This window comes from Zophobas morio, unplaced genomic scaffold (genome assembly GCF_036711695.1).
Source record: "Zophobas morio isolate AGI-343-1 ecotype UQ-CSIRO unplaced genomic scaffold, CSIRO_AGI_Zmor_V1 ptg000029l, whole genome shotgun sequence".
Taxonomy (NCBI): domain Eukaryota; kingdom Metazoa; phylum Arthropoda; class Insecta; order Coleoptera; family Tenebrionidae; genus Zophobas; species Zophobas morio.
In genome coordinates this window covers 7,307,558-7,451,736 of record NW_026972134.1, presented here as the reverse complement: position 1 = coordinate 7,451,736, position 144,179 = coordinate 7,307,558, and the positions used below count along the sequence as shown (strand labels likewise).

General features: G+C 34.4%; 9 protein-coding genes and 1 long non-coding RNA gene across 10 annotated transcripts; 6 read left to right on the top strand and 4 right to left on the bottom strand.

Annotated features, from left to right (window-relative positions):
* Positions 1 to 33,196: 33,196 nt before the first annotated feature.
* LOC135137344 (putative gustatory receptor 28b) lies at positions 33,197 to 33,750 on the bottom strand. Its single transcript, XM_064066967.1, has 3 exons — positions 33,523 to 33,750; positions 33,303 to 33,473; positions 33,197 to 33,250 (listed from the first exon to the last, which is right to left on the bottom strand). The coding sequence occupies exons 1-3, from the start codon at positions 33,748 to 33,750 to the stop codon at positions 33,197 to 33,199; spliced, it is 453 nt and encodes a 150-aa protein (XP_063923037.1).
* Positions 33,751 to 40,637: 6,887 nt separating this feature from the next.
* Positions 40,638 to 41,406, top strand: LOC135137343 (gustatory and pheromone receptor 39a-like). The gene is made up of 3 exons (XM_064066966.1): positions 40,638 to 41,081; positions 41,126 to 41,296; positions 41,344 to 41,406. The coding sequence occupies exons 1-3, from the start codon at positions 40,638 to 40,640 to the stop codon at positions 41,404 to 41,406; spliced, it is 678 nt and encodes a 225-aa protein (XP_063923036.1).
* A 12,383-nt stretch (positions 41,407 to 53,789) lies between these two features.
* On the bottom strand, positions 53,790 to 55,992 carry LOC135137244 (uncharacterized). The gene is made up of 5 exons (XM_064066851.1): positions 55,925 to 55,992; positions 54,834 to 55,158; positions 54,536 to 54,757; positions 54,046 to 54,482; positions 53,790 to 53,991 (listed from the first exon to the last, which is right to left on the bottom strand). Exons 2-4 carry the CDS (start codon positions 55,008 to 55,010, stop codon positions 54,261 to 54,263), a joined length of 621 nt encoding a protein of 206 aa, XP_063922921.1. The 5' UTR covers positions 55,011 to 55,158; positions 55,925 to 55,992; the 3' UTR covers positions 53,790 to 53,991; positions 54,046 to 54,260.
* On the top strand, positions 55,616 to 66,679 carry LOC135137240 (uncharacterized). Its single transcript, XM_064066848.1, has 7 exons — positions 55,616 to 55,628; positions 55,682 to 55,893; positions 55,950 to 56,470; positions 56,531 to 56,630; positions 56,688 to 56,795; positions 56,845 to 57,000; positions 63,408 to 66,679. Exons 1-7 carry the CDS (start codon positions 55,616 to 55,618, stop codon positions 63,477 to 63,479), a joined length of 1,182 nt encoding a protein of 393 aa, XP_063922918.1. The 3' UTR covers positions 63,480 to 66,679.
* Positions 66,680 to 73,728: 7,049 nt separating this feature from the next.
* LOC135137243 (uncharacterized) lies at positions 73,729 to 75,123 on the top strand. The gene is made up of 5 exons (XM_064066850.1): positions 73,729 to 74,188; positions 74,248 to 74,347; positions 74,405 to 74,512; positions 74,562 to 74,717; positions 75,040 to 75,123. Exons 1-5 carry the CDS (start codon positions 73,845 to 73,847, stop codon positions 75,109 to 75,111), a joined length of 780 nt encoding a protein of 259 aa, XP_063922920.1. The 5' UTR covers positions 73,729 to 73,844; the 3' UTR covers positions 75,112 to 75,123.
* Positions 75,124 to 90,457: 15,334 nt separating this feature from the next.
* Positions 90,458 to 105,098, bottom strand: LOC135137242 (zinc finger protein 330 homolog). The gene is made up of 4 exons (XM_064066849.1): positions 104,959 to 105,098; positions 104,760 to 104,910; positions 90,756 to 91,152; positions 90,458 to 90,695 (listed from the first exon to the last, which is right to left on the bottom strand). The coding sequence occupies exons 1-4, from the start codon at positions 105,096 to 105,098 to the stop codon at positions 90,496 to 90,498; spliced, it is 888 nt and encodes a 295-aa protein (XP_063922919.1). The 3' UTR covers positions 90,458 to 90,495.
* A 214-nt stretch (positions 105,099 to 105,312) lies between these two features.
* On the bottom strand, positions 105,313 to 107,283 carry LOC135137239 (uncharacterized). The gene is made up of 4 exons (XM_064066847.1): positions 107,056 to 107,283; positions 106,645 to 107,005; positions 105,796 to 106,593; positions 105,313 to 105,740 (listed from the first exon to the last, which is right to left on the bottom strand). Exons 1-4 carry the CDS (start codon positions 107,107 to 107,109, stop codon positions 105,313 to 105,315), a joined length of 1,641 nt encoding a protein of 546 aa, XP_063922917.1. The 5' UTR covers positions 107,110 to 107,283.
* Positions 107,284 to 108,504: 1,221 nt separating this feature from the next.
* Positions 108,505 to 109,454, top strand: LOC135137580 (uncharacterized). Its single transcript, XR_010281871.1, has 2 exons — positions 108,505 to 108,937; positions 108,981 to 109,454. It is a non-coding gene; the product is annotated as an uncharacterized LOC135137580 (long non-coding RNA).
* Positions 109,455 to 123,933: 14,479 nt separating this feature from the next.
* Positions 123,934 to 131,756, top strand: LOC135137411 (uncharacterized). Its single transcript, XM_064067045.1, has 4 exons — positions 123,934 to 123,985; positions 124,036 to 124,135; positions 124,859 to 131,500; positions 131,556 to 131,756. Exons 2-4 carry the CDS (start codon positions 124,097 to 124,099, stop codon positions 131,640 to 131,642), a joined length of 6,768 nt encoding a protein of 2,255 aa, XP_063923115.1. The 5' UTR covers positions 123,934 to 123,985; positions 124,036 to 124,096; the 3' UTR covers positions 131,643 to 131,756.
* Positions 131,757 to 135,934: 4,178 nt separating this feature from the next.
* On the top strand, positions 135,935 to 137,978 carry LOC135137413 (farnesyl pyrophosphate synthase-like). The gene is made up of 4 exons (XM_064067046.1): positions 135,935 to 136,048; positions 136,645 to 136,827; positions 136,905 to 137,348; positions 137,568 to 137,978. The coding sequence occupies exons 1-4, from the start codon at positions 135,980 to 135,982 to the stop codon at positions 137,904 to 137,906; spliced, it is 1,035 nt and encodes a 344-aa protein (XP_063923116.1). The 5' UTR covers positions 135,935 to 135,979; the 3' UTR covers positions 137,907 to 137,978.
* The last annotated feature ends 6,201 nt before the right edge of the window (positions 137,979 to 144,179 follow it).

Here is a 144,179-nt window from a genome sequence, read left to right as displayed (position 1 = left end):
GAAACTACTAGACCGATTGCCGTCCAATCTTATATGTATTATAGGAGTATTTTGTAGATTAAGGTAAGATACTAACCAAAATTTTTCTAATCATCCCCATCAACACTTTGATGACGTCCACTCATTACACTGCGTAGTTCCGGCTGTCAAAATTTTATAATTATGTACTTGTTATTTATGAATGTACCTTTTATTCGTTTATTATTATTGTATTTTTTTATTGTTTAATCCGTCCTTTTCTTTACATGTGTCTACGATGTTCTATTACCATAGTTAGTCTGAGAATAAGGTACAGCTTCACAGTCAAGAGGTCCGGGGTTCAAAGCCGGGTCTGGCCTGCAGCTTTATTTTTATTGATCAAATTATTAACGAGTTTACACAACTAACTACTACAGCGATTATGTACAAAATACTTCCGGTGCAACTTCACTGGACTCTCTTGACCCAGGGGACCTAAAATTAACTGCGAACATTTTAAGCGTAGGGTTTTGAAAAGTTTGACAATTTTTGATACGTAGTTTTACTCCTGACTTTGAATTAAGTTATTAATTTACTGTTCTCTTATACCCTCATCGGCATGAAAGACGGGTCAGCCAATATTTTCTGAGTACAGTGCTTCGACCTTTTTACTACGCTTATTTTTGATGTTGTTTCTTGACCAGCATATTAATTGAGTGTACATGCACCCCACACTTTCGATGAGCTTCAGAATATGTTTTTAAAGGAAAGAAAGAATCAAACAAGAATAAATAGACAATTTATTTCATGGGATGCTCTGAAGAATGGCAGCAGTCTTACAGGTTCGTGGGGGAAATACCTGTTATTGACGTCCTGAAACAGTGTGTCAATGATCATTGATTTTGCTTTTTTTGGAAACTTTAGTTTTTTTTCAGCTTTGTTTGATTAAGGAATTTTTATTATTTTTTATTAAAATAATATATATTTTAGTTCTTGTTTGGACAAAAATGTTACAGTAAACGTTGCATGACAACATCAAAGTATTACAAGCGAATTCGAACTTTATTTTGCGCATTTGCGGATTTATAAAAAAAAAATAAGGGTCGCCCATTTTTCGTGCCGGTGAGTGTATTTTAACAGTTATAAGGATTGTAATTACAGGAATAATAGATGATGAGGACTTGATATTTCAAGGATTACAAGACTATACAAGGACATTGAAGGATTCGTGTATGGATGCGTAATAAGTATCATCACCCTATAAAAACTATAATGTTATTTCTGTTAAGTTTAAAATGTAAATAAATAAACATGAAAAACTGTTGGAACTGCATTTTTTTGTAAGCGTTCTCTACCATTTGCTGCGAACTTAAAATCTGTGGGTTTAAAGTGCAAATTGCAAATGGTTGAGTACTGACTGATGGCTTGCTGCATTGGAGCTATAATAATTAATTCATGTTTACGTTTTCTTACGACAAAACATCTCTGCTTTATGTAGCCAATTTTCTCAGAAGAAAATGATGGAAAGACTTTGAGTACTCGGTAGGGCACTGGGGACTGGGGCACAATGCATTTTTTCTGGAAGCGCATTTTCGTCCTAGTAAAGTTAACAAAACAATTTAAACTATGTAATAACAACGAACCACTAACTCAAGTTAAACGACGAAATAGGAATAAAACAACAAAAAACAAACACTAATAATTAAACTATGAAATAATAACGAAACACTAACTGAGTTGAAACTACAAAATGGGAACGAAACACAATGAAACAAACTCAAAAATGAATGAAAACTGGAAATCAAAAAGAAAAACAACGAACAATAATAAGTGGACTTCACAAATAACTACTTTCAGTGCACTTCAAGGTGTTGATTAGAATTTTTCCTGCTTGATTGACCAAAACCGTATTCCAATCGTTACATTTTATTTCTAAACACCGAAACGGAAGAGGATGGGAACTGAGTCTTTATTTCTTAGCAAAAAGAAAAACAGTTTGACGAGGTCTTGAAAGAGATGTTGTGGTCTAGTGTCTTGAAAATATTGATAATGAGTATAGAGAGGGAGTTGAAGAAGGAGAGGGATTGTGAAAAGGAAGGTAGAGTAAAACTGGGATAAACAATGAAGTTAAGGGATACTTTATATCTATAGAGAGCTTTGTGAAAACTGTTTGTGATTAAACGAAGGGGACATTGATTATTAACCGCTATTTGTCGAATGTTGACTAATTGTCTTTCAAAGGCTTCATGGTTAAGGGGAATATGGAGTAATCCATGGACTACAGAATAAAAAGCTGCCAACTTGTGACCTATGGGGTTAAAAGAAGACCATTTGTTTGAAGGATGGACAGAACTGATAAACTTTAGAACAGATCTGAGGTCATCGAAAGAACCTTGAAATAGAGGCAAGACGTCATCAACATGGCGGTCTCAAAATTTAATTTTCTTAATAAAATAAGGATTGCAAATTTTTTTTTGTTTTTATATTATTCATGAAAATTTCTACCAAAAGGGTAGACCATTCTCTGCTGGTTTAGCTGTTGTTCGTGAAAGGAATTGTTGAAAATGAAGAATTTTTTTAAAGCGAATTCTAGTAAAGTGAATAAATTAAGGATGTGTGCAAGACGTATGGATGATTCAAATAGAAGATTACTGATTAGAGGAGAAACAGGAGGAAAGAGAATAGAAATGTCAAAAAAGACTAGGATTGAATCTGGCGGGTGTTCACATTCTTTTTGTTTTTATACATTTTAGACTTCGTCCTTTACAGTTTTGTTTTTTGACAACTCTTCAAACCACCCGAAAGATGCCTACTTTACTTTTATCTATACATGTGTCTATTTTCTTCCAATCTGTCATCCAAGGAGGTAGAATATCATCCTACCTCCATGCTCTCAAAACACACCACACATTTTAGATGAGAATCTACTGCACTACCCATGATAATAGAAATGTGGAGGTAAAAAAAAGCGTAAATTGCTCGAATTTTAAATGAATCTCTAATAAAAAGAAAACATGTGAAAATTACAGGAATGCCAACTGTTGTCACCGTATTGAATTCGATAATAAGAAGTGCATAAGTAGTAAGTTTAAGTAACAGTGGTTTGTACCATAACGGACGTTTTTTACGGAATTTGTGAGCGAGAATTTATTTTGGGTTAACTATTGTTAGCCGATCAATTATAACTATCCTCATAAAAATAGTAATCATTTATACGCAGTTGTTACGGTGTTCTGGTATTTTCTTTCAGTCAGGTAATTATGTTCAATAGACGGAAGGAATTATTCTGTACTTATCTAGCAATACAAACATTTTGTTGAGGTATAGCGAACACGATATATTTTGAATGTGTTTAGTGTTACTTGTATCTTTGTCTGAGATGGTTATCTCACGTAAGTTTTTTAAATTTACTATGTTTCAATTTTTATTTATAGCTAATATATCTAGATTAGTGTCCATTACTGCAGGAAGAGTTTTATAATAAAATATATCGTTGGTTGCTAATTGACATTTTCGAGTTAAAGCTGGTTAAATACGTTTTACTGGTTGTACAACCGGTTTTAATTTTTGTTATGTTTGTTCAAACATGCGTCTTTTTATACAAATTTGATTTGGATTATCTAATCAAATATGGATCATCTTACGTTTTGACATTATATGTAAATAGTGCAAAATTTGTAGAGCGAGTTAAGTGTTTCAACATTATTTACTTGTAGGCAACGCTAACTTCTGTATGTTTGTATTTTATTATTGACATAGTAAAACATGTTGAAAAAGAAATTGGTTCATGGAATATTGAAAACGCCATGTCTCCAAACGTTAGAGAGAAACTAAGACGAGACACACGTAATGGATTTGCTTCGATGGTTGTCGGTTTAATATTAGGGCTTTTATCAAGCATAATGATAGGCGCACTTGAAGATGAAGATAAATACTTTATATTTGCTATGCAGTGGATGAAATATTTGCCTAAGGGAAAAACTACCATAATTTTCATTAATTTCGTTAGATTCTCCTGCTGTCTTTCGGCTTACCTAACTGCAGTGGCGCCTGCCCATTATATAGTTTATGGTTTGATAAGACAAAGAACTGCGGCGTACGTAATAATGGAAAGAATGGAAAGAATAAATTATGTGTATGAAAATCTACAGTATATAAAACTAAACGAAAGTTATCACAAGGTAGTGACAGAAAGGCTTGTATGGACTATAAAATTATACGTTAAGAGGGAAAGTATGAAATTCCTACATTCTAATATCTAAATCATTGTGCCTTTTTTTTTCTGTAAACATTAGTTTTCCATTTTAGGCTCGGACGTGAAGTCGAAAGAAGGACAAAAGTCTTGACGTTTCCCTTTAAAATTTGTGGTAATTTGATGGTTGTGAATCTTGCCGCTTATTATTTCTCTGTGTGGCATCCTGCACCAGTCTTAATACTGTATAATTCAATTAAATTGTAGATTGGAAGCTTTTCGTTAGGTTGGGATACTCTGCGACTTATTAGCTTAATATCTATTTCACTGGTTACCCTATTTACGCTCACGACATGCGGACAATCTGTTGAAGATTTGGTGAGTAATATAAAATAAAATTGAATTTGTGTAAATATTTTTAATGAATTTATTTTAGTCGTACGAAATATTCGACCCATCTGTGCGGGTTAAGTGGTACCACTGGAGTCAAGCCAACAAAAAAACCTATCTTATATATCTTATAAATGCCCAGAAACCGTTTAAAATCAGTTATAGTGAGAACATTTCAGTTAATTATCAATTAGCAGTTGATGTAAGTGTTCAATTATTTTCCTTCATTTGCCGAAACATCAAATTAAAATTACAATGAATATGACTAGCAGCAATAAAACTCAGTTTAGAATTTATTATCCTTTTTGTTCCAGATTTTGAGAGTTTTCGTATCTGCTTTGGCGTTTTTCATTCAGCTTCAAAACTCCCGGATGTGCTGAATTTGTTTAACGATGTTTCGGTACATGTATATTTAATAAATATGTTTCGGATTTTAGGCAGTTAAAATATTGGTAATAGTTGCTTAAAGTATTTCTTCATTTCAGAGATTTCTCTAAATTTTTCCTTATAAAATTTTATCTGTTTTCAACAAAAATGGCTTCATATTTAGAAAATATTCGTTCTACGTCATATGACGTGATGGGAGCAAATTCATAGTCATAAGAATAGTTTACTTACTCACTTACTGCTGCTGGATAGTCGTCTTAAGCCATGTTACCCAGCTAGTTAGTTGGCAGGGGTCAATTTTTTAACTTTTCCTCGTGAATTTCCACTCAGACAAAAAAATGTTTAACACTTGATATCAAAATATTTACATTTTTGAATATATGTCGAATTTTGTAGACCAATAAATTAAAAACATCAGCCAAACTAGTGATATACAGCATTTGAGGGTCTAATACTTATAAATGTTTGTCACATTTACTCATATATATTGTTCCATCGGTTACAAACAATTTAAATTTTTCGGCACCAACCCTACTAAATTTATGTTAATTTTGGAGGTACTGTGTAGGAATTCACAAACAAAAATTTATTAAATACATACATGGAGATTCATATAGGTATAAATCGAGCAATCGTGACGTGATTGGTTCTTTCTAACTTCTTGGTGGCCAGAAGATGGCATCTTCCATCTTCTTGTGACTGTTTGTTTGTGCCGATATAAGTGCCTTTTTTCACATATAAATTACAAAAAAACGTACACATAAAAAAATATACGCCTTAGGCATTTTAAAATACTTAGTTAATGAAATGAATGAATAGGACACAAATCTCGCAGATCGTCCTGGCTTGGTAGGGTTTTCCAAGAAGTTAGCGTATCTTTATTACACGAAAACAAACATATGTAAAAGTCTAGCTTTGAATAAAAAAAATCCTAATTTCAATGATCATAATTTTAAGTATATTTCGGAGCTCAAAAGGCGAAATAGACAGTTAATATTATTCAAATTTCATCGACGTGCCTTAAAAAATAAAAATGATGACTTTTATCCAATTTCTGCACCTTAATAATAAGTAGGAATATTTCTTATACGTGTCCACAATTCTACATGTTGTGCAATTTGTAATTCGTAAAAATAAAGAATGAGTTATTATTATTTTTTATTTCTTTCTTTACAAGCGTAAGCAAAGGAAGTATTTATTGTAACAGGGTCCATCCGACGAATGGCTACTTACATGATTTCTCGACGTTTCATGACCCCTAAAATACTAAAAAAATGGTTTCTCGTTTCCGTCTATCCTCTGTCTGTCGTCTGTGTCGATTTTTATTAGATGCACATCTTTGAAACTACTGGACCCATTGTTGTTCATTCTGACATGTACTTTAGGAGTATCTTGTAAATTAAGGTAAAATACTAACCAAAATTTGTCTAATCATCCCCATCAACACTTATGACATCCGCTTATTACACTGGGTAGTTACGGTTGTCTAAATTTTATGATTGTGTACTTGTTATTTATCAATGTACATTTTTTTTGTTTATTATTATTATACTTTTTTATTGTTTAATCCGACTTGTTCTTTAAATGTGTCTACGATGTTTTATTACCACAGTGGTACCCTGGCTTCACAGTCAAGAGGTCCGGGGATCAAAACCGAGGCTGGCCTATTACTTTACTTTTATTGAGCAAATTATGAACAGTTTATCATATTTTTCAGAAAATTTGAGAATCAGTAGTTTTATTATTAATTTATTAATAATAATAAAACTATTAATAATAAAATAAAAATTAATTATTATTGTTACCTTGAACGGATATTTAAAAATCGACGTGGGTAAAAGTCAACAATTTATTTGTTAAGAACTCGAGTTTACACGATTAACTATTACAGCGACTATGTACAAAATAATTCTGGCGCAACTTCACTGGACTCTCTTGACTCAACTCGCTAAATAATAATCCTCGTTTTCGGCGGTTGCCTCTATTTAAATCTATATGTTGTCTCTCGATGGATCGAGAACGCCGCTTCGACGGTTTTCTCGGCCCCTCGCGACATCCGCTTGCAGGCTGTCCTTTAGCGAACGCTGCGTTGCCCGGCCGATGGGTCATACTACATACTAGAAGACCCATAGGCGTCGTACCGGGGCGGCGTATGGGTTTATTTCGTAACAATATTACACTGCATCTATTAATAATGTGTCCACGAATTCAGCGGCTAAGGAAGTTTTATATAAATGACTGTAGATCAATTGTTTAAATTAATTTCACAATTAGCTAACAAATAAATCGGCAATGACGAAGAATTAAATGTATGATACGGAGAATTTGAAAAGTCATTTAAAATATCTGCTTCAAGTTTATTTTCTTCTGAGATTTCTATGTAGCTGTCAATCACTGTGTTGAATCGCTATCCACCTTGCCTGTTTACAGAGCAACTTTAAAATATACGCAGATGTTGGGTTGCACAAAAAGTATCGCTTTTTTAAAACATCGATGTTTTACGCAAAACGTTTGAAAGTCACAATATTGTGGACTACTTAGCTTCTGCCCGCGATATCGTTCACGAAGATTTAGGTTCATTATCTCTCATAATTGTAGCAGTTAAAGTCTCTGGAAGTATCTATTTCGGATATTTAGAACGGAAATAGACTATATGTTAAAAACTATGTAATGCAAAGAGCAAGACTAAAGAAGACCGTTACAGTCGAGAAAAAGAAAGAGGTGTGGAACTCTGGCGTCACGGCCTATCCCGTAGGAAAACCGGTGATAAATCTGTAACACCAAGCACATTCTTCTAATAGGTTGATGTGAAGAAACGTTTGTGAACGGTAGCCGTGATATTCCACAAATTGTTTACGATTAACAAGCAATAACTTAAACAGGTTTACTAGGTTCTCACACAAACCAAAAGCACTCAATTTACGATTTAAGGATGGAATGATTTACAACCTCAAAAAAGGCTTTTGATAAGTCTGTATGTAGTACATCAACTTGCTTACGATTATCTAATGCATGTGACAAATACTGAACATATTCGCAGAGGTTAGTTGACGTTGATCTGCCCTTCATAAAGCCGTGTTGACTATCGCTTATCTTATAAGCTATGTGAATAGATAGACTTATAGCTAAGGTAGATTCAGAAATTTTCGCAAAATTTGAAATGATCGCTATATATTTTCCACATTCTGACGCTCACCATTTTTAAAAACAGGAACTATCTTAGCCGTATTCCACTTGTTCGGAAAACTATTAAATTGAACAGATGACAGAGAGGTTCAGACAAACAGGAAACACAAGTCTCTTTGCCTTGAAAGAACATATTACCCGGGATGCTTGAATTATTTCGTTTCAAATTAATGTATCTCCATAGATTTTACGGGTTTACTTGAATGTTTTCTTCAGCACATCTAACGAAGTGTGCATACTTTTTTTTATCTCAGTTTTAATAAGCTTCCTGAAAACATTAACTTGAACCATATCTCGTTCTAATTTAAATTTCTTATAGTTTTTCCACAGATGGCGCTCATGATTAATGTAATAATTAATTATGGTTGGTGTAAATGATGACAGGGAATGATGTTTTTCTTTTCCGATATTTTGGAATGTATATGTCAAAGAGGTCATAAATTTGACCATAAAGATAATCACAAACTATATCGACGTTGGTAAATAAGTAATTTGAGTTGTGACCAATCCTTAATACATAAAGCGTTGTACAGTGTATGATAGTTTCCCTTGCGAAAATTGTACATATTTGTATAATGTTATTAACTTTAAGAAACCTTGGCTCTTTAGCAGGTAATGAAGAAATAGTAAGATTAATGGATAAAGAAGGGTGGCGCAGATTTTCATTTACTAGAGGTGAATTGGAACGTGCTATATATATATCACTAGAACTCAAAATTAGATCTAAAATTTTGGAGTTAACATTTGTAATATTATTGTGTTGTGTTAAATTATTAACATTGACGAAATCTTGTAGCGGAATAGAAGAACCAGTTATATTAGGTAGTTAGATGTAGAACATTGACAATAGTACTGAGGTATACCGAAATCGCCTAAGATGAGCGTGTCCCAGGATAAAGTACACGAATTTTCGAGGTATTCAAAAATTTCTTCATATCATTCAGATGGAGAAGAAGGTGATATGCTGATATGTATAGGTTAATTATTTTTAAACTGAAATGATCGTTGAGATACACAGATATTCCAATAAGATCCGCTTGCGGTACTGGTGATGTTAAGGGTAATTGCTTAGAAACGAAATGTGATTTAACAGCGAACAAAATGCCTCTGCCTCTCTTTTACTGTTAACTCTCTATAAACATGGAAATTTGTAACTAAAGTATTCACTGTTTAAGACGTCTTCTCTGAACCACGTTTCTGTTATAGCAATTACATCAGCGTTGTTAATAACAACATTTAGATAAAACATGGTTGCCTTGCTGTTTAAGCCTCTTACATTCTGGTAGGTTATAATTAAATTCGATGGCTGTGTATTACTAATCTGCTGGATGTTCAGGCGTTTTTTGTTGTTTTCTTAATAATTGTGGGAATACCATTTTTGTATCTCATAATAATGTCACTCTTCCCTTGTTCTTTACGTTGTTTAAATTCAGAACGAATCATACAAGAGCAGTTTTGCTGGCGACGCGTTAAATCAGGATTTAAATATAAGTCATTTTTCCGATTGTAAGACCGCAAAACGTCCATGGCTTTTTGAGGATTTGTGAACATGATTTTTAAGGGACGAACGTTCTCGTTATTACTTATATTTACCTAGCGTCACACATAGTCCAGTCATTTTAGTATAAAAAAGGGATCAACCTCGGAATGAGAGATAATAAGCTGAATTTTTGTATATACCTTAATTTTGGCGTTCTAAAAGTTGTCTCAAAACTCTCATAAAATCTCGTGTCTACGTCGTAAGTTATTCAAGGTTAAAGGTCAAGAAAAACAGTTTTTTGCGGTCATCTCGGTTTCTATTGCTCCAATTATGTTAACATCTAATCTATTATCATAATTTTAGAGCACAAAATTTGGGACAAATTTTATTTGAAACATTTTTTCATGCGCTTAATCGTTTTTGAGATAGAGGGCAGTGAGCGCTCAGCGCTCATCCGTACGTACTGTAATGCAATCAACCGTGAATATCTGTGAATACTACCTTGAATTTTAAATAATTTGTATTATTGATCAATTAATACATTGTATTTAATAATAATAATATTTTACATATTTACAATATATTCATTGAATAATACTTACCTACTTTGTGTAATTAAAAACTCATTTAATGAAATACTTATTGTATATCTCAATTTATTTATATCTTTAAAATGTGTAAGTTTTTGAATACTTATTTTTCTATCATACAACGTTTCCCCTTTATTTAACGATAAACCTAGTGTCTCCAACTTTTGACAACGCTTCTTATTCACTAGAACGTGCGAAGCTAGACTATCTAACATCCCATGGAATGTTTTATCCATAATTCGTATCGGCAAATACACTGCGTCGTCGGTGTGAAAAGCGCTGAGAATTAGATCGAGTCGCGCCTCAAAACTTCCGTCAGCGTTCGGATTTACAGCAGGCGTTAAGTGCTGACGCGATCTTACTCCCGCCCCGCGTTTCCCGCATTCACGTTTTTCGACATGTAGCGAGGGCAATTCCTGGTGGTAACATTCTTACTCCCGCACTTAAAACACTTCAGAGAAGTCTTCTGACAATCTCTTGCCATATGGCCCGACGCCTGATAACGATAACATTTGAGCCTCGTTTTCGAGACTGCAGTACGATCGCACCGGTCGGCCTTATCCGCAAACTTCGCGATGTTCAGTCGCGTTTTATCCAATAACTCGCAATATTCGATAAGTTCATTTACGTTTTGTATCCGTTTATCGCACATTTTATCCTGATAGTGCGGCAAGATATTTTTCCGAAGGATATTTTTCTGTCAGCGCAAGGGGTTGTGGCAAAAAGCGTTCCTTTTGGTTAAACCGAGCCACGAACAACGCTATGGGTTCTCCCTCTGTTTGCTGGTAACGCTTAAGATCGTCGAGCGCAGTTTCAACGTAATCCCTAGGAAGAAACTCCTTTTGCAAAGACTCACAGAAATCTGCCTATGAGTGGACACGATCCTGCACCAAGCGATACCATTCGCGTGCCGGTCCCGTCAGCAGATGTTTGATGCCGCGGACTACGTCTTGTTCAGACACGTTCGTGATCTCCATCTGATCTTGGACGTCTTGCAAAAAAGTAAACGACGTTACATTGCGTCGTCTCCCATCGAATTGCAAAGTTTCACTTCGATACGCATCCGGGACTGGCATGTGATGACCGCCTTTACCAATCGCGATAATGCGTCCAACGCCACGATTTCGTTCACGGGTTCCCCAGGGTTATTCATTTGATGTTGCGGTGTTCGACGCGTCGATTGTGCCTCCGCCAGGATTAACCCCTGAAGGTTTGCCACGAGATCCTCTAGCGTATCGTCCGCCGACACCTTCGTATCTCGGAGACTCAGCTCATAAGCTAGCTCGTCCCGGTCCAATAAGGACACTTCCAACCATGAATTTGCCATTGGAAAGGTAAAATTTAAAACCAAAACCCTACTAACCAGTCGATCTCAACCCGAATTCCAATTAATTCGAGAACTTAACCGGAAAGAAAACAAAACTTAGATCAACTATCCTATCCCCTCGACTAGATATATGTTATCCTCACGGCCAGAGGCCCCTGCAGCTATGAAGTCGCTGCCGCCAATCAACCCAACCAACCTCTGGGTGTCTACAACGTTTCAGCGCTCCGGCCCGCAAAGCCTATGGAAGACACCGACCCCGTAGTGCCAATCCGCCGGCGAGGACGTCCACGTAAGAAACCTGCCGCTCCAACATCAGAACCTACGTCGAGGTGCCGAAGAGTTGCTGAAGGGGGAGAATTGTAACGGCCTCAATAAATGCCCAGGGCGCCCACCAGAATAGCGCTCCGATCGCCACCCCCGAACAGATTCAAGCCTTATCATCTCCCCCTAAGCTTTACCGGCGCACAGGAATACTCAATGCAAACCCACCCCAATAAAGGGAGCTACATCAAAGTTTTTTCCCAGAGTTGGATTCCCACTCTCAGCTAAAAAACACTAAGCCCTTGCAGCGAGCTGGATACCCACTCTTAGGTCTTGTGTTTTTTTCTGCGATTGATACTCGAAGTCTTAGCCCATTTACTTCCCGCCAGGTTGATCCGTGGAATCACTTCTCCTAAAGAGAGGGGTAAGTGGCTGGACTGTTATGAGTACGGAGTCTACGTGTGCAAGTACGAACATTACCGTAGTATAGTTTCGCGACGGACTTTATCTGTGTTACGGTCCCGCTACGGACTCTCACCTGTGCGCTACGGACTTTTATCTGTGCGTGACGGACTTTACCTGGGCTGTTAAATTAAGTGTCTCGGTCTGGACTACATATATTCTTGTACAGCCGCAGTGGGAATCGAACCCACCGTCTCCCACTTGCCGGGTGGGTGCCCTGACCACCAGACTATGCGGTTGGTTAATCTTTCCTCGCTTACAAAACTGTTATTGTGCCGTTACAATATAATGACCGTTTTACGCTATTGCGATTGATTCTAAAATTACTTGGGTACTATAATACAATAATTAGACAGCATGACATTGTATCCATAACTACCAACTGTAAATCTCTTCTGTCACACTTTCATTTATGTTTCTAATGATCGTCGTTTTCATTCCACAAGTGCTTTGGTTTACCTTGAATTTTCCTCCCTAGAGGCACCTAACGAAATAATATTTATGGCCATCTCTCGTCCTCCATACGTAATAAATGTCCCTATTATTTTAAGGCTTTTATTTCAATTTTGTGGACTACCGTGACATTTGTTTTTACTCTTCTTCTAATTTCTTCGTTACTTCTTTTCGTGGAAATTACCGTGCTCGTTCTAAAGTAAACCATTTCTACTGCCAAAATATTCTTTTTTTCACTAGCAGCCATGACGCATGCAAATGTCGACTCATTTTGAGGTAGCAAATTCAACTTTTGCGACCACGGGTTCAAAAAGAAGACTGAGGTTATGTACGAATTACTTGATGTGGTTATTTCTTAAAAAATGAATAATGTGTGCTACTACCATTACTTGAGTATACGCTTGGTTGGTAGACGGTAGAAGATAAAATGATTAATTCAGCGACAAGTGTAAACGGTTTTCTTTGTGTTGAAGATTTAGATTAATTTTGATTAGAAATCAAAACAAAATCATGTTGCGTCAAAAAATTAAAGGTTTATTTTTTCAATTTATTGTTTCATGATTTCTACTAGTGAAAAAAATAGTATATTAACCACGGTTGCAAAGCCATTTCTAGACCTCGCGCTTCAGAGCCCTCGACGCTGCGCGTCTCGGGTTCTAATTTGCGCTCGGTCTAAAATGCTTGGCTTTGCAAACTTGGCTAATAATATACTATATTTGAACAGTTAAGTGACTATTCCATAATAACGAGAACAAAGTGTTTTTCACCAACATGTTTTTAGGTTAGGGTTAGGTTTAGACATTACAAATTATTTAAGTTTAAGTTGAGCGGGTGGATAGTTTTTGAAAATTTAAGTTTCTTTGACACAAATTGTTTCAAGGTAAAGTAAAAAATAAATATCATCATGAAGCCAAATCGTAATAGGTAGGTACTCGTTTTGTGTTAACTGTTGAAACGTCAAATTTGAGATTTTATCCTGGAACCAGTATCTCTTTACCTCAGCATTCATAATCATCTTTTAAACTCTCAAAGTAAATTGTCTTTTTGAAGTAACTGTCTCGTCCTCAACTCCATACTTATTTATTGTTTAGTTTAATTTTATCGTTATGCAGTACTGCGCCCGCAACCCTCGCGTTTTCGAGTCGTCGTAGTCCGCCATATTATTATTCCCGCTATCGCTGATCCCGCTATCGTTATTTCCGCAATTGTTGAACCCACTATTGTTGAACCCGCTATTGTTGAACCCGCTATTGTGGAACCGCTATAACCCGCGACAGTGCATGATCCCCTATTACGCGCACCCCTTCCGAGTGCTTTCTCCAGGAGCACCCCAGCCATCACCTCCAGGCCAAGATCACTCAGGACGCACAGCTCGGTAAGTCCATCTTATCTCTCTCTGCTACGTTTGTTTTGTAAATACTTTGTTGATGAATGTTTCTATCATATAAATTATTTGATGTCCAATTTAATCTCACATAAGAATTATTTGTTGTTCAAAATTTCACAAGATTGTATGGCAAATTTAAATGTTGTTTATTGCTCGTTGAAACTTTAACACTTGTTCAGTTGTTGTTAATATCAGAGTTATAAGGGATTGAACATTTAAAAATGGAATTGAGGTTAAATAACACAGAAAACGTGGCACAAGCGAAGTGCGGTTCCTAGTCGGGCTGGCGAGATTTATCGTATCACCTTTACAAGTCTGCAGGTTTGGATAGATGCAGGGGCGGCCGGCGATGTTGTAAAATTCTCGGCTTCCGTCCTGAGCCGAGATCCACTTGCGGGTCTAGCGACCGTCATGGCCTAGTTTCGCACAGCATGACCGTAATGGAGGTGCATGTGAGTAGGCTTTGCGATAGATAGAATCACCGCCGTGGGGGGAGAACAGCCCCAGACCGGTCGCCCCAAACTCCGCTTGTGCTAGCACGCCCCAAGAGTACTTTTCTTGTGCTCCTGTTAACTTCCGTAACTTTAAAATCAGACGCCACACCCCCGTAATAACTTTTGTATTTGCATCCAGTTACTTAATTCAGATTTTGCTTTGTTTTTATTAAATTTGTGATATTCAAATATTTGCATTGACTCTAAACAGATGTATAGAATTTTGCGTTTGTTCGTTTTTCATATATGTATGTCTGTCAATTCGCGAGTGTTTTTCATATATCTTAAGGTGTTTGAAATGTAATTTACCTGTGAATATAGCCCTAGGGGGTTTTTGGGAATGAAGACCGATGACGACTTGGCCCTGCGGGACCTCCAGAAGGGCACGCTGAGTCACTTTCGCTCTTCGTTTCTTTTTGTCCTAAGGAAGGGTGCCATTGCGGCCTCTCCCTAATTTTTGCCTATTATTTCTTGCGCTCTCAACTCACATGCAATATATGCTCACTTGTATAAAAGAACGTCTTCCCGCCACTTTAAAAAAAAAAAACACACAACGTAGGTTCCCATTCGTCAGACGATCACAGCCAAGGCCAAACTTTGAATTTTTAAATTTTTCGAGGGCCTTTCAAACTTTTTTCAAGGTCAATTAAAGGCGGGATGTTTGGGTTATCACAGTTTATATCTATAGAGAGCTTTGTGAAAAATTTTTCTAATTAAACGAAGGGAATATTTATTATTAACCCCTGTTTGTCGAATGTTGATGGTTGTCTTTTAAAGGCTTCGTGGTTTAGGGGAATATGTAGTAAGCTATGGAATAGAGAATTAAAGGCTGCCAACTTTGTGACCTAAGGGGTGAAAAGAAGACCATTTGTTTGAAGGATGGATAGAACTGATAACCTTTAGGACAAATTTGAGGTCATCGAAAGAACCTTGAAATAGAGGCAGGACGTCGTCAACATGGCGGCCTGCAAATTTAATTATAGTTTATATTATAGAATGTCATCGTATTTACCTCCATGCTTTCATCACAGACCACACACTTTAGATGAGAATCTACGATAATAGAAATGTGGGGGTAACAAAATGCATAAATTGTGCGAAGTTTAAACTCCAAGAAAAAAAAACATTACAGCAATGCAAACTGTTGTTATCGTACTGTATTGGATAATAATAGGAAATGCGTAATAGACTCTGATAAGTATGGTAACAGTAGTTTGAACCAAAACGGAAGTTTTTAACTGAAGTTTAAAATGAAACACTGCCGTTAAAAAAGAAATATTGGTTAAAAAATTTTTATTTTCTCTACAAATACTTCGATAACGATATGCAAACAACTGTTCTTCTTTTGGAAAAGGACGTCTTTTGGAAACTCTGCCTTCACAGACCAGTAATATAATTCGTGAACTTAATTCTCGCAGTTGTGTTAGTATTTCTGTAAAAGTGAGAATTTATTTTGTGTTAACGTTTGTTACTCGATCAGTTATAAGTATCATAACTATCCTCACAAAAGTTGTAATAATTTATACGCAGTTGTTACGTTGTTCTGGCATTTCCTTTCAGCCAGGCAATTACGTACAATGGAGGGAATTACTCTGTACTTAATTATCTATCAATACAAACATTTTGTTGAGGAATAATGAACATGATATATTTTGAAGGTTGTTTAGTATTACTTGTATCTTTGTTTGAGATGGTCACTTTACGTAAGTTTTTTAAATTTACTATGTTTCAATTTTTATTTATAGCTAATATATCTAGATTATTGTCCATTACTGCAGGAAGAGTTTTATATTAAAATATATCGTTGGTTGCTAGTTGACATTTTTGAGTTAAAACTGGTTAAATACGCTTTACTGGCTGCACAACCGGTTTTAATTTTTGGTATGTTCGTTCAAACATGCGTCTTTTTATACAAATTTGATTTGGATTATCTTGTCAAATATGGGCCATCTTACGTTTTGACATTATATGTAAACAGTACAAAAATTTTACAGCGAGTTAAGTGTTTCAACATTTTTCACTTCTAGGCAACACTAACTTCTGTGTGTTTGTACTATATTATTGATGTAGTAAAATATGTTGAAAAAGAAACTCGTTCATGGAATATGAAAAACGCCATGTCTCCAAACGTTAGAGCGAAACTAAGACGAGACATACATAATGGATTTGTTTCAATGATTGTTGGTTTAATATTAGGACTTTTATCAGGCATAATGGTAGGCGCAGCTGAAGATGAAGATATATACTTTATATTTGCTATGCAATTCATAAAATATTTGCCTAAAGGAAAGATTACCATAATTTTCATTTATTGCGTTAGATTCTTCTGTTGTTTTTCGGCTTACTTAACTGCAATGGTGCCTGCCCATCATATGGTTTATGGTTTTATAAAACATAGAACTGCGGCTTACGTAATAATGGAAAGAATGGAAAGAATAAATTATGGGTATGAAAATCTACAGTACATAAAACTAAACGAGAATTATCAAAAAGCTGTGTCAGAAAGACTTGTATGGATTATAAAATTACACGTTAAGAATTGCATGTAAGGGGAAGTATGAAATTCTTTCATTCAAATATCTAAATCATTGTGCCTTTTTTTCTGTAAACATTAGTTTTCCATTTTAGGCTCGGACGTGAAGTCGAAAGAAGGACAAAAGTCTTGATGTTTCCTTTTAAAATTTGTGGAAATTTGCTAGTTGTGAGTCTTGCCGCTTATTATTTCTCTGTATGCCATCGTGCACCAGTCTTAATACTGTATAATTCAATTAAATTGTAGATTGGAAGCTTTTCGTTAGGTTGGAATATTCTGACACTTATTAGCTTGATGCTGACTTTATTGTTTACCATATTTAAACTCACGTCATGCGGGCAATCTGTTGAAGATTTGGTGAGTAATATAAAATAAAATAGAATTTGTGTAAATATTTTTAACGAATTTATTTTAGTCGGAAGAAATATTCGACACATCTGTGCGAGTTAAGTGGTACCATTGGAGTCAAGCCAACAAAAAAATCTATCTGATATATCTTATAAATGCCCAGAAACCGTTTAAAATCAGTTATGGTGAGAACATTTCAGTTAATTATCAGCTAGCAGTTGATGTAAGTGATTATTTATATTCTTTTATTGTCGATACATTAAATTAAAATTATAAAGGATGTGACTAGCAGCAATACAACTCAGTTGAGAGTTTATTATTCTTTTTGTTCCAGCTTTTGGGAGCTCTAGTATCTGCCTTGACGTTTGTCGTTCAGCTTCAAATCGCCCGAGGGACTGAATCTGATTAACAATGTTTCGGTATATGTATAATAAATCAGTTCTGGATTTTGGGCAGTTAAAATGTTGATAATAAGTGCCTAAAATATTTCTTTAAAGAATTAGGCAATTTTAGGCAACCGAAACTTCATCGCTTAGATTGAATTTTTGATTTATTTATAATTATTACATTGTAGATATTCCTCTATAAGCCATGTTACCCAGCTAGTTAAAAGAGGTTCATGTGGCATAGGTCAATTTTTTAACTTTTTCTTGTGAATTTCCACTTTGACAAAAAAATGTTTAACACTAGATATCAAAATATTTACATTTTCGTATTGATGTGGAATTTTGTAGGCCAATAAATTCAAAGCATGAGCCAAACGAGAGATATACTCCATTTGAGGGTCTAATAATACTTTTACATATTTGTCACATTTAGGTGCTCCATCGGTTACAAACAATTTGAATTTTTCGGCACTAATCCTACTAGACCACAGGAGTTATGTTAATTTTGGAGTTACTGTAGAAATCCACAAACAAAAATTTGTTAAATACATACATGGAGATTCGTGTATAAATCGAGCAATCGTGACATAATTGGTTCTTTCTTAACTTCTTGGTGGCCAGAAGAGAAGATCTTCCAGCTTCTTGTGAATGTGTGTTTGTGCCGATGTAAGTGCCTTTTTTCACATATAACTTACAAAAAAGACGTACACATAAATCAACATAGGCATTAGGCATTTTAAGTGTTTAAGTTATAGCTATTTTTGCAAACAAAAGTACTAGCATTACGACACTTAAGTGAATGAAATAAATGAATAGGACAGAAAATTCGCAGATCGTCCTGCCCTATTAAAGTTTTCCAAGAAGTTAGTGTATCTTTATTACATCAAAAACCTGTTGCAATCTTTGAATCGATAACAAAACATGTCTAATAAAAGTCTAGTTTTTAAGCAAAAAATCCAAATTTTAATTATCATAGTTTTAGGGATATTTAGGAGCTTAACAGGCGAAATAGGCACTTAACACATACAGGGTGTTATTGAAAGGTAGGTACAACAAAACTGACATTTCTTCGCGAAGTCTAAGAAGTCTGAAATAGTAGATTACATACCGAGGCGGGAAGTGTTTCATTACAACAGGTGTGAGACGGGAATGAAATACGTCCACCGAGTGAATGTATATTATTTTATTCACAATCATTCTAAATAAAAATAAATGGAAATATTTTTTGACGCAACTTGATTTTGTTTTGATTTCTAATGAAACTTAAACTAAATCTTCAACACAAAGAAAACCGTTTACACTTGTCGCTGAATTAATCATTTTATCTTTTACCTACCGCCTACCAACTACCATGCGTATACTCAAATAATGTTAGTAGCACACATTTATTAATTTTTTAAGAAATAATCACATCAAGTAGTGCGTACATAACCTCAATCTTTTTTTTGAACCCGTGGTCGCAAAAGTTGAATTTGCTACCTCTAAATGAGTCGACATTTGCATGCTTCATGGCTGCTAGTGAAAAAAACTTATTTTGTGTTATCAAAATTATAAGGAGAAAATTAACCCTTATCCAACCTTTTTAGACGCTACTGAAGGATAAATAGGTAAAATTAATTTATTTTAGTAAATCCTAGCAACTGTAACAATAATAAAAAAATAAGAGACCTTTTTGTTGCTATAGAAACGAAATATGACCTTTTTATCACAAGCGTACAACGAATTTTTTTTTTGTACGTACCTTTCAATAACACGCTGTATGTTAGGCAGTTTATCCCGAAAAAATAATGCTCTAATTACTTTATTTCACTTATATGTAATTTACATTCAAGTTTCATTGACGTGCCTTAAAAAATAAAAATAGTCACTTTTACGCAAATTCCTGACCTTAATAATAAATATTTCTTATACGCGTCTACATGTTGCGCAAATTGTAAATTGTAAAAATAAAGAATGAGTTGTTAAATATTTTTTTTATTTCTTACTTTACGAGTGTAAGCAAAGGAAGTATTTATTGTAACAGAAACTACTGGACTGATTGTCGTCCAATCTCATATGTATTTTAGCAGTATCTTGTAGGTTAAGGTAAGATAGTAACCAAATTTTTTCTAATCATCCCTACCAACACTTTGACTTTGACTTTGACTCATTACATTGGTAGTAACGCTTGTCTAAATTTTATAATTATGTACTTGTTATTTATGATTGTACTTTTTTTTGTTTATTATTTTTATATTTTTTATTGTTTAATCCATCTTGTTCTTTACATGTGTCTACGATGTTCTATTACCACAGTGGTAGTCTGAGAATAAGGCACAGCTTCACAGTCAAAAGGTCCGGGGATCAAAGCCGGGGTTTGCTTTTATTTATGGTTTATTTTTCAGAAAATTTGAGAATCAGTAGTTTTATTATTAATATTATTCGTTGAATGGGTATTTAAAAATTGGCGTGGATAAAACTCAACAACTTATTTCTTAATAACTCGAGTTTACACGACTAACTATTACAGCGATTATGTACAAAATAATTCCGATGCAACTTCACTGGACTCTCTTGACCCAGGGGATCTAAAATTAACTGCGAACATTTTGAACGTAGGGTTTTGAAAAATTTGACAATTTTTGATACGTCAAACATTTTTAAGTGCTTACTCGATTTTTGCTGATTTGTACCTTCGCTTTATATCAGGCAAACATTGTTGTCAAATGGAATTTTATTAAATTATTACAAAAACAACACAATCATATCTTTGCACATTCTAACTGAAATGGTAATTAAACATGGTCATGGGGGAGAGAAGTATTAACTAAACGTTTTATTACTAATTATTGTGATAATGAAGGTGTTGTTTAGTTAATAACCGTAGCAAAAAATATTAAATTTTATTAACTACCAATAAGATATTACTGGATGTTCTTCTTTTGTGACACGTGGATATCGATTGGGAGGGGAGAGATAATCTTGAAGGAACTTTAATACTCTAATTAAAATTCTAAAAAAAGCGTGAAAACAGATAGGAACTGAAAAATAATTTTACTTCTGACTTTAAATTAAGTTATTAATTTATTGTTCGCATAGACTCCCCAGTATGAAAACGGACCAGCTAATATTTTTTTGAGTACAGTGCTTCGACGTTTTTACTACACTTATTTTTGATGTTGTTTCTTGACCAGCATATTAATTGAATGTACCTGCACCCCACCCTTTAGATGAGCTTCAGAATATGTTTTTAAAGGAATGAGAGAATCCACCAAGAATAAATAGACAATTCATTTCATGGGATGCCCTGGAGAATGGCAGCAGTCTTACAGGTTCGTGGGGGAAATACCCGTTATTGACGTCCTTACAGAGTGATCATTGATTTTGCTTTTTTGGAAACTTTAATTTTTTTTCAGCTTTGTTTGTTTATTGAATTTTTATTATTTTCTATTAAAATAATATCTTTTGTAGTTCTTTTTGGGATAAAAATATTACAGTAAGCGTTGCATGACAACATCAAAGTATTGCAAGCGAAATCATTTTTCAAATTTTTGGATCTATAAAAAAAAATAAGGGTGGCCCGTTTTTCATGCCGGTGAGTGTATTTTCACAGTTGTAAGGATTATAATTACAGGAATAATGGATGGTGAGGACTTTATATTTAAAGGTTTACAAGACTGGGCAAGGGCATTGAAGGATTCGTGTATGGATGCGTAATAAGCATCATCATCCTATAAAAACTATAATTTTATTTCTGTTAAGTTTAAAATGTAAATACATATACATGAAAAACTATTGGAACTGCTTTTTTTGCAAGCATTTTCTACCATTTGCTGCAAACTTAAAATCTGTGGATTTAAAGTGCAAATTGCAAATGGTTGAGTACTGACTGACGGCTTGCTGCGTTGGAGCTATAATAATGTTACGACATAAACCCATAGCCGCCCCGATATGACGCCTATGAGTTTTTCTAGTATGTGTGTCGATGAACGGTGACTCATCGACGGCCGCGCTGCGGGCGTATAAAGACTCTGGAGCCGGTTACCGGAAGTCCCGAAGCGGAGTCGCTATGAATGTTCGTGAAAGATCTCGATCGGAGAAGTATGGGTTTAAATAGAGGCGACCGTGGGGAATGGATTATTCAGCTAGTGGAATCAGTCAAGAGCGTCCAGTGAAATTCGCCAAAATAATTTCTGTACATAATCGTTACCATAGTTAGTCGTGTAAATACTAGTTATTAAGAAATAAATTGTTGAGTTTTACCTACGCCCGACTAATTTTTATTTTTTTATTTTATTTTATTTGGTTACGTTCCCCTACAAGCCGGAATCCCAGTTACAGGGGAACGGGGGACATACACAACACTCAGAGCCGGACGGGAATCGAACCCACGGCCGAAGGGTGTAGCGGGCAAGCACGAAGCTACATAACCCACCCGGGTGGTCCTAATTATTCGCCCGTCAAACGTAACAATAAATAATTAATGTTTAGTATCAAAAAAGTAAATGTTCAACAAGTTTTTCTTAAGACAAATCATCTCTACTTGATGTAGCCATTTTTCTCTAACGAGGGGCTCAGAGGGAAACTGATGGAAAGACTTTGAGTACTTGGCAGGGCACTACGACACAATGGATTTTTTGTGAAACCGCATTTTCGTCCCAGTAAAGTTAACAAAACAATTTAAACTATGTAATAACAACGAACCACTAACACAAGTTAAACGACGAAATAGGAATAAAACAACAAAAAAGAAACACTAATAATTAATCTATTAAGTAATGACGAAACACTAACTGAGTTGAACCTACAAAATGGGAACGAAACACCACAAAACAAATTCAAAAAAGAATGAAAACTAAAATCAAAATTTTATTTTCTCAATAAAATAAGAATTGCAAAATTTTTTTGTTTTTATATTATTCATGAAAATTTCTACTAAAAAAGTAGACCATTCTCTCTTGGATTAGTTATGATATCGTCACACATTACAACAGAATGTTGTTCGTAAAAGGAATTGCTAAAATGAAGAATTTTTTTAAAGCGAATTCTAGTAAAGTGAGGAAGTCAAGGACAGGGCTATGAAAGTCTCAGCTGATTCCATAAGAAATACATGGGGAGCTTACGGAACGACATAAAGAGGTCACTAGCGTCACTAAAGGTGCTCCGACCTTGAAGAACATAGTTTCTTTTTCATTTTAAGGTTTTCGGTGAACGTTTTGTGTGGTTTTGTCAACAAGAAATGTCATATTAATTACGGGATCATACGGGATGTTGGGTTATGAGGTTAAAAACAAACGTAAAATTTATTTTAACAAAGTAATAGATACTTACGATACATGTAAAAAATACTAGAAAATTCCAGGCTAGAGAGGTCAACAAACTGCAGGTTAAACGAAATAGTTTAATTTTCGATGTGTGCGTGTTTGAGCGGTCCAAGATTTATTTTTAAATTTTAGTGTGTAAAAAATTCTAACTAATAAAAACTGAAACGAGGTAATCAAGAGGAAAGTCTTTGCAGGGGTGGTGGAATGGTATTTTTGTATGGTTCGTTTTTTAGCCGCAAACCAGTTAACGACTACGGTGCATAAATTGGGAAAAACTCATAAAATGTATTACCCATCGGAGTATAACCTGCAAAATGTTTAGGTGGTATCATTAAATCGCCAAAAATCACATCTTCATTGAAGACTTTAAAATGTCACACAATTAAAACAGGATGTACCACTTCGTAAGAATGTGCAAAGTTCACAACAAACTTCGCAGAAGTGGTGGTGTAAGAATTTTCGTATTAATGAGTATCCACAAACATACCATAAACAGTTGTGTTCTTTCAAGGTGAGTTTCCGGTAACTCACATCACTTAATGATTGTTGAAGAGGCTGGAATACAGGGGAGATGTGTAGTGGAAATTTATTTAAAAGAACACCTTCGCAAATTTTTCATTTCACATAAAATAGTGTTTCACAGTTGGTTCTTGCACTCGTATCGAAATAATCTGTAGTAAATAGTTTCTGAAACACACTTTGGAATTGCATTGGTGTGGGATTTATACAATTCCCAAATTGACGTCTCACAGAGCCAAACAAATATGTCAAACAATACTGATTTAGTTGCAGCAACCTTTTAGTGAAAATTGTGAACAAATTGTATTCTGTGAAAACTATTAAAAATAATAAGCAAAATGTTTATGTTTCTGAGGTTGTTTTTTATTTTTTTGTGAGTGATTTAAAAATATTAAGAGTGAAATAAAAATTTTTGCAATTCACTTGTGGATAACAACTTATTTGTCAGACTTGTTAAGGATTTAATAAACGCAGTTTAAAACGTCAAAATTGAATAAAAATGTTTTGCTTGAATATATTAATAATAATTTATAAGAAAGAAAAAAATGGCCAATGTCACTAGTATATGCCACCCATTTTTATTTTTGTGTACAATTATTAGTATTATATGAATCACATACGAATGCTACGAAATATTTGAATCTTCGTGTTTCCCGGGAACGGGCTCCCAAGGTCACACCCGTTCCGCAAATATTGCTGAAGTTTCGTTACTGATCTACTGTGTCAAGGATGTGTGCAAGAGGTATGGATGATTCGAATAGAAGATTACTGATTAGAGGAGAGACAGGAGGAAAGAGAATAGAAATGCCAAAAGAGACTAGGATTGAATCTGAAGGGATGTTCACATTGTTTTTGTTTTTATACATTTTAGACTTTGTCCTTTACAGTTTTGTTTTTTGACATCACTTCAAACCACCAGAAACATACCAACTTTACTTTTATCTGTACATGTGTCTATATGGAGGTAGAATGTTATCCTACCTCCATGCTCTCATCACAGACCACACACTTTAGATGAGAATCTACTGTTCTACCCATGATAATATATAGAAATGTGGGGGTAACCAAATGCTTAAATGGCGCGTATTTTAAATGAATCTCCAAGAACAACAAAACATGTGAAAACTACAGCACAGCACACTGTTGTCACCGTACTGAATTGAATAATAAGAAATGCGTAGTAGACTCTGATAAGTAGTATAAGTAACAGTAGTTTGTACCATAACGGACGTTTTTTACTGAATTTGTGAGTGAGAATTTATTTTGGATTAACGTTTTTTACCCGATCAATTATAACTTATAACTATCCTCACAAAAATAGTAATAATTTATACGCTGTTGTTACGATGTTCTGGTATTTTCTTTCAGTCAGGTAATTATGTTCAATAGACGGAATTATTCTGTACTTATCTATCAATACAAACATTTTGTTGAGGAATAGCGAACACAATATATTTTGAAGGTTTTTAGTATTAGTTGTATCTTTGCCTGAGATGGTCACCTCACGTAAGTTTCTTAAATTTACTATGTTTCAATTTGTATTTATAGCTAATATATCTAGATTACTGTCCATTACTACAGGAAGAGTTTTATATTGAAATATATCGTTGTTTGCTAGTTGACTTTTTTAGTTAAAACTGGTTAAATACGCTTTACTGGTTGCACAACCGGTTTTAATTTTTGTTATGTTTGTTCAAACATGCGTCTTTTTATACAAATTTGATTTGGATTATCTTGTCAAATATGGGCCATCTTACGTTTTGACATTATATGTAAATAGTACAAAAATTTTACAGCGAGTTAAGTGTTTCAACATTGTTCACTTGCAGGCAACGCCAACTTGTGTGTGTTTGTACTATATTATTGATGTAGTAAAATATGTTGAAAAAGAAACTGGTTCATGGAATATTGAAAACGCCATGTTAGGTTAGAGAGAAACTAAGACGAGACATACATAATGGATTTGGTTCGATGATTGATTAATTTTATTTTGAATTTATTGCCATTCAATATGATCCCTTTTTCTGATTATTTTGCCCTAGTTTTTGGAAACCTCGCATTTCATTTCAATTTAATAATCTCACTGTATTTTAGCGCTTTTATGGTGCTAATTTCTCAACGTAAGTACTAAAAGACTGTGACTATTCATTTTGTGTTATTAGCAGTACGCGGGAATTTGTTTCACCGTTGCAATCCCCCAGTTGAAGTAAGGTGTGTTTTACGGCGAGTAGCGGGGACGCCTTGATCTGGTCCACAAGGTCGTAGCCAGTGCGTCGCTAGGAGTGTTTACAGCTAGTAAAAAAACTACTTCTATATTACTATATTACTTCAAATGATAATACTCGATGCCCTTTTTAATTTTTCAACCACAGGACCACAGATTTGTGATCTTGAAATGTTATATTATGTTGAAATAGTCCAAAAGAAAAATATATTTGTAATCAAACTATCGCCGGGACAGCACTGATTCTAGCGTATGAGATACAGTTCCGCGCGTTGGTTATTAGACTGTCCCGTAACCGCTGATTTTCTCGCGAACAAGTGTTCGCACTCGGCTATATAGTTAATCAAAGAAAGTCAAATTTATTTATCTCTCTCTTAACATGTTTACATTCACAGGTTAGCGTAGATTTAAGTGCATGTTTTTGATTCATTCATTTTAGTTGTTTTCCTTATTCTCAGTGTAAAATTTCTTTCAATTCCAGTGATTTATTAGTTTAATTGTTTTTAGCTGTTTTAATAAATAAGTAGTACCTACTTATTTAGCGGATAAATGCCCAATCGCAGTTTATTAAATACTTAAGTGCTTTACTCGAATTCGTATTTAGCAGTTTCGAAGTCTATTTATCACGCCCGTAATATTAATATTATGTAGAAGGTATAGCACATAATTAGGGATTTATGATGATTTTTAGGGTTAAAATTAAATAGAGTCGTGGGTTATGTTCATAGATTGTAGGGTTTTAATAAATGGAATACAATTGCGTAGCGCTTTAAATATACTTAGTTTTGCATGTTTTTAGTAAGTGTACTCTCATATTTTATTTTGCCATTCTTCATTTACATATTTACTCATTTATCCTTTTAATATGCTTCTAATTTTTTCTTTCAATATACATATGTATTAAACTGATACGAATTATTACCTCTTCTCCTATATGCAGTTTAGCTCTTTCATTTCCAGGGAAATGGACCTACACCCAAATAAATAATTTTGTTAGTGGCCAAATGTTTTTTTTATTTCTTACTTTACGAGTGTAAGCAAAGGAAGTATTTATTGTAACAGGATCCATCCGACGAATGGCTACGTACATGATTTCCCGACGTTTCATGACCCCTAAAGTACGAAAAAATGGTCTCCCGTTTCCGTCTGACTGTCTGTCATCTATCTATTCTCTGTCTGTCGTCTGAGTGACTTCTTCATCTGCAGAAAGATTTTTTTCTGTGTTGAGCATTGAGTTTGAATGTTCCGAAAAGTTAGATCTCTTCAGTGTTATATGCGACTTTATGAACTCTCGACAACGTCGAATGAAGCCAATATAAAAAATTAACAATTTTTCAGAATTATGTGTTGCATTATTATTTGTGAATCTGTGTTATTCGGTACCATTACTGGTAAACCAGTATGTATTATTATAGCAAAAAATTAAGAATTTCGTTATTTTGTTGACAATAATACAGTTTCATTAGAGCCGTACACGTTGCAGACGTACATAACGTAAACAAATGGTCATCTTCCGAACGTCTGCACAATTTCTTGCTCACTTTACTATCGAAACACACAGAATATTTTTCTTGCCACATTTCTAACATTAATTTTGATAGTAATTTTCGTGGTAATTTCATTGATGTGTAAAACAGTTCTTATAGTAGTGGGATAAATTTGCGTCTAATAAACCTATTATTCGTTGACAAGTGGGACGTTGATGTGAAAGTCGTAAAACCACTACTTTCGTAAATACCCTATATCAAAGTAATCAGCCCACAAATTACATACATTTGTAGCATTGTCAGCAAATAGCTGTTGTAATGAGTAACATTCGGAATATCCTTATTGACTTTATTGTCCCTCGGGTAAGAAAAAAAATTTCACATTACTGCTTACGTTGCCTTGTACATAATTTACATATAACTTCTTGTACAGGGGATTCAAGTAACATGACCCACCTGACAATATATATTTTTAAATTAATATGGATCCCGTGTGTGAACCCAGTAGAAACGTCGCCTTGAAGCTGTTATTATTTTGACAGTAGCTAAAAATGCCGATACATTCTTACACAATTGGAAGATTTTCCATTTGCTCTGTGGGAAGATTTTTGACTACAGCATGATGACGAGCTTGTTCATTAGGTATCAAATCGTTAGAAGATGCCTGAGGAAATAATTTAATGATAATTGCAGAAGATTAGGTTCTACTCATCCTTGTCTTCTTCCAAGTTTGGATCTCACACTACTAGATTACTTCTTATGGAGCACTGCTAAAGAAAAGGTTTATCAAACAGCTTTTAGCGATATCCTATAACTGTAATGGTATAACTGTGGGTCATATTTTAGTCCGGAAATATCTGCAAGTGTTGGAAGATCTTCTATGTACAGAATTGACTCTTACCAAAGAAACGAAAGTCACATTGAGGATTTGTTTTGCGTTTTTCTAAATCTTGGTTTACTTAGCTCAGTTTGGTTCCGTTACAACTTTTATTCAATTTTAATAACATTACTTATACACGGTTTCTATAAATGATTATAGGGCCGAAAAAAGTCATGGAAGCGTACCGCCCATCACTTTATGTGCTTTACTAAATACCCAAAGAAGCACGACAAATACCACACGAATCTGTATAAATGATTACCTAAGTGCTTTATACCTTATGTTATTTAAAACAAAATTTACAAATTTACAATAAAAATAAGTAGTCTAACATGTGTAACTTTTTAACTCAGATTATTATGCCTAGTTTTCTTAGTCATTTTCCTATTTTCTATGCATTTTTTTTTTCAACAAAAACTTGTACTTCTATCAAAACATCAAAAACAACGTTGAATTTAACTTTCTACCCTTATTTTTAAGCCCTTTTTTCTAACTCAGATTTTCCCAAAAACATCAACTTTTAGAAAAATGAGTCGATTTTCAAGTTTTAGTCGTTGAAGTTTGTGGACTTTGAAAAATAGTCCATTGAAGTCTTTTCAAAAACACAAAAAAATAAGAAAATTGCCTGTTAAGTCCATTTTATCCATCGAAACATTAATTTTTTATGGAAGCTACCCTATTTTTTATGGTCTTTTTAAAAATGTGAGCCAAATTTTTATGCCAAAAATAAGGAAAACTACCCTGTTTTTTATGATTTCTTTAAAAATGTGACCCAGACGTAACAACTGAAACTGTGGTTTTTGTTGAAAAAAATGCATAGAAAATAGGAAAATGACTAAGAAAACTAGGCATAATAATCTGAGTTAAAAATTTACACATATTAGACTACTAAAAAAGACTTATTAATAAAGACGTCGAATTAGTTTTATTATTTGATCGATCCAACCATATTTAAATAAAAAAACTGTCAAGTCAAATTTGTCAGATTTAACTAATGTATTCGGAATATCATCAAATTCATAATACATTTTATCTTTAAAGAAATATAAATTTCTATATCTCAATGCTCTGCTTATCTTTGGAGGTATTCCAGCAAATAATTCTGAAACAAGGCCATTTTTCTTTGATCTAAACAAACACTCATCAAACTCAATGTACAAGACTTTATCGTAAAATATATATTATGTTTTTCTAGAATAACTTCTAAATATTGCATCAATTCTTTTTCCTTCTGGTATTCGTAAATTTTCAATAGATTGACCATTATATCCACATTTAACATTAAAACTTGGAAAATCGATTAAATAATATAAATTTTTAACAACTATTAAAACATCACCTGAAGGTCTTTGATAAATATGTGAAATTTCTTGAAAATCATCTGGCAAAAAATATAAATAATGTTTAATTAATTTCGGTTCAATAGGTCATGTCTTTTGATTAACCAAACTTATTTCTTATAAAAAATATACATATGATGATTTGCAATTAAAAAAGTATCAATTGCTTTATTAAAATCACATAAATTGCCAAATATATCTTCGGCTCCGGCTTCACCTCTAGGCTGGCCTTCAGGGACGCTTTGCCTTACAGTAGGTTTAACTATTGTTGTTGTTGGTATTAGTTCATATTTTAATGGTTCATGTCTTCCATAAAAGTATTGAAGTGCCCACATATTGTCTTGGGTTAGTTTATCAATATCACCCTTATAATAGGCCTAGATAATTGAATTACTATTTGCAGAATGTTCAATACCTAATGTATGTCCGATTTCGTGTAATAATACTGTATAAAAATTAGTATTGCCTGATCCACCAATATACCCATTTTCTGATTTATCAAAATGAATTCCTAGACATTCATCATTATTTGGAAATAAGCCATGTGCTAAAACATTACCTTTTCCGTCAAAACTGCTAGAACATACTCCTTTTTGACACCGTGTATTATGATTATGTTGAAACAGCGTATCAGAAAATGAAATGTATGTCCGGTTTAACACTATTGTAAGTATATACATAAATAATTGAAGTTAAGCATGTACCGATAAAGTGATAATATAAGTATATTTTTCCCACATAGTTATCTGCTTTAAAATATATGACTCTGCTGATGGCTATGGGGACTGCGCCCTCAGTGGCGTAGGGGGTGCAGAAGTGTTATTTACACACTATATGCTTCCTTGCCTGCATTCCGCATATATCATTATTTTAAGTTATAGGGCTTGTCAAAAAAAATCCCAAATTAATTTTTTTATTTTTCGAAGAAATTGGGATGTATTTCAGGGGCGAGAGAAGTTCCGTCTAAGTAACTTTAGGGCATTTTTTTTAGAAATGAAACGACTTGGGGAGTGGAATTTTCTTCAAGAGGACCACTTATGTATACGATAATAAACAAAACAAAACAGCGTTTTTTTTATTTTTCGGAAGCATTTTTCTATTACGTTTCACCTTTTCAAAGACTTCTTAAAAGCAGTCAATTAAGGTGTTAAGGATCCCTATAAGGGTACATTAGACATTGCTATATTATGTCAGAGTATTTCCACCAAATAGCGATTTGCTTACGTAATAATGCGCTTAACACTAAGTATGTACCTATATAACGTGGTGATGAGACTCTAGTTGTAGGTTTAAGAATTTATATTTGACCAAACTTTATTCCAGATCGATATAATTAATGTCGCGTATAGAATGCTCGCTTCAAACGTCCTTGGCAATTGTTATCGTTCGATCGTAGTTGAATCGCACAGGACCAATTATTTTCTACTTAGCAGTAGTTCAACAGAAACGTTATGTACAAAAATATTAATAAACCTTACGTGGAGTCTTTCGATTGAAGCGCACACTTTCTAAAATAACTTTTCTCATTAAACGACGTTATTATTATATAATATGTTTATAATCGCTGAAATTTTGCTGGTAACGTGATGTAAATAAAATCGACTAAAAAGAAAAAACAAAAATATGTGGCTATTTTTAATATTTAATTCCCCAAGTAAGGTTACTACAGATGTCTCTACTGCACTTTTAAAATCAGAAACAGTTCCAACATTTTTCTTCGAATTTCCCCGCTTTTTGACAGTCGTAAATATATAAGTATAATTGTATAATAAAAAGTGAAAGCAATGTCTCCAAAATTTTTGTCTGAACTGTTAGAGAATTATTATATATTTTAAATACAATTATTGTAATTTTATTCTTTTCTTTTAATATTACTTTAGCTTCAAAATTGTAACGTAAAATCTGTCGCAATTTTTTTAAGCTGAGTAACGTTCTGTCAAATCGTTTTCTCGATTACTTAAGAACATGTTTCACATGGCAATTTCTTGTAGAAAAATCGGGATTTTACAATTAAGATCCGTCCCCCGGCTCACAACAAACACAAAAAAAAAGCATCACAATTGAGATAGGGCGGGTGAGCGGTGCTTACATTTTGCGTTTATTTCTTAATATACGTAGCCTTTTTTACCACAAGCAACTTGAAATATGTCTAAAATGATATATTTTTGTAGATAAATATGGTTTTTGCAATTGCGCTTCACCCCTCGGTCTAACAACGAATGAAATTCATCACGATTGAGATCGAGATGATAGGTGGGGCTTCTCTTTTGGTTTTCTTTTTTAATTAATCCATTTATTTAGTTTTTTTTTTTTTTTTTGTATAACACGATTACTTAAGAAGATATTTCACAAAGCAAAATATAAACCCCTCCCACCCAACCCGTCTCAATTGTGATGATTTTTTTTTATTCTTAGAACCCTAAAACACGTTTAAAATCATACATCTTTGTAAGGAAAGAAGGATTTTGCAATTAGGCTCCGCCCCTAGGTCTGCCAACGAATGAAAACTTCATTACTATTTAGATCAGGGCAGGTATGGGTAAAAATTCATCACAATTGAAATAGGACTGGTGGGCGGGGCTTATATTTTGCCCTTTTTCTTAATTTACGTAGCCGTCTTTTCTTGTTTAATCTTTGTTTTATTTAATATAGAGTTTTATATCAATAACAGAATGATAGGTAACATGTTTTCAGTTTCTTGTTGGGAAAAAAAGTCTTCGTATATTAAGAAAAATGGGCAAAATATAATCCCCGCCCACCCACCCCTTCTCAATTGTGATGAATATTTTCTCGACAAGAAACTACCATATGCAATATGTTTTTAAAAGGGTAGAATTTTCTAGGGAAATATTGATGTTACAATTGATCTCCGCCGCTCGGTCTGATTAGGAATGAAAAACTCATCACAATTGAGACCGGGGCGGGTGGGTGGGGCTTAATCTTTGTTTCTTTTTTCTTTATGTACACAGTTTTTTTTCAAGAGATTCTTGGCACAAAGAATAACAAATACTATAATATCAAACATAGTGTCAATATTTTATTAAATAATTTTTTGGCTTAATGCACATTAGTGTTCTCGGTTATTTAAGAACATAGCAATTTCTTGTAGAAAAAATAAGGATTTTTGCAATTAAGATCTGTCCTCCGGCTCACGACGAGTAAAAAAAAATCATCATAATTGAGATAGGGTGGGTGGGCGGGGCTTATATTTTGCCTTTATTTTTGTATGTTTAACATCGCGATTTTATTTTACTTATGTCTTAGAAAATGACCATCCAAGGCCTGATGGTGACCAGAAATTTTTTTTTTGTTTATTATGCATTAGCATTTAGAGCATACGTTAAGTACAAAAAATTCTTGGGACCTTTTATTAACGAGGTTTTCCAGTTCGTGGCTGTGGTAAAAACATATGTTGTGATTGCGATTCAGTTTACTTAATCCACGTGATGTTCAGAAGGAAGTGCAAGACGGAATAGAATTTAACTATTTCGCAATAGTTTGTAGTAGTTAAGTTGTTAAATAAACAGTCCAGCTTCTATTAATGTAAGTTCAATTCACAGTTTCTCTTGTTCAATTCCTAAAAAGTGCTTATTGGGAATCCAAGTGTTCTTAAACTCGAAACTGTATCAAAATCACCAAGTAGGTCGTAACCGCTCCTATCATCTGCAAATAACCAACAAAGAATTATCTCCACTTAGCACAAATTCAAAAATACCATGTGAAAGAAAGTATGATCTAAAGCAAAAAAATTTCTAGCGGTGAAATGCAGCTTGGTATTTAGCATCCTCAGCGAAATCAACTGAAGATTTCGCATTTTTTCATCTATATCTCCGTTCGAGTAGTACTTGTTCCATATTTGATGGACGTTTCGTATTGCCAAATTCGCCTGGAAGACGATACAGTGAAAAATATAAGAAAATTCCTCTCTTACTTACTTCTTTCTCCGTACGGGTATACATGCGAACCACGATTAACAACCACACAAAAAAGAAGGATATATTCAACATCTGTGAGCATAGAACTATCAATCGAAAACTTTTTAGCTCTAGCATACTACGTATCGAAATGTAGATCATGTCGATGACGTATCCAAACCACAATACCATGGAAGCTATGGTGATAACGTCAAAGACTTTGCTGACGTCGATTGCTAGTTGTACCATGGCCGACTAGTATAAAGATTATGGCCTGTCCAAGAGGTACGATACGTGTTGCCATCTATTAATAATTACACTTAATAATTTAGCAAAATTTTAATTTGACTTGACATTATGGGACTTCAAAACGTGTAATGGTGGTTTGTTTCGGTATGAATGCCTTTGTGCCTTTCAAAAGGTGTTAATAATTCTTTTGTCGTTTTTGAATTATTAATAGATGGCAGCACGTAATGTACCTTTGACATTCCTTTGGACAGGCCATAATCTTTATACTAGTCGGCCATGGTTGTACTAAGTCGTAATGAAGATGTGACAACTCGTGGATTTGACACAGATTTGAAAACTTTTCTTTTTCTTTTAACTGCTGAATTTTCGAATCTTTAGAAAAGGGGAATATTTCATATAAATCCACAGCATGTATTTGTTTTTCTAGATGCTGGTTGATACTTCTAAAGTGACAACGAATCCGTTCTAGAATTGTTTCCAAGAAGACATGATTTTGGTATGCAACTCCTACCGGAATTAAATAATAAACAACAAAAACGTCTCTCATTTTAAAGTCTGGGATTAGAAGGATACCCAAAATTGTTATGAGAATAATCAAGACTTTGTACCAATCTCTCTCTTGTTGTTGAAAAAGCGGTGGAAATTTGTCTTCAATGACGTTGAGTTTTAAGATAAGTGATTTCAGCTTGTTAGATCTGTAGTAAAAAGACACTAGAGATGTTGTCATGAAGACAGTACCAACGCTGGAAATAACTGCATGAACTATTAATAATGTCGAACTTATTTGTTTCGACAAAAAAGACATCCACAAGAAGGAGTAATAGTAGTAGATGGTGAATACTGGTAAACACCACACGCGCGACATGAAACTCGAAAACGCAGTGGAAGTGCAGGAAAATTGGATAACGCCAAGAAGACGAAAAATTATTTTTCGCCAAAGAGGAATTTTCTCTAGGAGACACATGGTGTGGTTGTATGTAGAAATCTACAAAACATTGATTAACTGCCACTTTTGTTATGTGTGTTTTGTTATTAGTAAAGTAGGGCTTAAAAAAATATAATTAATTGTTTTGTTGATTCGACATCACAAAATTGATTTAGGAAGCTTAAAGAATGTTCTGTTGGAAAACGTAATAACGATAACTTCTTTTTTTAATATTTCGATACCAATTGCTCCAATTACTTAACATAACAAACGTAGGTACATATGTCTATTGTTATAACTATCTCAATCTCATCTTCACTTTAATTAATGAACCAAACAAATATCTTCAGCAAATAGTTTAATAAATAATTAAAGTGTCTACAACATATTTATAGAATTGGCCTAAGTCTCTTTCTATGCTTTCAATTCCGGACATTAATGCAAACTTTCCCGTGGATACAGGCAGTAGCAAAAGTTTTATTAGACCACAAATTGCATATCAATTTTATTTATATTTTATCCATAATGGAACCTTTTCTATACACTCAGCGCATGCCACTTCTATTCACAATGAAGTTATGTAAATCCCAATATTTCCATCTTTTAAAACAACTGGATATCACAAATTCTATTTATTTGATTTTTCACCAAAATTTGATGGACTCCTTCGTCTAGATTTTTGCGCCAATGCGCAAACATAAATTTCACTCAGTTTTCTTTAGAAACGCCTAGCCAATCGAGGAATCTCAAATTAATTTTCTAGAAAAAACCGATGCAGAAATTATTAATTCCAAACATTAAACAAAATTTAAAAAATTTACGGTTAGGTCATTAGACAATAAAGGAGAATACGATGCAATTAAAAATCTTTGTTATGAGTACAGGGATATCTTTTATTGTGACGGAACCCCTTTAACTTTTACTAATCAAATAAAACATAAAATGAATATAACAGACGAAACACCTATTTTTACGAAGACTTACAGATATCCAGAAGTCTATAAAAAGGAGGTCAACATACAAATAAATAAAATGTTAGATAATGGTATTATTCAGCATTCTAATTCTCCTTGGAGCAGTCCTATATGGGTTGTCGCAAAAAAATTGGATGTCTCGGGGCAGCAGAAATGGAGAATAGTAACAGATTACCGTAAATTAAACGAGAAAAGAGTAGATGACAAATTTCCCTTGCCAAATATTTCAGACATTCTCGATAAACTGGGTAGATCACAGTACTTTACCACGGTAGATTTAGCGACTGGCTTTCACCAAAAATAAGAGATGAATCCGCAAGATGTGCCAAAAACGTCCCGTTTCAGTTGAAGCGGGACATGTCCAGTTTTTTAGAATGCCATTCCGGCTTAGAACGCCCCAGCGATATTTCAAAGGGTTATGAATAACATACTAAGAGGTCTTCAAAACGAAACTTGTTTCGTATACCTAGACGATATTATTGTATTTTTCACATCGTTACAAGGACATATTAATAGACTGAAAGCAATTTTTGAAAGACTGAGACAATCAAATTTGAAAATACAGTTAGACAAATCCGAATTTCTCTAAAAGGAGGTTGCTTATCTCGGTCATAAAGTTACCACAGATGGAGCTATGTCGAATCCTGGCAAGGTAGAAGCTATAAAAAATGTCCCAGTTCCTAAAACCCAACGGGAAATCAAATCATTTTTAGGTTTGGCTGGTTATTATAGGAAATTTATACAAGATTTTGCCAAGATCACAAAACCTTTAACTTCCTGCTTAAAAAGGAATGCTGAATGAACATAGCCCATCAATCTTTCAATCATCTTAAGGACCTTTTAATAAATGCCCCTCTTTTAAAATATCCCGATTTTTCGAAACCATTTGTTTTGATTACTGACGCGTCGAACGTAGCTTTAGGCGCCGTATTATCTCAAGGGATGCCACCAACGGATCATCCAATTGCATATGCTTCGCGCACTTTTAACGATACCGAACCAAATTACTCGACGGACGATAGAAAAGGATCTTTTCGGTATTGTATGGGCTTCCAAATATTTTAGACCGCACCTTTTCGGTATAAAATTTCAGATATATACCTACCACAGATCACTAGTTTGTTTGGCTCTTCAACATGAAGTAGCCCAACTCGAAGCTTATGCGTTGGAAGCTCAAACTAGAGGAATATAATTATTCAATATTATCTAAAAGCGGAAAACAAAATTCAAACGTAGACGTTCTATCGCTGTAAAAACAGAAACACTTTAGAAACAGAGTCAATTATTATTAATAGTCCTGGCAATATTGACGATGATATCAGAAAGTGTTTAGAACAATATTTCGACCGTAATAACTTAAACGCATAGGATGCAGATGAAACTCTGTGGCTGTGTTTTGAGTTTTGGAAAGTGTGGCAGAAGTGCAGTTCGACCGTCCGACCACCGTAAGTACCTTTTGGGTCGTCTTCCCGGTTAAGTATCGGTTTTTGGAATCGCCGCCCCCAAGCGTAAAACCATACCACCGTCACCGGTTTTTTTGTCATCGCCGTCACAAATAGAGACCGTCATGCACTCGTCGTTACCGCTACCGCGCTCCTTTCCCGGGTCGCCGTAACGTCCTCGCGCGATTTCCGTGCCAGTAATTTAATTTAATTTTGTTTTTGAAACCGTTTTGTATTTATTTAATTTAAGTTTAGCTGTAAAATTATTATTTTAGCCGTGTAACTGGTGGCAGGGAATCAACCCGATTATTATTTAAAATATTCCTTGCCGTTTTATTTTATTCTTTTGTTTTCGCGGGCGCTCACCACCTGATATCCGTGTCTCCGGCTTTAGAGCAACCCCGGCGCTCCCTCACCCCGGAGACGGAGCTGGCGCTCGAGCGGCGTGAAGGTCGCCCCATAGGCTTAGGTCGGCCAGACGTGTTTTTAAATCAGCGACACTAGTCTGCCTAAGACTTGGCACCCAGGTACGCCGCCACCACACGTTATCGGCGAGATTCCGGACCGTCACCGTCCGTCACACCGGAATTTCTTCGCGCAATTCACAGTACAAATACGCCCGATACTTTAAGCGATATACCAGTTCTTGACGAGATTATTAATGATAAACCTAACCAGCTAATATTAAAAAATCTCTTTACGATCTAATAAAAGTTCTTGGCGTTGTCTGTCTCCTCTTCAGGTACACACACAAGGCACCAGGGCAACTGGTTATTTCCAGAATTCGGATAATTTACAGTTAATGCTTCTGTAGCAGTCATACTGCTTACAATGGCGGACATGCACGAGAGACGAGAACTAGAACACGACTCTGTCCTGGGTCCCCTTCTGTTTTTACTCTTATTTAATGACATTACTAATGAATTGGATATTGAATACGCTCTTTATGCAGATGACAACAAAATAGATAGTAGAATCAGTACAACTAAAGACTGCATTGTGTTACAGCAAAATTTAAACAAGATTTTGATATGGTCTTCTGTAAACAGACTTTTATTAAATAAAAACAAATGTTTTGTCATGTCATTTGGCTTGAAACGAGAAATAATCAGTTTTGATTAGAAACTCAATACGGTCGTATTAGTTAGTCCCCAGACGGTTACAGATGTTGGAAATGTGTTTGATTGCAAGCTCTGATTTGTTGACCGTATACATAAAGTGGTCACTGATTGCACTAAAACTTTAGGCTTTATTATCAGAAATTCTGGAGATTTTAAAGATTATAACACAATTATTCGGCTTTATAATGCGTTTATTGAAAGCAAGATATATTATGCATGCATAATTTGGTGTCCCCACTACAATGCCCATGGAGCTCAACTGGAAGGTATTATAAGAAAATTTCTTAAATATCTGACTTATCGCAAGCATGGTGTTTATCCCCCTATTGGTTTTTCACAGTCTAGTCTTTTGAACCGTTTCAATATTTCTAGTTTTATGGACACTTGTAAAAAATTCTATGCTGTCTTCCTATTTAAACTTTTACACAATTGCATTGATTGCTCCCTAATTTTAGAGCAACTAGATTTTAATGTAGGCCCTAGGAGTATAATATCTCGTCACCCTGCAATATTTCATCTAACGGCTTGAAAAACAGATGTTGCCAAATTTTCGCCATTGCTCTCAATGTGTCGTATTGTAATTGTGTTCACAATAAAATTGACCCTTTCTCCGCCCCTTTACATGCTGTTAAAGGAACTGATTATTCCCAAATTTGTCCATTTTTTTAAATCTACATTTCTTATCTTATTTTCTTCGGTAAGGATCATGCCTTCTCCAAATTGGAGGCGTAGTGATTTTCCGCTGTGGATCGCTGATTCTTATCGCACTGTTGGTCTGTAAGTGGGTTTGACATGTTGTCTAATAATAATATTAATAATAATAATAATAATAAATACATTACGGCTAATTTAGATCAAAACGACGCAGATCAATACGACAGGGAAATTAAAGAATTGCAGGAGAACCAAAATAAATTTTAAAATGTTACCTTGCGTCAGGTAACTCTTCTGGAAAATGCGATTAACAAGTTTAACGGCTTTGTTCCTAAAACTTCTCACAATCAAGTGGCTCTGAAGCCAAAAGTCATGTCAATCGAAAAAATGATTAAAGATGTAACTCTTCAAGAAAGCAAAGTTTACGAGAGTTTGGGAATTCACTCAATTATAAACCAAATTATTGTGATGTACCAAATGATTTACAATATACTAGACAAAATAAATGTAGCAATAACCTTTGCCCAACTTAATAGACTTTAATACTTAATTGATCCTACAGAATTATTAAATGAAATGAATAATATTAAAAACCACTTAACACTAAGTGAATTACCTTTATAAGTACGTCACCATAAGACATATTTTAAATTTTGAAAGGATAATTGAAATCAAAAGTTGTTCTAAAGGAACAGTCGTTACGTTTATTTTAGAAGTACCATTAGTTGAATCAGGAATTTTCTATTATTACCGCCTGTACCCCGTACCAATACATCATAACGAATTCCAATTTCATTTAAATATTCCGTATAAACCCTTCCTGGCACTCAGCGACGAAAAATACTCATACACGGACCGGATTTGTATCCAACTTCAAAGTCAAGAGTACCTTCACATCAAGTTTACATCGGGGAAAACTTATTAATTTTCGATCGAATAGTACAACTTCGCGCCAACCATTCAAAATTCGTTTTGAGCAGATTCAGATCACCAAAATTATTGATGGAAAATGGTTCTTAACAGTACCCAAAGAACTAGTAGCATCCGTAGACTGCAAAAACTCCAAAGGCAAAATACCCATTTTTGGATCTTATTAGAATCGCTACAACAGACTACAGTTTTAACGAAAGAAACATAAAGTATTAAACAAAACAGAAAACGGCGCAGTTTTGATTGGAGTTATATTTGTCCACCATTTTCTTATTAAGTAAATTGGATAAACAAACTTAAACCAAATTAAATCGATGTCTTCCATCATCATCGCAAAAGCTTGTGAATACTGAGCTCACTCGTACAAATGTGTCTGCTGCAAGAAATTCCCCTCTGGCTTAAAATAATCTACCACTTTCATGGCGTCATTCAGTTCACTTGTTCCTGCAAAAACCCTTCAAACTCACTTCTCCAGTTTATTTGTCTCCTTTGGTCCTTCGTGTTATTTTCCTTCTACTGCGTTTGCAGTGTCCTATTGTTTTATTTCTTCGTCAGCGAGGTCGAATCAAATCTTATAAAAGTCGAAGTGATAATCACAACTGCGACTATTTCTTCTTCGGTAATATCTACAGTAATATTTTTTTTAAGACGCAACAAACTCAAAAAGATGCTTAAGGAGTTGTACGAATTAAAAATACATTTTTCACTTCCAACCCAAACAGAAAGTAGAGATTGGATAAAAACATCATTGTTTATTACAGTGATGTCAAATTTTTGTTCTTTGCCATATTGGGATAAATCGCTTTATCTTACTTATGCCTATTATATGATACCAGTAGGAATGGCGTTCCTCAACCATCTGTTTCTAACCGACATTCTAGAAGCCGTTCGCTCTGAATTTAGTACCATCAACCGGGAGTTGCAACGAGTCATCAACCGTACAGATCTAAACCTCATTTTTCCTCTAACAAAAATCTCAAAAATCAAACAACTTGAAGAAAACGACAAGACTTTCAGTATTCTACGAATCGAACAGTTGTCTTTTCTTCACTACAACTTGGTCCATCAACTCCACCAAGTGAACAAACTTTTTGACATTACCATCATCATATCCATGATGCTGTGGTTCGGCTACGTCATAATCCTCACGTATCAGTTTATGGAAACCGTTGTCGATGGTTACACACTAGATTTCGCAGCAACTTTCTACTTAACAACCAACCTACTTTTTTTTTATTTGTGGCTTTTAATTCTGATTCGCACGTTCAGCCGCACTCAAAGAGAGGTAATGTTTCGATTTCGGATTTCTGGCCTAAGGAATTTTTTCAGGCGAACAAGACTTCTGCCTATGTTCACCAAATATGGAATCAGTACTATAGGAAAGGACGTCTGGACGAAAAAACGCGTCATCTGCAACTGATCTCGATTAGGATGCTTAACACTAAGTTGAGTTTCACAGCCAGAAATTTTTTCAGTTTGGATGAAACCTTTTTCCATACTGTAAGAGATTTAAATGTGTGTGTTTTTGTAACAAGAGATTTTTGTAGATGTTGGCGGCGATTGTAACATACGTGGTGATTTTGGTCCAGTTCGGTTTTAGCAGTTTTTAATACTCACTTAGTGCAGCAATATAGTACTGTTTGCGATCTTTTAATTTTAAAAAGTTTGATGTTAGAAAAATTACTAGTTTTAGTTTCGCTTAGTTTATGAAGCAAACTATGTCGGAGTCAAATCTACCTAGGTATAAAGTAAAAAAAAATGTTATTCGGCTCACATAACTTTAGTAAGTTATAACAATACTTCTGACAATGCGTAAAATAAACAAAGGCTAAAATAAACACAGACTTAATCAATACTTTTGGTAATACACTTAATATTGCCTCATTTCAATATGAGTATCGTAGAAAATATCCCTCTCTGGATGCGAACAATTTATAGACTTCTCGGTGTTGTCCAGTTCTCGTATAAGACTCCTACTTCATTCTCGCGATGCATTCCTCGCATATACTGCATCCCAGTGTTCATTCTCTATGGTTATTGTTGTTATTCATATTATTCGATTAAGTTTATGTTAAGAAATACGATAGTACAGAAAGTGGATTTTATAATATCTTCCGTGGGTGTTTTATCAACTACAACATCCCTACTATTATTCGGATTAAGGAGCAGTAAACTAAAATTACTGCTTTTAACCCTCGACAAACTTAAATCGCATTCGTTACACGAAATCCGACAAAAAAATTATCTAAAAAATATTAGTCTTGTGATAATTCTGCTACACGTCCTTCTTTCCCTCATTTTTCCGACTGTATTTATTCGCGAAGTATATTATTTCATGCCTGTAACGGTGGGTCTTTTTGATCATTTATTTTTAAATGAAATTTTGGAGTCTGTCCGTGCAGAATTTGCGATAATCAACGAAGAACTGAGCAGACATGCCCTATTTACGCGAATTATTACAATTACAGCAGATGGCACAATTCAACAACAGAGTAAGAAAGAAATAGATTTTACACTACGTAGGGTTGAAGAAGTGATTCTTCGTCACTGCGATTTAGTTTCGTTGGTCTTTAACATCAACAAACTCTTTAGCATTACCACAGTGGCTTCCATGATAACATGGTTCGTCTACGTTACCGACATCATCTATTATTTTCTACAGACTACGGCTGGCAGCAAACTTTCATTACAAGACTGGATATTTATTAGTACGAACGCGTCTTTATTTTTTCTGTGGCTTCCGATCATGGTTCGAATGTACAGTCGTGTACAAAAAGAGGTACTACAATGATCGATTTTACTAATGTTTGATATAGATTTTTCCAGGCGAACGAAACATCTGCATTTGTTCACGATCTGTGGAACGGATGTTCTAAAACCGAAGACAAAGATCGAAAAATATACCACCTCGAGTTGGTGTCCCTAAGATTATTAAATAACAAATTATATTTAACTGCTAACAGCTTTTTTTATCTTGATGAGACTTTTTGCCACACGGTACGTAGCTACACTAGTTGCTGAAATTTCTAAAAAAAAATGGGTGCTGTTTCAGATGGTAGCTGCCGTCGCCACTTACGTAATCATTTTATTTCAGTTTTAATGTGAGTGAGGCAAAAATTTTGAAAATAAACTAATCGGTGCGATTCTGATATTATTTCAACTTAACATTGTTATCGTTTTTAGCTAAGCATAATCTGTGGTCGGAATTGTCAATTTTTGGTCTAACATTTCTAGGTGACGATTTTACTTCAGTTTAAAATTAACTTGTGATAACAAATAAAATTAATGACAGTTTTTATGTTCTCCTAATTTTATTGCCCCTGAATAAAGTAAATAAACAAATCAACAAATAATAATCGATATGACAACAACACGTCTCCAGAAATCAATCTTTCAGTTGTAAATATGTGCCTTCTGGAAGATATCCCCCTTTGGCTTAGAATAATATATCGTCCTTTTGGAATTGTCCAGTTTACGTGTAAAAGCCCCCAAAACTATTTCTTACAAATTCTTCCGCGCCTGTGGTCCCTGCCGTTATTTTTCTTTTACTGCTATTGCTGTGTGGAATTAATAAAAATATTCGTTGTCATAAAAGAACACGATTTACTGAAAACTGAATTGATAGTGACGTTTTTGGCACTGCTTGCCATCTTAACGTGTATGGTGGTGTTTATGTTCAGAAGCAATAAACTCAAAATCTTGCTTAAAAAGTTGGACGAAATCAAACTAGAAAGGGTACACGAACAAAAAGAACGCTGTTTAAAATTATTAGTTCTTACGTTACTGATTTTATTATCTTGTTTTGTTCCGTACCTGTTTTCGTGGCCAGTTTTTTATATTATGTACTATAAGGTGCCACCAGGTATATGTTTCCTGAACCACTTATTTTTGAGTAATGTGTTGGATATTATCTGTAGTCAGTTTACTGTCATCAATAAAGAACTCGAAAGAGAACTGCGTCGTATAAGTACCAATAAGATTTTTTTCTTGTATAAGAATAAACGATCAAAAGAATTAAAAGAAAATGATAAATTCTCGAGTATTAGTTGCATCGAAAAATTATCCTTTCTCCACTACAACTTAGTCCATTTGACAGTCGAAATTACCAAGCTTTTTGATATTAGTACCATATTGTCCATGGTACTATGGTTTGGATACGTTATTTGTTGTTTGTATTTTTTCATAAAACCTTTTTTGGAAGGCACAACACGGTCAACACTTTATTATTCTTACTTAATCTGTGACTTTATTTTCTATTGCTTATGGCTTTTGATAATGATTCGGACGTGCACTCATACTCAGACAGAGGTAAGAATAGTAGTTTCACTACGTGTTTGTTTGAGTTTTTTTTTAGGCAAGTAAAACAACTAGTTACATCCACCAAGCATGGAACTACTTTTGTGAAAAAGAAAACATAGACGGGAAAGTACGTCATCTTCACTTAATATCGCTTAGGCTGCTTAATACCAAGTTACGTTTCACCGCCAGGAATTTTTTTAGTTTAGATGAAAGTTTTATGCGTATGGTATGCTATGCTCAAATAGTGTAAAATTTGTTTGAAATTGATTTGTTTGTAGATGGTGGCTGCTGTTACCACGTATTTTGTCATTACAATTGAGTTTCGTATGAATGATAATATTTTGAATGGTAGACCTGTTGTCTAGAGTTAAAAGAAAGTTCGCATTCATTCCAAAAGAGCGATAAAAACACAATGAAAGATTTTTGAAAATTTGACTTTGATTGTTGCATTTTCAACTCAAACTATCAAATTGAAAGTAAGCTGACAAGACCAAAACTGTATCAAAGACAAAGATTCAAAGACCCATGGCTGTCTTTGATCGCGTTTTTGATTGCTTTCTCGGCATATTCAAAACATTGTAACCAAAATGTTTTTTGTTGCTATATTAAGAATGAAAAAAAAGTACATCAAAATTGATGGTTTGCAACAATAATGTAATAAGTGGTTTCACGAACATAGTTTTATTCATTAGATGATGTATTTAAAAAATATATTCCATCTAATCTGTCTGCTTTAACATTATCTTATCATTGTACCCCAGTTTCTATACACTGTTTTACAAAAAATGAAAAATAAAATGACATCAGGATCTGACCAAGTTTAACACTGGGAAGGTGAAAATTTTTGAAGTTGGTGATCGATAGGACATCAAAAAGTTCCAGGTTCCTGGAAGCCGGTGTTCTTCTAGTTATATAACAAGTGCAAGTTATGGAATTAAAAAGGAACTTTCAACAAAGAATTTTTATTCCCTACCAATTACAATGCTAACCCAGACTTGAGACTTAAGATATTATATGTAATAAATTTTGTTCTTATGAAGTGAAGATAATAAATGTGAACAAAGATAATTGAGCGTGAGAGACCCCAGCTCTAACAGAAGAAAGTAAATATCAGTGAACAAACAAATACAAATCAAAGTTCCACTCATTAATGTAACTCCTCCCCCGTTAGGTTGTAAAATAAGACCGATGTCTTATTTTTGTGCTGTTTTCCCCTTTCAGATCGTGGACATTTCTTCAGATATTTGAAATGATCTGTCTAGGTGTAAATAGTGCCATAGTTATCAACACTGATAACACAGTTGACGTCATATGCGCTTGACACTGGACTGGAGGAACAACATGAGCAGATTTCCAGAGAGTAGGAAATTTACCGGAGTTAAGCGAAACAATAAATAAATTGAACAAACACAAAGCGAAAGATGATCCGCATGCTTTAAAAAATGACTGTGGAAGACCATCTGGACCAATTGAATTTTTACCACCCAGTTTGTTTAACATATTCAACACTGAGTCTCTACAAATACAAACATTGTACAAATCGACAGTTATGGACATTGGAGGATTATAATTTTTCAAATGAAAATTATTAGATTTAGTATATGTGTAAAAAAAATATTTGGCAAAGCTATCAATACTATTTTCAATTCCAGAAACTGCATTACCACCATACGACATGTAATTAGGAAGATGTTTACAGTTAGATTTAGCTTTAACAAAATCCCAAAATTTCTTAGGATTATACCTAATAGCATTTTCAGTGCGCCGAACATAAAAAGCATAAGAACTGCAAATAGCAGATTTACATTCACTTCTAAGTTTAGAAAAAATTAAGTAATCACTAAACTCTCCACTAATTTTATATCGTTTATGAGCAGATCGCTTTAAATCAATTAATTTACGAGTGCGATGAGAAAACCAAGCAGAAAAGCGAATATTAAATCTTTTCTTAAGCGGAATAAATTTGTCACAAGCATGAAAGATATAAGTGTAAAATAAATAAACGGCATCATCAATATCGGAGCAGTCGACAATAAAGGACCAGTTAACAGACGATAAATAATCATAAATAGCATTATAAATAGCATTTTTAAAATCATAGTAAATATCACAAAAAGCATCATTAAAAATATCACAATTATATATAGTAAAAGTAAACGGGGGATGGTATAAATCTAATTTGCAGAGTGCATCACAGTTCTTAATTTTTATATTATCACTGTTTGAAAAACATAGATCGAGAACATTATTGCAACAATTGACATGAAAATTAAACTGAGATAAGTCAAACGAGTCAAATGTATCGCAAAGTAAAAGCTCTTTTTCTGATTTAACATTGGTTGGCAGGTAGCAACTAGAATCACAATCGGAAATCCACCTAATGCTAGGCAAATTATAATCTCCTAATATATTTATAAAACAGAGAAAAAGAAACTTATTAATCATAATTTTAACATTTTGAACATGAATAAAATACACTTCACAATTTAAATCAAGTGGAAGATACACAGCACAAAAAATATACATTTTGTCAGCACAGTAAACAGATACCTATAATTCCTCAATAAGCGACGTAATACTTAAAAGTTGAGAAGAAATAGTTGTTTTTTAACGTTCGTTTAAAAAAGTGTAACATTTTTTTATTAATTTTTGTTTATAAAGGATGCGTTTATTTCATCGCACTAGAAGCGTGAAAAAAAGTGTCATAGCGGTTCATTTTTTCACGCATTTGAGTGAAAAAAAGTGTCGTAGCGTGTCATTTTTTAACGGAAGTAAAACATAGAAGCCTGCCGTTGCTATCATAATTCATCAACACAAGTGGTTTGTATTAATTTTCTCGGTGTGTTGTGGTAATTTGTGTGCTCGGATAATGGAATCGGACAGTGGTGAAGATTTCTCGTGCACCCCCGAAAAAATTGTCAAGACGGCAAATACGGGTACATTTAAGGGGACTCGCTAGACGAGGTATAACTTTTTTTTGGTTTTTTATATGAAAGAATGATATTAATATAGATGTATCATACATCAAACTGCAGATTTTTTCATATTCTAGACCATCGAGATCAGTTCAATAAATTAAAAAAATATGGCTGAGAAATATCGTAAAAAAAGCACCATTGTATGTTTTCTAAGTTTTTTGACTCACAACCATCATAGAATCGCTTGAAAATTCTCACATTAACAAAGCATCACTTTTTACAGGCCGCAGAGGCATTAAATGTTTGTTACTGGTACAATTTATTTAAATAATAATGTATTTATTAAAATCAAAATATACCACAAATTAATGCAAAATATGTCGAATAATTTTAACAGGAATATCAGAGGAAAATTAATGATACGAGATTGCTTAACAGAGTTTTTAACAAAAAGTAACAATTATTGAAAAAGATGGGTATCAATTCGACAGAATTTGAACCGTTAGTTCAGGACTTTGCCGATAGGAGCGCTACTACAATTTACGGAAGCGACTTTCCAAGTAAAACCCATTTTTTTCAATAATTGTTAGTTTTTGTTAAAAACTCTGCCAATCAATATATCACTAATTTTCCTCTGATATTCCTGTTAAAATTATTCGACGTATTTTGCATTAATTTGTGGTATATTTTGATTTTAATAAATACAGGGTCATCAAAATTGATTGAGAGAGTTGGTACCCCCTGTTTTTGTCGTGAAGTTTGTCAAGCTTATGACAGATTTGTTTAAGGTTATATGGCAATGAATTCAGTGGCGTGACAAAAATTAGAAACTTCAAATCTGACAACTAATGTTTTTACCAAAAAAAAAGTCGAAAAAAGACGCCACTGAGTTTTGAAATTTGAAACTTGAAACTTCAAATCTGACAGCTAATAGTTTTATACAACTTAATAAACCAAATTATTCAAGTTCAGGTTTACCAACTCTCTCAATCAATTTTGATGACTCTGTACATTATTATTTAAATAAATTGTAGCATTAACAAACATTTAATGATTCTGCGGCCTGTAAAAAGTGATGTAAATGTAAATGTAAATGTATTTATTTGAACCAATTATATATACATTTTGTACATAATCTGGCGAGTCAATTTTACATAGTCAAATATAATAACATAGAAATGAAAAATTACAACACTAAAACATAGGCGTACATAAAGAAAACAATAAAATAAGAACAATGTAATAACAACACTATATATGTAATGAGGAAGAAAATATCTACAATATTAGTGGAACATTTATTTCGTTTCTGTGTTTCGTTGTAAGCATCGTTACATATTCCTGAATGGAGTAAATTTTTTTTTCTAATAGAAAAATTTATTCGTTTCTTAAATAAAAAATTAGGTGTGGTTATTTTGACGTAGTCAGGTAACAAATTATAAAGATAGCATCCAGCATACATGGGCGATTTTTTGAAGAAAGTGTGGTTGGGTTTATCTATATAGAAAAGAGATCTATTTCTTGTTTGATAATTATGTAGGTACATTACTACAAAGTTGGAATTTGAACTTATTGTTATGAATGTAGCATAAAATTTTATACAAATATATTGATGGTAGTGTCAGTATCTTGTTATTGATAAACGTATTCCTACAAGACTGCCTATAAGACAAGTTAAATATTATTCTTATAATTCTTTTCTGAGCAATAAAAAGTCTCTCTATCTCAGTAGATTGACCCCAGATTATGATGTTGTAGAATAATTTCGAGAATAGTAAGGCGTAATATGCGGTCAGGAGTTGAGGCGTATTAAGTATATTTTTTAATATGGATATTGCATAACAGCATTTATTAATATTATTACATAAATAATCGATGTGAACTTTGAAATTTAAGTTGCTGTCGATGTAGGTACCCAGAAATTTGGTGGAGAATTCTGTTTTGATAGTAATATTATTTAAAGTAAACCTAAGATCATTTGAACAGCGGTAACAATTGTAACTCTCGATGAAAACTGTTTTATCATAGTTTATAATTAACCTATTTTTGTTACACCAATTTATAAATAATGTTATAATTTGTTAAACTTTTTTTTTGACTTCGTCTATATCCTTACCGCTAACAATTACCGATGTATCATCAGCATACATGAAGGTTTTTCCTAAATCTCTGAGGTTCCCAGGTAAGTCGTTAATGTACATTAAAAGTATGAGCGGCCCTAGCACACTTCCTTGAGGGGTACCTAGATTGACATCAAATTTACTCGCTATGCAATACCTACTAGTTGCCTGTTAAGCAAAAAAGATGTTAACCAACTATTTATTACACCTCTTATCCCTAATGAGTTCAATTTATGTTCGACAAATTCTATGTTAACTGTGTCGAACACACGAGATAAATCGAAAAAAATTGTAACTATGAACTCATTATGATCCATTTTATCATATATATATTGAACATACTCACTGCTGACACTTTCAGTGGATAATCCTTCTCTAAAACCATGTGGATTGTTACACAATAAGTTGTTTTCATTTAAAAAACTTGTGATTCTGATGCTCATCAGTTTTTCAAAAAATTTTGAGAATACGCTTAGTATCGATATAGGTCGATAATTTGCTATGTCCGTTTCATCCCCTTTTTTCAGTATGGGTACTACCCGTGACAACTTCAATATATCGGGAAATTTCCCTTCACACACTGATATATTGAAGACATCAGCTACATGTGGCGCAAGTTCTACAGCACATTCTTTTATTAAATATTATAATAGGCAAGTCATCGAAACCGCAGGATTTTTTATTTTTTATACTTTTAATTACATTTATAACTTCTTTGTCTGAAGCTGGAGTAACGAATATAGTACATTCACTATTCGGACTTAACGTACATTGACTGGAAAGCGTATTATTAAAGTGTGTATTCAGTTTCTGTTGAATCACTGACGAGAAGTAATTTCCAAAAAAATTACTAATTTCTTGTTCATCAGAAATAATCTCAGAATTTATCTTTAGATATTTAATATCGATCTTTTTTTGTTTAGTTCCTAGTGTTTCATGAACAATTCTCCAATACGCTTTATTTTGATTCTCAGACTTGTTTATCAAGTTTTGGTGGCATTTCAAGGTTGTCGCAAACATAGTAAATTTGTAATCAAAATATAAGTATGTGTCTAACCACCCTACCCCCTTTTTTCATTAGATAAAACAAATTTAATAAGATGTATTGTTATGAAATAAACCCATACGCCTCCCCTAGAAAGATATTTGCTTCCCCTAGACCCTAACCGAATGTGAATGACAACACTGAAAAGCAAATAAAATGCTACGTTTTATTTAATAAACGGAAGTCGAGGCAATAAAAAAGTCTGGATCATCGTATTGTGATCCGATTATTGCAATTCGTAGAAAATTTCACTAAGTTTAGTTTCTCTGTTTCACTTTCACGTGTACAGTCTCGATAAGCGTTATCGCCATTTGTCTTAAATTACGAGTACTTATAAATGCTTTTCGGTTCAGCTGCACCTCTCCTACTACACATGGCGGACATAACTAAATTGTTTCGTTATTTTATTGATTAAATCAAGATTCAAGAGCTACTCACTCCATTTTCCAGACAATTTGGGAATACAGTATCGTTATTATTAGTATTACACTACATCTAACCAAATTGGTATGTCCTTACATGGATGTTGAAGATGTCATCACAAAATTTGTAAAGGAAAAACTCACTTGAAACAAATACGTAGCACGCTTCTTTACCTTTACTTGAACATTCCATACATATTCTTATAATAACTTTAAGGTTTATCACAAAAAAAATCCAAAATCAAATTTTATCATTTTTCGAAACAGCTGGATTTGATGGCTATGGAAAGTTCTGTAGAAATAATCTTCCACCAATTTTTTGAAGTAATTACAAAGTTTGTAGGTGGATGGCTTGACTATTTTCGACACCCACGCACTCACTCACTGTGGCACTACGAACGATACTTCTGACATGAAATCCACATTTCTCTTGTTTTCGACCTAGCAATGTAAACATGCAGCACCGGCTACATCAATGTCTTCAACCTCTTTATCGTCAACGACATCGTCTTTTTCTTCTTCAACCAAAATCTTTTTTTGGCTTTTCTTGATAACGTTTCCTTTCTTCCTTGCATTTTCTTCTACTTCCATTTTGAATTCATTAATTTCTGGTGTGTCATTTTTTGCTAGGTTTTCTTAATCTTTTCTTTGAAGCTTCAGTTTCATGTGAAGATTGTGACACTGTAAATAGTTCTTGAGTACCTATTATACCACCATTTCCTGCCTGAAGGAAACTTTTCTATCATGGATTTACGAGTAGCTTTGGGAAACCCTCATGTTGTAAGTTTTGGTGTTCCAGAGTCTGATTTAGGCAGCTCAACGTCTACGTTCATTGTTGTGATTGTTCTTGAACATTTTGGCATTTTTTGGTCGGTTAACGATCTATCAGTTGTAGAATAGGATTGGATCCACTCTGAAAAGATCGAACGATAAATTCCTTTTTTTGACAAAAGCGTGTGCTGCATTTTTGTGTGTAGCAGCTTTGAAATAAGCTTTATTCAAGAGACAAACTACTTAGAAATGTGTGGCAATTGTGTCAGGATCTTGCTTAAGCCAAATCTGAATTTCTTGGCCGTAATAAATTTGAAGAGGTGAAAGAAATCTATATCCAGTCGCTGTAGACGGTGGGTGCAATATGTGGCGAAACAGTATAGTATCACACCATTATCTTTCACGTATTGTAGCACTTCTAGGCTTTTGTCGCTTTCGTTGTCGCCTAAAAAGAGTAAAATCTTGTTTTCGTTCGGAACTTTAGTGTAATGTACAAAATGTTCGAACCATTGTACAAAAATCTCTGAAGCCTTCCAACCATTTTATTGACAATAAGGTTTGCTGACAATGGGAGCGTTGTTCATCAGCTCATTTTTTAATTATTTATTTTTTTTTTGTTGGCAAAATAAAGGCTGCTGGCAGAAACTGGTCGTTTTTGTACTGTACTGTTCGGTGACACTGTAGATATTTTCGGCTGGAAACTTATATGTTTCCATAATCGCATTGAAGTTTAAAATATGAAGCGATATTGTCTTTATTGAAGGCTTGTGTCCGAGCAGCTGAGGTCTTTTCAAGCCTCCAAGAGATATCTGTGGATTCCGTTTTAAAAATCCCTGTATCCATTTGTCACTAGCTGTTGCTTTTTCTTCATTAAAGGGGCGTTTGATATTATTTTGAGTTGCAAATTCAAAAATTAGCTTCTATAAATTTTTTAGTGTCAAACCGAAGAATATAATTTCCATATCCTTTATGTGTTAAGCAAATTCATCTTCCATCTCCCGACTAAATCCTGGTGTTGTAGTAGGGACGTTGAAATTGTTCGACGTTAATCGCCATCTCATTTTTCTCGAACATTTCTCAAAGCAACCGCCATGTTGTTCCTCTGCTATTCTAGGTTCTTAACCTTCGTTTAAATTGTCTTAAGGCTGAAGATGACATTCCTCTATTGTGAAAACAGACCTCTTACTTTTTATTAGAATCAAGTGGTTATGCCTATAATAGCACACTGTAGGTACCATCAAAGAAACAACTTAGGTATGCCATCATAGGGAAATTCGAAGTTTTAATGAAAGGAGTCTCTTTTTTTCAATTTTTTCAATTACAGCATAACTCTAAACTGGCAGCTGTATTAAATACAGCAGTAAATAAACACATACGCCGCTCCGGTACGATGCCTATTGGTGTTCCTAGTACGTACGGTGATGATGGTTGACTCATCATCGGTGACGGCAGCGTTCAAATAAAAAGCGCCTGGAAGCAGTTCTGCGGAAGAAGCTCGAAGCAGTAACGACGAACTATTCACAAGGAAAGCTGGCTTTTTAAACAGGGACCACCGTCGGGAGCGGTCAGTTGAGTCCAATCAATGAGAGAATTAAAGTCAAGTACATTCCAGTCAAGTCGGAAGTATTCTGCCCAATTATCTTTTGGATACGAATTTTTTTTTCCGTTTGGTTAGATCGTGTTCAACTATAATTTTTCTAATTTTGACACTAATAAATTTGGGACAAGTCTCTGGGTCATTTGATTTAAATATAATTAATATGTCAATTTTGCTTACTACTTCTGTTGCCGAACTTGTTGGTCGATCCGAGAAAGACAAAGAAGGATCAGCGCCTGATTCGGAAGCGATAGATTGGTGTGCTTGTGATTCCCCATGTTGATGTGACGAAATTGAAGGAGATAAATCAACGGCGGTTTCAAAAGTGGTTAAATGTGGATCTCCAGAACCTCCACTAGCTACAATTACATAACAACTTTCGGTGTTTTGTTGTTTGAAAAACTTGTGCGGCTGACTTCTTAACTTATCTTTTTCTAGTTCTTTCACCGCTTTTCGTTTTTGATTCTCTGCGCTTGATAGTTTCTTTTTCTCCATTTCAGACGTAAAACTAGCTAAAATAATTACGTTAATTACTTATAACTTATAACAGTACATCTGTTAGTAATGGATATATTACATGAAAATATATTTTTTGTACACGCTCCCAAAAATGGTTATTTTAGGGATTCAAAAGTGTCCGTAAAATGAGTCTTTTTCGTACTAGTACGAAAAAGTTGCCATGGCAACTTTTTGGGACTGAATAGTAAAAACTATAAAATCAATAATTAAATAACCACATTTATTCTAAAGCAGTAGATACAACAATACAATATTTATTTCTCAAAATGAAAATGGAATGAACAGTTTTGAGCTCCCTGAAAACTGTTGTATCCAAACGAAATACCTGAGGAGCTTGAAGGTATCAGGCTGATGTCTCTTGATGTCGTGGATGTAGCTTCAGTAGTAACTATATATAGTGTGTTAGTCGATGATTCGTTTTGCTTTTCTCCCAATAACTGTCTGCATATCTTCTTCTTCCTTTCAACAGATTCTTCTATATATGATTCTGCGACAGAAGACGACCTAAAGTTTGTTACTATTTAGAAGAAAACAATAATTATATTGCAAAAAAATTACTTCCATCCTCCTAGCCGTTTCAAGGAGATTAAATCAACATCACTATCAGCCGCCAGAGATGCAGAACTTCGTCGGAAGCAATGCCCTGTATAGTCCTTGGGATTGGGGAGGTTAAGAAATTCAGCAACAACCGAGGGCATTTTCGCAAAAGAATGAATTCCTACACGTTGGACTGTGCATTTTCCATTACGATAACAAATGAAAAAATAATCGTGTTAAACTGTCTCGGGCCGTAATCGTAAAAACTTCTGGTATAATTCCAGGCCATTGACAGCTTTGCCTTTAGCTATCACTGGAAGGACTCTCTTAATGTTGCTCTTAGTATCACGAATTGTTATAATTAGACATTCTTCGTCTTTTTGGATAATATCTTGAATTTTTAGTGAATGTAGCTCCTCACGCCTACATGCACCACACACACCAAAAAGAAGGGCAACCTACAAAATGAAAAATAAATCTATCTGATACATAGAATATTTTTTAAATTTACCTTTATTAATAAATATTTCATATCGTCTGCATTTGTCAAAAATGTGTCAATTTCTTGACGTGTCAAAACTTTTGATTTCGTGGGCTCGTATCCTACTGAATTTCTCTTTAAAAACGCAATGACTCTGAAAAACTTGTTTGTTTCAATATTTTCTTTGACAGACAAAACAGCTTTAATCATTGAATATTTTGACCAGAGAGTAGATGGTTTTACTTCTTGTGACTATAACAAAATACGGAAATTATCACGATAATCATGTGTAAGGCTTATAAATATTGAACATAAAGGCGGCACTTACCTTTTCATGAAGATAATTTAACATTACATCTTCATCTACTACTACAATTTTTTTTTTCCTTCTTTCCATCGTAGGAATATTTGATATTCCTTTTCGTACATTTGCCGAGACTTCGCTGGAAGTAAATCCAGTACGATTTCTTTTGCTTTTTTCCGTAATATGTGCGGGATTCTGCATTTTGTGCAAAAAAATGTCAGGTTTTTTCGTGTTTACAAAACACTGTAGTTACTATGGTGGCAGCCCACTAGCCCACTTTTCAATAAATATTTGCTTCGTTTGTCAAAATTAGTCGTTTTTATAAATGGTTTTTAAGGTGTTTTGGGAGCTTGAACAAAAAAATATTGTTTATAACACGTACCTAAAACGTTTTTTGGGACTCATTTGCTATTCCGGACGAGTCGAAGAATAGTAAAATTCGTCCCAAAAAACTATGTTTTAGGTATACTTGTAACAAAAATAACTATTTAATGCGCCAAAACATTTTTTTGACAATAGTTTGTTTATGACACTAATACTCAGACGGGTCAGCAGTTATATTTACATTCTCTTTCAAATGAACTCTAGATATCGTGTCCGAACATTTTTAAAAGTTTTAAGCAAATATTACCTAGTTTGAGCTCTCGTTTCGTTATTATTTATTCAATTATGAATTTAAATCGAACAGAAACAATTATTCTCTACTTAGTAATCCTTAATACAAACTTTTATTTGCAAGCAGTAGTTTAAATAGATTCTCAGAGCCTTTCAGTTTTATTTGTGTCCTCATCCGTTATCATAGTGTCATGATTATCTCCAGTAAGTCTTTTTTAAGTCTACCAGTATAAGTTCTTATTCATTAACAATTCCAGAGTGTCGTCATTTGCTAACGCATGATTTTTGTTTAAAAATATACCGCGGGCTGACAGTTAAGATATTTCACCTGAAAGCTATAAAATATGTGTTACTGTTGTTACAAATAAGCGGGTACCTCCTGATTTTGGTTCAAACTTGCATGTTCTTCTATAAATTTGATTTCGATTACTTTACCCAGTATGGAACATTTTACACTTTCTTATTATACGTAAGTGTTACAAAAGTACTAATGCGATTACCTGCGATAGTGGTATGTCCATTTAGGTGTTGCTGGTTTTCAAATGTTTACCCTATGTTCTACTAGATCTAGTAGAGTTCACGGAAAAGGAAATCGATTCGTGGAATGTGAAAGACGACGTGTCTCCAAAAGTTACAGAGAAAATTACACGAGACGTACATTACGGGTTATCTTATCTGAGTTTCGGTGTAATTTTAAGTTTTATGACGGGGATAATGCTTGCAGCAACAACAGATATTGACGACGATTTTTTATATGACAAAGAGCTCATAACATATTTATTTAAGTGGAAGGTTACCACTGTTATGGTTTGTTTAATTCGATATTTTTTCTGCTTTGTGCCTTACCCCACTACAATATCACCATGCTATCAACTGATTTACTGGTTCATCCGAGTTAAATTGGCAATATATATAATAATAGACAGAATGGAAAGAGTAAATAGTGGATATGAAAACCAACAACAATCAAAACTGGACGAAGTTTATCACAAAACTGTGTCAGAAAGACTTAAATGGATCATAGATTTACACGTCAAGACCTGTGTGTAAGTATTTTTTTTTTTAATTTTCAGCAAAATATTGCTTTTAACTGTTTTGAATTTTAGACTAATACGCTATATCGAAGGAAAAACAAAGGTTTTGATGTTTCCTTTTAAAATCTGTGCCACTTTAGCTCTTATTAGTTTTGTTGCTTGCTACTTCTCGGTATGTCAGACCGGCGGAAGTCTTTATTAAATAGTATATAATGCCCTAATATTTCAGCTTGAAAGTAAGCCGATTAAAGAGTATATTTTATTGTCTATACTTTTCACTAATACACTCTTCACACTATTTTTACTTACATCATATGGGCAATATATCGAAGACTTGGTGAATAAATATTTAATTTGTGTAAGTGTTCCTAATCAATATGTTTCAGTCGCAGGACATTTTTGATACTTCTGCACGTGTTAAATGGTACCACTGGAATCATTCCAACAAAAAAAATTACCTTATATATCTTACGAACGCCCAGAAACCGTTTAAATTCAACTACACTGAAAATATCTCAGTTAATTATCAGTTGGCAGTTGATGTAAGTAATCCTTTTCTACTTTCATCACGTTGTTACTATCTTTATTGAAAAAATTAACAACTAGTGTCACGTGTTATTATTAACTTAAATTATTTTTATTTTGGCTTCAGAAGAAAAAAACTTAGCATCAGCTTTTTTATCAAAAGTAAGTGCAAAATTTCAACAAGCGGGTACAAACTTAACAAAAGCAAACCTATCATCTTCGAGAAAACATTTTCCAGACAAAATTTAATTTTTAACACTTATAAATGCTCTTAGAATTACCAATTATTAAAATCTTAAGAGTCGTTCTAATTGCCACATACGATATGATCATCATACTCACACTTACCCTAGTTACATTGTGGAGGCACGTATTTTATATACTTAGGTACATTCATTCTGAAAGACATTTTTTTCTAATTTTGAATACAATTTTGTAATCCTAAGACATTAATTAACTTGACAAATTCCTTAATATTGTTACGAAATACACCCTTACGCCGCCCCAGTACGACGCCTATGGCGGTCGAGAGCCTTCTGGACGTACGCACGGCGCTGATGGGTGAATCATCGCTGTTGACGGCCGAGAGGCGGGCGCATAAAGACAGGTCTGGAGCGTCTCGAAGCGGCGTCCAGGGGAGTCTCGAAGCGGAGTCGCGATGGATGTTCGTGAAGGATCTCGATCAGAGACTATGGGTTTAAATAGAGGCGACCGTAGGTAATGGATTCATTCATCCAGTGAAGACAGTCGAGAGCGCCGGAATAATTTCTGTACATATTCGTCGCAATAGATAGTGTTGTAATTCGACCTGAAGAAATAAATTTTTTTTGAGTTTTACCAACACCCGATTTATTATTCGTCCGTCAATCGTAACACTGGTGTCAGGAGTGGGATTAATTGTGAAATAAATCGGGATTCGAATTTGGTTGGTGCTACTAGGGGAGACCGGAACAAAGTGAACTTTCGAGAAAATTCTCTCCCGCGGTAAGAGTGGAATAACGGAATTAGACTTTCATCACCTGACATTGGCTTCGAGAATTGACATCTGTCAAGGCTCTAGAAGTTTCTAGAAGAAAATTTTATGCCGACTACCACAAGAGCGCAAACAGCCAACATGGAGGAACAACTGACAAAAATGATGAAAATGTTGAGCGAAAATCAAAGAATAATGGAAGAAAGTAGAAAAGAAGATCGAAGAATAATGGAAGAAAATAGAAAAGAAGATCGCAGAATAATGGAAGAAAATCAAAGAATAATGGAAGAAAGTAGAAAAGAAGATCGAAGAATAATGGAAGAAAATAGAAAAGAAGATCGCAGAATAATGGAAGAAAATCAAAGAATAATGGAAGAAAATTTAAAAGCTATGCAAACTACACTTTTGAACAGCCGAAGCGAAATCCTCCAAGTCGTGCGAAATGAAGTGGACGAGGTGAGAAATGAAATGGAAAACAAGATCAAGGAGCTCGAAGAAAGGTTGCAAACACCACGACCTACAATTGCGACCCCTGCAGAATTCAGTCCGGTGAGAGTTCAACCCCCTATTTTCGATGGGCAGACGTCGTGGACTACTTATAAGAAGCAATTTGAAGCTGCGGCCTTGTCGAATAGCTGGAATGACCAACAGAAAGCGACCGTTTTGGTAGTAGCACTACGAGGTGCGGCCCTGGAGATTCTACAGACATTATCAGAAGAGAACCAGAAGGACTATACCGCTTTGACGACGGCCCTCGAACTCAGATTTGGAGATGAACACCTCCGGCAAGTTTTCGTAGCGCAGCTTAAATCTAGGATTCAGAAGAGTAGTGAATCTCTTCAGGAGTTTGCGGCTGATGTTAAACGTTTGGTACACCTCGCCTATCCTGAAGCTCCGCAAGACTTCCAAGACAGACTGGCAGCAGAAACCTTCGTAAACGGCGTAAGAGATAGTGAGGTAAGAAGAGTCCTGCAAATCTCCGGGTTCAAGAAACCATCCGAGGCGCTGATTCGAGCGTTAGAAGTGGACGCCGCATACAACAGCTCACCTCGTTCCAACGTTAAGATACGAGGCATTGGGGTTGAGGGCGAAGTAAACCCTATTCAAGAGAGTCTCGACAAAATGAGCGAGAACTTTGAGAAACTCGCCCGCGAAATAATTGCCGAAATCAAGACGGGCAGTTCTAGACAACATGGAGGGCGCCTAGAATGTTACAAGTGTGGGCGTCAAGGGCATGTTAGGAGGGATTGCCGTGTTAGATCGCCAGGGCCGATGAGGAGATCGCAGCCGCGACCTCGTCTATATCAGGAGCAGGAAAACTAAAGGCAGTCGGTACCTCGGGGCGCGTACTGGCTGCTAAAAGAGAAGCCCCAACAACTGTAATGGTTAGAAGTATCGCGGGAAGCGTCGACAGTCCGACAATCAGCGGAAAAATCAATGGACGGGAATCGAAGATCATCATCGACACAGGAGCCGAAGTGTCCCTTGCACGCAGATCCAGGTTACAAAATTGCCAAATTAAATCAGTACGTACCGCCACGAATGTGAAGACGGTCACGGGAGAAACAACACCGGTTCTGGGTACAGCGGTGGTGAATGTAGAGCTCGGTCGACTCCGAATAAAGCATGAAGTTCTGGTGGCGGAAATCGCTGACGATTTCATTCTGGGTATGGACCTAATCAGCCGGTATGGTTTAATGATCGACCCAGAACAGAAAATTCTGCGTTTCGGAGCCGAAGAATTTGTGTTGGGACGTCCGAATGTGGAAGCTGCAACAGTCAGACTAGTGGTCTGTCAGACAACGAAGGTAGATGGTAATGCAGAAGTCATCGTCCCCGCCAGAGTAGAGACGAACCCCGGATACAGTTTGGGGATGGTGCAGCCGGCACATGACTCGACCCACAAGCTCCTGATCGCGAGCACCCTAGTCAAAACCGACCGTGACATACCCATACGTGTGGCAAACGTGTTTCCCAATGCAGTCAATATTAGAAAAGGGGAGATTATTGGAATGTGTGAGCCAGTCGCCCGAGTGTTGAACTGCGAGGAAGAAGACGTTGAGAATGAGTCTAAGGACAGGGATACCAAAGGCTTGGAGGTCAACTGGGACCAGCTGTCTGCTCGTGAGAGAAAACTGGCCAAAGGACTCATTCGTAGGCACCGTAATGTCTTCGCCTCAGAAGAGGAACCATTCGGGAAGACCAACATCGTAGAACACCGAATAAACACTGGTGACACGCAACCGATCCGTCAGGCTCCTCGAAGACTACCCCTAGCCAAACAAGAAGAAGCTACAAGACTCGTGGACAACATGTTGAGAGATGGGGTAATCGAAGAATCCAACAGCGCGTGGTCATCTCCAGTAGTCTTGGTTACCAAGAAGGACGGGACTACCCGATTTTGCGTCGATTACAGGAAACTGAACGACGTCACGAAGAAAGACAGTTACCCCCTTCCTCGAATAGACGATACCTTGACGACCTTATCCGGCTCGGCGTGGTTTTCGACCTTGGACTTGAAGAGTGGCTACTGGCAAGTAGGCTTGCACCCGGACGACAAAGAAAAGACTGCGTTCTCCACCGGAAGTGGCCTCTATCACTTCACCGTTATGCCCTTCGGATTATGTAATGCGCCAGCAACATTCGAGCGGCTGATGGAGATGGTGCTGAAAGGATTGACATGGAAGACCTGTCTGGTATACCTCGACGACGTCATGATTATGGGCAAAACGTTTGACGACCATCTGAAGAATCTCGAGGAGGTGCTAGAACGAATGGAAAAGGCTCGTTTGAAACTAAATCCCAAGAAATGCTCGCTCTTCCAGAAAAGAGTCGAATTCCTGGGCCATATCGTGTCGGAGAAAGGAATAGAAACCAACCCGACGAAAGTTCTTGCTATCCGGGATTGGCCCATACCAAGAGACAAGCATGAACTACGAAGCTTCTTGGGACTCTGCACATATTACCGACGATTTGTAGAAGGGTATGCCGACATCGCAGCACCGTTACACCAACTGACGGAGCAGAAGGCGACTTTCAAGTGGAGCAGTACATGTGAGATGGCCTTTAAGAGACTGAAGACGGCTTTGTGCACCAGCCCCATTTTGGCTTACCCCAGGGACAAAGGAATGTTCGTCCTCGATACCGATGCGAGTAACTCGGGAATTGGGGCCGTATTGTCGCAGATACAAGATGGGGAGGAAAGGGTTATCGAATATTTTAGCAAATTACATTCCAAACCAGAGAGAAATTACTGTGCCACAAGGAAGGAACTACTAGCCATTGTCAAAGCCGTCAACCACTTCCACAAGTATCTATACGGACAGGAGTTTCTGATCAGGACCGACCACGCCGCCCTCTCGTGGCTACTGCGGATAAAGAATCCCGAGGGCCAAGTAGCGCGTTGGCTGGAAAGACTACAGCAGTACCACTTTAGGATCAAACACCGAGCGGGTCGACTACACAACAACGCTGACGCTTTGTCAAGACGTCCGTGTGGAGAGTGCAAGCACTGCGACAGGATCGACGCGGAAGAAGGGAACCTGCCCGTTCGTCGGACGATTTTTGAGCAAGATGAAGAATGGACAACGGCGCGGTTAAAGCGTGAGCAAGAAGCAGACGACATAATCGGACCAATACTAAAGTGGAAGGAGGAAGGAGTCGAACGACCCGGCTGGGCAGAATTGTCCGACCAATCCCCCAGTTTGAAGGCATTATGGGCCCAATGGGATTCCTTGGTCATGGAAAATGGGCTCTTGAAGCGAAAGTGGGAGAGTCCTGATGGGCGTACCTCTAAGACGATGCTGGTCCTCCCCAAGGTAAAGGTTTCCAAGGTCTTAGAGGAAGTTCATGCCGGAACATCTGGAGCCCACTTCGGAGTGAACAAAACTTTGTCGAAAATCCGGGAGAGGTTTTATTGGGTAGGTCATCGTGACGATGTCGAAAGTTGGTGTCGCAAGTGTACGACGTGTGCGGCCAGCCAAGGTCCTCATACCAGGGCGAGGGGAAAGATGAAGAAATATAATGTTGGGGCACCTTTCGAAAGAATCGCCATCGATGTGGCCGGTCCGTTCCCTGTAACAAACGACGGCAACAAGTTTATCCTGGTGGCTAGCGACTATTTCAGCAAGTGGCCAGATGCCTATGCCATTCCAAATCAGGAAGCCCTCACGGTCGCGAAAGTACTGGTTGACAATTGGATCAGTAGGTTTGGCGTCCCCTTGGAACTTCACTCAGACCAGGGACGCAATTTCGAATCCAACGTCTTCCAAAGAGTGATGCAGCTACTGGGAATACGTAAGACAAGGACAACGCCACTACACCCACAGTCCGACGGCATGGTGGAAAGGTTCAATCGGACTATGGAGCAACACCTTTCGAAAGTGGTAGAAGAGCACCAAAGGGATTGGGACCAGCACCTTCCACTATTCCTGCTGGCCTACCGCGCAGCTATCCACGACACCACGGGCCAAACACCTGCTCACGTTGTATTTGGGAAGGAACTGCGGCTGCCCTGTGACCTAGTCTTTGGATTGCCATCCGAAGAACCAATGGAAGTACGTGACTACGTGGACGAACTGAAAGAGAAGTTGGTCAACGTGCATGAACTAGTGAGGGGCCGGATCAAGATTGCCAGTGACCGAATGAAGACCCGTTATGATGTGAAGGCCAACTGTGGCGGATTCCAGGAAGATGACTTAGTGTGGCTGTATAACCCCCGACGGAAGAAGGGACGTTGCCCAAAACTGGCTCCTGACTGGGAAGGTCCATACACTATCGTCACTAGAATAAATGACGTAGTTTATCGGATCCAACGTGGACCAAAGACGAAGATGAAGATCGTTCATCTCGATCGACTAAAACGGTACGAAGGAAACAACGAAGACGCTTCCGATCGGGACGATCGGATTTGAAGAGGGGGGCAGTGTTACGAAATACACCCTTACGCCGCCCCAGTACGACGCCTATGGCGGTCGAGAGCCTTCTGGACGTACGCACGGCGCTGATGGGTGAATCATCGCTGTTGACGGCCGAGAGGCGGGCGCATAAAGACAGGTCTGGAGCGTCTCGAAGCGGCGTCCAGGGGAGTCTCGAAGCGGAGTCGCGATGGATGTTCGTGAAGGATCTCGATCAGAGACTATGGGTTTAAATAGAGGCGACCGTAGGTAATGGATTCATTCATCCAGTGAAGACAGTCGAGAGCGCCGGAATAATTTCTGTACATATTCGTCGCAATAGATAGTGTTGTAATTCGACCTGAAGAAATAAATTTTTTTTGAGTTTTACCAACACCCGATTTATTATTCGTCCGTCAATCGTAACAATATGGTATCCTCTAAGTGGTGTTAAATTTTTAAAGTGTGATGTCTAGAATGGGGGTGAACCTTCGACTTAAATACGTGTTAAACCCAAAACAGATTTTCAACAAAATTATTATCGTTTCCGTTTCAGGCTGTAAGAAACTTGATATCTGCTTTGACGTTTGTCGTTCAGATTAAAATCGCAAGAGGTGAACTAGTTTAATTAATATAGCAGTATTTACTTTTCACAAATATCGAAATAATAAAAATACCATTTGTTAAGCACATTTGTACTTTAATGTAATACACGTTACTTGCATGAACTCACACAGTGTGCACATGATATTTAGTTCCAATAGCATATTTAAATTGTTTTGACTATTTCCTTTAAAAAATCTAATTCACTTCAACTTTTGCCATATCTGAATTTGAAAAAATAACATATAAAAATTTAAGATGAATTTATGTTTTAGGGATCTGAACATTTATCAAATGAACCGAAAATATAACTCTATAGTTAACTTCTGACTTTCCCATTTGACAGGTTGAGGAAATTGCCGCCTTGTCATTTTAAATCATCATGCTGAAGTGCTTTAGATTTAAATTTTGAGTTGCGTTTGCGAAAACCATTTACATGACAAAAATTTGTTACAAGTCGATCACTGAAGATTGGCTCCAGTTTAAAGCATACAGAAATTTCCACTTTATTTTTCCTTACTACATTTCTTAAACTCCATAACGTCCATCCGGAGATCTTATTTTGAATTACCGGACGTCTATAAAATAATTCTTAGATTTTTAATAAATAAATATAAAAGCAATGATAAATCACAAGTAGACTCATCGTATTTTGCACATTTTCAATACGATCTTTTCGGTAAAATTTTGAAATGATTTTTTGAGAGAATATACAGAAACAAGTTCCAATTATAGGACAAAAATACATAAATAAATAAATATACATTCTAATACTAATTCTAATACAGATGACAAATTATACTAGAATGAAGTTAGAATTCTATGAAGCAATAAACGGCAAAAATTAAGAAGCCATAAATAACCAAAGACATATATGTATATGCATGTGCCTTTCAATAACATAACCACTCTTACCAGACAATCATGACTAACTAACAGTAATACTCACTCCAACTAAGAAAATCGCTCACTAATACAAAGTTTAAATTGATTTATTAGTCTACAAGAAAATAAATCACAATCGCAATATCTTTTCAAAATACTTAAATAAAAATGTATCCCTTTCCTACCTATGTTCGTGTGAAGAGATTTAGTATATAAAGAACTAGAGTGTCTGTTATTTATTCTAGGTACATGAAAATTGACAAGAGCAAGAATGTCACTATTATTAATTATGTTATGTATAATTTTCTAAATAAATATTAGTGCATTAGCCACACGTCTAGAATGTAGGGTACTAAATTTGTATCTTTTCAATAACTCAAAATCAGAATAGTTTCTGTAAGGCCAACTTCCTTCTTCTTTAAAGTACAAAAATTTTAAGAATCTCCGCTGTACATTTTCAATTTGATGCATCTGATTATAATAATAAGGAAACCATGCCAGGGAGCAATACTGTAACCTAAGTAGATCTCACAAGCACATTATAGAGTACCGTTAAAGTAGAAATGTTATTAAAATCCTTGCAGTTCCTAAGCATAAATCGTAAAATTTTCCCCGCACTCAGCACGATATTATTCACATGTTCTCTAAAACTATACTCGGAATCATAGTACACACCCAGATCCTCTACAGGTCGTAGTTTTTGAAGAGGATAGTTCTCAACATAGTAAATATATTGACAGAGATTTTGACATAAAGAATACGTAACCACAACGTACTCTTTATGTCTCTTTGTATGTTTTATGTTATAAATCAATACAAATATTTGAATATCATAAATTTAAACACACAAAGAAAAAGCAAATCGTCATTAAAGTTACTAAATGAAAATACTCAAGTTTTTACAAAGACGTGGCAAGAAATTTAAATATGAACACAAATCAAAGACTATGCAGAGAGTTCAAATCACAAATGACTGCCAGTGTTACATTATATTGGGGGATTCACGGGCTTTCCTCGCTGACTGTTTTTTATCATAAAGAAAAAGTTTGCCATTAAACTACCTTCACCACAAATTCGTGATATAATTGTAGATGTGGTCTTGCAACTTGCAATTAATTAACCATGTTGCAGTAAAATTTAGAAATTCAGGCGATGTTATGCTAATAAGTTATTTTTCCGTGTTTTATTTTTTTTTTTTAGGAAATAGTCTACCAGTAGTTAGTTCTTCTTTCACGCACTCCAGAAAATATTGTAAATTGTATCATATCAATCACCGGTATTCAGATATCATAAGTAAGGTCAAAGGAAACTGTTAGCTCGAGCATGGCCAACTCCATTCACACTTCGCTTCGCTTGTATGAAGCGCAGCAAAAGTAGATTGAGTTGGCCATGGCTAACCGAAGAACTGTCGACATCAATCGTTTAAAATTACAAGCCTATTTTAAAGAAACCTCAATGAGGTACAGTTTCGGCCAGGAAACTTTTGAGCAGTATTTGAAAAAAAACACGATGTAGTCTATGCTTTATTGTCCTAATGATTGACACTTTTAAAAAATAAATTTTGACGTACGTCATCATCCACATTCCAGTCTACGTCAAAATGGCATACATGGCCAATTTGAAGTTATAAGTACGTAAAGCCTGTTTTAGAGCTTATGTCACTGGAATGACAGAACTGTCCAAGATTTTGTGGCCGAAACTGTACGAACTACTTGACAAAGGACATTGTGAGAAAAGTACAATTCATGTGAGTAGATTTTATTTAGGTGGCATTTAGTGTTTTTTTTTAAAAGAAAATAGGATTGTCCTTACTATCTGTGTTTTTTGCTGGCAGATATTTTTTTGCCATTCAAGCGACCAGCCTGTATACTGGTCATTAGGTTGACAATTTCGACATTGGTATCAAGCATCGGTTCAAGACATTACTATTATCCTACTATCTCTGTCTAGCACATAGGTTAAGTTTCTCTTTTTCCACTTTAGAGATCAGGTATACTTGTCACAAAAAAATTGTACCCTTGTAACATTTTAAAATCCATTGCTACAATTTAAATAACAGTAGTCCAACCATAAATGTGAGAGAAACCGTTTGCACACTGTGTAGGGTGACACATGCCCGCTTTGTAGAAACGTAAGTTTCAGGCTAGCATGCCCATCCATGTGTGATGGATTTGCAATACTGGGTCTGGGACTTATACTTAATGTTAGAATCGTAAAACTTACGAAATTTTTGCGACAAGTATAAACTGCCGTAACTTAAAATGTAATATTAGATCTAGTCACTTTAATTACAATTTTTTATGAAACACCGTTGACTTACAGGCCAAAGCCTAATGTTAATTGCCTGCTTTCACAACCCAATTCTAAAAATCAATAAAACACATTTTTAAATTTATTTTTACTTTTTGTTACAGTTAACAGTGTACATACTTAGAAAAGATGGATAATAGCTATTTATGGTATAAGTGAATAAAAGTGAATTTTATCCAACGAAAAAACAGTTTATTATTCACGTGTATCATACAAGATTTTTTCCAATTTCGCAAAATTTTTTAAAAAATTTATTGTTTAGGTAATCCATATACGTAAGTATTAATTGTACTATTACTAATATGATGAACATTTAAAGAAGGTAAATTCCCTAAGCTGCCTGTACTTTCGTCACGGTCAAATTCAAAGCATGTTCCTGGACTTTCATTAGGATTGTTTTACAGGTGGTCTATCAAGCGTTGCAAATTTTAGTTGAATATTCACACATCCATAGCAATGAAAATTTCAGTGGTAGTGCGAATTTTTAGATTTTTTACTTTATTCGTGTTGTCAATGACAGTGTGAATAAAGTGTTGCTATAAACATTTTATTCATCCTTTCGATTAAACTATTGTTTTAATAGCGAGATTTAACATACAAAATGAGCATTTCATTAGTAGAAATTGGAAAAAACTCTTTTTCAAAAAGTTGGACGGACATCATCACCAGTGATTAACATTTTTTGTTGTGAAATTAATTTGGGAACGAATGACTGGAATAACACATTTGTCGTGATAAAATATCCAGGTCAACATTCTTCAAAAGGAGAACGAAAACACAAACAATGGTTTAAAGACTTTCATGTTCATGTTCGACGTTTTTACACTCTGAAGTTATTTAATCGTCTAGGTTTGTATCGGAATCATCAAATTCCACCAAGGAAACTATAGTCGGCTGAATGCCCATGAGAGTGCATTTGTGTACATATACCCATGCTTTTATACCAGTCCACCTTGATTTTTTCGCAGTGATAATAGGTTCTGCAAAACCTCCATGTCAGTTCGATGGATTATGGTAGGTACGGTAGTACGGTGGAAGCCGTAAAACATAAATGCCATATTGTTACAGAAAACCATCTATCCAATATTTTACAGTTGTGTCGGATAAGGTGAATTGTATTAATTATCACAACTACTTCGTGATAAGTTGCATATTAGCACTTAAAAAAAAAACTAAAATTAAATCAAATATTTTTTCAATATTTTTTTTTTTCAAAAACTAAACTGTCTCTTCTGAGTACCTGAGGTGGAGGTAGTTTCATTATATATTCATTTTCTTGGATCTCCTCCTGATCTTTAATGTCCGGAAACATAAAAGCATCCGAAATTTTTGGATTCCTTTCCAAAAAATCACAAAAAATAAGGTTAAGTGATAACACTTTACCAATGTAACATTTTTTGTTTTGTTTTTGAGTTGTTAATTGTACTATAATATAATCGTCTATATTTAAGTCTGGTTTAGAACGATCAGTCTTACTATTTTCAGCCTTGAGATTCAAACGAGGATTCAAATCATCAGAATAATTGGAAGAATTCAAACTTTCGGTGTCCGTGCTGTCATCATATTCGATACTACTTGGGTTGTCTAAATCAGATGAGTCACTTGATATATTATAGCGTCTTTTTTGTTTTCCAATTTGGACTGGTTTTTGAATTTGAGATGCATCTTTATGTTGAAGGCAGGTATCTGTTTCTGAGTTAACTCTACTACTATTACATTTCTTATTTTGAATAAATCTTTTGAGACGATCCACGCTGACGCGATCCTTTTCATTGTCTAACAGCCAGCAAAGTGGAGACTTTTTTATAACTTTTGTTGTATTATCTAAGCGTATTCTGACTAGATCACCTTTCTCAACAAAAATATCGTCACTATCAAAATTTCTGAGGTGTATGTCTCTGTCAAATTTCTTAGATTCGTACGTAATTGTGCAAAGATCATTCAGTAAATCTTCATCTTGGTCAATTGGATCGTTTTCCAAACTTTGAAAACAGTTACGTTTCATGGCTATTTGAGAATTGTTCTAATTTTCAATGTGATCGCACTGTTCTTCACTAAACATTTCATCTTCAACTTCGTCATTGCATTCATTGTCTTTACACGGAGGCAAAAATACATAGTTGGAATCTATCACTTTAATTCCTAAATCTTCAGTGTCACGCAGACAATCCCGTAAAGCTGATTCTACGGTGCTTTGTATATCTTTATCTGAAATGTTTCCTAAGTCATCATTTTTCACAAAATCTCTCTTCATGATTGAACTTTTTTTCCTGATTTCTCTAGGAAAAACGAATTTTTTATCCAAATCGTTTTTAATGTTGTTTATATATATTTTGCAGTCTGTCACTTCGATGCAACATATCTCTTATACTAAAATTAACAATTGTGCTAAAAGTTGAGGTCATTGATCTAAGGCTTCTAAACATACTCTCACAAGTTTGAGAGCTAAACTTCCAAGGCAAGAACATATCATCAGTAAGATTTTTGCACGACCTGAACTTAATGAATTTCGTACCTCATACCACAAACTCAATTTTTAAAAACTAATTGGTGTGAAATTATAAATTTGGTTTGTAGGTATAAAGCAATATAATGTATCATTTCTCATCGGAACTGCACTTCATTAACTACAACTTTAATATCTGTCAAGCTGAAATATCATGCTGTCAGTTAATTATATTATACTGGAATTTTTTATCATTATGCCCTTAAAAGGTTATTTAATCTCCACTTTTAAGATTAAATTGATATTTTCGTTCTTATGATGAATGCTATGACTTATGTCGTACATGTTACGTTTATTAGTTCTAGAATAGTATATTATTAGCCAAGGTTGCAGAGCCAAGCATTCTAGACCGAGCGCAAATTAGAACCCGAGACGCGCAGTGTCGAGGGCTCTAAGTGCGAGGTCTAGAAGTGGCTTTGCAACCGTGGTTAATATACTATTTTTTTCACTAGTAGAAACCATAAGACAATAAACTGAAAAATAAACGTTCAATTTTTTGACGCAACATGATTTTGTTTTGATTTCTAATCAAACTTGATCTAAATCTTCAACACAAAGAAAACCGTTTATACTTGTCGCTGAGTTAATCATTTTATCTTCTACCGTCTACCAACTACCATGCGTATACTCAAGTAATGTTTGTAGCACACATTTGTTCATTTTTTAAGAAATAATCACATCAAACATTGCGTACATAACCTCAATTTTTCTTTTGGAACCCGTGGTAGCAAAAGTTGAATTTGCTACCACTAAATGAGTCGACATTTGCATGCGTCCAGGCTGCTAGTGAAAAAAATATCTAGTTTAACTGGATTTACTATGACGACTTGGATTTCCTTTGTGTTCTTGTTGATTTCTCGTTAATTTCTCATTGATTTCCTCTTGATTTCTCGTTGATTTCCTCTTGATTTCCTTTTGATTTCCTTTGATTTCCTGTGATTTCCTGTGATTTCCTCTGATTCCCTTTTTGATTTCCTGTGATTTCCTTTGATTTCCTCTAGCGTGTACAATTGATTTCCTCTGCGGTTTACCCCTCGGTTGTCGTTGAATATAACCTTCTGTCGCGAAATATTTTTTACCGTGCAAAAGATTTTTGATCTGTTTTGATCATTATATTGGCACTTCAAACATCTTTTTGTCGTTGCCCTTTTTTGTCGGGCCAGTAAACCTAATCCATTACATATCAGAACGTCATTCGATCATATGCCATCAAAAACAGAAACAAAGATGTTATTTAATGTGTTTTATTTTTTTGGTTATATTTTATTTTTATTATTGTTTTTTTCATATATAAAAGTACTGAAAATGTGTAGATTAAATTTTCTAACAACTCCTATTCATAAATAGAGCAATCTAGATCCGCCCCTGTTACCTTTACTTACACTAACTTACTAAATATGTAGTTGCTACCAGTTAGGAAGCTGAAGTTGGGAACTTGCGGGACTCAAACGTCGAACTCACAGGTTCCTCACGTAAAAAAATGGCTTCGCTCTATCTCATAATAGTGAAATACCAAAATAATCGAATATAAAAACGCATACAAAAATAACCAACAACCCATCAGCTGTTCGTCAACAAGTTTTGTTAAATAAACTCAGTTATCCTTCCAAAATCTACTAACTGACCAGGGAAATCAGGACCTTTTAAGACGAGATAATTCTGTAAGAGGTAATAATAATAATCCAAGAAAAGTCCAGGCTTCAAGAGTAGCGAAAACTGTAGTTTAAAACGAAACTTCGATTTCTGGCCCCTAAGGATATTCGTTAGAAAGAAGTCTCTGAGAAACGCGATAGGAAAAAGAAGCAGATTGCTAGTGTAAGTACAGCAACAGAAGCTCATCACCAAATGTGCGTAATGTATGTAGCAAGAATCAGTAATAATAATGCTAGCAAAAATACTGTCACCAACTATCGCAAAGAAGAATATCCTGATGATATTTTTATTGTTGAAAAACTTACTACTGTTGGAAAAACTCTGCCTTTTCACTATGCGCAAATCTATCTTAACCTAATTTTCGGCCTTCAAGTGTAGATATTAGGCGTTTCAATCTTTTAATGAAAATAAATAAGGCAACGTCACCAGCAAAGTAAATAACAAAATGAATGAGTCACTTATTTTATGGATTAAAACAGGAACTGCAAAATCGAATGCTTTGAAATCTGGTAGACGTTTCAAGGTTGTCGCAAACATAGTAAATTTGTAATCAAAATATATGTGTCTAACCACCCTACCCCCTCTTTTCATTAGATAAAATAAATTTAAGAAAATGTAGTGTTACGAAATAAACCCTAGAGAGATATTTGCTTCCCCTAGATCCTAACTGAATGTGAATGACAACACTGAAAATCAAATAAAATGCTACGTTTTATTTAATAAACGGAAGGTAATAAAAAAGTCTGGATCATCGCATTGTGATTCGATTATTGCAATTCGTAGAAAATATCGCTTAAGTTAGTTTCTCTGTTTCACTTTCACGTGTACAATCTCGACAAGTGTTATCGCTATTTGTCTTAAATTACGAGTACTTATAAATGCTTTTCAGTTCAGTAGTAGGGACGTTGAAGGTGTTCGACGTTAATCGCCATCCCATCTTGTTTCTCGAACATTTCTCAAAGCATCCGATATGTTTTTCCTCTGCTATTGTTGCTTCTTAACCTTCGTTTAGATTGTCTCGAGGCTGCAGATGACATTCCTCTATTGTAAAAACAGCCTTCTTACTTTTTATTAGAATCAAGTCGTTATGCCTATAATGGCACACTATGCCATCAAAGAAACAACTTATGTATGCCATCAGAGTTGTAATGAAACGAGTCTCTTTTTTTCAATTTTTTCAATTACAACATAACTTTAAACTGGCACCTGCATTAAATGCAGCAGTAAATAAACCCATACGCCGCCCCGGTGCCTATGGGTTTTCTAGTACGTACGGTGATGATGGTTGACTCATCATCGGTGACGGCAGCATTCGAATAAAAAGCGCCTGGAAGCGGTTCTGCGGAAGTCTCTGCAGAACAAGGTCAAAGCAGTAACGTCGAACTATTCACAAGGAACGCTAGCTGTTTAAATAGAGACCACCGTCGGGAGCAGTCAGTTGAATCCGATCAATGAGAGAATTAGAGTCAAGTCCATTCCAGTTAAGTCGGAATTATTCTGTACATAATCGTCGTCTCGTATAAATATAAGTTTGTCGATGCAGATACAGTTATCTTCGGTTATATGAAATTCTATGAATATATACCATGTTCGTGGACCAGTGTCATTATTTGCCAATTTACGATTTAAATAATTATTACTAAAACTTCGACCACAATCATCTTTTCGAGAGGAATTATTTCCTTTCTGTTCGGTTAGATCGTGTTCAACTATAATTCTTCTAAATTTGTCAATACTAAATTTGGGCCAAGTCTCCGGGTCATTTGATTTAAATTTCATTAACATGTCAATTTTGCTTATTGCTTCTGTTGCCGAACTTGATGGTCGATCCGAGAACGACAAAGAAGGATCAGCGCCTGATTTGGAAGCGATGGATTGGTATGCATGTGATTCCCCATGTTGATGTGATGAAATTGAAGGAGATAAATCAACGGGGGTTTCAAAAGTGGTTAAATGTGGATCTCCAGGATCTCCACTATAGCTACAGTTACAGAACTACTTTCGGTGTTTTGTTGTTTGAAAAACTTGTGGGACTGACTTGTTAAATTATCCTTTTTTAGTTCTTTCACCGCTTTTTGTTTCTGATGCTCTGCGCATGATAGTTTCTTTTTCTCTATTTCTAACGCAAAGCTAGCTAAAATAATTACGTTCATTACTTATAACTTATAACAGTAAATCTGTTAGTAATGGATATATTACATGAAAATATATTTTAATGCGCCAAAACAATTTTTTGACAATAATTTATGACACTGATACTCAGACGGGTCAGCAGTTATATTTACATTCTCTTTCAAATGAACTCTAGATATCGTGTCCGAACATTTTTAAAAGTTTTAAGCAAATATTACCTAGTTTGAGCTCTCGTTTCGTTATTATTTATTCAATTATGAATTTAAATCGAACAGAACAATTATTCTCTACTTAGTAATCCTTAATACAAACTTTTATTTCCAAGCAGTAGTTTAAATAGATTCTCAGAGTCTTTCAGTTTTATTTGTGTCCTCATCCGTTATCATAGTGTCATGATTATCTCCAGTAAGTCTTTTTTAAGTCTACCAGTATAAGTTCTTATTCATTAACAATTCCAGAGTGTCGTAATTTGCTAACGCATGATTTTTGTTTAAAAATATACCGCGGGCTGACAGTTAGGATATTTCACCTGAAAGCTATAAAATATGTGTTACTGTTGTTACAAATAAGCGGGTACCTCCTGATTTTGGTTCAAACTTGCATGTTTTTCTATAAATTTGATTTCGATTACTTTACCCAGTATGGAACATTTTACACTTTCTTATTATACGTAAGTGTTACAAAAGTACTAACGCGATTACCTGCGATAGCGGTATGTCCATTTAGGTGTTGCTGGTTTTCAAATGTTTACCCTATGTTCTACAAGATCTAGTAGAGTTCACGGAAAAGGAAATCGATTCGTGGAATGTGAAAGACGACGTGTCTCCAAAAGTTACAGAGAAAATTACACGAGACGTACATTACGGGTTATCTTATCTGAGTTTCGGTGTAATTTTAAGTTTTATGACGGGGATAATGCTTGCAGCAACTACAGATATTGACGACGATTTTTTATATGACAAAGAGCTCATAACATATTTACCTAAGTGGAAGGTTACCACTGTTATGGTTTCTTTAATTCGATATTTTTTCTGCTTTGTGCCTTACCCCACTACAATATCACCATGCTATCAACTGATTTACGGGTTCATCCGAGTTAAATTGGCAATATATATAATAATAGACAGAATGGAAAGAGTAAATCGTGGATATGAAAACCTACAACAGTCAAAACTGGACGAAGTATATCACAAAACTGTATCAGAAAGACTTAAATGGATCATAGATTTACACGTCAAGACCTGTGTGTAAGTATTTTTTTTTTAATTTTTAGCAAAATCTTGCTTTTAACTGTTTTGAATTTTAGACTATTGCACCATATCGAAGGAAAAGCAAAGGGTTTGATGTTTCCTTTTAAAATCTGTGCCACTTTAGCTCTTGTTAGTTTTGTTGCTTGCTACTTCTCGGTATGTCAGACCGGCGGAAGTCTTTATTAAATAGTATATAATGCCCTAATATTCCAGCTTGAAAGTAAGCCGATTAAAGAGTATATTTTATTGTCTATACTTTTCACTAATACACTCTTCACACTATTTTTGCTTACATCATATGGGCAATATATCGAAGACTTGGTGAATAAATATTTAATTTGTGTAAGTGTTCCTAATCAATATGTTTCAGTCGCAGGACATTTTTGATACTTCTGCACGTGTTAAATGGTACCACTGGAATCATTCCAACAAAAAAAATTACCTTATATATCTTACGAACGCCCAGAAACCGTTTAAATTGAACTACACTGAAAATATCTCAGTTAATTATCGGTTGGCAGTTGATGTAAGTAATCCTTTTCTACTTTCGTCACGTTGTTACCATCTTTATTGAAAATATTAACAACTAGTAGACTTACCCTAGTTACATTGTGGAGGCACGTATTTTAGATACTTACATTCATTCTGAAAGACATTTTTTTTTTCTAATTTTGAATACAATTTTGTAATCCTAAGACATTAAACTTGACAAATTCCTTAATATGGTATCGTCTAAGTGGTGTTAATTTTTTAAATTGTGATGTCTAGAATGGGGGTGAACCTTCGATTTAAATACGTGTTAAACCCAAAACAGATTTTCAACAAAATTATTATCGTTTCCGTTTCAGGTTATAGGAAACTTGATATCTGCTTTGACGTTTGTCGTTCAGATTAAAATCGCAAGAGGTGAACTAGTTTAATTAATATACCAGTATTTTCTTTTCACAAATCTCGAAATAATAAAAATACCATTTGTTAAACACATTTGTACTCTAATGTAATACACGTTACTTGTATGAACTCACACAACAGTGTGCACATGATATTTAGTTCCACTAGCATATTTAAATTGTTTTGACTATTTCCTTTAAAAAATCTAATTCACTTCAACTTTTGCCATAACTGAATTTGAAAAAATAACATATAAAAATTTAAGATGAATTTATGTTTTAGGGATCTGAACATTTATCAAATGAACCGAAAATAAAACTCTATAGTTAACTTCTGACTTTCCCATTTGACAGGTTGAGGAAATTGCCGCCTTGTCATTTTAAATCATCATGCTGAAGTGCTTTAGATTTAAATTTTGAGTTGCATTTGCGAAAACCATTTACATGACAAAAATTTGTTACAAGTCGATCACTGAAGATTGGCTCCAGTTTAAAACATACAGAAAAAGTAAAAATTGACTTGAACAATTTCCACTTTATTTTTCCTTACTACATTTCTTAAACTCCATAACGTCCATCCGGAGATCTTATTTTGAATTACCGGACGTCTATAAAATAATTCTTAGATTTTTAATAAATAAATATAAAAGCAATGATAAATCACAAGTAGACTCATCGTATTTTGCACATTTTCAATACGATCTTTTCGGTAAAATTTTGAAATGATTTTTTGAGAGAATATACAGAAACAAGTTCCAATTATAGGACAAAAATACATAAATAAATAAATATACATTCTAATACTAATTCTAATACAGATGACAAATTATACTAGAATGAAGTTAGAATTCTATGAAGCAATAAACGGCAAAAATTAAGAAGCAATAAATAACCAAAGACATATATGTATATGCATGTGCCTTTCAATAACGTAACACTCTTACCAGACAATCATGACTAACTAACAGTAATACTCACTCCAACTAAGAAAATCGCTCACTAATACAAAGTTTAAATTGATTTAAATTTGTCTACAAGAAAATAAATCACAATCGCAATACCTTTTCAAAATACTTAAATAAAAATGTATTCCTTTCCTACCTATGTTCGTGTGAAGAGATTTACTATACAGGGTGCCGCATCCAAGTCTGGATATAGGGAATTAACATGGCAATTGGTTTTTATTTTATGATATCTCCCCAGATCACTTTAAAGCTATTATTGAGTGATGCATTTGTGGAGGTCGAAGACGGCTATCGGCCAGTATTTTTTTCAAATCGTTGTATCGCGTTCATTCACTGTAAAAAGGTTTTAAAAATCGTATTTTGAAATTCGCGCCCGATCCGATTTGTCACGAAATGTTCCGTCGCACCGTCGAAGTTCGGCGATCGCGTCTTTGGAATATCCATGCAAAATTCAAATGTCAAAGTGAAATTAGAAATTATTCTCAGAAATCAACGAATAACTCAAACTGAATTATTTTATCCAGTGTGATGATTATTGTAGGACAAATTAAGCGGAATAAATGCACAAATTGATCCATTCATTCGTCATAGTGCGCGACCCCGTCAAACGAGCCATCTCGAACTACACTCAGACCGTATCCAAAAAGCCCGAGATGAAGACTTCGAGCAGCTGGTCTTCCTCAAAACCCCATCGGCAGGATTGTAACATGTCCTGGGAGCCCTCAAGCTAGGAATGTACTCGCGCTGCCTCACTCAGTAATCACTGAACGACTCAAATTGAATTATTTTATCCAATATGTCGATTATTGTAGGTCAATTTAAACGGAATAAATGCACAAGCTGCACAGAATATTTTATTAGGTTATGTTACTGGTGCTGGTCGAGTCTTTATTACTAAAATCTCATTAAAATGTTCCACTGTGATTAGATGAAAAAGCGAGGGCCCGCTTTTCTTATTGTGTGATGATAAGATTTACCATCAAAACAGCTGGCGCTTTTGAAGAGAACCTTTTAATGAACCATTTAGATAACTACAAATAACAAAACTTAACAATTGTTGATGAATGAAGTAATGAGATATTGTACGAATCTGGAGAAGTATTGCACTATTTTCAAGAATTGCTCAAAAAGGCTGCTCTCAGCAGCTGTACAGTAAGTAAGCCGATCTTCAAAACTTCTACGCGTGTTGATCAGCATTTGCGTTGCAATCTGAAGATAATATTTGTTGGACTGCTTGTTTCAGCGCATCTCTGTTTGTATAGCTGGTATTGTTTGAATACAGATGGTCGTGAAGAAATCTCAAAAGAAAAAATTCCTAGGGATTTTGATCCCGCGAATGCACAGACCAATGGGGCGGTGCAAACTTTCCATTCCAACATTACGGAAAAATAGTGGTTCAAATAAACAACATTTATGCGAGCTATATGGCTGGAGATTTGGCCCTGGATGTAAAAGACCTGCTGCAGATGCCGCACCCTTCGAGTCCCAGGAAGTATTTGCTGAGCTAGCATATTGTCCTACTTCTGAGCATTCAATCTAGATTCGATTAAAAGAGGTGCAATGACATGATGTCCTACAAGCCCCAGTCAGACACTGACAGTTGCACGCCATTAATAACGATAGTCATGGACCACGTGAGGATTGTGTTATGCTCAAATTTGATCGTTCTGACGATTATAACTTCCGTTAAGACCAAATGAACATTCGTCAGTAAAACAAATGTTCCTCAAAAACTCTCCATCAGCCTGGATTCTCTTAAGCATTCCTTCGTAAAACTCCCTACGTGAGAAGTAGTCCTCAGGCTTCAATTTTTTGTCATGATGCTTTTTGAAACTCTTCTATCCCATCTCTTTAAGATCCCTAGAAAACGTTGTGCCCACCTGATTTTATTTACTTTTTATCACCTTTGAAAATAAATGTAACTTTGTTTTGTGAAATATTATTTTTATTTTTGTTGTTGTTAACACAATAAACAAATAAAACAGTAACACAAAAGTTTCTGAATCCAAAACACATTCGTAATAGAGAAAAATACTTTAAAATGTTGATGAGTCAATGTTCTACATTTCTCTCTCAAAAATTTCTTGTAACGAACATGCTTCCAGGCGGCAAAAACTCCAGCTCTGCTTAACGAATGTAAACCCAATTGACTTCCAATCTTTAGTGATTCGGAAAAAAAGTGTGAAATTTTCCCAAATTACCTACTAATTAAATTAACCGTTGAAGAACAAGCAGGCCCTCGCTTTTTCATCTAATCGCAGTAGAACATAGCATAACCTAATAAAATATTTTGTACAGTTTGTGCATTTATTCCGTTCAAACTGACCTACAATAATCATCACACTGGATAAAATAATTCAGTTTGAGTTGTTCGTTGATTTCTGAGAATAATTTCTAATTTCACTTTGACATTTGAATTTTGCATGGATATTCCAAAGACGCGATCGCCGAACTTCGACGGTGCGACGGAACACTTCGCGACAATTCGGATCGGGCGCGAATTTCAAAATACGATTTTTAAAACCTTTTTACAGTGAATGAGCGCGATGCAACGATTTGAAAAAAATACTGGCCGATAGCCCTCTTCGACCTCTACAAAGGCATCACTCAATAATAGCTTTAAAGTGATCTGGGGAGATATTATAAAATAAAAACCAATTCACATGTTAATTCCCTATATCCAGACTTGGATGCGGCACCCTGTATAAAGAACTAGAGTATCTGTTATTTATTCTAGGTAAATGAAAATTGACAAGAGAAAGAATGTCACTATTATTAATTATGTTATATATAATTTTCTAAATAAATATTAGTGCATTAGCCACACGTCTGGAATGTAGGGTACTAAATTTGTATCTTTTCAATAACTCAAAATCAGAATAGTTTCTGCAAGGCCATCTTCCGTCTTCTTTAAAGTACAAAAATTTTAAGAATCTCCGCTGTACATTTTCAATTTGATGCATCTGATTATAATGATAAGGAAACGATGCCAGGGAGGAATACTGTAACCTAGATCTCACAAGCGCATTATAGAGTACCGTTAAAGTAGAAATGTTATTAAAATCCTTGCAGTTCCTAAGCATAAATCGTAAAATTTTCCTCGCACTCAGCACGATATTATTCACATGTTCTCTAAAACTATACTCGGAATCATAGTACACACCCAGATCCTTTACAGGTCGTAGTTTTTCAAGAGGATAGTTCATTCCGACGTCCGTTTTAAATGACAAGGATTTGTTACAAGTCGATCACTGAAGATTGGCTCCAGTTTAAAACATACAGAAAAAGTAGAAATTGAATTGAACAATTTCCACTTTCTTTTCCTTACTACATTTCTTAAACTCCATAACGTCCACCCGGAGATCTTATTTTGAATTACCGGACGTCTATAATAAATAAATATAAAAGCAATGATAAATCACAAGTAGAGTGATCACTCATCATATTTTGCACATTTTCAATACGATCTTCTCGGTAAAATTTTGAAATGATGGAATCAATTTTTTGAGGGAATAAGCAGATATTTTGATTAAAAATTTACCATGCTTACGATACCGGTACGTCTACAAGATTCTCAAAGCATTCCAATAACCAACGGAAAGGAGTGTATTATTATCAGTGTACATGCTTAACTTCGATGTTTCGTAGAAATTTGTTTAATTTGAATGAGTTGTCTCCTCAAAACAGAAGACTAAAATTACTAATTAAGCCACAATGGAACAAAATGTTTTTAATAATAATGAGAATAATAGTTTATTGATCCCAAGAGGTCAACCCAATTACAGGAATAATACAAATAAATAAAAATAAATTCATGTTAACAAAAATCAACTGAAATATTATAAAAACTATTACGACAAATCCCGAATATAAAAGCCTTAACTAGAAGAATCAAAGTGAATGTGCCATTTATCAGCTATCGTATTGTACAAAGAACACATCAATGAAATTGATGATCTAATTAAAACACTTGTGCGTGAATAAAAATTATAAAATAACAGGTCTTGGCGAATACTAGGACGTGGTACCAGAAAATTGATCTTATTTAACAGTGCAGCACAATCAACCTTACTTTCAGAGAGGATTTATACGACAAAATCTTGAAAAAACGTAATCAATTTGTTGAGCGGACATAAGCGACTAAATTTTGATTAACTATTTACCACAGTTACGATAACCATAAAACATTTGCAAGATTTCAGAGCATTTGGTTTTGCCCGAGTCCTTCGGGCGAATGGCCGTTTTCAAATTTTCTCGATAGGTCATGACCCCAAGAGTAGGGGAAACCTGGGCAAGAGTGCGCACTAACGATTAATATTTAATGACAGCTTTCATTGTGTGATTATCGATGTTTATTTTATGTTTTTATATATACTTTGATTATGTGACTATCTGAAAATGAATATAAAATCGACAGACGTAATGCTAAAAAATATTTATAAAGAGATACGTAGCATGATGTAAATGCGTACTCTTGTCCGCTGATACGGACAAGAGTGCGCGTTCGTTAGTACAAGAGTGCGCACTAGTTTTAAACAAACAATAAAGCTTTATATTTGCAATTTATTTTCAGAAAACATTAAATTAAATTAAATTTCAAGAATGGATAGCAATCATAATTATAATAAGTAATTAGATACAAAAATCACAAATGAATTTGCCGGCAGTATAATTTGAGCATACTTCGTGCCACCATTGCAGCAAATCAAAATCCTGAAGTGGATCTTCATAGTCTTCAGAACAACCAGGACAAACACGCTTAAAGTGGTAGTGAGCACTTTCCTTTTTGAGGCTCTTCTTGACAATTTTGGTGCGCACTCTTGACCAATTTTGTGTTGCGTACTCTTAGACCAAATGCAATTCTGTTGTTTTTTAATGACTGTTGGAAACCAACAACTAGAAAAAGAAAATATTAATAGTCTTTCCTTATCTAAAAACGTTCTGCTTTATTATCAAAATAAGGTTAAGGCCGTCATTGCTATTACAAACATACTATCGTACTTCCAAAATCATCTATTATTACATGAAACACGATCCAAAACTTTACTTACCGTTATTTTCCACAAATCACCACATGAATACTTAACATTACATAGACAAAATAGCAGACCTCCGCACTAAGTAACAAAGTTGTTACATGACACTTAGTGGGAATATTTTGCAAGATACCAGCGTTGCGCACTCTGGGTAAGAACCCAGGTTTCCCCTAGGAAAAAATGGGTTTCCCATTGCCGTCTGTCCGCCATCTGTCCGGATTTTATTAGACAAATAATCTACGAACTTTATATGAGCATTATAGATATAATGTAGATCGTAAAACGCTAACCAAACTTTGTCTAGTCGTCGCCCCACCAATAATGTAATGACATCAACTCAAAATCGCAGATAGAAAATGGGCTTTAAATTTTATCAAATATCATATAGTTCCACACGTGTAGTTATGAATCTGTATTGCGTGTTTACCCGGATTCACATATGAACCAAACACAACAGGCACAAATTAAATACAGCAAAATCAAAATAATAATTTGAAAGTAAATGTTCCATTTCAAGCTGTACGAACATAATTAAACTCTGCAAGAAAATATTAAAGCCCTCAAGTTTTCAAAGTCTCAAAATGGACCCACGTTTAATATTAGTTTGTATGCCATAAATGAACTGTTACGGATTTCGAGTGAGAAGCTATGAAGTGTGAATGACATAATAACTTAATTAAAAACATCCACATTACACTATTTTAGATATCGTTACATTTCTGGTTAGAAAATCGCGTGTACACGTTGAGAAGGACAGTAGCGCCGAATGCGACTCATTTTCCTTTTTTAAATTTGTGCCACCACGTTACCTTGATTATACAAATGACCATCTAAAGTTAAATAACGCTAAAAAATCAACTTGTTCCGGGAACTACCGACAGCAGCATTTACTATAATATTGATATAAAGGTACGTGTCCACTTGCGAGAAATCGCCTCAAAATCAGCCCTGGAGAGCTCCGAGTTGAATCGAGTAAAGACGAAACACTGATCGGCTGATCTCGCCGCGAGCGACATTCTCTTCAGTGGACAAGCCAAACTGCGTTTACTTGCGAGAGATACTCTCAGTGCGAAGAAGTTTCGAATTGGGGAAGTATTCCCCGAGAGTAAGCAGTTCACCATAAATTATTTCTCGAGTAAAGCCGAGTTATTTTACACGTTTATGATTCTATGCAAATGGTCGTGAAAAGGACTATGCAATTCGGCCAAATCTGATCGTTTACCTGACTTCAACATTTATACAGCGTTTTGAGATAGGTAACACATTTTAATGAAATTATTAAATACTAAAAAAAATGTAATTGTCCTTTGATGAATATAACCTGCCGCGGTGATAATCTTCAGGTGCCGGTGGTATTAAGCGCTCTTACCAACCTAACCCGGGAAACAATTTACCTATACCCTTTTGGCTACCTGTTTTCCCAGCATTCACATTTCAGTTGAATTTCTTGAAAGAGGATTAACAAAAGGTACATAAAATCATAAATTATTTGTGGGTCGAGTACAAATCGCTCGTTTCTTTCGCTAGTGTAGCCGAGCAGTGGACAGGGTAGCAAATTTGCTAGAACTTGGGCTCTAGTTGAAAACCAAAGCTGTGCCTCTCTGGAGGTACTTTCACAATACGAACACGTTTCGAATTCCTACAGTGCTGTCCGCGAGTGGTGAGCTTTCCCATGGCCAAATTTGGATGGTCAAAAGACCAAACTGCAGAACTAATTGCACGATATGGAAAAAAAGGACTATAGAAATCGCGTAGCATACACTAAAATTATTTTCAACTATACAGAATGTTCTGTTTTTGAGGCGTAATATGCAACGTAGTTTTTTAAATAGAATGCCTAATTCTAATTTTCTAAAAAAATTTTGTAATGAAGCGGTTCACAAAAAAATCGCAATCGTATTAATTTTAAGATCTGCGTTATAATATTTTATGGGGAGGTAAACAAAAGTACGTGCTTTGCTGTGGTATCAATTAAATTAAATTCTAATATGCCGAGTGTTTATAAAAAAAAAAATAAAATATTACAATTTTGAAACATCGTTGTTTCCGTCAGCCGATTCTCTACTTTTACGTTTTCTCGACCTTTCATGACCCCTAGAGTACGAAGAAATGTCTGCCGTCCCGATTTTTATTAGACAGATAATCTCCAAAAGTACTGGGCCGATTCCAGATTTTTGGAAAAAAAATATATATGTAAAACAACATTTCACAATTTAATTTTGATTCTTACAGCTGTTTTAAAGTTATGATAAGCATAATAAAGTTTTAATCAAAATATATTTGCTTATCCCCTCCAAAAAATTTATAACGTCAGTACAAAATTTTGCCGAATAAATTCCACCCGAAATGTGCAAAATATATATGATCAGTCTAATACTTGTAATTTATTATTGTGTTCATATTTTTTAGATTTGCTTATACAAGGTGACTCAAAAAAAATGAATGCGTGAATTTATTTTACTGAATAACACAAGAATTGCAAAACTGAATCCTTTGAAATCTTCCAGACGTTTTAAAGTTATTGTAAGCGTGGTAAATTATTAATCAAAATATATCTGTTTATTCCCAACAAAAACTTGATGACGCCATCTCAAAATTTTTCAGAATAAATTCTAAGTGTGCAAAATATGTTGAGTTTTTAATTATGATTTATTACTGCATTCATATTTATATTCATCTACTGTTATTTTTAGTATTATACTGCACCAATCCAAGTTGATATACGTGTCCTTGCAAAAATGTTGATGACATCATCACAAAATTGTGTAAAGAAAAAACTCAACTCGAAAATGTTAGATATGTTTCATTGTTCTTTCGGTGTGAGGGAAGTTCTGTCGAAACAACTTTCGACCAATTTTTTACATTTTTAAGAGATATGTGGACAGAAGATTGTAACATAATATTAAATGAGAGTAATAATGGCAATGTTGATTTAATCAAAATCAACTCTACATTAAAATTATATGACATTATAATAGAGGGTGGGATCACATGAATGTGACAACCTGTGACACAGAAAAGAAGGGTCCAAAAACCTCAAAATGTGCGTGACATAACTTATGGAGAACACCTTATTTTGTTCAATGATTTACATAATACTTTTACATTTGTACCTGATACAAAAAAATCGTAATGTTACTATCACTCTTTTATGAATAGAAATAGCATCGTGCATTTGCGTATTTCTTAATATAATTTTAGGTCCACATAATAATTTATGTCCTCTTACCTACTACCTGTTTTCACAGCTGCAATATTTTACCGCATTTCTTGAAAAATAAATTAACAAAAGGCTCGTAAAATCATAAATTCTTTGTCGGTTTGAGTAAAGAGGGTTCATTTTCCTCGCAAGTGCCAAAATATCCTCTCAAATCGACAAGCCCTTGAAAGTAACTCTCGCGAATTCTCGCCAAGTCACTCTCCAGTGGACACGTACCTTAAAAGAGTTTCCTGAAATTATTTTTGTACAGAATACTCTGTTATTTGGGGTTACGTCTGTGCGACGTCCCCTATCTTTAATAGAGCAGCAATTTATTTATCATAAAGACAAAGTTTGTCATCAATACTTAGTTATCTTCAACATAAATTCAATGCAAATATGGTCTTGCACTTCCATTTAATAATAATAAAACATGTTATAATAAAATTTAGAAATTCAGGCAATAGTCAATTAGTTGTTAGTTCTAGTTTAACGCACAAAATATTGTAAAAATTGTACCATGTGAATTACCGATAGTCATATAACATAAGTAATCATAGAGGGAGCTAGTATTAAGACCATGGCCGACCAGTGGCGGCTCGTGACTGTCTGATGTGGTGAGGCGATGATAGAAGTTTGACAATAATAACATTAATAATAATATTAATTAATCATAGATTCCATCATCTGTGAACAAGCTAGAAAAGAAAACCGAAACATATATACTGGTTTTATTGATTATAAGAAAGCTTACGATTCTGTCCCTCATTCCTGGCTATGCAAAATTCTGGAATTATACAAGATTGATACTAAAATCTGCACTTTTCTCAAATGTTCCATGGAATTTTGGAAGACCACCCTCCAAATAACCTTAAATGAACAAACAATTCAGTCAGACCCAATAATGATCCGAAGAGGAATTTTTCAAGGCGATTCTCTTAGCCCGTTATGGTTCTGCTTAGCAATAAATCCCCTCTCCGATATCCTGAACAGCTGCAATTATGGGTTCAATATAAGAATTAACAAACAAAGAGAAAACAGAATAAGTCACTTGCTGTATATGGATGACATAAAAATATATGCAAGTACACAAAATCAGTTAACAAACCTATTAAATCTGACTGAACAATTTTCCGGTGATATTGGTATGTCCTTTGGTATTGAGAAATGTAAGACCCAAGCAATCAGAAAAGGCGTGTTTCACCAAGTACCACATATAACACAGAATAAGGAAATAATTGAAGCCCAAGAACGAAACGATACATACAAATATCTGGGTTTCTGTCAATCCTCCCACATCAATCATACCAAAACGAAAACACAGTTGAAAGATCAATACGTAGCGAGATTAAAATTAATATTGAAGACACAGTTAAATGGAAAAAATTTAATGAAAGCAGTAAATACATTCTGCGTTCCACTGCTAACATATTCTTTTGGAGTCATTAAATGGTCCAAAACTGATCTTGAAAATTTAAACATCGCAACAAGGAAAATCTTCACACAGTATAGAAGGCATCACCCAAAATCGTCGATTGAAAGATTCTCATTACCAAGACAGAATGGAGGAAGGGGTTTCCAGAACTTAGAAAACTTATATCAGAGACAAATTTCAGATTTGAAGAAGTATTTCTTGAAACGAGCGGAAAGAAATGAAATGTTTCACACCATCACAAGAGCAGATTTGAACCACACACCCTTAAATCTGTCGAACACCGAAGAAATCCACACCCCCCACACAATAGATAAAATAATAAGTGGGTTAAAACAAAAACAACTACATGGAAAATTCTACAAAGACTTAGAAGAAAATCATGTCAATAAGAAGATGTCATTGATTTGGTTAAAAAAATCAAGTTTGTATGCCGAAACAGAAGGATTTGTGTTTGCTATTCAAGACCAAGTAATCAATACCAAGAATTATAGAAAATACATCATCAAAGATCCGAACATAAAAAACGACTGCTGTCGTCTATGCAAAGCAAAACCTGAAACGATCCAGCACATAATCTCTTCTTGCAGCATCCTAGCACAAACTGATTACAAAGCTAGACATGACAACGCAGCCAAAATCATTCACAAAGAATTAGCAACACTTATGAACTTAATCGAAGATACGACACCCTATTACACTTACATTCCGTCTCCATTCCTTGAAAATAACAAATACAAATTATACTGGGATCGCACAATACTTACAGACTTAAACATTACAGCTAACAGACCAGACATCATACTTATCAAAAAACACACGAAGGAAGCCATTCTTATTGACATTGCTATTCCTAACACAAACAACATTATTCAAACATACGACACCAAGATTTCAAAATATCTACAATTATCGATAGAAATGAAATCCATGTTGAATCTTAAAAAAATTTCAATTCTACCCCTAGTTATCTCTAATGTAGGTGTAGTTCCAAATAGCTTAGTTGAGAATTTAAAGTCTTTGCATTTGAATGATTCAATAATTGTCAAAATTCAAAAAGCTGTTTTGTTAGGAACATGTCATATTGTTCGTAAGTTTCTTGAACAGTCTGATCATGTCAGTCAGATTAGATTAGCACCAGTAGGTCAGAGTAGTGTAGGTCACTTTTCATGTGATGCGCGGATAAATGGTCGGTAGTTACGCTGGACTTTTGGGGATGGGGTGAGATTAGAGAATAATAGCAGACTAATTTGTATGCTGTAATTCTAGAATCTCGAAAGTTGTTCTGTTAATCTAATCAATGCATATCATTACTTGGTCTTAGTACCCGTAATGATAGAAGTCTTGCCTGAATGCCAGTCATTTCCGGGTCAGTGGTGGGTCTTAATATCAATAATCAAATTAATCAAATTAATGTGATTAATGCATATTACTTGGTCTTAATAGTTAGTAATGATAGAAGTCTTGCCCGAATACCGGTCATTTCCGGGTCAGTGGTAGGTCATAATAATAATAATATTAATAATAACACCCATAACACATTTACTCAACAATGTTTTCACAAGTCAATTTTTTTTTAAACTAGCACTTTCTTGGAGGGGTTCGGGCGAATAGTTCTTGTGTTCCTTTCTAAACGTTTTAGGCCCATGAAATTTTTAATGTGTACTTTGGAACTTTCATGTAACTTTGCACACCAGATGAAATTATTTAAATCGTTATATCCCGGGATCTCGTACAAATATTACGGCAGAGCCATTTATATGTTTCGCACCAAGTTGATTTAAAAGACTTGGAGTACTGACGATTCTGTCGGTTATCAATGGAAGTTAATAAATGAATGAACGGTTTTGACTGCTCGATATTTAGCAAAATTTGCGGACGTTCTAGCTCGGTTCGCCGTGAAAACGGCGTTTCAAGAAGGAACATGACGATGTGGTACTCGGGATTCATTTTTCACTCACCTGTACCTATGAAAGAGACAAAAACACGAAACATCAACACGTGGGTTTTTATTCACATTCATGCAAATTACCCTCGCACCCCGCAACCCTTCTGTTCTGTAAAATAAATGGGAAAATGGTTTAATGAGTACGACGAAAATGGCCGAGAAGTACCGAAGATGTCGCCTCAGTTCCGAGCGAACGCATGTATAGGGGTATGGGAGCTGAGCCATGGAAATCCGTGTTCGCGAGTGGGCTTCGTTGGTTCAAGTGAACCGACGTTCTTGCCGCTTCAGTTAAAGAACTAGGAGCATAAATCGTACGGTATTCAACCGAAAATGTCAGCAGAAAGCGTAAAAAATAAAAAATCATCTACAGATTTGCAATTTCAACATATTTTTGTAACTAAAAATGCATTGAAAGCTCTTTTTTAATTACAAATTAACTCAATCTCTTCTTAAGATATATGCTGTGAGGCGCCGCCTCACTTGCCTCATCTGACGAGCCGCCACTGTGGCCGACTCCATTAATCTCTAAAGAGATATGGCCGTTCCATTCGGTATTTTTTGGCAAGTGCCGAATTTCTAAGGCTTTCACGTACAAGAAATGGTATACGATTTTTTTGTCATCAGCTGTTTAACAGTCTTCCACTAACTCTTAAAGACAAAAGTTACGCCAGTTTTAGATTTTGTGTAAAAACCTTATTAATTGAGAATGTTTTTTATTCATTAGAAGAATTTGTAAAATTTAATTTTCGCTAGTGTACCTACTTATATTTGACGTATGAAAAATTACTATGTAATTCTTGTCATGAATAAATTATTATTATTAAAGTATGCCATGAAGTGACCCTAAACTGTCGGACTCTGGTGGTCCTTACGCATATTAATTTTTAATTACAGATTTCTTTATTTACTGACATTGGTGTTTTATCCTAATTTGAGCGGAGGACTAAAACTTATCCAAATTCTCGTTTTGTAGGGGTTGTGAAACAAATATCGGACATTGCACTGAACATAATATTTCCTCACCTAGAGAAGAACCCTCTATTTAAATGTGAAAAACATAAACGTTTAGTTTGTAAATTTGTTGTAACAACTGTAAAACCTGTTTTGGTCAACATATGTCTTGAAACCACAGATTTAGTCAAGACAAAATTGTTGCAGCACAAACCAGTCAGAAGAAAGGTTCTAAAGTTGTAATTTTCTTTTTATTATTATTTAGTGCATAGGTATTCAGGTATATCTACTTACATTAATATGATTAGAATTTTCCATTGTTATTTTTATTTATTCCATTTGATTTAATAAAAGGAGTTCTGTTATAAACATTCCTTTGACTTTATTAAATTACAAATTGTCAAAATTTAATATGGCAACTCAATCGGGGTTGTATTTTTTGTAACATTTCCATTGTCAGATGGCACCACTTTAGAGAACTTTTCAATTGTTTGGAAAGCCAATTTATAAACGCCCATTGGAACGGCCATATCTCTTTAGAGATTAATGGAGTCGGCCATGTTAAGACAAAGAAGTGGCGACTTCTACCCTCTAAAATTCTAAGCTTATTTTAAAGAAATCTTTATAGTGTACGAATTGCTTGACAAGGACACTGGGGAAAGTAAGCACAGTTTATGTGAAAAAAAGATAATTTTTAAATAAAAAAAAAGAATGGAAAAAACATTTGTTCTAACTTTCTGAGTTTTTTGGCGACAAGTTGCGAAGTAAAACAGTAAAACACGTTTTTTTTTCTTTATAAGTTTAGAAAATGTTAATTGACCCATCTATAAAGACATACCCTTCTTGTAAAAGTTATACCAATTTTAATAAGAATAGTTAAAGCTGTCATTGGAAAAAGCAAAAATACTTCAATTTTATCTGTTAACATTCTGTTAATGGCCTATAGATCCAAGTTGTGACATGTTTTATAACATAACCTAACTTTAAGGTGGGAGGGAAATCATATCCACATATCATCATATATGTTATGTATATATTATGTATTACAAATAGACGATGACTTATTTATTAGGTATATGTTCTTAGAAAAAAACAAAAATTCATAAAACTTAGGCACGGGTATAGAAGAAATTTTAAAGTTGTTAAAAAAACAAAAAACCTATCCTGTTTAAAAACAAAAAAAAAACGTGTTTTAAAACCAATAAAACAAACGGAATTTTTTACACTCACATCACTAGCTTATGTTTTTTGCCATTATGGCGACCTGCATACTGGCAGTGACTATGTATTTAACATCTATACTCACTGATACTGGTGAACAAGTTGACAGGTTGACCATTTCGACATTGGTATCAAGCATACTTAAAAAAAAGTTACTATTCTCCTACTATCCTTGTCTCGCACATTGGTTAAGCTCCTCTTTTTCCACTTTCGGGCACAGGAATACTTGTAAAAATTTTATATTCTTATGAAATTTTAAATGCAAATTGCTACAGTTTAAACAACAATAGTTCAACCATAAGTGTAAAAATAGTATATTAGATATTAAGTACAATTTTTATGAAACACCGGTAAATCACAGGGTAGCCAAGGCGTAATACTAATTGCTTGTTATTACAACCCAATTCTAAAAATTAATAAAACACACTCTGAAATTTACGTGTACTTTTACTTTTTGTCAAGAAGTATAGAAAAGGTGGATAAACCGTTTTTTTCCAAGAAGTTGGACGGTGATAGACATTCTTTATGGTGTACTGAACTCTGGAACGACTGAGTGTAATAACATTTTTATTGAGCAACAATACCCAGGTCGACACAATTCAAAAAGAGGAACAAAAACACAAATTCTTCATTGTCACATTTACTTAAAACCAAGATACACATCATTTTTCATCATTTTCGTTGCCCGATTCTTCTTCGCTAACCTCTTCCGACTCCTCATCATCTTCATCGTCCTCATCATCGTCATCTTCGTCCGACTCTTCTGCTTCATAATACCCATAACCACCGCCTTCTTTATACGATTCGTCGTCATCATCGTAGTATGTAGCTTGTCCTTGCCTGCCAAACTTATGACTCCTCGCTAGAACAAACACAAGAATAATTTCCACCTTCCCTGTCCCTCAACTTCACGTCAACTCACTCGACATGCTCAGATCCTTCGTCTGCGACGTATCGTAGCCGCACTTCGGACACGGAATCGCTTTGTTCTTCTCGTACTTGAATCCTTTCCTCCTCACGTGGTCCTCGCAGTAGCAAGTCTTGCATCTCAGGCACGAATATTGTCCGAGCTTATTGCACGACTGACACTTGTAGTTCTCCGATTCGAGAACCTGACAGGACGCTTGGTGCTCGAACTGGTCGTCTTCGCATAGGAAGCTGTCGCAGAAGGAACACTTGAACAGGCGTCCGCCGTGGTCCCAGACTCCGCGTTGGCACTCGATGCAGACTGCGTCCTGCAGCGGACAAGTGCAGGCGTGGGTTTGGAGGCACTTGCGGCCGTGGCAGATCCAAGCTTCACAGAAGTCGCAGATGGCACCCTGGAAACATTATAGTGAAAAATATAGTTATTTCTTAATTAAGTTTATATAATCAACACCGCAGTTTGTTTAAAAATACGACGGCAGCGTTGACAGTGCAAATTTTAGTGTGAAATAAAATATATATGTAATTATCATAAGCATAGTAAATTTTTGATCAAAATGTATTTGCTCATCCACCCTAAAAAATTGATGACGTCACCCCAAAATTTTGCTAAAATGTAGAAAATATGATGAGTCTGTGGTTGTGATTTATCATTCCATTGATATTTTTTCCGATTTGCATATACATGGTGACTCAAAGATATTAATGAATGCGTGAATTTATTTTATTGATTTAATCAGGAACTACTAAACCGAATGATTTGAAATCTTGGAGATGTTTTAAATTTATCATCAGCATGGTAAATTTTTGATTAAAATGTATTTGCTCAACCCCCCTAAAAAATTGATGCTATCTTAAATGTGTAAAGAATGATGAGTCTATACTTGTGATTTATCACTGCATTAATATTTTTTGGATTTGCTTATACGGGGTGTATTAATGACTGAGTCAATTAATTTTATTGCTTAAATAAAGATTTGCAAAACTGAATAGTTTGAGATCTTGCAGACTTTCCTCCAAAAATTGTGACGTTGTCTCAAAATTTTGTCGAATAAATTCTACCCAAAATGTGCAAAATATGATGAGTTTTTACTTGTGATTCATCATAGGATTCATAGTTTTTATGGTTCAAATTAAGAACGAGTCAACCCATATTCCCGAAAATGTGGAAATACAAACGTCTTTATTTAATGAGAATTATAATAATGATGAACATTTTGTCAATTGTAGCTTACTAGTTAATTGTTTTGATCCTCCGTTTTGAGGGGACGAACTCATTCAAATCAAACTAATTTCGACGTGACATTCTTCCGATGTATAACATAGACACTTTCAAGTAGTTTTTCTTATCGAGGATAATCTAAGGACGTACAGTAATGGAGTTCATTGGGCAATTTGGTACTCGTTTATCGATATTTCATAAGGCCGTAGTTTGGGGGAGGCTAGGGGATGCTCCCGTAGATTTAGATAAGTTATAATTAACCAAATGTGAATTACAGCATCCAAAAACCAAATAAAATGTAGTGTTTTATTCAATAAGCGGAAGTCAGAGCAATAAAAAAGTCTGAACCGTCGGCATTGACATCCGGTTATTGCAATTCGTAGAAACCATGTTTTAGTTTAGTTTGTGTTTTACCGTCACGTCTACAGGTTGATAAGTGTTGTGGCTATTTGTTTTAAATTACAAGTACTATACAGGGTGGTCATTTTATCCGTTCACTTTATCTGTTCACACTTGACAATTTTTGCATAGGCAACATACGTATTATACACCCCAGAGGCGACGTCCAATTTATTTATTACTTCCCGAGCGTAAGCAAAGGAAGTATTGTAATCGAGTCCGTCGGCCGACTCTCTACTTTTACGTTTTCTCGATCTTTCATGACCCCTAGAAGACGAAGAAATAGGTCTTCCATTTCCGTCTGTCTGTCCGTCCGTCTATCCGTCTGTCCGTCTGCCGTCCCGGATTTTTATTAGGCAGATAATCTCCGAAAGTACTCGACCGATTGTTGTGAAATTTTGTACTTATATTAAGAATATCATGTAGATGGTAAAACGCTAACCAAAATTTGTCTAATCATCCCCACCACTAATGCGATGACGTCACTTCAAAATTGTACATAGTAAATGGGTTTTCAATTGTATAAAATAACATAGTCCTACACATGTAGTTTACAACTCTGAATCGACTTTTCACCCGAAACGTCCAGATTTTTGGAAAAAAAATCAAAATTATAAAACAACATTTTGAAATTTAATTTTTAATCTGCTAACCAGAATGCTTTGAAATGTTGCAGATGTTTTAAGGCTATAAAGAGCATTATAAATCTTTAGTCAAAAAATATTTGCTTATCCCCTCCAAAAACTTGATGACGTCAGCTCAAAAGTTTGTGGAATAAATCATATCTTAAATGTACAAAATATGATGAGTCTGTACTTGTGATCTATCACTCCATTCATATTTTTTGGATTTGCATATACAGGGTGACTCAAAAAAATTAATGAATGCGTAAATTTATTTTACTGATTTACTCAGAAACTACAAAACCGAATGCTTTGAAATCTTGCAGATGTTTTAAGGTTATAAAGAGCATAAAAAATGTTTAGTCTAAATGTATTTGCTTATCCCCTCCAAAAAATTGATGACGTCAGCTCGAAAGTTTGCCGAATAAATCCTATCTAAACTGTAAAAATATGATGAGTCTGTACTTGTAATTTATCACTCCATTCATATTTTTTGGATTTGCACATACAGGGTGACTCAAAAAAATTAATGAATGCGTAAACATATTTTGATTTAATCAGGAACTACAAAACCGAATGCTCTGAAATCTTGCAGATGTTTTAAGGTTATAAAGAGCATAATAAATTTTTAGTCAAAATATATTTGGTTATCTTCTACAAAAAACTGATGACGTCAGCTCAAAAGTTTGCCGAATAAATCATATCTAAAATGTATAAAATATGATGAGTCTGTACTTGTGATTTATCATTCCATTCATATTTTTGGATTTGCATATGCAGGGTGACAAAAAAATTAATGAAGGCGTGAATTTATTTTATCGATTTAATCAGGAATTACAAAACCGAATGCTTTGAAATCTTGGGAATATTTTAAAGTTATTATAAGCATGGTAAACTTTTGTTCAAAATGTATTTGTTCATCCCTCCTAAAAAAATTGATGATGTCACCCTTAAATTTTGCTGAATAAATCCTATCTAAAATGCAAAAAATATGATGAGTTTGTACTTGTGATTTATCATTCCATTCATATTTTTTAGATTTTCTTAAGAGGTGGTTCAAAAAAATTAATGAAGTCAATTTATTTTATTGATTAAATTAAAGGCAATACTTATTATTAGTATTACACCCCAACCAACCCAATTTGGTAGACACAAAATTTGTTAAAGGAAAAACTCGGTTGAAACATAAGTGTAGCACGCTTATTTACATCGACTTTAACATTACAGACCTGCATTTGTTTTATGCGCTCACTTGGTTCCGCGAATGTGAAATAGACATGTTTATAATCAACCAATTGTGAATTTCACCGTCAAGAATTAAAATAAAACCCAATGTTTTATATAATAAGCGGAAGTCGAAGCAATAAAACCGATGGTCGTTTTGTTTACAGTTTCTCTGTTTGACTCTCACGTATGCTGTTACGCCTGTCATCTTAAATTAAGAATGTTTATACATACACGATTTTCAGTTGCCTCTGATACGTATACGTGAGTAAATTGTTTAGTTATTTTATTGATTATTACAAATCAATATTCAAAACGACCCAATTCATTTTCCCGAAAATTTGAGAATATAATAATTTTATTCTTAGTATTACACTACATCTATCCCAATTGATATACGTGTCCTTGCAAAAATGTTGATGACGTCATCGCAATTTTTTTTTTAAATTCCCACTACAAAAATGTAATGAGAAAAAAAACACAATGGGCATGCAGTCGTCAAGTTTCCGACAGCGAGGGAAGTACTGTCTAAACTCTTTAGACCAATTTTTTTTTTTTAATAATCAATCATAACAATCACAGAAAAAAAATGACAAAGATGTCAGTGCCAAATAATGACAAAATTGACAGGGCCGTGTTTTGGAAAAACAAACAAAAACTGCATAACGACTCATGACTAGGAAACTGAAAATAATTGACATCGATGACAATCTGCAAAGACAAATTGCAAAATGTTGTTACAATTTTTTTTTTACATACTAATGTAAATTTGGAAGTTCACGTCATCCTACTGTTGGTGGGGATGATTAACCAAATTTTGGTTAGCGTTTTACTATCAACACATTATTTAATAAACATAAAATTTGAGAACAATCAGTCCAATGGTTTCAGAGATTATCTATCTAATACAAACTGACAAACGGGAGACCTATTTCTTCATACTCTAGAGGCCACGAAACATGAAATTAAGTCACCCGCTTACGGTTAGGTAGTAAAAGAATGAAAATAATTTACCAATTCTGTTAATAAAATGTTACGCAACGTTTAATTTCTTTTGTGGTATTATTTATAACGAGTTGGTTTGAGATACTTCGGGCATTTATAGTTATGATTTTCACTACACATTCACGACGATATGATAAACCGTTCGTATTGATTAGAAAAAGTGAGCATACATTAATTTCCGGACGCGTGCCGACCAATCACAACAAAACACATTCAAACTGACGCCAAGTTCAAATATTATTGATCGTGTGTATTCAAGTGTTCATTCCAATATCATAGATCTAGGGAAAACCATACGATTTGTTTTTATATTTATTGTGTGGGAGCATTTTTTTTTTATCGGCACCGATTTGTTAAATTTACAAATCCTCCAGTTCTCGATTTTACGATTTTTCAGTTATTCCATTTTTTACTTTGTTAGTTCGCCGATTTTACAGTTTTTTGAGTTCTAAACTTTTAGTTTTTTAATTTTTCAATTTCGTGTTTTTTTATTTTTCAGCAAAAGAACAAATTTATCCAATGTAAAATATTGGAAAATCGGAAAATTGTATCACTGAAACAATGAAGAACACAAAAATTTTAAAAAGAAAAATCCAAAACGCTCAAAATGAAAATCGAAAAACTAAAAAATTGAGACACCGAAAAATTGAAAATTTGGAAAAATGAAAAAATAAAAAATCCCGAAATTGAAACATCAACAAATCGAAAAACGAAACAATTTTGCAAGTTTTCAGTTTTAAAGTTTTCAAGTTCTTGATTCTCAATTTTAATCAAAATGAAATTTTGCAAAATCGAATAACTCTAACACCGAAACATTAAAAAATGCAAGAATTAAAAATCGAGAAATTGAAAAATCGACAAAACAAAACAATTCTACAATTTTTCGATATAAAATTTTTCAAATTCTCGATTTTTCGTTATTTAATTGTTCAACAAAAAGACAAATTTATTCAAACTGAACTTTTGAAAAACCGAAAACTTGTAACACTGAAACATAAAAAACAAAAAAAATAAAAAATCGAGAAACTGAAAAAATCAACAAAAAGAAACAATTTTGCAATTTTTATATCGAAAAACTGCAACATTTTTCAAATTCCCAATTTTTAATTCTTTATTTTCTCGATTTTTTATTTTTTAATTGTTCAACAAAAGGACAAATTTTTTCAAACCGAAATTTTGAAAAATTTAAAAATTGAAAAATCAGAAAATTGTAACATTGAAACGTCTAAAAATTATAAAATTGAAAAATCAAAAAATTTAAAAATTGAAAAAACGAAAAACAAAAATTTCTATAAATCAATAATCAAAAATACAAAAATTCTTAATTCAAAATCTAAAGATTTTAAAATGAAAACCGGAAAATAAAAAATTAAGAAATTGTAAAAAGGAACATGGAAAAATTGAAAAATTGTAACATCGAAAAGACGAAACACTGAAAAACCGAAAAATTTAAAAACCGAGAAATCGAAGATTTGAAAAAAGACAGAAACTGAAAAAAGTGAAAAATTAAAAATCGGGAAAAAATAAATGAAAACGTAAAATCGAAAATTTGTAACATTGAAACCTTAAAAACTGAGAAATTGAAAAATCGAAAAAAGGAAAAATTGTAAAAAGATGGAAAATCGAAAAATTAAAAAGCAAATTTAAAAATCGAAAACCTAAAAAATCGAGAAATCCAAAAATGTAGAAACGAAACACGGAAAAATCGAAAAATTAACAATTAAAAAATCAAAAATTTAAAAATGTCGAATTGAGAAAATAAAAAATCGAAGAAACGAAACCACTTAGAATTACATACTTGGAAGTACTTTATCTTTTTGTCAATTTTTCGTTTTGTAATTTTTCAACAAAAAGACAAACTTAAAACCGAACAATTTAAAAATTGAGAAATCGAAGAACTGCAAAAATAAAAAAACTCAAAATCGAATAATTAAGAGGTCAACATTTGGAAAAGGAAAAATTGAAACCTTAAAAATTAAAAAACTGACAATTTAAAAAACAGAAAATCGAACAATTGCAAAATTAAAAATCAAAAACAGAAAAAACGAAACTTGGAACACCAAGAAATTTAAAAATTGTAATCTTAAAACTTGAGGAACTGAAAACTTCCATAATTGAAAAAACAACTGAAAATTTGAAAAATTGAAAAAAAGAAACTGATTAATTAAAAATCGAGAAATACAAAAATACGGAAAACAAAATTTTCTAGAAATAGAAAAATCGACAAGTTGTAAAATTCAAAAGTTGGAGAATCGAAAAGTTAAAATATATATCTAGACACTAATAAGAAATCGAAAAATACAAAAAATTTAAATTGAAAAATCCAAAACTGTCAAAATAAACATCGAAAAAGTGTAAAATTAAACAATCGAAAACTGAAACACCGAAATGTTGAAAAAATAGAGAAATTAAATAATCGCATAACGAAAAAATCAACAATTGAAAAATCAAAACATAAAAATATCTTAAAAACGAGAAATTGTCAAATCTAAAAATTATAACATTGAAACCTGAAAAAACAGACGAAATCAAAACCGTGAAACTGAAAAATCGACAACAAAAAATTAGAAAAATGCAAGAATTCCAAAATAAAAATCGAAAAACTGAGAAATCCAAAAATCTAAAAGCTAAGAGTCTAAAAACTTCAAAAATCGACGCCAATTAAAAAAAATGCTGAGACCGCACAGATGAAAGCAAGAATATTCGACTTTGGGCCAGTTTGAATTTAGCGCCGATGTACTTGTGCGGAAATTAATATATGCTGAAAAAGTGGCAGTTCGTGAATGGACCCTTTGGGAACTCTTCAGTTTCCCCTGAGTAAGTGTTTGTCAGATAAATACAATTTGAGTTTAAAAGAATTGAGTTCCAGATAAGATCTAGTATGAAATACTCTTAACAACCTTAGAAAAAACATGATGATGCAAGTTAAATAATATTCTCTTCTCAAAACATCAATTGCATTACATTGAAAATAGTATAACAAAACCCATTTCGATTTAATTATAGTTCAAAGGAAAAAATTTCTCCTGCAATACAAAATAAATTGCTCACTACTGAACTACACTTGCGAGCATTGAAATCGTGCCACAAATCGGGCCACTATTCACATCTGACTTTGAATCAAATTTTCCACCAAACTATATTACACTTATTAAAGAAACTAAAAAAGCCATTAGAAAGACCAGATTTTTGTCTTTAAAACAGAGTTACGAAAAACTTCATGAAATTGTTTTGCAATATTCTTTTTTTGTTAATAAGTTCATCATTTGCCATTGGTGGACACATGTCACTGGCTGTATTACTACGGTCATAAGCTGGTGAAGTTGATTGCTATACTGCTATGCCAAACAAGTCATGTTTAATTTTGTTGACAGTTGTTATAGTTATAGTCCCAAGCTGCGTGATCTACACTAATATTTTCAAGTTTACCACTATATTTTAGATTTGCACAGTTAATACAGTTGAAATTCAGTCTTGCATTTCTTTAATTGGTGGTTTTCTGCACAGCGTGGACAAGAAATATTGTTTTTACATAGTTTCGACGAGTGATTATAACCATTACATTTGTAACATCTCGAAGCATCAATGCCACAAAAAATAGAACAGCTATCCTATCCAACTTCAATTACAGCCTGATAACTAGACAGCGGATTTCTGTCGGGCTACGTCACGATTTTAGTGGGGACGCGCTGCATCGCCGGGACTCAGTAGCGGGTGCTAGGTAATCACTGAATTTAATTGTCACTTGATTCCATAAATACAATTAACGATTTATTAATCAAACGGCTAACTAAATGAGAACTGGAATTAACAGCAGAGTGCAACGAAGCAGCGTTATTCTAATCTCAAATAAACGAAGTGCAGCCGGTAAATGCAATGAATTCCCATCCCGTACGAGCCGTACCGAGTTTGGCCTTGTCTAGCCCGACAGAAATCCGCTCTCTACTGATAACAGTGCTCCCTTTTTTGCACCGGATAAAATTTTATTACATTATAATCACATTCTTTGTCAAATATAAAATCGTTTTGTTTGACCAAATAAGTTAGAAAACTGTCCTCATCAATTAAATCAGAAATACCCGCAATTCTTAATTTAGGACGTAGTGATTTGACCTCATGAATATCATATGTACAAGACAACTTATTCTTAGCAAGTAATTTAAATTTTTTGATATCTTAGCAGTCCACTAAAACACTACCTTCCTTCAAATTCTTGACCTTGCCGATATTAAGAGAAGTCTCGACTGGGTCTATGTTAGTTATGTCAGATTTCGTTTTATTCACCGTTTGGCTTTTATCTTTACGTTTGATTACAGCTTGCTGAGATTTTTTTCCAACTGATTCAGCATAGTTTTAGTGATTTTAGTGATAATATCGCCTGACAAAAAAGTATTCTCATTAATAACAGTACGACATTGAGAATCATTGCTGGCTTTGGTAAGCTGAAACCGAAGTTGTGTATTTTCAATACAGAGATTCTGAATTTCCACCCCCATTGATTCAATTTGGTCAACCAAAGGCTGTAATTGACGACGAACAACAGATTCTACAATATTCGTAAGCTGGTCAGCAGGCAGATTAATAGTTTCTGGAGTAACGGTAACTTTATTTTTCTTATCAACAGCAGTAACGTCAGAAGCAATAGCACCAGCAGAAAGAGATATTTTTTGGAACCATTAATAAGTATTTGTTTTTTTTTTTTTGGTTACAATTAGCAATAATTTCTTTCGAAATTTAAACTGTTCACGTGAAAATATAACAGAAACTCGCAAATATTATGTGAACATTGTTTTCTTTATTCATATGTAATCCTAATAAAACTGAATTTTCCATGTTGCTATATGAACAAAACACTTTATCTCTAAAAATGAACTTTTGAGAAAATTTTTATACATATACTAAAGCAGGCTTTGATATTTTTTCTTTAAGTTGGATAAACTGATTTGATGATTTAGTTTTTTGTCTGTCAATAGTCTGATTGACATTTGCTTTGAGCTGGATTGCCACTTTTCTACTTCATTTATTAGATCAGAATTATTAGACGCAATTGTTTAATCAAGCAAAGAAATGTTTTAATTTTGTCAGCATAGATAATTTGTCATTGTGACAGATTCACAGATCATTGCGACATTATTTAAAAAGGAAATACCTAAAATAGTTTTACTGCAACAAAAAATTGCAATAAAAAGATGTTTTTGCAGTTTCGAAAAGACAGACCCGATCTTTCTTTCGAAGAAGTAACTATGAGGGTCTCGAACATATTGTCTGTAATGTAAAAATACGCTGGAAAATATTTTTTAATTTTTTTTCTCATAGGTGGGAACATCAACTGTGGCGAAAGTTTTATCAGCAGGGGACCAAAATTTAAAAACATCTATCTGGCAAGCGAAAACCAACGGATTTCTTTACAAATTATATGTTTCGGAAAGACCTGCAACGACAAATTTGGCAACTTAATGAAAAAAACGAATATTTCACTGTAGATACTCTTTTGGCATATTCTAGGGAACAGTTGGAATTTAAAGGGGGGCGAACCACATTATACAAAATTCTTAAGTCAATGGGTTATAAACACAGGGAAGTAAATGGTTGCAAAATTCTATGTGAACAAAAACATGTCGTTGCAGCCAAAATTACTTTTTTCTACTCCTATATATGAAAGTAGACTTTTTCCCATCGTTTACCCTTAACGAAAACATCATTTTCACTTCTAGAAGTGAAAATACTTATTCATTCTAGAAGCGAAAGTAACCATGGACTGCTATGTGAAAAGTGAAAATTTAAAGTTTAAATCCACTGAAAATTTAAGTATCTTTTTTTTAATTTGATCAACTATTAAGAAATGAAATATGACTACCTGTTTAAATTGAAACTAAATTGATTAAAACTGATTAATAAATTTGAATAAAAATTAAACAAAAATGTTTGACGCAGCAAGATCTGCATACGTCTAAGCAACCAGTAGCGCTAGTCAAGTAGTCATATTGTTTATTCTACGTGATTGTTTTATTTCGTAATGACATATTAGGTTTCAAATTGTGTTCCTAATTTATTGAAAAAGAAAAGCCATGTCTGATTCAGAAGAATCGCGTAGTTCCACACCACCTTGTGTGATACAAGCAGCAGCATCCGCTTCAAATGATATCTTACCACAAAAATCCCAACAGAGATATCAGTTTGTACACGAAAAATTTATAACTTCGCGGAAGGACAACCGAGTGACATCTTTTTCCGAAAATGTCTTGATGGCTTATTTCGATACATTGTCAAACAGTCTGAAGCCCTCCACATTATGGAGCATGTATTCCATGCTACGAAGTGTAATAAGTCTGAAACATGATGTTGATATTTCTAAATACCTCAAATTAAAAACTTTTCTAAAAATGAAGTCGACGGGTTTCAAATCTAAAAAGGCAAAAGTATTGAATTCGGAACAAATTCAGTTGTTTATCGATAAAGCAAATGATGAAAAATTCTTGTTCACGAACGTAAGTTGAGTTGAGGTTGTGTTTTATGTTTCATACTAGACTATTTGAAGGTTGCTCTAATATTTGGGATCTGTGGGGCCTGTCGTTCACATGAATTAAAAGATTTAGAAATTCAAGATGTTCAAGATTTAGGAAGCGCTTTATTTGTGACTATTCCAAAGACAAAAACAAATTTACCTCGTTCATTTACAATTGTTAATACCCATTATAAAATCTGCAAGAGATACATCAATCTTCATCCACAAGGAATAGACAATACGACTCGTAGATTTTTTTTGAATTACCAACACAACAAGTGCACCCGACAAGTTATTGGAATTAATAAATTTGCATCTGTTCCAAAAGAAATTGCTAAATTCCTCGAATTACCAGATTCACAGTTATATACTGGCCATTCTCTAAGGAGATCTTCCACGACACTTCTTGCAAACACGGGTGCTAACATGACTGAAATAAAGCAGCACGGCGGATGGAAATCGAGTTCTGTAGCTGAACAGTACATCGAAGATTCGATTACTAACACAATTAATAGAGGGAAAAAATTTTTTGATTCATTACAGATTAGCAAAGAAAATATCGGAAGTTTACCACCTATTGAGGGTTCGTTGTCACCTAAGGAGACAGAAATAACAGAAGCAGAGGTTCCTCCTGCATCACATGCACTTGAAGACAATGTGCCTTCATCAATAATTAATAAAAAAGAAAATAATGCTAAAGCAGCAGGTGTTGTACATAATTATTATAACTGTAATTTTCAATATATTACAAAATAAAATTTCCTGAAATTTATATGTAGTTAGGTGTGTTTTTTGTCGTAGAAAAAATAGCATTTGCGACTCGAACTGAAAGTCAATTTTTTCGTTCGTTGAGTGTGTTACACTCGTCGCTGCGCGACTCGTGAAACAATACTCAACTCACGAAAAAAGTATGACTTTCACTTCTTGTTGCAAAATATACTATTTTGTGAACATATTTACAGTTTCTAAATTCTTGTGAAAATTTGACTTTCGTGTATTTGGATGAAACATGGATCTATCAAAATGGTTCGACCATTCGTCGCTGGGTGCACGATACTGATCTAAAAAGCAATCCCGCCAAAATTAAAAGTGATGGATCAAGGTTTACTATTCTCCACGCGGGTTGGTCAACGGGGTTCTTGGATGGTTGTAACAATTTTTTAAATTCAAGAAAAAACGATAGACTATCATAAAACGATGAACGGGATAATTTTTCAAAATTGAGTGATTAAGAAGCTCATTCCTGCTTTGGCAAAGTTGAACCAAAAATGTGTGGTGGTTTTAGACAATGCACCGTATCATTCGGTTCAGTTGGATAAACCATCCAATTTTTCTAGTAAAAAATGTGAAATGCAGGAATGGCTCTTTAAACATAGTGTTGAATTTGACAAAAAATTTTTGAAGAAACAGTTGTGGGATTTAATTAAACCCTTCAGAAACAATAGAAAAAAAAGATATTTGGTAGACGTGACATTAAGAGAAAGTGGCCATGAAGTTCTTAGATTGCCTCCGTACCATTGTCAATATAATCCAATTGAAATGGCGTGGGGATTTTGTAAGAACTATTACAACAAGCATATAAATTCTCAACCTTCATTAAAAAATAGGGTGGAGAATTTATGGCTTGAGGCGCTTTCTAAATGTACTCCAAGCATGTGGCAAAATGTTTGTAAACATTGTGAAAAACTTATTTTGGCAGATTGGGAAAAAAATATGGGAAATCTTTCGTACGAATCTATACCTCCTTTCATTATTTCGCTAGGTGAATCTGATTCAGAATCTGAATTTGAAAATGACGATGATGATACAGATTTTCATAGCGAAATAATGGAAATGGAGTGAAATGTAGCTTGTCGGGGGGTGATATTTTTACGCATCTTTCGTTTTAAATTTACCAAGGTAGTATGTGAAAAACTACCTGACGTACAACAAAATAAGTATAATTTTAGTTAGATCATCCACGTTGTTACTTTGCACCAAATTTTAAGCATTTTCATTTTTTTTTGTAACTCTTCATAGACCTGGAGAAGGCGTATAGTAACGTTCTTATTAATAAGCGTTTGGAAGTACTTAGTAAAAGCAAATAAAGAGAACTTACGTAAGTATTAATAATAGCTATATAGATAAATCATTCAATTTAAGGTCGGAAAAATGTTTCAGAAGAGCTAAATCCATCAAAGCACTAGAGCAAGGTTGTTGTCTTTTACCAACCCTTTTAGTAATCTTAGAAAAGTAAACAAGAAGTTGGAAGATATGGAAATAGGCTGTTCAGAAAGGTCGAAATTTCCATTTCTAAGAAGAGTGGGCGAGGAGAACGAACTGATGATTGAGAGTTAAAGATGAGATGCTAAATGTGGCATGCGACAATAGTCGTATGTAGAACCCCCATTCATATAAAAACAATGTTTAAGTGAAATTTTAGTGTTTGTTCCTTACATATGAAATAAACACTTACAAAAAGCCGAATAACTGTTTTAAATAGCGTAAAGTTTTATGCTTTCTAAGAAATGGATACCGTTAACTTGGACATTGCTACTGAAAACTGAAAGTATTGGCAACAATGTTTATATTTCTGGCATATTTTTTAACCTTTAATTTAATAAAACATAACCTAATGAAAAAAGTTCAGGGAATTTTTATTCTTCTACATCAAATACCAACAAACTCACTAGATTTTCATGGCCAACCCTACTATATAAAGATCGTGAACGGATAATAGCTTGCAAATGGCTGAGAAGATACGTGCAGATAAACAAAAAAGTATATTAAAAATTATACACAATCCAACCAAATAGTGACTGTCTATTTTTATCAGCAGCCCCTTTTCATCTGTAGCTCCTGTATTTTTTATTTATGTTTTCTCATTATTTAATTATAAATTTTTAATTCCAGCCTTTTGTTAATTGGAAACTCAAACTATACATGAAACTTTACTAAGGCAGTGTTTTAATTGGAAATGGATTATTTTATTTTATTGATAATTTCAAAAATAATAATTATTATTATTACATATCTTTAACTTACCACCATCCCAATTCCTGTAGTAAAAACCCCTGGATGCTTGACCACACAGTCCCCTGTCTTCAACATACACTTCACTTTGCCACATTGTGCACAAACCGGCAGCCTCTGCACACTCTGACAAAAGTAACAAAACGCTCTGCTCTTCTGTTTTCTAAAAAGCAACAAATCCACCCAACAATTTGACCAACCCAACACTTACCGATGGCATTTTTCACATTCCATACAGACGTTGCAAGGGTGCTGCGCCAAAGCCACATTATCTTTGGCAGTTCTAATTTCCTTTTGACGAAGCTTCTGCTTTTCGGCTTTTTTTCTCTGCCCCGTTTTCTTCTTGGGCATTTTTAGCGAGTAAGTGGAAGAAACATGAGGTTGACAATTAACGAAGTGACATAACCACACTTTCTGCTGGAGCGCGAAATTTAAATATTAGTTCCAAGAAGTGGACAACTTGGACATCTGTTTTTTGTAACGAGGCTTTAATTAGTGTTGATATGCATGAGTTTGTCACATAACATGTCACATAACCACACATTTTAATTGAAAAATTTAAAAATTAATCGAAAAAATAGCTGGATTCAATCCAGTCGCTGACTTTATCGCGTGGAGCCACTTCTGGTACAAAGTTGACTTGTTGCCGTTCTTCTTCGTCGTCTTCTTCCCAGATTGAGAGGAAATTGGCGGCTAATTCGCCTAAATTATCCTTGTGGTATTTTTTCTTGAAGTTATTGAGGAAATAATTGACTTTTTTTGGTTTTCTGGTAAATTTTTGGAAGCGTGTTTCATCCAAACTTTCATTTAAGCTAAATCGAGCTTCACTTAAATTTGCTACATTGGTAAGATGTAGAGGCTGAGAGTCGTTCGGTAAACAATTTATCCATTTATAAAGATTCTGACCTGGATCTGTATCATCAGAAGGAGGGTTTTTGCAAATTTGTTGCTTGAAAATGTCACCTGCAGAGTTGACGCAATAAAGAAATAAGTCTGAAAGCGAAAAAAAAAAAAATAGAAAAAATTCAAATTCTAAGATCATTACTACCATTATTGTGAGAAAGTAATTTTAGTCCTCCTATGGATTTTCGTAACCGTTCGCCAACTTGAGGTTTTAAAAGAATGTCCTTTTGTAATCTACATTTATCCAAAGTTTCCAAAATACTAGGAATAGTCACTGGTAAGCTGCTAATAGGGCACCCTCCAAATAAAACTTTTTCATTAGCTTTCTGACTACTCAAACAGAGAATATTATCAACTATATCCATGTAGCATGGTGATGATTTCATCAAGTGTGTACAAAATTCTACATTTTTGAGGAATCTGAGATCTGTCATCATTAAAAGATGCCTTGTGCTCAAATATACAACGTTATCACTACTTTTTACAGAACATAAGTAATTACAGTCGTTTACGTCCGGTTTGAAAAGTTTATAATTAGGGGCCCGTAAATCAAACATTTTCAGTTTTTTTTGCTCCAAACTGAAGATATTATTTTCATCAATAAATTCTACTCGAGTTACATCATTGAGATCATACACTGTCAAGTCACACTTTTGATGAGTTTCAATGTCATATAATTGAACCTTGCTGTTGGACAAAACTACACACATTTTTGTCTTATTAATTTTGGCATCCAATATGTTTATTTTGAAGTTTTTAGTGTAACAAATATCTGTGTCATCGACATCTGCAAGTGTTAACAAATTTAACTCTTTTTTGTGTTTTAGTAAAAGCAACACATTTTCTGAATTATCATATGATGAAAGGCCTGTAATAGGTTCATTAAACTGTTGATTTATTTGCAGTTTCTTGTTCTTCCATGGATTTTCCACATTGATAAGCCCTATTATTGCAATGATAATTAAAACTACATTAAAGGAATCTATACACTTACGTAAATTATTTCTGCAGTCTGGTCGTACTAAATAAAATCCTGTATCTAAGCTCAAGTATTCTAGGACTCCACTTGCATAATAAGGATTATAATCGCAAGGAAACGCAGCTTCCCTACTTACATTATTGCAAAAATTCAGCATTCCCTTTGTAACTGTTGCATGTGAGTTTGTAAATGACTGATTCATGATTGTATTTTTGACCACTGGGAAATCCTTGCTTAGAGAATTTAGTTGGTCGTTGTATGTTTCAATATCCTCATTGTATTTACAAATTACGTCCGTCTTCGAATATCGTAATGGTTTGTGTATGGGGTACGGATCTTCAACGTATATTTTGAGTTCGGCATCGCTTAAAAAATTCTGAAACCAACTAAATTAATATAATGATCCACTAACGGGGTTGCTTTTACCTCACTGAAGTCAAGGTTTAAATAATGGGGGCATAAATCGTCATCGAGTTTCATTTTGTGCGGTTTGTTTTCGTTTTTTAAATCTAACCTTACTCTAACTGGGGATTTAATTAGTGACAGTTTTTGAAGGACGAACTGGGGGTGGTTAAGGATACTCTAAATGGCGGCAAGGAGCATTGCTGTTTTTCAATTTTTAAAAATTTTTATTAACTTTTAATTCAAATTCGCTCCCCATGTTACCCATTATGGAGTTCTATTTGCAGTACGTTTATAATTTTAAATTTTATAAAAGAAATTAATTTTTTGTATATGCAACCAACAATATAGTAAAGAGTGAAAATACGAGATGAACGTATTATTTATTTTTATCACCCATTCTCCGATCTAATTTCTGGTTCGCCTAATTTCAAGTTCGCTTTTTCCATTTTACAAATTATACAGAGTTAGTCACTAAGAGCGCGGTCCTCGATAGCTCATTAATTATACTCCCTAGTGATGTAAAAAGACCGTATTTTATTTTTGCGGTATAAAACCATGGTATAATACCGTTTTATACGGTATTTTATATGGTATTATATTCAAATTTTGGCGCCAACATTTTTCATTTTTAGCTTTATGGTAAACCTCATCTGGTGATTTACTAATTAGTAGGGAAATAAAACAAAAACACTTCACGAAGAATGTATTATAAAAAAAAAACAATAAACCATGTAAATATGAAAATAAGACATTTTTCTACTCTATGAAAAAAAAACTATGTGAATATGAAAATAAAACATTTTTCTCCTTAATTAAAAAAAAATTTACAAAAGTAGAGACTATTGTTTTATTGATCTTCATCAACTACGTGCAGTATGAAAGCTTCTTCTACCTCCATATCGGAGTCTTCATTTGTTTCAGATTCATCAACGTCAATTTGAGGATATTCTCATTGTCATCCTCATAATCATAAATATTAGTTTGCAATGATAAATTGCTTTTAATGTAATAATAAGTTAAAAAAATTACGATTGACATAACCTAAAAATTTAATTTTATACCAGTGGTATAAAAACATTTTATACATACCGTATAATACGGTTTTAAACCGTGGTATTATACGGCCTGTATTATACACTCACATCACTAATACTCCCCATAGAAATTATCGCATCGCTCTCAAAATTTTGTATATTTCCAATTTGAATGTATGTAAAAGAAACATGTCGGTCGAAATTACATTAGATTTTGTCATTATTTGGCATTGTCTTACATACACTTATCGACGTATCCCTAATATACAGAGTTAGTCACGAGAGAATTACTTCTGAAAATAATTTTTACGCAACCCAAAATACTAATACCCTGTACCACTTGATACATATTAGGGGCAATTCTGAATGAAACCTGTTAAAATTTAAAGGTTGTTAAAAATCAAGATTTTTGTCGGATGTGTATTTAAATTGGTATTCCGGATCCCGATAAATTAACACCATGTTAAAATTGACATATTTTTATCGGATCCGTTTAAATTTTCGGAAGACTTCGTTAATTTGGTTTAAACGAACTACCCAGTGTGTTTCGTGGCCTATTTTAGGTTAAAGATGCCTTGACTTTACTATCATAAATTCAAATTTTGTTGGAATTGAGCTTCTTAAACATAAAATCTGGTATAGATAAATTATAATATAAAATTAAGAAGCAGACGGAGACGGACCGAGACCAAGTGGTACGTGCTCAACGGTGATCACAATTTGTGAGGTTAGGAATGCAATTAGTGAATCAAAACATTCAAAACAAATCCAAGTTTATTCTGGATTTTTGGATAATTTATAATTTGGCATCAATTACCATATTTAACTACAGGAAGCCACTTATAAGAATATAAGAAATTAACTCCACGGTAAATAAGTTTATACTCAAGTAAACTGAAGTATTGGTTTTAGGTTATGAAATTTTATCATCCGATTTGATGTTCATATTGAACAACACATAATAGTTATATATGTGATTGCTTTTCTGAAATTAGCTGAAAATGATACGTTTCCAAAAAAATCCAGTGTCTTGAGGGAGAAGTGTTACTTTTTATTAAAAACGCACCAAATGATAACTTTTTATTACTTGCATAAAGTTGCTTCAGTAACGAGTGCTTTTTGTGGTTTAATGCGGGAGGAACTGGCCAAGCTGCGCATCAACAACATTGAAGACAGATGATTGTTTCAGTGGTCGAAATAGCAGACTGGTGCCTCGAAAAGCTTCACAATCATAAAAGAGGACAGTATAGGAGCGTCAAATTTAGTTAAGTAATTGAAAATTGTATTTTTTACTTGGGAAATGATAATAGAAATTATTTTCGTTATATTTTTAAGTAGGTATGAAATGTTTGTAAATTGTTAATTAAAATAAATTTTTTTTCCAAATGTAGTTATGTTGTTATTTAATAACCATAAAAATTAACTTGCAATTTGCGGGCAATTATTATTTGGAGCATTACGAGGGTGCTAATTGCTACCATTTCCAAGGTGTTATCGTTCAGTAATTGACAGGTGAAAAATAAATTAATCAACGGGCCTCACTTTTTTGCTGATGATTTATTAATAACTACTTACATTCTTTGTAAATTCTCTTCATAATTTACTATAAATAAATGCAAAATACCGTCCAGGTACGCCATTATTGTTTTTTTTGTTAATTAAAGGGTACTAGCGAGGGATCCTTTAAAACTGTCACTTTTAACGGATTCATTTAAACACCCTTGTTAAAATTTAACATCAATTTGATGTTTTAGAATAGTAAATTTTGATTTTGTCGGATGTTTAATTTTAAAGGGTGTTAAAATTAAACGGACTTCAAAATTAAACAGTACAGAATAGAGATTCATTTTTAACAACCTTTAAAATTTTAACAACCTTTAAATTTTAACAGGTTTCATTCAGAATTGCCCCTAATATCTAGATTTAAAATGAAATGCCTAATCCATGATTGCTTTGACTTTGGCAGTGTCACTTTGACGTTAATTAATTTTTAACATTTTTTTTTCATCGTTGACTCGCCTCTAGAGCCCCATTGGATCGACGACATACAGTCAGATCAATCTGGGCTATACTGAAGCCGTAAGTGCTCTACCAATGTTGTTCGCCGCCAATGTGCATCTGTTAATTCGCCATTTCTGCGTCACCTAGAGCCTCTTAGAAGTGCAAATCTGTAACCTCTGGACTTCTTCGGCCATCCATTTACAAAAAAGCCGTAGCATCCCCCCAAAATGCCCAACATTTTCAACAGATTAGTAGTTAAACTATTTACTTACTTGTTTGAGTTTGTGTTGTAACCTTTGAATAAAATGCCGTACAAGGAATTTTTAGAAATAATTTTCTCGTGATTAATCGGTTGTAAAAGATCAAGAGGCACACTGACAAATTTATTAGCGGCGCCGGAGGAGATTTCCGACTGGCTGCGGTACCATCATGGACACTCGCGTAACCTCATTTTCCACAATTGTCAAAATGAGATTGCCAAACTCAAAGCAATCATGGATTAAGCATTTCATTTTAAATTCAGTTAGTATCAAATGGTACATGGTATTCGTATTTTGGGTTGCGTAAAAATAATTTTCAGAAGTAATTCTCTCGTGACTAACCCTGTATATTATTATGCTCCGAGTCTCCTCTCGACGACCATCCTTTCCAAACACCTTCGGCCAGCAGTGAAACAGAATTTTCCCCAGTTTCGGCTGAGGAGGTTTCTGCGGCCAAGAAGGGTTGGCCACGTTCCGCTCCTGGTCGGGATGGAGTGACGGTGCCTGCTGTTTCCAAGTGTAGCAACAACATCCTTGCTGCGCTTTTTAACCTTATTTTAGTCAGCAGGTATCAACCGGTGGAGTGGCGTGCCATGCGAACGGTGTTGATCCCGAAACCTGGTAAGAACAGGAAAGACGCCTCTAATTGGAGACCGATTACTATTGGGTCGTCTATTCAGCGGCTGTTTCATCGCATTCTCGCAAACCGCTTATCATCTCTGGTCCGGCTCAACAGTAATCAGCGAGGTTTCGTGACGACTGACGGAACCCTTGCCAACACTCTTATTCTTGACTCCTTAATTAATGGTAGGACGCAGGCTAGAAAAGGAACATCTATGATATCTATGGATATTCGAAAGGCCTTTGACTCCGTTTCCCATCATTTCATAATCAGAAGCCTTCGAAGATTCCAGATATCGCCTTATGTTATTGATTACATTCAGGCAACTCTCACCTCGTCTTCTACCGTTTTTTGTGTTGGCCAAAAGAAGTAGGAATCGGTCCCGATTAACAGAGGCGTACGCCAGGGGGATCCAATGAGTCCTCTCCTATTCAACATTGTGTTGGATGAGTTGGTCGGGAAGCTGTCTAATATTTCTGAGGGTTGTTCAATGGGTGATGGGGTCAACTGTTCCGTGATGGCTTTCGCCGACGACCTTGTTCTCCTCGCCGAGACCGAGAGGAGTCTTCAGCGTTCCATCAATATTTCCACCGAATTTTTTACCCACAGGGGTATGGCCGTTAACCCTTCGAAATGTTACGCCCTAATCAAACATAATATTAACGGCGCAGTAGTGCCACTCACCAATTCCTCCATTACCATCCAGGGTCGACAGGTCACCCACGTTTCGGATGTGAATCCGATTCGCTATTTGGGACACCAGTTTGGAAGCCAAGGACAGATGAAGCCTTGCTTGTCCAATTACCCCGTATGGCTCCAAAGGTTAGTCGCCCTCCCGCTGAAACCGGATCAAAAATTCTCTCTGCTCAAGACCTACCTGCTTCCCAGGATAATGCACTCCTTGATGGGCACCAAGGTTACCAAGGAAGTCCTGGGAACCCTGGACAAGATGAACAGACATTACACTAAGAAAATCTTACATTTACATCTACATACCTCTAAGGAGCTAATCCATGCTCCCATTAGGGAAGGCGGGTTAGCGGTATGTCAACTAACTGTTTCTGTTCCTCAGATTCTTCTTAGTAGATTGTCCAGGTTGCAGAGTAGAGAGGCTGTTGATCCGGTGGTTGCGGCCATGTTAACGTCGCGGCGGGTTTTCGACTTCAGGGTGCGCTTACAAAAGATGGTGTCCCAATTCCCTGCTGGAGGACATAGGGAACTTATGGAGAAGGGCGTATTTTCGAAGGGTCTTACCTGTGCCAATCAGGACTCCGCTTCCAGATATTGGATAGGTACGAGACCTGCTAAATGGAGCGCCGGCGATTGGGTGCGAGCCGTCCATCTTCGCACCACTAATTTGCCGACAGTTGGCATACCGTCCAATCCTGTTGAGCTTCGGGGTTGCCGCGGAGGGTGTGGTGCGATGGAGACCGTGTGTCACATCCTACAGAAATGCCCGGTGGCACATGATGAGCGGATCCAACGGCACGACGCGGTAGTGAAGAAAATCGCTGCCCACTGCGTTCGGGAAGGCTGGCGTGTTGACGAAGAGCCGCGAGTGAGGCACGACGACGGGACGCTCTACAAACCAGACCTCGTCATTTTTAAGACTGAGGCCCGAGCGGTAGTCGCGGACGCCCAGGTTTCTTGGGAGACGGGATCTTCGATGCAGGAAGTCTGGAACAAGAAGAAAGCCGTTTACGGAAACGCGAAGTTCTTGGGAGCAGCGCGGAAGAAATGGCCGAACACACATTTCACGTTCCTACCTGTTATCTTGGGGGCGAGGGGGATCTGGCCTTCTTGCAATTCCCCGACTGAGACTGAGCTTAACATCAAGCCACCACTTAAGCGCAGCTGCGTAGCATCAACGTTGAAGTGGGGCTGCTCTGCGCACAAGACCTTCATGCGAAGAATCTGGAAACTTCCCGCCTCTCAGCGCTTCCGTCAGGGATCCGATTGGGGTGTTCCTGCAAACCCATAAAATCTATTGGGATAATCGACTACCGCCGTAAAATGTCCACTTACCGTCGTGCTGCTTGCCTTTCCATCTCCGTGTTGGTGCTTCCGAACATCGAGAACGCTTCTTGGGCGAATATAGACTCAGGGGTTCTTCATGGGCACTTCTACAGGGTTCTGAAACAAATAACCAGAACATTAGTGGGTGAATCGAGAAAGACGTCACTTACCAGGCACGGCGACGAGGATTCCGAATGGGGTCCAATTTCCGGTGGCGATGGAGCGACGTAGTCTGAAAAGATAGTAATTTAAATTATTAAAATCTCCCTACTTAATTAACAACTTATTACTATCCTAATTATTAACATCTTATTATTATTATTATCCTAATTATAAGTAGTAATACATGTTAATTAACATCATCATTATTATATAACTAACTTAATATATCCTAATTCTAATCATATTTACTGCTTAATTTACATCTTATTACCTAATTATGTATTATAAATCTTAATTATACATTTTAGACTTACATCCTAAATTTTAAACGTCTTAATATATATCCTAACTAATTAATGTTAGTGCGCTTATTAATTAACATCTTAAACTCCCTACATCTTAATCTTAATTTACTAGGGTTTTTATAATATACTTTAGGAGTAATATTTTAACATCTAATCTTAACATCTAATTATATTGTGCATTATGTACAATCCTCCTGTGGAGGTTTCATATCTTATTAATTTCGTAGGATTAATAGTTATATTAATTTATTTACATCTACACTGTGCGTTATGTACAGTCCCCCTTGGAGGTTTTTATTAATTAATTAATTAGGCGCTATAGGAATTAGACTTGTTAATATAGGCCTAGCAATATTACAATAACTTTTTACTGGTTTTCATATTTGTTCACTTTTAAGTAAAACCAGAAATGCCTTATTTGTTCGGATTACGTATGACAATAAAGTTTTTGAATAGCTACATGTAGTCCGGTTCACTAGAACTGGAGGTTGTGATAACCCAAACTTCCCGCCTTTAAATGGACCTTGAAAAAGTTTGAAAGACCAGCGAAAAATTTAAAAATTCAAAGTTTGGCCTTGGCTGTGATCGTCTAACAAATAGGAACCTACGTTGTGTTTTTTTTTTTGTTTTGAAAAATGACGGGAAGACGTTCTTTTATACAAGTGAGCATATACTGCATGTGAGTTGAAAGCGCAAGAAATAATAGACAAAATTAGGGAGGTCAAAATCCTTCCTTGGAGGAAAAAAAACGAAGAGCGACAGTGACTCAGCATACCCTTCTGGTGACTCCGCAGGGCCAAGGCGTCATCGGTCTTCATTCTCAAAAACCCCCTGGGGTTTTATTCACCGAAATATTACATTTCAAACACATTAATATATATGAAAAACGAACAAACGGAAAATTCTATATCTGTTTGGAATCAATGCAAATATTTGAATATCACAAGTTTAATAGAACAAAGCAAAAACTGAATCAAGTAACTGGATGCAAATACACAAGTTATTATAGGCGTGTGGCGGCAAATCTTTTTTTTTTTTTTAGTTACGGCAGTTAACAGATAACAGAAGCACAACAAAAGTACCCCTGGGACGTTGTAGCATAAGCGGAGTCTGGGCTATCGGTCTGGAGCTGTTCTCCCCCCACGACGGTGATTCTATCTATCGCAAAGCCTACCCTACACGCATATCTCCATTACGAACGTGCCCTGCGGAACTAGGCCATTACGGTCGTCTGACCCACAAGAGATCTCGGCTATGGGCAGGAGCCGAAAAATTTACAACATCGGCGGCCGCCCCTGAATCTATCCAAACCTGTGGACTTGTACAGGTGGCACGATAAATCTCGCCAGCTCGACTAGGAACCGAACTTCGCTTCTTCCACGTTTTCTGTGTCATTTAACCTCAATTCCATTTTAAAATATTCAATCTCCTATAACTCTGATATTAACAACAACTGAGCAAGTGTTAAAGTTTCAAAGAGCAATAAACAACATTTAAATTCGCCATACATTCTTATGAAATCTAAACAACAAATAAATCTTATGTGAGATAAAAATTGGACATCAAACAATTTATGATAGAAACATTCATCAACAAAATATTTACAAAACAGAATTCAGCAAGGATTGATGAAACAGAAGATCTGGTGTGTAATAAACTTGTACAAATAAAAATATTATGTGAGGATAAAACTGTAGAACATGAAATTTACGTTTAATTAAAATTATACAACAAATAAAATTACTGAGGTTAAAACTGTGAGGTTAAAAAATATAGTATGAGGTGAAAATTGCAGAGTTAACAAGATTTACAGGAGATTGATATTTGCCACACTTTATTATCAACGGTTCGAACAAAGAGTTTACATTATGCCAAATTATATTATGATCTAAATGATGGGTCACTTCAAAAATAATTTACTTTGAGATTTCAAAATACCACAAACTGGTTACCTACCCCAACAAAACACATAATAAATAAACACAAAGATATCCAATCATCGCTATGAGGAAAAAGCGTCTCGGTGATGTAATCAATCTGTAGCGTCGTGAGGGTATGCCTTGATGAATTAATCAATCTGTAGCGTTGTGATGGCATGCCTTGATAAATTATTCAATCTGTGGCGTTGTGATGGCATGCCCTGATGAATTAATCAATCTGTGGCGTTGTGATGGCATGCCCTGATGAATTAATCATGATAACGATGATAACCGCCTAAGGGAAGAAAATATTTTAAACCCCTCCCGCCAGTACGCAGTATAATGAACTTGTTTAACTGCCGTAAATGAACTATTAGCAATCTTGTGTGACGAATTTAGAAGTGTTATAATGTAACACTTACGTATATGCATCCAGAGACCTATTCGTAATTAAACATAAGGTGTTTTCCTGACTAAGTGAATTTCATGAAATCTTCTAGCAAATGGTTTATTTAAATAATCCAGATTGTTAAACTGTGTTTGCACTAGCTGACTATTAAGAAAAACTAACTTGATTGGTGAATTTACAGACAATAGAACAAGTTTACAGCACGTGTTTCTCGCGTCGACCGGAAGTCCGCATTTCTCCGATTAAAAGGGCGCAAGAATTAACCGCGCGGGTTGGGGACAACTGTATCATTATGAAAAATACGTTCGATTGTCGTTAAACAAAGGCTTCCTACCGTTTTATTAACTACCAAACCAACTAATTTAAAGCTAGCGCTTACCGCGTGTTTACACTCTCACAAGCACATTCATAATGAATCTACGCCATGCAGCTTCTCTACCAACCATCCACCAACCCTCTAACAGTCTAACTAAAACTCCTAGCGCTAAATTGTCACGCTACCAAACAAGCATCTCCGTGTGCCCGGTTGCCTATGTTTAACGATTTCCCTTTTTGTGATTGAATTTTTTTTTTCCTTTCAAATTCAAATTATTCAAATGTGATTTCGCGCCGCTGTTAATTAATTTCAGCGCGAAAACTTTGATTTAAATTCGGTCACCACAAGGTGGTGTAATAATTTTCGTCGGGAGTGTATTATAAATAGAAAACAAGTAGAAATACTAGGTATTTATTTTTATGCCTACGAATAAATTTAAAAAAGTGGTGGATTTTTAATTACAAGGCTGGTGCAGATGTTAGGCGGCAAATTCTTCGTATTTTGTTGTCACTGTTTAAATCCCACCACAGACCATATAATTGTATGTAGTCTGTGAATCCAACTTCAAAATAATCAAGTGTTTCCGAAAAATTTAAGCTAATTGACTCCGCATTTGCAGCAAAAACTTCGAAGTCAGTATCCATTGTCGTTCGTGTGTAACTTGAATTAGTAGTCGAAATAATATTTTAGTGTTAATGTTGTGAAAAACGTGGATACAGACAGATTATGCGTTTCTATCAAGGTGTAGTTCCAATTTGTGGTGGAAAAAAGACAGCATTAGCGAAATAATCTAGCATTTTTTATTTTTTAACTTTTACTTCCCGAGCCTAAGCTAAGGAAGTATTGTAATCGAGTCCATCGATCGACTCCCTACTTCTGTTTTCTCGACCTTCCACGACCCATAGAGTACGAAGAATTAGGTCTCCTGTTTCGCCTATCTATTTGTCTGTCTGTCGATCTGTCTGTCTATCGTCTGTCCGGATTTATATTTGACAGAAATAACAATCTCTGAAAGTATTAGACCAATTGTTGTCATTTTGTATGTACATTAGGAATAGCCTGTAGATAGTAAAACGCTAACGCAAATTCGGCTGATCAATGATCATCTGCAGTACTAAAGGCGTGACGGCATCTTCAAAATTTACAATAATATAATACAGTTTTTTTTTAATTTCATATAATAAGGTACTTCTGCACTTGTAACGTATGAATCCGTGTGCAGATTTAAAAAAATGAAAATAAAAACTGTATAACAATATTATTTTGCAATTTAACTTTGAAGCTACGACGTAAATATTATAAGGTTGTCGTAATCATGGTAAATCGTTAATCAAAATGTATTGGTTACTCATAGTTTTTAGAATTACTCATATATGTACCTGCATACTCAAAAAATTAATGAATACAGCGAATTATTTTATTGATTAAATCAGGAACTGTAGAACCGAATGTTTTAAAATCTTGCAGACGTTTTAAAGTTATCGTCAGCATGGTAAAAATATATCTGTTTATCAACCCCAAAAAATTGATGACGCCATCCCAAAATTTTGCTAAATAAATCCTCTCCAAAATGTACAAAATATAATGAGTCAATACTTGTAATTTATCACTGCATTAAAAGCTTTTGAATTTTTTGAAGGGTGACTCATAAAATTTAATCATTGAGCCAATTTATTTTATTGCTAAAATCAAGAACCACTCACTCCATTTTGCCTAAAATTTGCGAATACAATACTGTTATCAATGCTACTACAATGCACCTATCAAAATTGATATCCCTGTTAATGACGTCAATACAAAATTTTGTAAAGGGAAAACTCATTTGATGATTTAATTTAACATCACATGTCCTTCTTTATTTTAACTTTGTAGGGGTTCTCATAAAAAATAAAGTTCTCCAAAAAATATTTTAGGAGTTTTAGAAAAAGTTGAAAATGTTTTATTGTAATGGGTGCTCAATTGAAAAATCACTCTCCGGGGACGAAGCACTGGGGTGGCTCTAAAACCGGAGACACGGATCTCCAAGTGGTCTCATAAGCGCCCGCGGAAACAAAAAAATAAGACTCCGAAATTTTTAACGATAATTGGGTTTTATTCCCTGCCACCAGCTACACGACTAAAATAATCTTAGGGCTAATTTTAAACATATTTACAGGACGAAATACGTAATGTCCGGCACGGTCGTTCCGATGTTAACAAAAAAAAAAAAAGTAAAACGGAGACGGTACGATTCTTCGCTCGGGGGCAGACAACGGTGGTCGGTATGTCGGTGGCACTGCACTTCCACTGTTTTATTTTTGGGATATACTCATCAAGATTTGTTAAAATTTTTTTTGTACATGTAGTTATTGAGATTCTCAGACTGATCGATTCATTGTGGTCATTTTTAAATAAAATATGATAATATTTAACAAGTATCGTTAATTCCTGAGAGATCGTCAACGTAAAGAGTTTCTTTATGACTGACATTAAAATAAGTAAATGGTATAAGATTTAGATTTTGTAGGCAGACGTATACAGTTTTTTGTTAAGAAGAGTGAAGGACTCTTTTATATTAAAAAACGTGGTAAAAAATACCTTCATTGAAATACGTCATATATGATACTAATTGTATCTTCAGCGATTTAACAGTCACACGTTATGGTGCTAGTTTAATTATGCGAATAATTAATTATCAAGAGTTCAGTTATTCATTGGAGTCAAGAATAGTCTCGGAATATATTAAATTTTCAACTTTTGGCTTCATGTGCTCGTCGATGCTAAGTGTGGCAGTCTGTAGGATCTGTTGTAAAGGGATTTCCACATCGATAACCTGATAAGTGATAATTCGAAAGACACAAAAGAAATATCGACGAGATTTTGAGCACAGACATAATGATAATAATCTTTGGATCGATAAATCTCCCAGCACAGTCTTTCCAACATACTCTTCCTCAGAATGAAAAACTGTCTGTCATTAATTGAAAAAAGGCAAAACATTATTCTCAACGAAACAAAATTAGCTTCTCCAAACCATTCATATTTTATTGAAAAATATTTTCCCAAACGATGTACTTAAGCAATTTCATTTATTTGGCCATGAACTACCGAGAATACAACATCATGAAAGGTAAATGCCCACACTGATTAAAACAACAAGTAGAAAAATAATATGAATTCTAGGAGACTTTCTCAAAATATGTAAGCTGCTGTGTTGCGACGTTTTTAAAAATCCAGTCTCAAAAACCGCTTTGTTCATTTTGTTCTTATTCCACGGAGGGACGATTTTGGTGCAGCTACACTTCGTTCTGTTTATTTTTAACAGCAGTGAAATTGCGTCCTATGGACCTTTGTGTTTAGGTTACTTTTATGTAAGTATTGCCATTGAACTCGTTCCTTTTATATTCAGAAATAGTCTTTGGGAGGAATGTGGATGATCCTGTTTAAAATGCACGTGTGGGACAATCTTTCTGAAGAACTTACACCGTGGGATATAGATGCGGCAGGTCCACAGACTTCCAAAAGTATACAAAGACAACTGAGAACTGTAGAAATTATAGTTATGGTGGCGCTACTTGGTACCGTTTTTGCGGGTTTCGCTTTCGTTGTACCCAGTGAATTAGATTACCAAACATTTTTTGTTGTCAAGCTTATCAGTGACCATTTTCCCAACAAGAAGGATTTTTTGACGTACATATACAAATTATTACTACTAGTAACCGCCTACACGACTGCGATGCCATGTATTGTTTTCGTGTATTGCAGTCAATACTTGAGATTTCAAGCAATAATGCTGAACAAGCGGATTATATGTTTGACCGAACAACTACGGAACACTGATTCAGAAATTTTGCTCCGTGACGAAGATTTTCAAGCAGAGTTTCATCGAAGAATTGTCGTCTTCGTAGAACGCCATCTGGAGATATGCAAGTCAATTTTTACTAAATTTTTGTCCGTCGAAGACTATCGTAAGTTATAACTTTTGTAGAGTTACAAATAAAAAGGTCGAACAAATGAGTTCTATACTTGGCTTTTGTACCATAATGGCATGCGTTCTTGGTATTAGTCTTGTGCTTTTCGTAATGACGTATTCGGTAAGTAACGCATGCGCATCCTTAAAAAATCAATAAAAAGTTGTAGAGTAGTTTATTTGTCCTCGAGAAAGCTTCGTTAATGCGCACTATACTATTGTTATCTACGACAGCTTATATTTTCACTATTACCTTTTTATCAGGACAGGCTTTAGAGGACGAAGTATGTATGTAACACAGTTTTTGTTCTAGTTTGACTTCTTTTTTTCAGATGCAAGAGATAGAAGACAGCGTCTATGCGTTAGAGTGGTACTGTCTTAATGCTGCTAACAAACGAACTTATTTGATGTTTTTGGTTAATATTATGAATTCGTACCGTCGTAAGTTTCTGATTTACAGTGTTAATTTGGAACTAGGGGTGGCTGTAAGTTATGTTAAAAGAAAAATTCTGGATGTAACACGTATTTTTAGATTGGCAGACAAATTTACGGAATCGGTTCTGTTCTTCTAAACATGAGCTATACATAATTTGTCAGACATGTGATTAACCACAGAAATTTTATCATATTATTATTTATTATTCATTTGACGCATGAAACATTGCATTTGCGTGTCTATGTTTATATCAACAATGCTAAAGTTATACTTTTTTTAGCACAATATGCTTATACGCTTAGAATTACACTTACGGTTGCTAGCAATTGCCCCAAATGACGCAATTCCTTGCGCAAACAACAAAATGCGCGGAGAGCCGCAATTCAAATCAACCCGTGGCAAGAGGACTGCACCGAGCGACGTAATTCCACCTGCTTCGCAAAGCTGCAAATTGCGTGGAATACGGCAATTTCGTCCGGACTCGGACATTTACAAGGCCTTTGAATTATACTTATGTATGTAATAATGTAGATATCAATAACCCTCATGTATAATCCCTATACAAGACCGGATTGTATGTTCCACTTTTTACGAAAATATGAATATTATTTTACATACCTATATCCTATATGAGTAAAATTTGTGTAAAATATTCCCAACATCTAAAATATGTTTAAAAAATATCGTCAGTGTGTCCAAAAATGTTTTGGAGTAACAAGGAAAAAAACATATATTAAGAAAATTTAAAGAAATTCCATGATTCATTGTTTATTAAAGCAATCGAAGTTTACTCTGGCCGACGTAAGGATAGTTTGGGATTCCTTTTCATAAATCCATAGAACCATTTTTTACCAGCCATTTTTTTATGGTTAAAACAGTAGGGAACTTTATTTTTATCCGCCCATTCGAAAGCGAACTTCATGACATCTGCAATGGTTAAACCGTAGAGGTTCTGTTTAAATTGTAGAAGATAAATTGCTAATTCTTCTTCTTGATTTTTGATAAATGTAGTAGATCGAACCATGACTTTCTTGATATCGTTGGCTACTTTATTTTCGTTATTTAAGTGTGCCTTTAAAGTCGCTTTCAGCACTGCAAATCTTCTTGGGTACTCATTAAGCCCAACACCCCCAGACCGATAGGCTTCGACAACCATTTCAAGATTCTGCTGATTCCAAGGTACTTTCATCTTTTGGACATTCTGGAAATGACCAAGATTTCTAGTTACTTAATTATTTATTGTTTTTTTGAATTTTATTAAAAATTTTGCATCACATCTTTAAAAATCAAGTCTCTATTTTTTACGGAAATTTTGGAACGCGGTTTTTACCACTGTTTTCAGTTTACAAACCATATAAATTCTAGGGAAAACATTGTCGACCGTTTTCGTCAGTGAAAAGAAGAAGAAACAGGTAGTTTTCTAAGCTGAAAGCATTGGTGAAAACGGCATCCCGAAATTTTCATAAATAATTAAAGTATTGGCTTAAATTTCACTGAAATGTAGAAAAAATGATAATCAATTATTGCGTTTTATCCTATAAATCATGGACAAGTTATATTTAAAATTTCATAACAATAAATCTGTTAATACTGGAAATATTATATTCTGAGTATGATTGAACACACCACAAGAACCAAACTCGCCTTAAATTGAACCGGTCCAATTTGAGATTCTTAACCAGGTTCAAATTAGCTAAAATGACTTGGGTCCAAATTACATAAGTCTCTCCGATATTCACCAGTTATTGGAGTTTTATCTCCTTTCTTTTCGTATTATAGAACACGTACACGACTCGTGCCGGCGTCGGTGTCGGTGTGCTCGAGTTTGAACTCAGTCTGAACATAAGCATACATCGTGTTATAAAAAAAGATAGAGAAATAAACTATTAATGGATTTGTATCTGTTGGGCAAATACATATTATTATTAATAAAATGTGTTCGTTTGACTGTTCCAACACTTCCAACGACTAAATCAAGTACAACAATTGATGCCGTTTTCACACCCTTTATTACTCATTTAAGAAATGATATTTATATCACTCATTTTAGTCGCCAGAGGCCACTAATAACTGTATTAAATGATAGGTATAAAGATACCGACGGCGATAACGCTGTGGTTGAACGGTAATTTGTATTTTAAATCGAATAAGTTATAAATACTGCTCTAGCACTTGTAAATATTTACTTGTTACTTGAGTTGGTAAATTCCACATTTTACTTTAATTTTTTTATACAATTTTATTATAATAATTAATTATGATGTTTCTATATTACAAATAAATAAAAACAGTATATTTTATAGTAAACAACGACTGACAATACATGGATATTTACTTTAGTTAACCCAATCATCATCATTAATCATCATTTTGTCAAAAAATACAAATGCAACATATTTTTGGTTTTTATTATTTTTTAAGAGAAAATTAGTGACTTCGCCGCGTATACGTCTTTAATTTATATAAATCGAAACGCAGATTTAAAACTCCAACCGTGCGTCCCTGGGTCGACGCACTCTTTTTTTGTATACATTAAAAAAAATTATTTATTTATAAGTTAAGATATTTAATGAATTCCTTTCTTATCTTAAGTATGTAACTGGAGTTTTCCGTTAATAGATTATTATTAATATTAAGTTGTTGATTATAGCAAGTCGCATTAGCAGATTACCTCCTTGACGGAAAACCCCACATCGCATACCAAAAAAAAACACATGTTCAGTATGATAAAACCTGTAAGAGAATAATTAGATCCCGTTTCTCGAGTCCAAGAGGGTATCAAATTAATCGGAACATTCCAAGATACTTTATCTCAAAATGGACCGACGTTTAGATCAGTTTAAATATCATAAATGAACTATTAGCAATCTCGAGTGAGAAATTAAAAAGTACGTTATAATGTAAAACTGAATCTTCCAGAAACCTTAGTTATAACTTGATAAACAAAAGAATGAAGCCTGAATTAATAAATTTCCTAACACGTTGGCTATATGAATAATTTCATGTCTGTTAATTAGTTAGTATTAGAGCCAGGAACAGCTAAAAATCTTAACATGAACTGTGAATTTGCAAATAATAATGAACAAAATTGATACCACGTGTTGACATCAGCGAAACTTCACTACATTTCAGATCAGAAAACCATTACCCTACCATACTACTATTTTATATAACAAGAATATTTTTAAATTTAATAAAACAATTCTAAATTGATTGATATATTGTATCTTTTATAAAACATGTCAAGGATACAATTTTTTAATCAGAGGCCTCTTGATTTTGCTATCTAAAGATATTATCGATTAAAATTTTAATCGCTGAATTGATTTCTTGTTTATTTTTATTGCGATTTAATTTACTTCTGCCCCGACGATTGACGTTGAAAATCTTTCGATAATAATTCGTTATCTTATCAAAAACAAGCTGTTACAGCAATACTTGTAAAACTTTATCTTAAAGTACGTATAAATTAGATTTTCATGCGTAACTTTAAAATACTTGCAGTTTTATTCTTGAAAAAGTGTAAGTTACTGTATTTATACAATAGCAAAAACGTTTGATTTAACTTTCAGGTGCAAAAAAGAACATACTTGTATAAGATTTTAATTGATGTAAGCTAAAGTAAATAACGTTATGGCAACAAAATCAGACAATGACGAAAAACGGAAAAAAGTAAGTTTTTATTAGATTTTATGTTTGAAATAAAAATCTTTTTCACGTTTTCCTACTACAAGAAGTTTACATAAAATGAATACGATATTCTGTATGTATTTTATAGTTGGTATCTTTACCTAATGCAAATACTAACCTACAGTGATATTTACATTCTGAAGCTTTGAAGTTCTTTCGTCGTATTTTAGTTTATTTTTCATGTTTTCTGGATGTTTTGTATCCCTTAAACTATGAAAAAGTAGGTCTCCGTTTCTGTTTGTCGTCTGCAGCCTCTCATTTGCTAGTGATTGCTATGAAATTTCAGATGTATTTTAAAAGAATTTCGTGTAGATGGTAAAATGCTAACCAAATTTTGTCTGTTCGTCCCTATTAAAAATTTTTGACGACGTCATTTTAAACATTTTTCACTTTTACGTCCCTCTAGATACTTAATCATATTTACGAATTTTATTAAATAACTGATTGTTCAAAGTTGTACTTCGAGATGCAATGTTGTTGAATATTTTTAATTTTCCAAAAATTCCGAGAACACGATATGTAGGCGTTATTATAAAATATTTAAATTTGCTAAATCAACGTTAACAATTTACCACAGTAAACTGAACTTGTTTGACTGTGCTTCAGGGACACGGCAAGTTCTTTCTACGTTGGTTTAGAACAACTTTTTTTTTCAAAAATTTGCAGTTTGCATTTACTAACACTAATGTTGAACAAATTTTTCAGCTTTTTAAACCGGAAACGTATAAAAAAAGATCAGGGACCAATGATTCTGGAAAGGAATTCGAATACATGATGTGTGCGTTATATGCCTTAAAACTAACTCTAAACAAAAACGTCAGTGATTTTAAAATGACAGCAAACAACGACGAATACGGGGCTTTTGACGACATATCTTTAAAGATAACATTCACAAATGGAGAATCAAAACTCTTCCTCCTACAACTAAAACATAAAGAAAGTAAGGATCGAAATATAAACTCGACAAATCTTGCATCTCTAAATCAAGATTTTAGTTTAATAAAATATATAAGTTCGTTTGAAAAACTTAACGTTCAGAGTACAACTTGCATCTTGTACACAAACTGTGGAAGTGGAACTAATAAAAAAAGCATCAAGGGCCAAAATTTTAAAATTCCTTTAAAACCACAAGCTCCACCGAAACAAAACTTTCAACAAGATGTGAAGATCGACTACGAACCAGATTTTATTAATCTTCTAGTCAAAAGAAGTGCTGACACGGATATATCAATAAATATTCAAAAGAAAAAAAGGAGAGTATCATCTGTTCAGAAAGACGACAAATACCATGAGTCAAACTTTATGCGTATTGTAGTAGATAAAAATAAGCTACCTGATGATGGAAACCTAACCATAAATATCACGACAACGAAAAATAAAAATGCGAAAGAACGAGTTTCTGCTAATGTAGGGGTAGAAGAAGAAGCATCTTCAGACAACGACGTTATAGTTTGCGTTAAAAAGCAGGCAAAAAAATCAACTGCACAAACAAAAACAGAGACAGATGAAAAACAAGACAGATATTTAGATGTTACTGTGAGGGAAGGCAAATTATCAGACCCAGAAAACGAAATAATAAATACCAATCAAGACAAAGAAGGAAATAGTTCCAGTGTTTTTCAATTTGAAATTTTGGGAGATAATGGCATATTAAAAAAACTAGAAGATTTTTCAAAAAACTTTTATCTTTTAGTTAATCAACAGAACGTCGATACAGTTAAAGGAACCCTTAAAGAAATGTTACTCAAGGAATTAAATCAAGATATTTATAATTCTTTCGTGTGTTTTATAAACAACTGGTGGTCTCGAAGATTTGTTCTGACGAAACATACCGTCATTTGCAAATTAGTTGAACTATCGCTTTCGCCTTGGTGTCAAAAAATTTCTTCAAGTAAAATAAACCAGAAAGGTAATCTTCTTACAAAAGTAATAATGGAATTCGAAATGACTATCGTCAAAAACGTCCAGAACGATATTGTACAGGACATATGGGACACTTCATGTGAAGATAGAGAAGATTTTAACAGAGCAAAACAGTTCCTTATGGGTGGGTTAGAACTAACTCCTGAACAAGAAGATAAAGTTTGGTGGTATTTGAATAAAGTTCCTTTAATTGTTGCAATGCATGACCACAACAAGGATCAAATAAAACGAGCGATAACTCTATTCGAACTAGATACGTATGGCACGGAAAAGAAGAAAATTGTTTTTTTAGGAAATGTAAAAAAGGACGATTTTCCACAGTGGAATGTTTTCGATAATCTGTGTGATATCAAAAACGAGAACGTATATCAGCAAATTATTTCTACTTTCTACGTGTCTCTGCAAGGGAGACAAGAAATTAATCTTGAGAAACTAGAAATTAAGGACGTTGAAGTGAACGAATTGTTAGAGATGACACAGAAGCAGTTTTTGTCGGTGGACGAGCAGGACAGGAAACTGCCGGTTTCATATATCTCACGAACTTTAACCTCAGTTTTCCTGGACACGAATAAAATGATAGAATATCTAGCTTCTACAGAAGATTGTATAATAATTATTAATTGCGACGAACGTCTGCAAACATCTTTTGACATCAAAAACACATCTGTGATAGAATTTTCTCAATTTTTTGAAAATTATGATGTGTCTTCGACCGAGAATACAGTTTTACTGTGTACTAACCGCAAATGTTCGTATTCTGATTTTGATGATGTTTACAAAAAAGTTACAAATTGTGAAAAGTCATTTCACATATATTTACTCCAAACTGTCGACAACGGTTTTTGTACAATCCTTAACAAACGAGGACATAAACTACCTATAGATGATCTAAAAATAGAATACAGCGTTACAGAAAACGTTTTCTTTAGGTATTTTAATAATCACCTGAACGTTTTTTGTGCCCCACCAGGAATGGGAAAATCGACTTTGTTGGTTTATCTGAGTAGATGTTGCCCGTCCGATTTCTGGTGTTTACTTGTTAGACTAATCGATTTTAATCCGTTTTTGAGAAGCAAACCCGATAATAAAGAAATGTTACGCTGTTTCATGCACGGAAAGTCTTCGACAAATGAAACATTTGATTCACACTTAAAGAACGCGTTTTTAAAAACGAAAAAAATCTACGTTCTGCTAGACGGTTTGGATGAAGTAGACAGTGCACAGTTTGATCTGGTGGTGAATTTTTCCAAGTGGATCTTAACTCAAGGTGGCTACATATGGATTTCATGCAGAGAAAATTTACGTGATAAAGTTACGTCGTCATTACACGCAGTAACTGTTGATATAAATGAACTTACTTTCGAAGAACAACAACAATATGTCAAGAATAGACTGGACAAAACTTTTGAAGACGAGGAATTGCAAAGGATTATTAACGTAGTGTTCGCGAGTTCCAAAATCATGATCAAAAACCAACAACTACTAGCAATCCCCTTGCAACTGTATATTATCACCGAAATTCTTTGCACCGACGCCCGAGTTTATGAAAGTATAAATGAGAAAAACTTCTTCGTTCTAACAAAACTCTACAAAATATTTTTCGAGGGCAAGAAAAGTTTCTTACACGAGAAAATCGGTATAGCCCATCAAGATGAACACATCGGTTACAGATTCGAACATCACCTGAAACTGTACGAGATTCCTGCTTTGAGAACTGTCTTAGACGAAAATGACTACCAGAAGTTGGACATTAATGACAACGAAACTCAAAGATACTTAGAAGATTTAAAACGAGTAGGAGAAAAATTTGGAATTATCAATCACGTTTCCGAAGACAACAGAGTCATTTTTAACCATCAAACCTACGCCGAATATTTTGCTTGCGCGTGGTTCCTGCAAAATCTGAATAAGTTACGTTTGCTCCAAGACGTTATATTTTTAGACAAATATGCCAACTTACGAATGATGTTTGATATTTTAATGGCGGAGGAGTGTCCTTTGCATCTGGCTGTGATTTACGGAAATGTTAATCAAGTTCAAGAATACGTTAAAGACAGCGAATTAGAAGATGCAGCGGGCCGGAAAGCTTTACATCTAGTGTGCACTTATGGCGCCAAATACCATCAAATCGACAGAAAACTCGACAATTTTACTTTTGACGATTATCGCCTGCATCGAGAATCTTCCACTTACATGCGCATATTAGAAATTCTCTTGAGATATTGTCAAAATATTTCCAAAAGTGATGGGTTATTCAATTTTACGTGTTTTGATTATTCAAGCGCATCTGGATGTTTATATCCATTTGAAACTTTGATCTACAATGGGCTCTTAACTTTTCAACAGTTGGAAGAGAGTCTCTACAGAAATTTTGATCCTGTGACTGTAGTTTTCTATGCTGCTCAAATGGGTTATCGTAACTTGCTTTACGAACTTACCTTACAAAATCCAGATTTGGTAAAAAGTGATAAATTTGCCCATATCTCTCTTCTCCGTGTTGCAGTAATTGGTTGCAAGAACGATGTATGTACCGTGGAAAGAAAGGGTAATGTGGAAGTTGTTGACATTTTGTTGCAAAAATCCGAAAACGTAAATGCTGAAGATACATACAAACGCAGTATATTGGATTATGCTTGTCAGTATGGATGTTATGACATGTTGAGCAAATTATTGGAATATGGTGCTAAGTGTACCGGTGGAAACGATACCGTTCATGTGATGGCAAAATATGGTACTTTAAATGAAGAAACAGTGAAGCTACATAGTGACCTAAATGCTGCTAACAGAGAAGGAACAACAGCTTTGCAGTTAGCATGTGAAAATGGTCACACTGAAGTTGTTAAGACGCTTCTTCAAAAACAGAGCAGTGCAAATACAACAAATAAGGAAGAAATGAATGCGCTACATTTTGCCACAAAATCGAAGAAAGACAACACTGAAGTCATTAAATTATTGTTGACGCATAAGGTTGACATAAACGCTAAAAACATGGACGGAAGTACTCCTTTGCATCTAGTTTGTAGTCGTGGGCATCTCCAAGCAGCAAAAATCCTAATTCAAAATAGTGCCGACATTAATGCAGTTGATAAGAAGAGTAAGAATGCTCTGCACTACGCTGCAGTATCAAAAGACGATAATTCTGCTATCATAGAACTCTTAGTTCATATGGGTTTGGATTCTAGTAATAAGGACGACAATGGAATGACTCCGCTGCACATAGCTTGTTGCCAGTGGCAGGCCAGAAATGTCCAGGTGTTACTGAAATCTAGCAATGTCAATAGTGCTGACAATAACGGTATGACCGCACTACATCACGCCGTCAAAACTTGGAATAATAACATAGAAGTAATAGCTTTATTAACTTCTAATGACAATATTAACGTCAATGCTCAAGATCATCTAGGGAAAACACCACTACATCTTGCTTGTGAAGAAAATCAGGTAGACAACGTACGAATATTGTTAGACAAAGATGCCAACGTAAACATTCTAAGTAAGGAAAATATGAATGCTTTACATTATGCCTCCAACTCGTGGAAAGAAAAGGTAGAAATTGTGAATTTGCTAATAGATCGACATATTGATGTTAATGCAAAAACTATAAGTGGAACAACTGCTTTGTTTCTTGCATATGACAGAGGTAATATTAACATTGTTCGAGTTCTATTGAAGAAATGTCCAAATATTGACTTGATTGATCAAAGGAAGATGAACATTTTACATCACGCTACTAAATCAACAATCGATGATGATGAAATATTATGTTTGTGTAAAGAAAAGGGAATTGACGTGAACGCCCAAACTGAGAAAGGAAAAACTGCATTACATTTTGCCTGTAAGCAGGGAAAGATTGAAACAATTAAAACTCTCAAAACTCTTGGAGCTGATGTGAACATGAGAGACAACGAAGGACGGAATGCATTACACCACGCCATATTGTCCACATATGAAAATCCAACCTTGATCACATTGTTGAAAAGTTATGATATTGATCTAGACGCCAGAAACACTAAAGGTGTGACACCTTTACACCTAGCATGTGCTGAAAATAAAGTAGAAATGGCAAAAACATTACTTGATTTAGGAGCTGATGCTAATACTGTAGATAACCTGAAACAAAATTCTCTGCATTATGCAGCCGCAGCAAAACAAAGTACAGACACAATGAATTTACTGCTTGATAGTGGTGCAAACGCAAATGCGCAAGATGCGAAAGGAACGACTCCACTGAGTATTGTGTGTAAAAAAGGTCAACTTCCAAATGTTGAGATCTTACTTCTGCGTAAAGTTGATGTTAATCTTATCGACAGGGAAGGCTTCAGCGCACTACATCAAGCAACCCAATTTTGGAAAGATAATACAGAAATTATCAGTTTGTTGTTAGATAATGGTATAAATGTCAATGCCACAAACAACAAAGGAAGAAATGCTTTACAACTTTCGTGTAAAGAAAACCATATTTGTGATGTTAAGACGTTACTACAAAGAGGTGCAAATCTACATTCCGTCGACAAACAGGGAATGTCTGCTTTGCACTATGCGGCTAGTTCTGAAGAAGACAGTGTGGAAATAATCAACTTGTTAGTAACTAATGGTCTGTCAACAAATCAGAGAAACATGTATGGCGAGACTCCATTACATCTTGCGTGTAAAAGTGGAAACGTGAAGAATCTGAAAGAACTGTGCAAGAACGGGAGAAATCTTAACGAAATCACTTCTTCAGGAAAAACCGTCTTACATTATGCAGCAGAATCAAAAAATGTGGAAATGTTAAAATACGTTCTATCCTTTGAATCTGATATTAATGCAAGTGATAATCTGGATGTCAGTGTATTACATGTGGCATGCCAACATGGAAGTTATGATTGTGTCAAACTGCTAATTGATCACAACGCTGACGTTCACGCCGTTACTAATACAAAGAAAACCGTCTTGCATTATGCGGTGTTATCAAAAGAAACTGCAGAGATTGGCGAGATAATAAATTCTTTACTTAATGCAGGTGTGGATGTAGAAACTAAAGATTTGAAACACAGAAATGCAATTGTGTATGCAGTGCAGAAGAAACGTTATCAAGTGATAAAAATTTTCATTCAACTCAATAAGTTTTCACTCGTTTTTGAGCACGATACTGAAGATTTTCTGTACTATACTATCTACAGTGGATGCTTGTATGGTTTAGATTTATTTAACACACATGATGGAATTCTTGAGACAATTAATACCAACAACAAAGAATTTCCACTAGATTTCTTAGTTACGGATGGACATCTGAAAATGGATACACTGATTAAGATGACAAAGTTCGTCAATAAAGTGATTGAATTTTCCAGTTATTCTGTGGACTATGATCAGAAATATTCGCCTGGAGGAATCGCGGCTTATTTGAGACACTTGTTATCGCAAAGCTACCACCTTGAGACCGTAAGTTATTTTAGCTAAGTTGTAGATTTTTAAAATTGTAATTCAATGTTTTCAGATTTTCAGTGAAATAGATAGTAGTAGTTCGTGGAACAAGAGATTTTCTAAGCTTCAAAAATTTCTCGGAACATATAAGCAACAATAGATTATGTTATTTGAAAATACTTATATTTGCCTAAATACTGTTTCCAATATTAAACGCTTGTGTTTAGTAAAAATTTCATTTGTATTCACTTCAATAGATTTCTGTTTTAGTCTATCTTAGTAAAACCCAGTAACTGTAAAAATTGTACTCCTAGGTTTCTCTGGTATTACTCGAACTCAACTGAATAATGAAACCATAGGTTGCTTATCGAGTTGAGCCTATTGCGACGTGTTATGTATGACCTCTAGAGTAGAAAAAATAGATCTCCTGTTTTCGTCTGTATGTCTGTCTGCTGTCTGTTCAAATTTTTATTTAACAGATTATTATCTCCGAAACAACCAGACCGATTCTTGTCAAATTTTAGAGGTATATTATGAATATCGTGTAGATGGTAAAACGCTAACCAAAATTTGTTCAATTACCCCCACTAACGATGGGATGACGTCATTTTCAAAATTAACTATAGTAAATGTTATTTAAATTTTATAAAATAACGTACCCCTGCATTTATGGTTTATGAATTCAATATTTTACAATTATTTTAAATTTTAAATTGCAAAACTGAATACTTTAAAATCTTGCAAACGTTTCAAGGTTATAAATTTTGCATCGCGTATCTTTAAGAACCAATATTTCGATTATTTATGAAAATTTTCAAAAGTGGGTTTCACTAGTTTTCAGCTTACAGAACTCTAGGAATTAGGAACGAAATATTGTCGACTGTTTTAAAAGCAATTTTTTCAACACAATGACAATCAATGCAGCTACATAAACCATAAGTACAAGAGTACGTTGTTTTATAAAATTTAAATCGAGTTTACTGAAAAAAATTTTGATGACGATCAAAATGACAAATTTTGTTTAAATTTAACAATAATCGGCTTAGTAGTTTTGGATTTTATTTATGTAAAAAAATCGACAAACAGACAGACGTAAGCGGGAGATCTTAAAAAAACCCTATTGTAATACTTCCCTAGCTTACAAAACAAAATAAAAATTAGCTAAATCAGTTACTTTATAAGTTGTCGAAAATGTTGTGCGACAATTTGGTCATCGTCAACTTAGAAACGAAGTATGTTTTGAACATTTGTTGTTACCTAAATTATAATCTGATATTACTAGTTATTGTTTAAATTTTTATTAGATTTTTCTTTTATCGCAAATTTTAATTTTGAATCGGGACATTACTTGCAGTATTTTTACTTCCCGAGCGTAAGCAAAGAATTATTGTAATCGAGCCCATTGGGCGACTGGCTACTTTTATATTTTCTCGATGTGTCATGACCCCTACACTACAGTGCGAAAAAATAGGTCTTCCGTTTCCGTATGTCTGTGATGACTTTTGTTAGAGAAATAATCTAAGCAGCTACCAGACCAATTGTCGTAAAATTTGAGACGCGATGACGTCATCTGAAACTTATGGATAGTAAATGGGTTTTAAATTGTACAAAATAACATGCTTCTGAACGTGTAGTTTATGAAGCCGTGTTGAGTTTTCACCCGGGACATCCATTTTGCAATTTAATGTGCAACATTTTCAACTATTTTCCCTAGCCCTTCAACTTTTGACGTAGTAACTAAACTCAAAGGGATAGCGCATTGTTGAACACAAAACTGGATTTTACACTTTCTATTTACCGATAGCTTTAGAAATGTATATGGCAAACATATATGACTTGGAACTCCACCAAAAGTCTGAAGATTTGTCCAAAGATCTCACATTTCTGTTTCAAGTTCAGGTAAGTTAAATAATAATAATGATATAATAGACAATTTACGAAAGTATGTTACGTGAATTGTTGGCAAGAGGTCCAGCATAAACATAAAGTTTTAAAATCCATATCCACGACATAATAATTATAATATTTTTAATAATTTTCAAGTGTCGGTCTAGCTGAAAATAACTATTTCTGCAAATTATTAAATATGATGCACAATTGGAAAGCGAGAAGCGAGTAAGCCAAGGATGCACCGGCCGCATTTCAGACGGGTAGATAGGATGAAAAAATTTCGACCGCCCACCTTTATTTATAAACAACGACGTCATAGGAAAACGCATCTGTGCATGATGTTCGACGTCCCGTATGCTGTTGAATGCGCTAAAGTCATCAAAAAAGGTTACGAGTGCAAAAAATTTATTAACAGCACATTATCAACGGGAATACATTACATCAGAAGAATGTCACGTGTTTGATTTGAATGAGTTTATCTTCCCAAAACAGATAAACTAAAATTATTCATACGCTTTCATTGAAGAAAATATTCTGAATGTTATTATTATAATTCTTACTTTATCATTATTTTATTGTTATAAAGACGACCGTATTTTCACATTTTCCAGAAAATAGAGTAGCTCGTTCTTAATTTGATCAATAATAAATTGAGTCAGTCATTAATTTTTTTCACACGCCCCTATAAGCAAATCTAAAAATTATTTATGCAGTGATAAATCACAATTATAGGATCATCATACTTTGAACAATACACATTTAAGATAGCATTTTTTCGTAAAAATTTTGGGGTGGCGTGATCAATTTTTTAGGGGGGGATGAGCAAATAAATATATTTTGATCAAAAATTATCATGCCTATGATAACTTTAAAACATCTCCAAGATTTCAAAGCATTTGGTTCTGTAGTTCCTGATTAAATCAATAAAATACATTTACGTATTCATTAATTTTTTTGGGTCACCTTGTATATGCAAATCCAAAAAATATGAATGGAATGATAAATCACAAGTATTGTCTCATCATACTTTGCACATTTAAGATAGCATTTATTCAGCAAAATTTTGGGGTGACGTCACGGAGAAAAATAGAAAAAAAAAGAAAAAACCGAAAGACCACGATCAGCATGTCTTACGCTAAGGGTAAACTGCTAGTCTATCGTGCATTGTGTTTTTGTCACAATTTGGACTGCTATACAAAAAAATCAAACCGGATTCGTACACCTAAGAGTATATTGTTTTATAACGGTTACATCAAATAAACATAGAATTCTTTGAAATGACGTTAGTGGGGATGATTAGCAAAATTTTGGTTAGCATTTAACCATCTACATGACATTTCCAATATACATACAAAATTTGATAACAACCGGTCCAGCAGTTTCGGAGATTACGTGTCTAATAAAAATGGATACAGACAGACAGACAGACAGACAGACGGAAACGGAAAACTACTTTTTTTGTAATGCAGGGGTCATGAAACGTCGAGAAAACACAAAATTGGCTATTCGTCCGATGGACCCTATTAGTATACTTCCGTAGCTTACGCTCGTGAAGTAAAAATTTCAGATATTGTACTTTTGTTATTAACTGCATCCCTAACTACGAGTATTCAAATAAGTATTACAAAACATGAGCTGCACTAAGTACTTAATCTTATTTCGTTTTGGTCGGAATAGAGGTGTGCGTCCGATACCGTCGCTTGTTTTGTATTTTTAACAGAAAAGCAATCAACTTAATTCAGAAGCATAAATTCACAAAAACAACCATTAGTACATACACAGTACATACTTTACATATCAACTATGCGACAAACGTCGTTGGGTGAGCGATTAGGTGATTACGACGCAAATGTGTTTTTACTTCCCGAACGTAATCTAAGGAAGTATAGTAATCGAGTCCATCGGCCGAATTGCAACTTTCATATTTTTGTATTACTACAGAAGTGGCTAACTTAAAATACCTTGACACCAAAATTTAAAAAATTGTTTTAGGCTATTTAAGCAGAGGTTTCCTCGTCTCTGACGCATAATCATACAAATCATACAATAATACAAATGAAGTGGAAAAGACAGATTGTTCTATGATATAAACTTGAAGTGTTTAGCAAAAAAAAATTAAGTAAAGAACTTGCTGCTGCAGCACAAGCTTTTCCACAAATTAACAAGCGAAGGCTAAAATCAGAGTTAGAAGTAACATCTGGTATTATGGAAATTCCGGGAACTTATGACACTACGTGTAATTTCCTGTAATCTTTTAAAATGAATTGTTGTTTAGTGGATACCCGTACAATGTTGACAGAATTGTAGGAAATTTTGATCTTGAGGAACTGTAGAAATACAAAATTATTTCAATAAACTTGGGCGTTTTTGCCCATTAGTAACCATTTTAATTGTTGTTGTAATGTTAAAAAATTTGAAAATGTAAACGTTATAATGGACACAGTTATGGCTGACCTAATTATTCTTTTTCGTACATGTACAAGAATAATTAACATAAATAGATATGCTTTAAACTGCTTTAAAATGTATTAAGTAGTTAGTCATATCGCTTGTCGCAATGCAAACAAGTGCAATTTTTAAGCGAAAAAGTCCACAAATTTGGAAAATATGGACAAGACAGAAAGCTACAATATTAAAAATTTCTACAACGCACGGATTAAATACAAGTTCAAAGAGGTACACACTTTATTAACTCAAAAACTACAGTAAATATTGATTTTAACCAGTAATCGCTATGCTAACTAGCAATTTTTTTATATATTTTTATTTTAAGATGAAATGTTACAAAATTGTTTGAAATGTAACGTCATCTTTTAAAATGTTTGGTTTATGTTTTTGTGTTTCAGTGTTACAGTGTTAGTAAAAACTCTTGAAGACGCCTCAAATAATTGTGTAACGTTTGCATTTTTTACATTATTCATCTAAATGATCACTTTAGTTAAAAATAACAAAAAATAATTTTCAAAATTGGACTAGGGAAATAAGGTTTTTTAAAAACGAGTGTGTAAGATAACTTTAGAAAGTCAGTTTAAGCAACATTTTCTACTGTTTTCCCTAGCGCTTCAATTTTTAAAGTAGTAACTAAACTCAAGGGGATACTGGTAAAACGTTTGCGATTTGAAATTATTGCCATTTTAGTGTATAGATTATGTACTTTTAGAATTTCATCTAAACCAAGAAATGAAGGGAACAATAATTTTTTAGTTAGTGCGGAAAAATATAAAGAATTTTTGAATTTGTTTCCTATGGTAGTGAGTGACTTAACGAATAAGATTGCAGACCCAAATCTTGTTGAAGCAAATGTACACGACGAACTCCTGCGTTATCTTGCCCCTTTTGGTAAAAAATTGAGAGCTTCCATTGTGTTCTCAACTTATGAACAGCTTGAAAAGCCAGAAAATATTACACCGGAAAATCTCAGATTAGCAATGATTATGGCTTGGGCTTTAGAAATGGTAAGTCGAGTCTTAATTAGGTATTAAAAGTGTAAAAAACGGAAATTCAGTCGGAATTAATAACATATTTTTGTTAGCTACAAACAGCTTGTGTACTGATTGACGACGTAATTGACGAAGGAGTGATGCGACGGAGCTCCGTCTGCTGGCACAGAAAAGAAAATATCGGCTTGCATGCAACTAATGATGCAATCCTCCTTGAACAAGGAACTTATATATTACTCAGAAAATATTTTAGAAACCATCACTGTTATCTACCCTCGATGCTGTTGTTCCATGATATCACTCTGAAAACCGCTTTGGGAGAGGCTGCGGATTCCATGTCTGTCAAGAATGGTAAACCTCAATTGCAGCTTTTTACAATGGAAAGATTTAAGCGCATTGCTGAACTGAAAACTGGGTTTTTCACTTTCTATTTACCGATAGCTTTAGGAATGTATATGGCAAACATATATGACTTGGAACTCCACAAAAAGTCTGAAGATTTGTCCAAAGATCTCGCATTTCTGTTTCAAGTGCAGGTAAGTTACATAGGCAATAATAATAATAATAATAATATAAAAGACAATTTACGAAAGTATGTTATGTGAATTGTTAGCAAGAGGTGCAGCATATATTTGCATCACTTTTATAACGCTTTTACAAAAAAGAACGTGATATAAATATTTCACGTCATATACTTAGTTTCCGTAAAATGCTATACGAGATGGGATCATTTTAAAGACAACTATAATTCCTAGGATGACTTCATGGACTGTTATGGCAACCCACATAAAATTGGTAAAAAGGGAACAGATATTCAACAAGGTAAATGTTCATGGTTTGCTGTAATGGTAATGGAAAAAGGAAATTACTGTCAAATAGAGACAATGAAGGAATGTTATGGTCGAAACGATCCTAAAGCAGTAGCAAGAATTTTAAAGGTATATGAAGAACTAAACATTGCAGATCTATATAGACATTGCTTAGACAACACTTTTAATAATATACAAAAAAGCATCAGACAAAACATCTATAACAAAAATTTACAGTCAGTGTATTTTAAAATTCTAAAATCCATTGAGGGAAGATCCTTTTAACAAATCGCAATCACGTCGTTCTTGGATAAGGAGTGTTAATAAATACATCATTTTAAAAACTCAATAATACTTTTGCCATTAATATTTTACAGAAATTTGAATATGCTAAACATGTATTGTAAGTTCTATTTGTAAAATGAAACAAAAATGTAAATAAAACGTTTGGACTTTGGTTGTTTGCTTTAGAGAAATTAATAATTATAGAAACAAGTACGAAAAAGAACATTTTAGCAGAATCTAACTTTTGAGAAAATGTTATAATTACTTAGGTGAGTAAACCGTCAGCTTTCTCGTGACCAAATCGTTTTTCCGAAATTTTGCCTTCTGAGTGGAAGTTGGCCGTTATTAAATTATTATAAATAAGAAAGGTTATAAATTTGACCCTTCAGACTATCGTTGAGATTTTTTACGAAATTTTTGCATGCTATAAAATACATACACATATGTATGGACGCAATTGCGTAACTAATATTTAAGGAACTAAATTTAACATTATATTCAAGTGTTTTAATGTAGTGATGTGGAAATTTTACTTTTCTCAGATACCTACGCATACATTCACTTGCGACAGTTATAAAGAATGATACTCACGGAGGTCTAGATCTGAGTACTCGCAGAAATTTAAAATTTTCGCTATTTTTTTGGCGTGTTATTTTAAATAACGTCCATTTTTTGTATATTATAAATTGAATTATGAACCAAAAACATAATAGTTTCCACAGTATTTTTACGAAATTTTGACCTTGATGAACTACAATAGATATAAATTTATTTCAAAAAAATCGTTCGATTTTGCTCGTTATTAAGTATTTTTATGGTAGCAACTAACTATATTCGAAGTTGAAAAATGGGTACCCCTGTTATAGACGAAATTTTTTCACATTTTGAAACTCTAAACGTTTTAACTTACATGTCCACTTTGGCGTATCTAATCTTTTGCAAGTTAAAAATAATAATTAACATATTTATCCACGCTTTAAACTAATTTCAAAAGAGTTAATTATTTATTAGTCATAGTAAAAAATTGGTCTAAAGAGTTTAGACAGTACTTCCCTCACTATCGGAAACGTGACAACGGCATGCCTATTATGTTCTTTTTTCTCATTACATTTTTGTAGCGAAGCATTTTAAACAATTTTTGCGATGACGTCATCAACATTTTTGCAAGGACACGACCAGTGGCTCGCAACCGATGTTATGCATCGCGAAGAAAATTATAAAACGTCAGTTGATGATTTTAAAATCCATATCCACGACATAATAATAACAATAATTTTTAATAATTTTTAAGTGTCGGTCTAGCTGAAAATAAAACTATTTGTGTAAATTATTAAAAATGATGCACAATTGGAAAGTGAGAAGCGAGTAAGCCAAGGATGCACCGGCCGCATTTCAGACGGGTAGATAGGATGAAAAAATTTCGACAGCCCACCTTTATTTATAAACAACGACGTCATAGGAAAACGCATCTGTGCGTGATGTTCGACGTCCCGTATGCTGTTGAATGCGCCAAGGGCATCAAAAAAGGTTATGAGTGCAAAACATTTATTAACAGCACATTAACAGATGACTAAAATTATTCATACGCTTCCATTGAAGAAAATATTCTGAATGTTATTATTATAATTTTTACTTTATCATTATTTTATTGATATAAAGACGACCGTACTCTCACATTTTCCAGAAAATAGAGTAGCTCGTTCTTAATTTGATCAATAATAAATTGAGTCAGTCATTAATTTTTTTCACACACCCCGTATAAGCAAATCTAAAAATTATTTATGCAGTGATAAATCACAATTATAGGATCATCATACTTTGCACAATGCACAGATAGCATTTTTTCGGAAAAATTTTGGGGTGGCGTGATCAGTTTTTTAGGGGGGGATGAGCAAATATATTTTGATCAAAAATTATCATGCCTATGATAACTTTAAAACATCTCCAAGATTTCAAAGCATTTGGTTCTGTAGTTCCTGATTAAATCAATAAAATACATTTACGCATTCATTAATTTTTTTGGGTCACCTTGTATATGCAAATCCAAAAAATTGGTCTAAAGAGTTTAGACAGTACTTCCCTCGCTGTCGGAAACTTGACGACTGCATGCCTATTGCGTTTTTTTCTCATTACATTTTTGTAGTGGGAATTTAAAAAAAATTGCGATGACGTCATCAACATTTTTGCAAGGACACGTATATCAGTTGGGATAGATGTAGTGTAATACTAAGAATAAAATTATTGTATTCCCAAATTTTCGGGAAAATGAATTGGGTCGTTTTGAATATTGATTTTTTATAATCAATAAAATAACGAAACAATTTACTCACGTATACGGCAACTGAAAATCGTTTATGTATAAACATTCTTAATTTAAGATGACAAGCGTAACAGCATACGTGAGAGTCAAACAGAGAAACTGTAAACAAAACGACCATCGGTTTTATTGCTTCGACTTCCGCTTATTATATAAAACATTGGGTTTTATTTTAATTCTTGACGGTGAAATTCACAATTGGTTGATTATAAACATGTCTATTTCACATTCGCGGAACCAAGTGAACGAATAAAACAAATGCAGGTCTGTAATGTTAAAGTCGATGTAAATAAGCGTGCTACCCTTATGTTTCAACCGAGTTTTTCCTTTAACAAATTTTGTGTCTACCAAATTGGGTTGGTTGGGGTGTAATACTAATAATAAGTGTTGCCTTTAATTTAATCAATAAAATAAATTGACTTCATTAATTTTTTTGAACCACCTCTTAAGAAAATCTAAAAAATATGAATGGAATGATAAATCACAAGTACAAACTCATCATATTTTTTGCATTTTAGATAGGATTTATTCAGCAAAATTTAAGGGTGACGTCATCAATTTTTTTAGGAGGGATGAACAAATACATTTTGAACAAAAGTTTACCATGCTTATAATAACTTTAAAATATTCTCAAGATTTCAAAGCATTCGATTTTGTAATTCCTGATTAAATCGATAAAATAAATTCACGCCTTCATTAATTTTTTTGAGTCACCCTGCATATGCAAATCCAAAAATATGAATGGAATGATAAATCACAAGTACAGACTCATCATATTTTGTACATTTTAGATACGATTTATTCGGCAAACTTTTGAGCTGACGTCATCAGTTTTTTGTAGAAGATAACCAAATATATTTTGACTAAAAATTTATTATGCTCTTTATAACCTTACAACATCTGCAAGATTTCAAAGCATTCGGTTTTGTAGTTCCTGATTAAATCAATAAAATAAATTTACGCATTCATTAATTTTTTTGAGTCACCCTGTATATGCAAATCGAAAGAATTTGAATGGAATGATAAATCACAAGAAGAGACTCACCATATTTTGTACATTTTAGATAGGATTTATTCAGCAAAATTTTGTGGTGACGTCATAATTTTTTTAGGAGGGACGACCAAATACGTTTTGATCAAAAATTTACCATGCTTATGATAATTTTAAAATATCTTCAAGATTTCGAAGCATTCGGTTTTGTAGTTCCTGAGTAAATCAGTAAAATAAATTTACGCTTTCATTTATTTTCTTGAATCACCCTGTATATGCAAATCCAAAAAATATGAATGGAGTGATAGATCACAAGTACAGACTCATCATATTTTGTACATTTTAGATATGATTTATTCGGCAAACTTTCGAGCTGACGTCATCAAGTTTTTGGAGGGGATAAGCAAATATATTTTGACTAAACATTTATTATGCTCTTTATGACCTTAAAACATCTGCAAGATTTCAGAGCATTCGGTTTTGTAGTTCCTGATTAAATCAATAAAATACATTTACGCATTCATTAATTTTTTTGAGTCACCCTGTATATGCAAATCCAAAAAATATGAATGGAGTGATAAATTACAAGTACAGACTCATCATATTTTTACAGTTTGGATAGGATTTATTCGGCAAACTTTCGAGCTGACGTCATCAATTTTTTGGAGGGGATAAGCAAATATATTTTGACTAAACATTTATTATGCTCTTTATAACCATAAAACATCTGCAAGATTTCAAAGCATTCGGTTTTGTAGTTTCTGAGTAAATCAGTAAAATAAATTTACGCATTCATTAATTTTTTTGAGTCACCCTGTATATGCAAATCCAAAAAATATGAATGGAGTGATAGATCACAAGTACAGACTCATCATATTTTGTACATTTTAGATATGATTTATTGCACAAACTTTTGAGCTGACGTCATCAAGTTTTTGGAGGGGATAAGCAAATATTTTTTGACTAAAGATTTATGATGCTCTTTATAGCCTTAAAACATCTGCAACATTTCAAAGCATTCTGGTTAGCAGATTAAAAATTAAATTTCAAAATGTTGTTTTATAATTTTGATTTTTTTTCCAAAAATCTGGACGTTTCGAGTGAAAAGTCGATTCAGAGTTGTAAACTACATGTGTAGGACTATGTTATTTTATACAATTGAAAACCCATTTACTATGTACAATTTTGAAGTGACGTCATCGCATTAGTGGTGGGGATGATTAGACAAATTTTGGTTAGCGTTTTACCATCTACATGATATTCTTAATATAAGTACAAAATTTCACAACAATCGGTCGAGTACTTTCGGAGATTATCTGTCTAATAAAAATCCGGGACGGCAGACGGACAGACGGACGGACAGACGGACGGACAGACGGACGGACAGACGGACGGACAGACGGACGGACAGACGGACGGACAGACGGACGGACAGACGGACGGACAGACGGACAGACGGACAGACGGACAGACGGACAGACGGACAGACGGACAGACAGACGGAAATGGGAGACCTATTTCTTCGTCTTCTAGAGGTCATGAAAGATCGAGAAAACGTAAAAGTAGAGAGTCGGCCGACGGACTCGATTACAATACTTCCTTTGCTTACGCTGGGGAAGTAAAAATATGAATGGAATGATAAATCACAAGTATTGTCTCATCATACTTTGCACATTTAAGATAGCATTTATTCAGCAAAATTTTGGGGTGACGTCACGGAGAAAAATAGAAAAAAAAGAAAAAACCGAAAGACCACGATCAGGTTGTCTTACGCTAAGGGTAAACTGCTAGTCTATCGTGCATTGTGTTTTTGTCACAATTTGGACTGTTATACAAAAAAATCAAAGCGGATTCGTACACCTAAGAGTATATTGTTTTATAACAGTTACATCAAATAAACATAGAATTCTTTGAAATGACGTTGGTGGGGATGATTACCAAATTTTGGTTAGCATTTAACCATCTACATGGCATTTCCAATATACATACAAAATTTGACAACAATCGGTCCAGCAGTTTCGGAGATTACGTGTCTAATAAAAATGGATACAGACAGACAGACAGACGGAAACGGAAGACTACTTTTTTTTGTAATGCAGGGGTTATGAAACGTCGAGAAAACATAAAATTGGCTATTCGTCCGATGGACCCTATTAGTATATTTCCTTAGCTGACGCTCGTGAAGTAAAAATTCCAGATATTGTACTTTTGTTATTAACTGCATCCCTAACTACGAGTATTCAAATAAGTATTACAAAACATGAGCTGCGCTAAGTACTTAATCTTATTTCGTTTTGGTCGGAATAGAGGTGTGCGTCCGATACCGTCGCTTGTTTTGTATTTTTAACAGAAAAGCAATCAATTTAATTCAGAAACATAAATTGACAAAAACAACCATTAGTACATACACAGTACATACTTTACATATCAACTATGCGACAAATGTCGTTGGGTGAGCGATTAGGTGATTACGACGCAAATGTGTTTTATGATATTGTTCTCTGTGTTATTTAAAAATAGCGAAGACTGTAATTTTTACTTCCCGAACGTAATCTAAGGAAGTACAATAATCGAGTCCATCGGCCGAATTGCCACTTTCATATTTTTTTATTACTACAGAAGTGGCTAACTTAAAATACCTTGACACCAAAATTTAAAAAATAGTTTAAGGTTATTTAAGCAGAGCTTTCCTCATCTCTGACACATAATCATACAAATCATACAATAATACAAATGAAGTGGAAAAGACAGATTGTTCTATGATATAAACTTGAAGTGTTTAGGAAAAAAATTTTAAATAAAGAACTTGCTGCAGCAGCAGAAGCTTTTCCACAAATTAACAAGCGAAGGCTAAAATCAGAGTTAGAAGTAACATCCGGTATTATGGAAATTCCGGGAACTTATGACACTACGTGTAATTTCCTGTAATCTTTTAAAATGAATTGTTGTTTATTGGATACTCGTA

Coding starts and splice junctions, on each gene's coding strand:
- LOC135137344 (XM_064066967.1), bottom strand. CDS start 33,750: ATGGTACAACTAGCAATCGACGTCAGCAAAGTCTTTGACGTTATCACC. Junction 33,474..33,522: donor ATACCCGTACGGAGAAAGAA/GTAAGTAAGAGA, acceptor ATCGTCTTCCAG/GCGAATTTGGCAATACGAAA. Junction 33,251..33,302: donor ATCATACTTTCTTTCACATG/GTATTTTTGAAT, acceptor GGTTATTTGCAG/ATGATAGGAGCGGTTACGAC.
- LOC135137343 (XM_064066966.1), top strand. CDS start 40,638: ATGGCGTTCCTCAACCATCTGTTTCTAACCGACATTCTAGAAGCCGTT. Junction 41,082..41,125: donor TCAGCCGCACTCAAAGAGAG/GTAATGTTTCGA, acceptor GAATTTTTTCAG/GCGAACAAGACTTCTGCCTA. Junction 41,297..41,343: donor ATGAAACCTTTTTCCATACT/GTAAGAGATTTA, acceptor AGATTTTTGTAG/ATGTTGGCGGCGATTGTAAC.
- LOC135137244 (XM_064066851.1), bottom strand. CDS start 55,010: ATGCAGAATCCCGCACATATTACGGAAAAAAGCAAAAGAAATCGTACT. Junction 54,758..54,833: donor TAAATTATCTTCATGAAAAG/GTAAGTGCCGCC, acceptor ATTTTGTTATAG/TCACAAGAAGTAAAACCATC. Junction 54,483..54,535: donor TGAAATATTTATTAATAAAG/GTAAATTTAAAA, acceptor TTCATTTTGTAG/GTTGCCCTTCTTTTTGGTGT.
- LOC135137240 (XM_064066848.1), top strand. Junction 56,796..56,844: donor GGCAATATATCGAAGACTTG/GTGAATAAATAT, acceptor AATATGTTTCAG/TCGCAGGACATTTTTGATAC. Junction 57,001..63,407: donor ATTATCAGTTGGCAGTTGAT/GTAAGTAATCCT, acceptor TTTCCGTTTCAG/GCTGTAAGAAACTTGATATC.
- LOC135137243 (XM_064066850.1), top strand. CDS start 73,845: ATGACGGGGATAATGCTTGCAGCAACTACAGATATTGACGACGATTTT. Junction 74,189..74,247: donor TTACACGTCAAGACCTGTGT/GTAAGTATTTTT, acceptor TTTGAATTTTAG/ACTATTGCACCATATCGAAG. Junction 74,718..75,039: donor ATTATCGGTTGGCAGTTGAT/GTAAGTAATCCT, acceptor TTTCCGTTTCAG/GTTATAGGAAACTTGATATC.
- LOC135137242 (XM_064066849.1), bottom strand. CDS start 105,098: ATGCCCAAGAAGAAAACGGGGCAGAGAAAAAAAGCCGAAAAGCAGAAG. Junction 91,153..104,759: donor CTACAGGAATTGGGATGGTG/GTAAGTTAAAGA, acceptor TAATGTTTCCAG/GGTGCCATCTGCGACTTCTG. Junction 90,696..90,755: donor GAAGGATCTGAGCATGTCGA/GTGAGTTGACGT, acceptor TGTTTGTTCTAG/CGAGGAGTCATAAGTTTGGC.
- LOC135137239 (XM_064066847.1), bottom strand. CDS start 107,109: ATGAAACTCGATGACGATTTATGCCCCCATTATTTAAACCTTGACTTC. Junction 107,006..107,055: donor TAAACCTTGACTTCAGTGAG/GTAAAAGCAACC, acceptor AGTTGGTTTCAG/AATTTTTTAAGCGATGCCGA. Junction 106,594..106,644: donor AGACTGCAGAAATAATTTAC/GTAAGTGTATAG, acceptor TTGCAATAATAG/GGCTTATCAATGTGGAAAAT.
- LOC135137411 (XM_064067045.1), top strand. CDS start 124,097: ATGGCAACAAAATCAGACAATGACGAAAAACGGAAAAAA. Junction 124,136..124,858: donor ATGACGAAAAACGGAAAAAA/GTAAGTTTTTAT, acceptor CAAATTTTTCAG/CTTTTTAAACCGGAAACGTA. Junction 131,501..131,555: donor AAAGCTACCACCTTGAGACC/GTAAGTTATTTT, acceptor CAATGTTTTCAG/ATTTTCAGTGAAATAGATAG.
- LOC135137413 (XM_064067046.1), top strand. CDS start 135,980: ATGGACAAGACAGAAAGCTACAATATTAAAAATTTCTACAACGCACGG. Junction 136,049..136,644: donor TTAAATACAAGTTCAAAGAG/GTACACACTTTA, acceptor TTAACGAATAAG/ATTGCAGACCCAAATCTTGT. Junction 136,828..136,904: donor TGGCTTGGGCTTTAGAAATG/GTAAGTCGAGTC, acceptor TATTTTTGTTAG/CTACAAACAGCTTGTGTACT.